At 38.1% G+C, this 120,601-nt stretch overlaps 4 protein-coding genes, 2 long non-coding RNA genes and 2 pseudogenes across 16 annotated transcripts; 3 read left to right on the top strand and 5 right to left on the bottom strand.

The window, feature by feature from the left end:
- Positions 1-11,867: 11,867 nt before the first annotated feature.
- LOC131301911 (chitinase 6-like) lies at positions 11,868-14,124 on the bottom strand (annotated as a pseudogene).
- A 1,093-nt stretch (positions 14,125-15,217) lies between these two features.
- LOC131301622 (uncharacterized) lies at positions 15,218-23,031 on the bottom strand (annotated as a pseudogene).
- A 14,892-nt stretch (positions 23,032-37,923) lies between these two features.
- Positions 37,924-38,804, top strand: LOC131301910 (uncharacterized). Its single transcript, XM_058328417.1, has one exon. The coding sequence runs from the start codon at positions 38,099-38,101 to the stop codon at positions 38,465-38,467; it is 369 nt and encodes a 122-aa protein (XP_058184400.1). The 5' UTR covers positions 37,924-38,098; the 3' UTR covers positions 38,468-38,804.
- Positions 38,805-59,532: 20,728 nt separating this feature from the next.
- Positions 59,533-64,660, bottom strand: LOC131301908 (uncharacterized). 5 transcript variants are annotated; one of them, XR_009191469.1, is made up of 4 exons: positions 62,454-64,660; positions 61,616-61,979; positions 61,029-61,084; positions 59,533-60,062 (listed from the first exon to the last, which is right to left on the bottom strand). It is a non-coding gene; the product is annotated as an uncharacterized LOC131301908 (long non-coding RNA). The 5 variants fall into 5 exon arrangements; XR_009191468.1 differs by lacking the exon at positions 61,616-61,979 and having other exon boundaries at positions 62,454-62,530; positions 62,652-64,659; XR_009191467.1 differs by lacking the exon at positions 61,616-61,979 and having other exon boundaries at positions 62,454-64,282; positions 64,528-64,659.
- A 783-nt stretch (positions 64,661-65,443) lies between these two features.
- Positions 65,444-67,239, top strand: LOC131301906 (uncharacterized). Its single transcript, XM_058328414.1, has 2 exons — positions 65,444-65,525; positions 66,295-67,239. Exon 2 carries the CDS (start codon positions 66,365-66,367, stop codon positions 66,635-66,637), a length of 273 nt encoding a protein of 90 aa, XP_058184397.1. The 5' UTR covers positions 65,444-65,525; positions 66,295-66,364; the 3' UTR covers positions 66,638-67,239.
- Positions 67,240-71,050: 3,811 nt separating this feature from the next.
- Positions 71,051-76,039, bottom strand: LOC131301907 (DExH-box ATP-dependent RNA helicase DExH7, chloroplastic-like). Of its 5 annotated transcripts, none has more exons than XR_009191464.1 (6): positions 75,644-76,039; positions 74,737-74,842; positions 74,413-74,653; positions 72,840-72,945; positions 72,454-72,700; positions 71,051-71,315 (listed from the first exon to the last, which is right to left on the bottom strand). XR_009191464.1 is itself a non-coding variant. In XM_058328415.1 (5 exons), exons 2-5 carry the CDS (start codon positions 74,740-74,742, stop codon positions 71,286-71,288), a joined length of 237 nt encoding a protein of 78 aa, XP_058184398.1. In that variant the 5' UTR covers positions 74,743-74,842; positions 75,644-76,022; the 3' UTR covers positions 71,051-71,285. The 5 variants fall into 5 exon arrangements, 1 of the variants encoding a protein (XP_058184398.1); XR_009191465.1 differs by having other exon boundaries at positions 74,413-74,598; positions 75,644-76,035; XR_009191463.1 differs by lacking the exon at positions 74,413-74,653 and having other exon boundaries at positions 75,644-76,019.
- A 397-nt stretch (positions 76,040-76,436) lies between these two features.
- Positions 76,437-80,670, top strand: LOC131301909 (uncharacterized). Of its 3 annotated transcripts, none has more exons than XR_009191472.1 (3): positions 76,560-78,087; positions 78,366-79,572; positions 80,214-80,670. It is a non-coding gene; the product is annotated as an uncharacterized LOC131301909 (long non-coding RNA). The 3 variants fall into 3 exon arrangements; XR_009191473.1 differs by having other exon boundaries at positions 76,565-78,784; positions 78,855-79,572; XR_009191471.1 differs by having other exon boundaries at positions 76,437-79,572.
- An 11,702-nt stretch (positions 80,671-92,372) lies between these two features.
- Positions 92,373-97,567, bottom strand: LOC131301615 (chitinase 5-like). Its single transcript, XM_058327986.1, has 4 exons — positions 97,458-97,567; positions 93,776-94,006; positions 93,625-93,674; positions 92,373-92,653 (listed from the first exon to the last, which is right to left on the bottom strand). The coding sequence occupies exons 1-4, from the start codon at positions 97,565-97,567 to the stop codon at positions 92,373-92,375; spliced, it is 672 nt and encodes a 223-aa protein (XP_058183969.1).
- Between the last annotated feature and the right edge of the window lie 23,034 nt (positions 97,568-120,601).

Here is a 120,601-nt window from a genome sequence, read left to right as displayed (position 1 = left end):
ACCGCACAATTACTTCTCCATACAAGTGATTAATTTTACTCCAACAGAATGTGGCATTAAGACCTGTAAATGAAGCCTTGAAAATGATTTGGGTGTGTTCCACTAACTCAAATAAGTACTTATTTTTTGAATTAAAAGTTATGTATTGTGAGAGATGATCTGTCTTACAAAATAGAAAATAAGTACTTTAAAATGAGAACCTTAACGGAACGGAGACTTTAAAATTCAACAGGCGGCTTCTCAATAAGATACAAACTCCGAAGCTCGCTTGCAAATGAGGTGAAGGAAAGTCTTAATTAGAGAATTAAAAAACAAAAATATCCTAAATATGGCGCATGTAATAGATTCGGGAACATTGAAAGACACAATTAGGCATCCACGATGTCGGCAATGGTAGGTGTTGCGGTTTTTGCCTCCGCTAGAGGTTCTTGAGGTGGCGGTGGCTATACGTTTAATTGTGACTGCAGTGGAGGTGAAGGTGTCAGCTAGGGTTTGGTTTTTAGGTTTCTGGCTTGGCCCAAGCCTATTAGGTGTGTGTTGGGGCAGGAAATTAAAAGGATGTGGTGTCTTGATTTCTTGGGGTTTAAGCTTTAGGTGTTTAGTTGGCTTCTTGTCAACTACAATATTTTATTTGAAAAATCGAGGGGCTGAGGGGTATATTAAGTTATGCGAGTTGCAGCAATAGGAGAGTATAATACTATTCGAAACTCTCTCAATTTTTTTTTTGAAAGGCAAAAAAGATTTCATTAATCTTTGAAAGGAATTACAAAGATTAAAAGGAAACACGTGAGAACGACATCAAAATATACCCAATCATGGACCAAAAGTAGAACAAGTCGACAAGATGTCAACAAAAGAAACACAACGATTACCGCTGGAAACTTCACCAAACCGAAATGCAACCAAACTTCAATTCCCATCTGAATTGCATAGAATAGAACGTGGTGGCCGACGGTAGGTAGTCTCGATCTCAATGCATTTGCTTTTCTGATTAATTGAAATTTTCCATCTTCGCATCTTTATGATTAATTGAAAATTTGTCTTGTTTCCATCTTCGCATTTTTATGATTAATTGAAATTTTCTTCTGCCGTTTAAAAAGAAAATATTCCGCTGTCCTACTATAGTTATTCACATTTTTCATCCATCTTTCTCTTTCGCAATTTTAATATTTCATCACAATTCAACAAAGTGTAATTGATGTTTAATTGTAGAAGACAAATACAGCATAGCACCTAATGAAAGAAATACATTTGAGTCTATAATACAACATATATGTTTCTCTCTCTTGGTCAAGTATCAAAACTATCTTCTAATGAGCCCTTCTTTATTATAGTAGTTGCATGTAGCTATAAAGATATGAATCATTGAACGCAATGATCGGATCTGTGGCCACGAGGTATGGGTTGTTGAGTCCGTCGAATCTGATGCTCTTTCCCGTCGGTTCGTAGTTGGAGTTCCTTGATAACTGGATGGGACCTCTCCCGTAGTAGCCTTTCCCGGCTACACAAGGATACCGAGTGTTGTTCTCATCACAATAATCCTTGGATGGACCGTCTATTTCCTCTATATAGCAAAAATCTGCACACAATAGAACAAAACAAAAAAAATGTCAATTATATATGTTTGTGGATATGATACGCGAAGAGGGAGGTTGAGATTTTGCAAGGAGAGTGCTAGTATTGTGCACTTTCCAAGGCTCTCTTGATGCTTTTATTTACTTATTTTATGAATGATTTTTTTTTTTCCGATCAAAAAGTTGTTTGTTTCAATGGCTTCAAGTTACTTTTTAATTTGTAACTTGAATCATTTACTTTTTTGTAACATGTCCAAAGTCTCCACAAGTTGAGCATCTCCAACCTTGATTTCAAATGTGGAGATGTCAAATTTTTTTGAAGCTTAATGTGGCAATTTGACACATATATTAAAATTTGGCATCTCTACAATATCTACTCCAACCAATATTCCTAATTTTGTATTTAAGGACATTTATTAAGTTTTGGAGAGTTAACTAGTTAAGTAACCAAATAAAAGATTTGACATAATCAAATTTGACAGAAGATAGGAGATGTCAAATGACACATAAGTATTCGACATTTTGGTTGAAGTTACTTTACATGTCAATTAATTCTAAATTTCACATCCTTGGTCAGAGATGCTCTGCAAACGTTTTTATGCCGCTATTAGCGTCATTTGTGACTTTTTTTATGCTTAGAAATTTGGAAATATTATTCACTAAATTACGTTCTAACCTTTTATTGTTGTGATGTGATGTGATTCTGTTTTTTATTTTAATGATATCATAAACATATATTACGTGTATTTATATACACTAATTAATCTAACAGTAACCAGATTACTACGTCTAATGCATGCTATGAATAGTGGGAAAACCAAGCGGAGAGAGAGAGAGAAATCTTACGTAAAGTCCCATGCGTGAAATGCGCAAAAGCACTATTTCGCGTTTAGAATCACCGCTTTTAAGTTTGGTGGCTGTAGTGTTTTTGAAAATTCAAACGTCAACAAGTCAAGTGTCTTCTCTTTCCGAAACATTGGATGGTGATACTACCGTGTTGAAAGGTTCTCTGGGTCCTGGGAAGAGAATTTCGAGCACTTTACAAAAAAAATAGCTTTAAAATTATAGTACTTGAGGGCTAGTACGATATATGAAAGCGTTTATAAAATTGGAATTAACGGTTTAGATTCATGGACATTTTCATGTATCCTAACACTTTTGATTATACTTTAGTGTGACAGGATCTTCTGTGCTGAAAATCTCTGTTTTTCTGTGTCGAGGCGTTTTTCGACCGTTGAATTTCACACAATCCAACGACCGAAAAGCACATCGATATATACAAGAGTTTTCGGGACAAAGAAAATCGGACCCCTGAATTAGTAGAGTGTACCCAGCAGATTACAAATTTCTAGTTTATTTTATCATTTTATGACTTTAATAAGGACAAATTGATATCTCTTTCTTTTAGATGTTATTAATATTATATTATATTATACAGTTTTATTACTTTCAATACATAACGTATTTTCACAAGTTATATTGTAGGTCAAGTGGTCAAGTTATGTTCAAATCATGTCAGCTAGCTACACTTAAATAGGGGTTCTGTCCTATGAAAATACTTATGTCCTAAACCTAGTAGGTTTAAAATTTTATGTTGTCATCTTGTAATTTAAAAAATGTCCATTTCACCCTTAATAATTGTTTTACTATATATATAGCCTCCTCCGTCCCTCGGGACGGACAAAGGGTAGTACAGGAATATTCACCTGTTGTCCATTGACTATGCCTTTCAGCCTTATCTTAGGCCCTGACTCACCCTCCGTGGACGAACCTTGCAAAGAAACCCTTAGGTTTTCGGGGCATTGGATTCTCACCAATGTTTACGTTACTCAAGCCGACATTCTCACTTCCGCTTCGTCCACCGCTGCTCGCGCGGGTGCTTCCAAAATTTCAGAATTTCTGATATTTAAGGATTGTATGTTCTGTTCTAGATTAAACAAAGTCATTGAGAAATTAATTCAAATGGAATCTGTCTTAGGGTATGGATGGGCTAACAACAAAGGAAAATTTGGAAGAGGATTTTTATGACACCCAAAAAAACACCTAAAAAAATACCTCATAGTTTCCGATCAAATTTTGATGATCCGAGCCGCTCAATGTGATCAGAACGTGATTTTAAGGGTACTCGCGAGATATTAGCAAAAAAAATGACCGGGGAGGGGTTGATCCGAACAGTTTTTTATTGAACGGTTCAAATAAAAACTGCTCAAATCAAGCCTTTTCCGGTCATTTTTTTTGCTAATTTCACGCGGGCACCCTTAAAATCACATTCTGCACACATTGAACGGTTCGGATCATAAAAATTTGACCAGGAACTATGAGATTGAGATTTGGAGTGTTTTTTAGGTATTTTTTTGGGTGTCCCTTGAACCGTCCCGTATATACGGTATATATATATATATATATATATATATATATATATATTACATCCCATAACTTCCTGAAAAAAGAGAGTTTGGGGGAGGTCCTGTTTTAACTCTAATTGGGGATTGGATGATATTTTAGGAGGAAAGATATCCCAATATACACGGAAGTTATCGCCATCCCAAAAATTACGAGCCCCACCTTCCCCATTCTCTGTCGTTCAAAACAGAAAAAAGAAGAGAGGGGCAACTGAAACGACAGATCCCATTCCGTCATCCCATCATCCCATAAGCGATCTACATCCCGTTCCGTCATCCCATAGGCGATCTACATCCAGTTCCAGCAAAGAAAAACCTATACGAAAACCCCCTTTCGTGTTATGTAGCTAGAATATTGAGAGTAGCTTCTGCCCATTGTTATAACTTAAAACATAGCAGTAGTCAGGCATATTATGGTTTCCAGTAGACACCAGTGATTCCCTAAATTGGTGTTTGGATCTTGATTTGTGGTGGGATTTAAGAATAGTGTGAAGAAAGTACTTCTAGAGAGAGTGCGAAGAAAAATAGCTTGCACTTTTCTTTTCCTCTCAAATAGGAACCAAATATAGGAGGGAATTAAAATCACAATCTTTTCTTCCTGTTTCTATCTTTCCTTAAGTTTAAAATTTTGTCATAATTTCAGTATTTTGTTTCTATTTCTAAAAATTTTGTCATAATTTTGGTATTTGTTGTTCGATTTCTTCAAATTTTGTCATTTTGGTTTGCGTTATTCGATTTCTCAAAATTTTGTCATGAGTTCGGTTTAATGTAGTTTTGTTGGGACAATTTTACGATAAGTATTTATAACAAATTCCGGAAAACAAATATCACACGTAATAGCTATCAACATTTGATCGCAAAACTCATCAAAATCATGGTCATCTTGAACGGACATAGCTACATAGCTAGTGTAAACTAATCTGATTGGGTTACTTATGTATTTTTTTTTTTTGGTTTAATTTTGCATAATGTATGATATTTGTTAAATGTGTCATAAAAGTATATTCAATGTTCGAATGTTGTATCATGATATTTGTGCAATGATTGAATAATCCCTTGAATTTGCTGGATCATGGTAAATTCTATAATACATGGATGTGTTGAATTCATGGTAAATGCTTTTATTACTTATTGAACGATGATTGCTCTTCAAGAGCTACCCCTACAAAGGTCACATCAGAGGCTACTTTAAGGACAAGAGATTTACGGGTTGATCATACGCCTACCTCGAAGGATAAAGGCACACCAACGTGGGGGTTATTGTTGGCTGCCTCATGTTAATCTTTCGATTGTTCAAGGATTCCCCGTCTGTTTTGGGGTTATTGGTGGCTGTAAACATGGTTCTGATCTTTTGTTTTTTGGTTGGCTTCTCGCTAACCTCTTCCCCTTCCTTTGGTAGCGGGTGACATATGATTGTCCTTGACTTAATTAGGTGTCAACCTCTTCCTCTTCCCCTTACTTTGTGATGCCATCTTATCCTGTTTCCTTTTAATCATTGTAACTTCGGTTTGTTGATTAATATAATTTTCTTTGCTGATAAAAAAAAGAAAGGATTGTATAATGTGGCATGATCCTCAATTTGGTCACGTAACCCTTAATATATTGGCTGATCTGGACCAACATATAGAGAGGAGAAAGAGAGTGTTGTTGAACGAAAAAGATGAACCACGAACGATGTCGGAACAATTTTGGGCTTAAGGTTTTTGGGAGTGGAGAATGGGGTGTTGATTTGGGGGTTACATGAATGTGGTATTTACGTAAGGCTGGAATCCTTGATTTTGGGGAGGATGGGAAACCCAAATCCCCTATTTTGTGGAGGACTAGAAACATCCCTAAAAATATGGGAAAATCAAAATTCAATATACAATGTCTAGAGAATAATGCATTCTCAAGATAAGAACATAAATATTTAAAACCTCTAAAATGAACACCTAAATAAATCTAGTAAATAGAATACCTATTTAATTTTCTCATTCAAATTTGAGTTTGGTACGTCATTTGTTTGGACAACATTTTCTTTTTTGGTTACTTCTCTTGACTCTCTGTCTTGTTCAGAACTAAAACTTGGTTGAAAATTCATACGTCAACAAGTCAAGTCAAGTGTCCCTTTTTTCCCAGACATTGGATGGTGATACTACCGTGTTGAAAGGTTCTGTAGGAGGAGAATTTCGAGCACTTTACAAAAAAATGGCTTTAAAATTATAGTACTTGAGGTATAGTACCATACATAAAACCGTTCATAAAATTGGAATCAACAGTTTAGATTTATGGACATTTTCATGTATTTTAACACTTTCGATTATACTTTATTATTGTTTTACGTTATTAAGGGGTAAATTAGTGTGGCAGGATCCTCTGTGCTGAAAATCTCTGTGTTTCTGTGTCGAGGGGTTTTTCGACTATTAAATTTCGCATAATCCAACGACTGAAAAGCACATCGATACAAGAATTTTCGAGACAAAGACGATCGGACCTCTAAATTAATAGAGTGTACCCCAGCAGATTACTAATACCTAGTTTATTTTATCATTTTATGACTTTAAAATAAGGACAATAAGGGAATAACTTCGGTGTCCCCGGTCATTTTGGGGACACCGTAACTTTTAGTATAACAAAACCACTATGAGCATAACTAAAATCTACAATGAGCATAACCAAAACCATTATGAGCATAACAGAACCATTATAAGGCATAACTTGTTTGTTATGCCTTGGTTAGGTTTGGTTATGCCTTGGTTGGTTTTTTGGATGTTCCTTGGTTATGCCTTGTTTGGATTTTGTTATACTTGTAATGGATTTTAGTTATGTTCATAATGGTAAAATTATGCCAAAAATTACGGTGTCCCCAAAATGACCGGGGATACCATAGCATCATCCATATATATAACATCTAAAAGAAAGAGATGTCAGTTTGGGCTGATGTTATATATGGGAATGACTTCGGGGACACCATAGCATCATTTCAAACTGACATCTCTTTCTTTTATATATATATATATAGGGAATGACTTCGGTGTCCTCGGTCATTTTGGGGACACCGTAACTTTTGACATAATAAAATCATTATGAGTATAACCAAAACTCATTATGGTTATGCCTTGGTTGGTTTTTTGGATGTTCCTTGGTTATGCCTTATTTGGATTTTGTTATACTTGTAATGGATTTTAGTTATGTTCATAATGGTAAAATTATGCCAAAACTTACGGTGTCCCCAAAATGACCGGGGATACCATAGCATCATCCATATATATAACATCTAAAAGAAAGAGATGTCAGTTTGGGCTGATGTTATATATGGGAATGACTTCGGGGACACCATAGCATCATCTCAAACTGACATCTCTTTCTTTTATATATATATATATAGGGAATGACTTCGGTGTCCTCGGTCATTTTGGGGACACCGTAACTTTTGACATAATAAAATCATTATGAGGATAACCAAAACTCATTACAAGCATAACAGAACCATAGCAAGGCATAATCAAAACCATAGCAAGACATAACTTATTTGTTATGCCTTGGTTGGGTTTAGTTACGTCTTAGTTGATTTTTTAGATATTCCTTGGTTATGTCTTGTTTGGGTTCTGTTATGCTTGTAATTGATTTTAGTTATGCTCCTAATGGTAATATATATATATATATATATATATATATATGGGAATGACTTCGGTGTCTCCAGTCATTTTGGGAACACCGTAATTTTTGGCATAATTTTACCATTAGGAGCATAACTAAAATCAATTACAGGCATAACAGAACCCAAATAAGGCATAACCAATACCATAGCAAGACATAACTTATTTGTTATGCCTTGGTTGGGTTCTGTTATGCTTGTAATGGATTTTGGTTATACTCATAATGATTTTGTTATGCTAAAAACTACGGTGTCTCTAAAATGACCGGGAACACCATAGCATCATCCTATATATATTATACAGTTTTATGACATGAGCTGTCTTGACTACATGTCTATCTTTAATAACTTTTACGGTAACAAGGTGACTCACTATATCAATCTCTTGATTCTTCACTGACCTGGGTGGGAGATTTCCTCGTTTGGATTCGGTTGGAGGCTTCTTTGAATTTTCCGCCTGATGATCAATAAATGAATACATGCCGATTGACACACACATACTGACATACACAAAAAAAAAAAAAAAAAAACACCCTCCAACAGTCACAGCAACATTTGATTCTTCCCCTCAGGTTGAACATGGTGCAAAGCAGTGGATTATTTCCTCCAAGTTGATCCAAAGCTCCAGGAAACAAAACAAAAAAGGGGAACTTAAATAGGGGTCCTTTCTTATGTAAATACTTAAGTCTCCATCCTAGTGGGTTTAAAAACTTATCTTTCTATCCTCAAATTCAAATAAATCCTAAGCTACCCTTTCTCTCTCCTAATTTTTATAATATTTTACTCTCCTTATCTTTCCTAATTTATCTCATTCTCTCTCCTATCTTTTTCTTTCATAATCTTTTCTCTCCAATTTTCTCACACCTAAAATCTAAAAACAACATTTAAAAATAAAACTATCATCTACAAACTTGAAAATGAATATTCATAATAAAATAGTCCCTACAGAACTACATTAAACTAAAGTCATGACAAAATTTGAAAAAAATCAAAACATACATACTGAAATGATGACAAAATTTATGAAATCACCATGAAAAAAATATTATGAATACGTATCGTAAAATATTACCGACATACACTACACTAAATTGAAATAATGAGAAAATTCGAAGAAATCAAAACACACATACCAAAATCATGACAAAAATTGTGAAATCACCATAAACCATAAATTTTCATAAGAAATGATGATCAACTACGACAATCATTTTATGACAAAATTCTGCAATTTCACCATGTTTTATCACGACCCATTTCGCCACAAAATGACCAGTCAAACCATGCATTCAAATCAAATCAACCATACTTCTCACAAATAGTTTCTACAAAATTACCAAGAAATTTGTCACGCAACACCGGTTCATGATTATTTTCTCCAAACCAATCATGTTTTATCATAAATTGTTTCGACAAAAATCAGTCAAAAAATTACACAATTTTGCTCCTCTGACTAACCAGAAAGGCAGAAACACATCGGGGAGTATTGCCTTTGGTCAAATCCAATTTTGATAGTCAAATGTTTCAATCAATGATTCAACAGGAGGGCTATAAGATGGATGAGAAAATACCCATGTGCCTCATCAAATCCCATCTTCAACTGCTCGAAAAAAATACCCAAAACCATAGAAACCAACCTTGGTGATACTCTTCCAAACACATCATTGGCGGCATCTATGGTAGAAGAAAACCCATTTACAAATGTATACATCACGAAAAGATAGGGAACCCAACAAATTTGAGATAATGTTAGATATATCTCCAAGCACTAGAGTCGGGCTTTGAGCACGACGATGTGGGCGGCGGCGTTCATGGTAAGATCTGTAGGAATGAGGGACGACGTTTGTGGCGGTGGGGTGCAGATTGTCAACGATGACAACGGCGGCGTTCATGGAGGTGGGTCGCCGCCGCCGCTCCTTTCTTTCTTTCTTTTTTTTGCTGAAAACAGAGGGCCAAGAGAGGGGGAAAAGGAGGGAAGAGAGCGCGCGAGAGAGAACTCACCGGACATGGGACTCTCCGAAGGTGGATTGCCTGAGAAGAAATGGAGCAGGGGGAGGGATTTCGGTAGAGAGAGAGAGAGAGGTTGAGAGAATAATTTAGGGTTGGGAATTGTTTAGATAGGGAGAGAATTAATTACGGCAGATGGGGAAAATATATTAGTAATATATCAATATTAATTAGGTAGACAATATGTATATATATTATGTATAGGGTATGATGGGGCAACTATTCATTTTGAGGATGAGGACATAAGTATTCAAAACTACTAGAATGCGTACCTAAATAAGTCCTCCAACTAAAATGACTATTTAATTTCTTCAACAAAAAACGTAGGTGGCTTGTGCAATTACATAATTGGATAAGGATTGGTACTTTTTGCCTTTTTGGTCAACAACAAGCTTATCTAATTATTTATTTTGTGCACTTGTATCTTTTGCAATAGCACTTTATCGCTTTAGAGAATTGAAACTGCTAGAAAGTTACGAAGTCTCGGTATAGTATCTTTTATCGAGTTTAAATAAAAAAAAATTGTTGATCAAAAAAAAAAATTGAAGTTTTCGATCGACATAATGTGAATCAGGCACAATGTTTGGATTTGAGCAAAATACATCTATTACCTTGTCCTTTTATCGTTTTACATTAGTTAAATGATTAGTTTAGCTTTATCTAAATTTTTGTAATGAGTTTCATGATCTCACTTATTCCCATGATTACTATAAGATAGTTTATCTATAAGTTGTGTTTTGACGTACGGATTTAGTACTGAATATTTTGATTCTATGCTTTTAATTGTTCAGTCCTGCTGCACACACAGAAATCTGTGCACAAAGATTTTATTGTGGGGCCCACCACAGGTCTCACACAAATCATCCGAGCCGTTCATTAAATGTAAAACATTTTTTCAAGAGTCCCTGTAAAAAATAAACTCAATCCGATACTTATAGGTGCTTCAAGAGTCTCCGTAAAAAATAAGCTCATTCTGATATCTATAGGTGCTTCATCCAACTATCTAACTTTTCATTTAGATTTCCGGATAATGAAAAGTTATATGATTGGATCGAGCACCTATAGGTATTAGATTGAGATTATTTTTTACGGAGACCCTAGAAAAAATATTTTACATTTAATAAACGGCTAGGATGATTTGTGTGGGACCCGTGGTGGGCCCCACAATGAAATCTGTGCACAATCTGTGCATAGATTGTATGTGTGTGTAGACTTTCTGTTAATTATTTATCAAAAGAAGAACTATTTTTCTAAACCTACTAAAAAGGAGTTGTCAAGTTTAATCTATACGTTGTGTTTTGACGGATTTAGCACTGAATATATTGATTCTATGCTTTTAATTGTTTATCAAAAGATCGATGAACATTTTCATAAAAAAAAAGAGATCGATGAACTATTTTTTCTAAACCCACTAAAAAGGAGTTGTCAAGTTTACTGTCACAATAAAAGAACTTTGCCACCAATTTATTATGCAGAGAAATTAGAGAATTGAAAAACATAAATATCACAAATATGGCGCATGTAATAGACTCGGGAACATTGAAAGGCACAAATAGGCATCCACGATGTCGGTGATGGTAGAATGTGTGATTTTCGCCACCACCAGAATCTCACCAGAGATTTTGGAGGTGGCAATGGTCGTATGTTTGGCTAGGGTTTGGTTTTTAGATATTTTTTTTTTGCTTCGGGCTTGGCCCAATTAGTGTTAGGGCTTTAGCCCATTTGGTGTATGTTTGGGCAGGGAATCAACGTCAAGTCTTGTTTTTGTGGGGCCGGTTTAAGGTAGGTATTTAGTTGGCTTCTTGTCAACTATTTCATTTGAAAAATTGATGGGCTAAGAGGTTGGTTAAGTTATGTGAGTTACAGTACTAGGAGAGAATAATACTCTTCGAAGCTCTTTTAATGCATTTGCTTTTTCTATGGAAAAATGACGGTTCATGACGTGTTTTGATAATTAATACCTGTCAAGGTCATGTTAAGAACATTTGTTAATGCTAAAAATATTCTTGGCGTGTATTAATTATCAAAACACGTCTTTGACCATCAATTTCCCTTTTCCCTATTGTACTGTTTTCATCTTTGCATCTTTATGATTAAAGAAAATTTTCTTTGCCATTCAAAAAAAAAAGATTATGCAGTCCTACTATTTTATTCACTTTTTTCATCCATCTTTCCTTTTTGCAATTTTATTTCATCACAATTCATCAGAGTATAATTGATGTTGAGCCCTTCTTTATTATAGTAGTTGTAGCTATAAAGATATGAATCATTGTGCTTGTTAGAAAGAGCTTTATAAAATTTTGAGCCACCTAAATTGTTCTGTATTTGTCACATTGCTCTAGCAATAAAGATTATCCCCAGGCGCAATGCTAAATTTATTACAATACTCGATATAATACTCAACTACCCTAGCCTTGACTGTTGCAGGGTTCCCGCCGTTGCACTCCAAACCATTAATGGCTCGGATCGTTTCACCAAACCCTTGTCCAGAAACTGTAATTGAGTGGACAAAGTTCACCCAATACCACAAGGCGGTTTTGAACGCGATGAGTGGATCTGTGGCCACGAGGTCCGGGTTGTTGAGTCCGTCGAATCCGATGCTGTTTCCCGCCGGTCCGTAGTTGAAATTCCATGATAGCTGGATGGGACCTCTCCCGTAGTAGCTTTTCCCGGCTGCGCAAGGATACTGAGTGTTGGTCTCATCACAATAGTCCTTGGATGGACCATCTGTTAACTCTATGGCGCAAAAATCTACAAACAACAGAAGAAAAAACTAAAAGCGTCAATTATATATATGTTTAATTGTTGATATGATAGTCAGCAAACTGTTTTTGACATTTGTCATATGTTAGAAAAATGCATAAGAAATTGATTTTTACGCTCACTTTTTATCATGCATCCACACTACTCATATATATATTTTTTATTTTTTGATGATGAGTGAGATTTTAACACTAGTGTCGAGCGCTACGGGTATGACACGTGGCCGGGTGCTCAGACTTGTTATATTGGTGATAGGTTTACATGGTAAGGAAACCCATGAAACGGTTGGGTCATCCCACAAATGATGCCGCGACTCCCACTAAGTCACCCATGATCTCAAAATCGGCACATATCCTACGCCAAGTCTATATAAACCACTCACACTCACAATTAAGAGGTAGACACTCTATTATCCTCTTTTACAATACTTTCTCTCTATCATTAACTGACTAACTTGATCGTTGGAGGGTCCACGATTGAAAACACCACTGGTCCTCAGACTTGTTTTGTAGGAAATCCTTCCCAAAGGCTCTTGCATGCATGATCATTTGGATTTGGCAGCAGTCTCTTTGAAGTGCTCAGATCAACCGTCCAAATTTTTACATCAACAATTCATATGAATTTACTACATTATATATGTGAGTGATCTGATAAAAGGGTAAAATGGTAATTTTAAGTGAATATAAACAAAAAAAAGTGCGGATGATAAAAAGAGGAGTGTCAAAAATTAGTACCAAATACGTAATGTCCTATTCCTAACGCACAAATCAAATTTATGACATGGTAATCGATTTTCACACTCCCTTTTTGCCATTTTACAATGTTAACCCTCCATTAGTGTAAGAGTATATATACAAATAAAAGGTTAATCTAGTAAATTAGCATATAAAATGACAAAAAAAATAGAGTGTGTATATTAAAAGAGGTCGAAAATCACTAGCTACCCTTAGAGCATCTCCACCCTTGACCCATTTTAAGACTCAAATTTAAAAATGGGGCAAAAATCACAAAAATCTTTCTCCAACCTTTGATCCAAACCCTTTCCCATTTTGGGTTTTATCCATTTTTTTGCCCAAATTTGAGACAACTTTTGCCTTGACTCATTTCTCCAGCGGCTAGTTAGAGAGAGAGATGAAGAGGGAGATGTGTAAAATTTGGATTTGATGGTTGTAGATGTGTCTACCAAAAATGGATTTTTATCCAAAATTTGACTCAAATTTAAAGAAAAATATGGGTGAAGACTGAAAATGCTCTTATAATCTAACGCTTATTTTATAGTAATCAGATTTCTACGCAGAATGGGGAGAGAGAGAAATCTTACGTCCAGTCTCATGCGTGAAATGCGCAAAGGCCGCAGCGATTTCGTGCTTAGAATCATCAATTGACCCCTCACGACCAAACAAAGGGTACGAATCAGCGACCTAAAGAAACACAGACCGTGTGTAGAACTCCTTCCCAGCACAACTAGCAGCAGCTTGATCAATTATTGCGTTAAAAAATGCATCTGTCACGATATCGGAAACCAAGATGTCGGTGAGAGTAGTACCGGATGCAGTAGTGCAAGGGCCAGCTTGGCACCCTGTGCCACAATAGGCATCACCGGTTCCGCAATAACCGTACTGGCTATAACACTCATCGGCGTTACAACTGCAGCTTTGGCCTGATATGACCATCGGTAGGGCAGCCCCGGCAATGATTCGGCCAGAATGATTGTGAGGAGGTTGTGCATTGTAGCTGACATTTTTGGAGAGAGAGAGAGAGAGAGAGAGAGAAAGGTGTGGAGTGAGAGTATGGTGGGGGAGGGATATTTATAGCTAGGGAAGTCAACCAGAGGCATTTGCTATGTGGGTGTGCAGAGGTTTTGAAAAAATAAGTGGGGCGTGCGATTGTTCTTCTAGAGAAACCGAGTACCCATTTTTTTCTTTGGTTGATTTTGACTTGTTCGTAAGAGGATTAGGGTTGATTTTCTGCTCCCAATAAGTCCGTGAAATGATTCATTTAAATGCATGCCACAAAATTTAGAGGTCATGTTGATGGTCCTTAACAAAAATTCAAAGGGTAAAAAGGAGTTGTCGGGTTTATTTTTCACAATAAGAGAGCTTTGCCGCAAATTTATTGTGTAGAGAGATTAGAGAATCAAGAAGCAAAAATATCCTAAATATGGCGCATGTAATAGAATCGGGAAATTAGGCATCCGCAATGTCGGCGATGGTAGATTGTGCGGTTTTCGCCACCACCAGAAGTTCTGAAAGAGGCGGTGGCTATACGTTTGTGGCTGCAGTGGAGGTGCGGCTGCAGTGGAGGTGACGGCATAGGCTAGGGTTTGGTTTTTCTGGTTTCGGGCTTGGCGTGTTAGGGCTTTAGCCCATTACGTGTGCATTTGGGCAGGAAATTAAAATTAAAGGATGTGGCGTCTTGATTTCTTGGGGTTTAATCTTTAGGTGTTTAGTTGGCTTCTTGTCAACTAAACTATTTTATTTGAAAAATTGAGGAGCTGAGGAGTAGTTTAAGTTATGCGAGTTGCAGTAATAGGAGAGTATAATACTCTTTGAAGCTCTCTCAATGCATTTGTTTTTTTCTATTATACTGTTTCCAAATTTGCAACTTCATGATTAATGGAAATTTTCTTTTGCCGTTAAAAATAAAAAATTCCGTTGTTCTACTATTTTAATCACTTTTTTCATCCATCTTTCATATTTGCAATTTTTTTTGTCACAATTCATCAAAGTATAATTGATGTTGATTTATTAGAAGCCAAATACAGCATACCACCCAATGAAAGAAATACATTTGAGTCTATAATACAACATGTTTCTCTCTCTTGGTCGATCAAGTATCAAAACTATCTTCTGATGAGACCTTCTTTATTATAGTAGTTGCATGTAGCTATAAAGATATGAATCACTGTGTATGTCTCATTGCTCTAGCAATAAAGATTATCCCCAGGCTCAACACCAAGTTGGTTACAATACTCAGTGTAATACCCAACCCTAGCACTGACCGTGTCAGGGTTCCCGCCATTGCACTCTATTGCTCCGTTAATGGCTCGGATCGTTTCACCAAACCCTTGTCCGGAAACTAAAATCGAGTGGACATTGTTCATCCAGTACCACAAGGCGGTCTTGAACGCGATGAGCGGATCTGTGGCCACGAGGTCTGGGTTGTTGAGCCCGTCGAATCCGATGCTGTTTCCCGCTGGTCCATAGTTGAAGTTCCATGATAGCTGGATGGGACCTCTCCCGTAATAGCCTTTCCCGGCCACACAAGGATACTGAGTGTTGGTCTCATCGCAATAGTCCTTGGATGCTCCATCTATTTCCTCTATGTAGCAAAAATCTGCACAAGTGGAACAAAACAAAAAAAACGTCAATTATGTTTGTGTCTACGAGACGCGAAGAGGTAGGTTGAGAATTTGCGAGTGGTAGTATTTTCACTTTCCGAGGCTCTCCTACATACTTTTCTTTACTTGTTGTGCCAAATAACGCATAAGTATTCGATATATTGGTTGAAGTTACTTCCAATGCCAATTCATCCACTTGGCGTGCTATGTCAAATTTCACCTCCTTGGTTAAAGATACTCTGCAAACGTTTTTAAACGTCATTTGTGACTTCTTTTTTGATGTGCCTAGAAATTTGGAAATAACATGCACTAAATTTACTTTCTAACGTTACCTTTTTTTGTTGTGATGTGATTCTGTTTTGATTTGCTTTAATGATATCAGAAACATAAACTACGTGTATTTCTATACCTATAATCAAACACTGATCTAACAGTAACCAGATTACTACGTATAATGCATGCTATGAAGCTAGAGAGGGAAAACTGGAGTGGGGAGGGAAAGAAAATCTTACGTCCAGTCTCATGCGTGAAATGCGCAAAGGCCGCAGCTATTTCGCGCTTAGAAACATCGATTGAGCCCTCACGACCGAACAAAGGGTACGAATCAGCAGCCTGAAGAAACACGGACCGTGAGTAGAACCCCTTCCCGGCACAACTAGCCGCGGCTTGGTCAATTATTTCGTTAAAAAACGCATCAGTCACGATATCAGCAACCGAGACGTCAGTGGGAGTAGCACCGGGTGTGGTGGTGCAAGGGCCAGCCTGGCACCCTGTGCCACAATAGGCTTCACCGGTTCCGCAATAACCGTATTGGCTACAACACAAATCGGCGGCACAACCGCAGTCTTGGCCGGATATGAGCGTCGGTAGGGCGGCCCCGGCGAGGATTCCGGCCAGAATGACTGTGAGGAGGTTGTGCATTGTAGCTGACATTTTTGGAGAGAGAGAGAGAGAGAGAGGAGTTTGTGTGGAGTGGGAGTATGGTGGGGGAGGGATATTTATAGGGAAGTCAACCAGAGGCATTTGCCATGTGTGTTTTTAGCGGTTTGAACAAATGCTAATTAGTGGGGCGTGCCAATATGTTCTTCTAGAGAAACCGTGTACGCACTTTAGTCTTTGGTTGACTTTGACTTGTTCGTAAGAGGATTAGAGTTGATTTTCTCCTACCAATAAGATTGTGTGATGATTCATTTAGGCTAAGTTCCGCTACGAGTTTCGTAAGTTTTTTTGTTTTGTCTTTATTCAATTTTTTTTCGTGTTTGTCATTTTGCGCCTAACTATTGTACATTATCTTAAATATTTCAAAAAATATTTGGGTAAAAGATAATTAGGCGCAAAATGGCAAACACAAAAAAAAAAAAAATTGAATAAAGACAAAACAAAAAAAAAAAAAACTCAAAAATCTTAGTGAAAATTAGCCTTAGAAGCATGCCAGGCCACAATCTGGTCATGTTCATGGTCTTGTACAAAAATTCGAAGGGTAACCCGTGGGAACTTCTTATAATGCCAGGCCACAAAATTCTTCTGGTCATATTCATGGTCCTTTACAAAAATTCAAAGGGTAACCCGTGGGAAGTTCGTGTATTTTCGGAAAGGAAAGGAATTATAACTTCTATGCTGTCTGCGGTTTGGGTTTGGACCGGAAGATCCATCTGAATAATTGTTCGAAAGTATTTTTGGAATCAGATTTATTGACGGTTTTTACCGATAAGAGCCTCTGACAATTCTGAACTACTGTTTGTCAAGATGGGGTAGACGAGAATCATGCAACTGCTTTTTTCTGTACCTGTAGTGTTACTCCTTTCCGAAACAATTGAGATCAGCTATGTGAATTTTATTTTTCAACTACTCCTAGGTTATAACGGATAGAAAGGTACCAAGAGTTTTTAAAAAAAAAAGTGACCTAAAGAAAAGCCTCATCCTTATGGAATCTTCTTTAATTTACTTTTTAAATGTCATGAGGGGTGTTACTAAATAAGCTTTTTTCTGTTTTATCTCTATTAAAATTTTTTTTTCGCGTTTGTTAGTTTCTAATCATAGTTTTGTGGATTATTAGTTCGTCTTGACCAGAAGAATCGGAAAAGTAAAAAATTATGGCTCAAACTTAAAAAATTTTGAGTAAAAAAAAAAATTAGACAAAAAAAAGACTTTTGACTTTATTCAAAAAATGAGTTTAGATAATAATTTTTTATCTTTTCTTTTCTTCTTGTCGAGAAGGGCCACTAATACACAAAAATTCGACATGATACCGACTAATGCGAAACAAATTTTGAATAAAGACAAAAATAAGCCAAGTGGCTTATTTAAGCCATAACACCCTTCGTCTCGGACCATGGTATTAGAATGAAAAATGCTAGGGACACATCAATGTGTCACACCCCGACACATCTCTCTTACATGCATGTGTAGGAGTTCTACAATAAATGCTAGGAACCCATATGTTGTGAGAGCACTGTGATTGAGGTGTGATAAATTGATGTGCCCCTAACATCTCCTGGTTAGAATATACGAATGGTTCTATATATGTCAACTTCTTCAACCCCAAAATGCCCCCACCACTACCACCACCGGTCCACCACAATGATTTTCCCAACGTCGTAACCTCTCATCGTCAACTTCGTCATCACCACGGCATCAACATTTTCGTCACTTTTCACAATTGTGTCAAAAAGATAAAGAAAGAAAAAGCAGCAGAATATAAAAATCTACGTAACTACTTTACCTGGTAATAAAGATTCTTTTTAAAAACAAGCGAACGAGCCGAGAAGTTAGTTGTTCAAATTTGCTTTGAGAATTTAATGTGCTTCAAAAGACATGTTAGAGTTTGACTAATTCATGAGCCGAGATGATTTTAAATGAACTTTAATTGAACCCAACACGAGCCGATTGCTAGTAGCTGAAATTCTTTATATATCATAAGTCAAAGTAATTTGTTCAAACTTAGTTTGAAAGGTTAATGAGCTTGAAAATATGTACAAACTTGATTTTTAATGTAACTATCTAGTTTTGAATGAACTTTTAATGAAGGAACACGAGGTCGAACTCGATTAACTTGGTTCACTAATCAGTCCTAGGTCTCATTATTCTAACCTAACCAAACAAGACAGAATTAGCTTGTTCCATTTTCCTATGACCCACCGACTGAAATTAGCTTGTTCCATATTTAGGTTTTACTAATTCAACCATATATAGAGGTGTTGGTGGTCCTGGTGGATGGTACCTAAACATTGTATCATCCATAGATGTGTTAGTGGTCCTGGTGGATGATACCCAAACATAGGATCACGGGCGGTGCTATGTTCATCGCTCACTTTCACCGCTGTTCCAATCACACCATTCGTCTCGGCAATCAATAGTCCAGCTGGATCGTTCAAAATATTTTCGGATGGTGAGATTGAGTGTGGTGGGGGAAGGGGTGAAAATGAGCGGTAGGCATAGACTTTTCATATTATCACCGCTACACTGACTAATATAATAGGTATTTTTTCGGTTTAATTATGAATAAGTTAGTACCGTTAAAAAGTAAAATTACACATATTTATGGTCAGTGTTGAATTTTGTAGTTTTAGTGAAATGTCAAGAAATTCATTAATAACGAATATTACAACCCAATGCGTGCATCTAATACACATGATAAAAAATAAAAATAAAAATCTATTATACACGATTGAGACAAATTAATAACACATGCATCAAAATCAAATGAATGATACATTTAACGATAATTTAATCTAGTAGCTCCAAAATGTCAAAGTCGAACCTGCAGGATGAGTTTATTAATGCGGGCGGGAGCCATGCACGGCGCCTCCGACTTTTGATATAATCGCTTTTTGCTTTTTATTTACATTGAAATTCAGTATTTTGGCCTCTTCCAAAACTTGAAAACTTAGTATAATTTAGCTCTTTTATTAAAAATTTGCTAGCATATTTTCTTCCAAAACGCTAAGCAATTTTATGCTCGTCCCCCTAGGAAAATTCTTGCATTCGCCACTGCAAAGTACTTGTTAGATCAGGGACTATATAAGATGTACTATTCGGAATAGTATGAATCTCGCAACCAATTAATTATGGATCAGGTCACCTATATCAAAAAGTACATCTACATTTGTTTCCCATACATGCAAATACTTTTTGTAATTTTGCGATTGAAATTGTTTCCATGAAAACAACAACACAATTACTTGTTCATACAAGTGATTAATTTTACTCCAACAGGATGTGGCCTTAAGACCTGTAAATGAAAACTCGAAAATGAATTGGGTGTGTTCCATTAACTCAAATAAGTATTTATTTTTTGAATTAAAAGTTATGTATTGTGAGAGATGACCTCTCTCACAAAATAGAAAATAAGTACTTTAAAATGAGAGCCTTAACGAAACGGAGACTTTAAAATTCAACAAGCGGCTTCTCGATAAGAAGATACAAACTCCGAAGCTCGCTTGCAAATGGGGTGAAGGAAAGTCTTTTTTTTTTTTTTTGCTCGGCGAAAGGAAAATTTTTATTGAGCTCGACAAGGTTACATCGAAAGAGGAGACCACATAGGTCCCACCCCAAAAAAAGAGCAGGAGACCAAATGGCAAAGGGGAAACGAAAAAAAACAGAGGGGACACTTCCAACAGGGCAGTCTTAATTAGAGAATTAAGAAACAAAAATTTACTAAATATGGCACATGTAATAGATTCGGGAACATTGAAAGACACAAATAGGTATCCGCGATGTCGGCGATGGTAGGTTGTGCAGTTTAATTGTGACTGCAGTGGAGGTGAAGGCGTCGGCTAGGATTTGGTTTTTTGGTTTCGGGCTTGGCCCAAGCCCATTAGGTGTGCGTTGGGGCAGGAAATTAAAAAGGATGTGGCGTCTTGATTTTTGGGGATTTAAGCTTTAGGTGTTTAGTTGGCTTCTTGTCAACTATAATATTTTATTTGAAAAATTGAGATGCTGAGGGGTATATTAAGTTATGCGAGTTGCAGAAATAGGAGAGTATAATACTATTCGAAACTCTCTCAAATTTTTTTTTTGAAAGGCAAAAAAGATTTCATTAAACTTTGAAAGGAATTACAAAGATTAAAGGGAAACACGTGAGAACGGCATCAAAATATGCCCAATGACGGACCCGAAGCAAAACAAGTCGACAAGATGTCAACAAAAGGAACACAACGTACAATTACAGCCGGAAACTCCACCAAACCCAAATGCAACCAACTTCAATTCCTATCTGAATGACATAGAATAGAACGCAGTGGCCAACGGCAGGTAGTCTCGATCTCAATGCATTTGCTTTTCTGATTTATTGAAATTTTCCATCTCCGCATCTTTATGATTAATCGAAAAATTGTCCTGTTTCCATCTTTGCATCTTTATGATTAATTGAAATTTTCTTCTGCCGTTAAAAAAGAAAAGATTCCGCTGTCCTACTATATTTATTCACTTTTTTCATCCATCTTTCTTTTTCGCAATTTTAATATTTCATCACAATTCATCAGAGTGTAATTGATGTTTATTTATTAGAAGACAAATACAGCATACCACCTAATGAAAGAAATACATTTGAGCCTATAATACAACATGTTTCTCTCTCTTGGTCAAGTATCAAAACTATCTTCTAATGAGCCCTTCTTTATTATAGTAGTTGCATGTAGCTATAAAGACATGAATCATTGTGCCTGTTGGAAGAGCTTTATAAATTTTTCTGTGTATGTCTCATTGCTCTAGCAATAAAGATTATCCCCAGGCGCAACGCCAAGTTGGTTACAATACTCGGTGTAATACCCAACCCTAGCACTGACCGTTGTGGGGTTCCCGCCATTGCACTCTAATGGTCCGTTAATGGCTCGGATCGTTTCACCAAACCCTTGACCGGAAACGATAATTGAGTGGACAAAGTTCATCCAATACCACAAGGCGGTCTTGAACGCGATGGCTGGATCTGTGGCCACGAGGTCCGGGTTGTTGAGCCCGTCGAATCCGATGCTTTTTCCCGCCGGTCCGTAGTTGAAGTTCCATGATAGCTGGATGGGACCTCTCCCGTAGTAGCCTTTCCCGGCTACACAAGGATACTGAGTGTTGGTCTCATCGCAATAGTCCTTGGATGCACCATCTATTTCCTCTATGTAGCAAAAATCTGCACACAATAGAACAAAAAAAAAAAAAACGTCAATTATGTTTGTGGCTATGGGACGCGAACAGGTAGGTTGAGATTTTGCGAGTAGCATAGCAGTATTGTGCACTTTTCAAGGCTCTCTTGATGCTTTTATTTACTTATTTTATGAATGATTTTTTTTTTTTTGCCGATCAAAAAGTTGTTTGTTCCAATGGCTTCGATCAAGTTACTTTTTAATTTCTAACTTGAATCATTACTTTTTTGTAACATGTCAAAAGTCTCCACAAGTTGAGCATTCCCAACCTTGGTTTCAAATGTGGAGATGTCAAATTTTTTTGAAGCTTGACATGGCAATTTTACATATATATTAAAATTTGGCATCTCTACAATGTCTACTCCAACCAATATTCCTAATTTTGTATTTAAGGACATTTATTATGTTTTGGAGAGTTAACTAGTTAAATGACCAAATAAAAATCTGACATAATCAAATTTGACAGAAGAGAGGAGATGCCAAATGACACACAAGTATTCGACATTTTGGTTGAAGTTACTTTACATGTCAATTAATTCTAAATTTCACATCCTTGGTTGGAGATGCTCTGCAAACGTTTTTATGCCACCATTAGCGTCATTTGTGACTTTTTTTATGCCTAGAAATTTGGAAATATTATTCACTAAATTACGTTCTAACCTTTTATTGTTGTGATGTGATGTGATTCTGTTTTTTATTTTAATGCTATCATAAACATAAGTTACGTGTATTTATATACTAATTACGTTCTAACCAGATTACTTCGTCTAATGCATGCTATGAAGAGTGGGAAAACCAAGTGGGGAGAGAGAGAGAAATCTTACGGAAAGTCTCATGCGTGAAATGCGCAAAAGCCGCGGCTATTTCGCGCTTAGAATCATCAATTGAGCCCTCACGACCGAACAAAGGGTACGAATCAGCAACCTGAAGAAACACGGACCGAGAGTAGAACCCCTTTCCGGCACAACTAGCCGCAGCTTGATCAATTATTCCGTTAAAAAACGCATCCGTCACGATATCGGCAACCGAGACGTCGGTGGGAGTAGCACCGGATATGAGCGTCGGTAGGGCGGCCCCGGCGAGGATTCCGGCCAGAATGATTGTGAGGAGGTTGTGCATTATAGCTGACATTTTTTTTGGAGAGAGAGAGAGAGAGAGAGAGAGAGGAGGGAGTTTGTGTGGAGTGGGAGTATGGTGGGGGAGGGATATTTATAGGAAGTCAATGAGAGGCATTTGGTATGTGGGTGTGTAGGGGTTTGAAAAAACAAATAAGTGGGGCGTTCAATTGTTCTTCTAGAGAAACTGTGTACACACTTTAGTCTTTGGTTGACTTTGACTTGTTCTTAAAGAGGATGAGAGTTGATTTTCTCCTCCCAATAAGATTGTGTGAGTATTCATCAGGCTAAGTTCCGTTAAGAGCTTTTTGGGTTGTTTGTTGTTTTGCCTTTATTCAATTTTTTTCGCGGTTGTTATTCTGTGCCTAATTTTTATGGGTTATTGATTCGTCTCGTCAAGATATAACTTTTACCTAAGTATTTTTTGAAATATCCAAGATAGTCCACAAAAATTAGACGCAAAATGACAAATGCGAAAAAAATTGAATATGAACAAAACAAGAAAAAATTTAAAAACCTTAGCGAAACTTAGCCTTAGAAGCATGACGGGCCACAAAATTCAGAGGTCATATTCATTGTCCTGTACAAAAATTCAAAGGGTGACCGGTGGGAACTTCTTGTAATGCCAGGCCACAAAATTCTCTGGCCATGTTCATGGTCCTGTACAAAAATTCAAAGGGTAACCGGTGGGAACTTCTTGTATTTTCCGAAAGGTACTTCTATGCTGTCTGCCATTTTTGTTTGGGTTTGGACTGGAAGACCCATTTGAGTAGTCGTTTTGAAAGTATTTTTGGATTCAGATTTGTTGACGATTTTTACCGATAAGAGTCTCCGTAACCATTTTGGAGTCTGGACTAGTGTTTGTCAAGATGGGTAGACGAGATGCAATTGCTTTCTGCAATCAGTGTGTGGAATGCAGACTCTACAGAGAATGAACTTTCCAAAAAAATTGAGATCAACTATGTAAATTTTATTTACAACTAGATTATGTAACGGATAGAAGGATACCAAGAGTTGGAAAAAAAACTATAGAGAAGCCTCGTCGTTATGGAATCTTCTTTTTACTTCTTTTTTTTTTTTTTTTTGATCCGCTTCTTATTACTTTTTGAATGTCATGATATTTAGGGGGTGTTTTTAGCTAAATAAGCTACTTGACTTCTTCCTTTTTTGTCTTTATTTAATTTTTTCCGCATTTGTTAGTCTCGCGTCAAATTTTTGTGGATTATTAGTTCATCTTGATCTGAAGAATTGAAAAATTAAAAAATTATGGTTCAAACTTTAATTTTTTTAAATAAAGACAAAAACTAGCCCCAAAAGCCAGATTTTTCGGCTTTATTAAAAAAAAGAGTTTAGATCATAATTTTTTCTTTTTCGATTCCTCTTGTCAAGAAGGACCTGTAATCCCCCCAAAATTGACGTGATACTAAGCTAATGCGATACAAAATTTGAATAAACACAAAAAAAAAAAAAAAAAGTCAAATGGCTTATTAGCCATAACACCCCTCGTCCTGAACCACCGTATTGGAATATACGAATGGTTCTATATATGTCAACTTCTTGAGCCCCAAAATGCCCCCACCACTACCACCACCGGTCCACCATAGTGCTTTTCCTAACGTCGTACCCTCTCATCGTCAACTTCGTGATCACCACGGCGTCAACATTTTCGTCACTTTTCACAATTGTGTCAAAAAGATAAGAACAAGCAGCAGAATATAAAAATCTATATAATCAGTTTTCCTGGTATTTAATATTTCTTTTAAAAACTTTTGATCGACGCACTATCTATCTATTCTATCTATTCAGTTAGGGGTAATAAACGAGCTGAGAATTCGAAGTTAGTTGTTCAAACTTTGCTTTGAGAATTTAATGAGCTTCAAAAACATGTTAGAGCTAGACTTATTTATGAGACGAGATGATTTTAAGCGAGCTTTAATTGAGTCCAACATGAGCCGATTTCTAGTATTTGAAATTAATTCTTTATATAATCATAAGTCAAACGAGCCGAATAGTAACTTGTTCAAACATGGTTTGAAAGGTTAATTAACGAGCTTGAAAACACATAGTACAAAGCTTGGTTTTTTGACCAATCAAAAAAAAAAAAAAAAAAGGCTTGGTTTTTTATGTAACTATCCAGTTCGAAGGAGCTTTTAATGCACGAACACAAGGTCAAACTCGATTACCTTGGTTCACTAATCAGTCCTAGTTCTCATTAATCTAACCTATAACCAAACAAGAAAGAAATTAGCATGTTCCATTTTCCTATGACCCACCGACTGATATGCAAGTTTTTGAAAATTCCCTTTAGATTTTACTAATTCAACCATATATAGAGGTGTTGTGTTGGTGGTCCTGGCGGATGGTACCATATAGGTGTTGGTGGTCCTGGCGGATGGTACCCAAACATAGTCCGGATTTTAAAAAAACTATTAACTCTTTTTTGGAAGAGTTTCTAATAACAATCCGGATCGTTCATTCCACTTTTGGACGGTGAGATTGAGTGTGGTGGGGGAGGGGTGAAAATGAGCGGTAGGCAGACTTTTCGCAGTATCACCGCTACACTGACTGATATATTAGGTATTTTTTTGGTTTAATTACGAATAAGTTAGTACCGTTAGAAAGTAAAATTACACATATTTATGGTTAGTGCCGAATTTTGTAGTTTAGAATGGCAAGAATTAAATTCATTAATAACGAATATTACAATCCGGCCACTGTGTGCATCTAATACACATGATAAAAAGACCTATTACATACCGTAGAAACTTTATATCCATTTCAAAATCAATTGGCAATGAGTAGAGAGGTCCCAGATGTTATTAAGTGATTACCCATTCCACTTCCAAGCAATGTAGGATTCATTTCCTTAACATCCCCCTCACGTGCAGTCGCGTTTGAGGTCTGTCACGTGTGGCTACTTTTTGGGTCCTATCATCGTGCAGCCTTTTCGCTGGTCTGTCATCGCGGGGTGTGGATTGTGAATTTTATAAAATGTGGGGTGAAACGGGCCCCGCTCTGATACCATGTAGAAACTTTATGTCCATCTCAAAAACAATTGGCAATGAGAGGAGATGTCTCAAATGTTATTAAGTGATCACCCATCCTACTCCCAAGTAATGTGGGACTTTATATCTTAACATCCCCCTTACGTGCAGCCGCGTTTGAGGTCTGTCATGTGTGGCCACTTTTGGGCCCTATCATCGTGCAGCCTTTTTGCTGGTCTGTCATCGTGGGGTGTGGATTGTAAATTTTTTAAAATGTGGGGTGGAACGGGCCCCACTCTGATACCATGTAGAAACTTTATATCCATCTCAAAATCGATTGGCAATTAGTAGAGAGGTTCCAGATGTTATTAAGTGATTATCCATTCCAACGACTGAGACAAATAACACATCAAAATCAAATGAAAGATACATTTAGTGATAATTTAATTTAGTAGTTCCGAAATGTCAAGGTCGAATCTGCAAAAGGAATTAATGCGGCGGGAGCCATGCACGGTGCCTCCGACGTTTGACATTAATCTCCTTTCGCTTTTACGATGAAATTCAGTGTTTTGGCCTCTTCAAAAATCTTGAAAACATTAATTTAGCTCTTTCGAAACTAAATTTTATGCTCGTCCCTCGTAGAAAAATTCTTGCATCTGCCACTGCAACCTATGTGCTAGATCGGGGACTATATAAGATGTACCATTCGAAATAGTATGAATCTTGCAACCGATTATGGATCAGGTCACCTATATCAAAAAGTACATCTACATCTGTTTCCCATTCATGCAAATACATTTGTATAATTTTGCGATTGAAATTGCATGGAAACAACACCACAGTTACTTCTCCATACAAGGGATTAATTTAATTAGCTCCAACAGATCGAATGTGGCCTTAAGACCAGTAAAAGAAACCTCGAAAATGAATTAGGGTGTGTTCCACTAACTCAAAAAAGTACTCTGTACTTATTTTTTGAATTAAATGTGATGTATTATGAGAGATGACTTGTCTCACAAAATGGAAAATAAGTAGTTGAAAAATGAGAACCTTAACCGATCGAAGGGAGACTTTAAAATTCAACAGGCGGCTTCTCGATAGGCTTCTCGATAGGAAGGATACAAACTCCGAAGCTTGTTTGCAAATGGGGTGAAGGAAAGTCTTATCCTTCAATACTCTTCCCATGGATCAGAAGGTTTTTGTGGTGCCCAGCGGGTACCACATGGCGGTATCCATCGGCAATTTGAACCATTCAAACGTATTTTGGATGGTCCAGATTTATTCTCTCTCACTTCCCTCATTCCATCACTCTCTCTCCTCTTTTTCTCTCTCTAAAATCCAGACCCTTCAAAAAACATTTGGACAATCCGAATTGCCGACGGATACCACGTGTATTTTAGTACCTTACCGGCACCCAAAAATTTCTCCTTACCGTGACGTTGTAAAGTCAAAGCTATAGTTTTTTTAAAGGGGAATTTTTAGACCGGTCCTAAAAATTAGGTTCGGACTTCATTTAGTCCAGCACAATTATTTATATTTTTTATTCCAACCTTGCCCCTTCACGTGCAGCAGCCCACTGAACTAGAAAGCATTTAATATAAAAAAATTATCCAATGCTCCATGAGTATTGGTGCACCATTAAAACATTGTTTAAATTTCAAAAAGTAATATCTTTTGTTGTAGTTATTCATTTTTTTTAAAAATTATATTTTTGGAACCTATTCGACGGTATCTACCAAACAAGATCCATATTGAATATGAAATTATGTAAGATTAAAAAAAATATCATTTTCTATGAGAACTCTCTATGAGAACTGTTTCTATGATAATTGTCTCCATGAAAACTGTCTATGAGAATTATTTCTACGAGAACCGTTCCTATGAAAACTGTCTTTATGAAAACTGTTTCGGACAAAAATATCTTTGACTATGTGAGCTGGTTATGAGAACTGGCAATTCTCATAGTCAGTTCTATGAGAATTATATGAAATAACTATGTGAACTGAAAAATACACAGTTCAAATAGTCTTACCACACACTTAAATAGACAGTTCTCATAGAAAATACACAATTGTTATAGAAAATACACAGTTTTCATGTATAATACTCAATTCTCATAGAAAATACACAGTTCTCATAGATAGTTGTCATGAACAATATACAATTCTCATAAAAAATATACAATTCTCTTAGAAAAATAAACAGTTCTTATAGAAAAATACACAGTTCTCATAGAAAAATACAATGTTTCCATAGAAAATACACAGTTCTCATGTATAATACACAGTTCTCATGTATAATACACAGTTCTCATAGAAAAATATAATGTTCTCATATAAAATACACAGTTCTCATAGACAGTTCTTACCCTTAGTTATGTGAATTGGTTATGAGAACTGTCAATTCTCATAGTCAGTTCTATGAGAACTATGTGAAAATGGCTATGAGAACTGAAAATATACAATTCATATATAGGGTTTTCAAGGGTAGAAGAACCAAACTGGAATAAGCAGATTGAAAGGGGGAGGGGGGAAATAGATTCGGCTTGATTTCTAAAGCAAGTTTATCGATTATGAGAGTAGTCCGTGGAAATTAGGCGGCAACTGCTAATGGCTTCATTGTTGGACTAACCAACCACAGGTCGAAACAGGATTGCCGATTGCAAAATTTTACCTTAAACTAGGCTTGAAAACAGTGGGCTTGGAAGCTAGGATATGGTCTTTTCTTAAGGGGTGAATAGTACCAAGGGACAGTAACTAAGGCTAGCTCTTTATTAGAAGGATGACAAAGAAAGGAAGAAACGAAGGAAAGGATTCTTAACCTCACTAGGCATAAGCAAAATGAAGTCGATAAAGAGCAAGACGAAGTAAATTAAACAGGCTAGGCAGTAGGCACAATACGAAGGTGAGGCTAACATGAACCATGCATAGTAAGTTAATAACCTCATTCGTGCTTGGTTTAAGAATTGACGGTATCGTTTTGCTATAAGAATTTTCTATGAGAACTATTTATATAAGAATTGACTCTATGAGAACTGTTCCTATGAGAATTTTCTCTATGAGGGCTGTCTTTATGGAAACTGTTTTTATGAGAACTGTCTTTATGAGAACTGTTTTAATGAGAAGTGTCTATGAGAATTGTCTCTATGAGACTAGTTATGAGAACTATGTCTATTAGAACTCTCTCTATGAGAACTGGGCACAATTCTTATAGAAAATACACAGTTCACATAGTTTCACCATACACTAAAATACACAGTTTTCATAGAAAATACACAACTCTTATAGACACTTCTCATGGACAATACATAGTTCTCATAGAAAAATACACAGTTGTCATTAAAAATACACAGTTCTCATAAAAAATACACAATTCTCATAGACACTTCTCAGGGACAATATACAGTTCTCATAGAAAAGTATACAGTTCTCATAAAAAATACATAATTCTCATAGAAAAATACATAGTTCACATAGACAACTCACCTAATTGACATAGATAATAAATACAAAAATTCAACTACAGAATAATTTTCTAAATGAGCACGAAGAATCTAGAGCAAGCTTCAATATACCAGTTGATAAGCTTTATCTAGTTTTTTATTAGTATACTACAATATTATTTGACACATAGTAGACTGAAGTACCGAAATACCATTTGATAAGCTTCAAAAAAACAAAAAAAAAAATCTTGTGGACTGAAGTACCGAAACAAAGAATCACAGGTTTTGTATCATTAATAGCTTCAGAGGTGCGACTAAGATAATGTTATAGTAATTGCCGACTCGAGATTGTTTCCTCGCAGCCACTGATTGTAGATTGCGGATTCGTTCTCTGATCACGCCGCCGCTCTAGCGTAGTCGACGACGCCGGAGCTTGCGATGAACCGGAGGATGAAGAGCATCGCCATTGACGAAGAAGACGAGGACAGCGATGACGTGGTTAACAAAGAGAGAGATCTGCATCGGCGACAGAACACGACACCGGTCCACCGGAGCTGCCGCCGTTGTCAGAGATGAAGGGGACGCCTTTGAATTTACTTTTTCATGGACGAAAACATGCCAGGTGTAGAGGTAGAGAGAGGAGGTGGTTGTTGGAGAGGAAGAGGGAGAAAGAGATGATTTGTTGATGATGGTGAGATTGAATCAACGAGACAGAGTAAAAAGGGCAAGAAAGTCATGACATGACATATCCGAGCCTACGCAGCTTCGGAAATAATATTTAGGATTGGGATCAAAACGAACCTAAAAAAGAGGACCGGCCTCTAATTTTCTATAATTTTATTTGAAGCTGAAAATTCTATAGAAAATTAGAGACCAATCCTGTTTTTTAGGTTGTGTTTCATCCCAACCCTAAAATATTTTTTCCGAACCTGTATAGGCTCGATTATGTACATAATGACATTTTTCACCCCCAAGCCAAATCGACTCCCCTCTCTCTCTAAATGCTCTGACCTCTCATGAGTCATGATTCTCATCTCTCCCCATCCCATCCCACCTCAACCCCTCGACCCCCACCGCCAACACCCATGGTGCAAGATCGGCACCGCCGTCAACTTCTCCGACGAGTCCGCTTTCGCCGACGGCGAATAGAGTCGGATCCAAGAAATCTTCCAGCCTTTTGTTCGCCACGTTTCTCCCTTGATCTTCTATACTGAGCTCTGGTTGACATGGTTGATGATTGAGAGTGAAGCGACGGAGGACAAACGAGGCATTTTTGGATCTGTCGGACGGTGGCGAGAGGACTCGAATCGTCGGTTTGGTTCGGGATCTCCATCTCTGTTTTGCTGGAAAAAAATGGTATAGTTAGTGTTCGTAGAACGGGATCGTTCACCATCAATCCAGCTGTATCTTCATAAACTTGCGATGGTCTTCAGAGGCCTCTGAATTCCATCAAATAAATTTCCCAAAATTCCAGGACCAAACTCCACTGCAAAGGCTTGTGTGTTCGTAGAACGGGACAAATGGTTTAGTTGCTTTTCTTTTTGTAGTTTAATGGTGGAATCTAGAAAGTAGTTGTAGGGTGCAAACGTATAAATTGTTGGAAGAAACCAGATTCGCGTCCCCAATCAAGTCGGAGAAAGAATTGCGAATCCACTCGGTGGGTTATGAGAACTGTATATGCGAATTGTTTGTTTTAGTGTATCATGGGTCTATGTAAAATGTACGGTGGATTATGAGCACAGTATATGCAAACTATTTATTTTCATGTGTGGTAAGGCCATGTGAACTGTGCAGTGGGCTATGAGAACTGTATATGAGAACTGTTTATTTTAATGTGTGGTGATGCTATGTGAACTATGTTGTGGGCTATGAGAACTGCATATGCGAACTCTTTATTTTAGTGTTTGGTAAGATTATGTGAACTGTGCGGAAGACTGAGAACTGCATATACGAATTGTGTATTTTAGTGTGTCGTAAGGCTATGTGAACTGTGAGGTGGGTTATGAGAACTGCTTATACGAATTATTTATTTTAGTATATCGTGAGGCTATGTGAACTTTGCGATGGGCTATGAGAACTGCATATGAGAACTGTTTATTTTAGTGTGTCGTGCGGCTATGTGAACTGTGCAGTGGATTATGAGAACTGCTTATTTTAGTGTGTGGTAATGTTATTTTAGTGTGTGGTAAGGTTATGTGAATTGTGCGGTGGGTTATGAGAACTGCATGTGCGAATTGTTTATTTTAGTATGTTGCGAGGTTATGTGAACAGTGCTATGGCTATGAGAACTGTATATATGAACTGTTTATTTTAATGTGTGGTGATGTTATATAAACTGTGCGGTTAGTTATGAGAATTGCATGTGTGAATTGGTGGTGGAGGTTTTCTCTATTTTTTTTAAATATTTTATTTTTCAGCCTTACTTTTTTATTACTACTACTACTATATTTGGCTGGATTTTAGTTGAGTGCTACAAATTTGTTCAATTTTTTGGTACTTTAAAAAATTATTCAATTTTTGTTTGTGTGTGCATTTTCTATGAGAATTGTGTATTTTTTTATGAGATTTGTGTATTTGTCCATGAGAACTGTCTATAAGAACTATATATTTTTCATGAGAACTGTATATTTTCTATGAGAATTGTGTATTTTCTGCGAAAACTGTTTATGAGAACTGTGTGTTTTATAGAAGAACATTGTATCTTTCTATGAGAACTGTGTATTATACTTGAGAATTGTGTATTTTCTACGGGAACATTGTATTTTTCTATGAAAACTGTGTATTGTCTATGACAACTATCTATGAGAACTGTGTATTTTCTATGAGAATTGAGTATTGTCCATGAAAACTATATATTTTCTATGACAACTACATATTTTCTATAAAAATTGTATATTTTAGTGTGTGGTGAAACTATTTAAACTGTGTATTTTTCGGTTCACATAGTCATTTCACATAGTTCTTATAGAACTGACTATGAGAATTGGCAGTTCTCATAGCCAATTCACATAGCCAATGGTATTTTTGTCCGAAACAGTTCTCATAGGGACAGTTCGCATAGAAATAGTTCTCATAGACAGTTCTCATAGAGACAATTCTCATAGAAACAGTTCTCATAGAGACAATTCTCATAGCAAAAGGTATTTTTTTCAATCTTACATAATTTCATAGGGACAATGTATTTTTCATGAGAACTGTCTATGAGAACTGTGTATTTTTCTATGAGAATTGCGTATTTTTTATGAGAATTGTATATTGTCTATGAGAACTGTCTATTAGAACCATATATTTTTTAGCAGTTCACATAGCCAGCTCTCATAACTCTGTTCACATAGCCAGATTTCTATGAGAATTGTGTGTTATTCATGAGAACTGTCTATGAGAATTGAGTATTTTTCTATGAGAACTGTGTATTTTTCTATGAGAACTGTGTATTATCTATGACAACTGTCTATTAGAACCATATATTTTTTATGAGAACTATATATATTTTATGAAAACTGTGTATTTTAGTGTGTGGTAAGACTATGTGAACTGTATATTTTTCAGTTCACATAGCCAGTTCACATAGTTCAGTTCTCATAACCAATTCACAAAGCTAGTTCTCTATGAGAACAGTCACTTCTCATAGCCAATTCTCATAGAAGTGACTATAAAAACTGGCAGTTATCATAGAACTAACTATGAGAATTGACAGTTCTCATAGCCAGTTCATATAACTAAGGGTATTTTTGTCCGAAACAGTTTTCATAGGGACAGTTCTCATAGACAGTTCTCATAGAAATAGTTCTCATAGAATTTTTTCATAGCAAATGGTATTTTTTTAATCTTTCATAATTTCATATTCAATATGGATCTTGTTTAGTAGATATCGTCGAGTAGGTTCCAAAAATATAATTTTTTTAAAAAATGAATATCTACAACAAAAGATATGACTTTTTGAAATTTAAACAATGTTTTAATGGTGCACCAATGCTCATGGAGCATTGAATAATTTTTCTATACTAGATGCTCTCTAGTTCTGTGCGCTGATGCGCGTGAAGGGGCAAGGTTGGAATAAAAAATACAAATAATTGTACAGGACTAAATGAAGACCGAGCCTAAGTTTTTGGGCCGGCATAAAAATTCCCCATAAAATTAATAAAACTCATTTTTTGACTTTGTAAAAGTCCCACATGCAATTTGTCCATGTCAAAAAGGACGGGAGAACCTTCTTGTACCTGCACTAACAGCTGAATTTCTAGGGCACTGACGGATCCCACTTGAGAAAATAAACGTGGTCCTAATTATCATCCATAAATATAGTCAATAATATCTACATGACAGTTTTTTCACCTTTTTTCCAGGTTGTTCTGGCCAGATTATACACGCACTGTTGGGTTTGGGGAGCTTGGTTCGGTTGGTTTGTGATTTGTTAGCTATTCGGGGTTCGGCCTATGATTTGTTAGCTATTCGGGGTTCGGCCTAAACAATGGTATTACGGTAATTAATGATGCAGATTCTAGATCATATAAATAATATTTGGTATACACAATAGTTGGTATATGAGATCAAGATTACTTATTGGATACATTGTGAAAATTAGTACGAGAGATCTGTGTTTTTTGTTTGTGTTCCGTACTCAATAAAGTTTATTTTATGAAAAGTTGGTCAAAAGAAGGCCGATGCAAAGATCATCGGAGTCAAAAAAAGGCTAAAATACGTTTCCGCGCCCATTTACACATTCTAAATTTCATTCAACACGCACATCTTAATTATAAGTTATTTGTCAATTCAGTAAGAGTTTCACAAAGTTCATAGGGCTTTTCCACACATCATCAAATTGATCGTTTGAAACCGTTTCATCATAAGGATTCGCCCAAGGCAAGACTAGCTTGTACATTTACGAAGCCAAATTTGATCGTCTACACTTCCACCACTATCGGAATTTGACCACTGCCCTTTCACCCCTTGAGTACAGTCGCCAACACCTCGACTGGTGTAAGTTCACCACTGTATTTTTACTTTATCTCCCTCCAATCAATTGACACACTATCACCACAACAACTTTTGAGACATTTTTCTCATGTTTGATTATACAATTCGTACACATCGCGTAGCTCCGATTTGTTAAAAAATCAACGGTCTGAAACTGTTGGAGTTGGAGCGCCTGATCAACGGTCCGATTTTAATTGAACGAATGGATGTCTTTTAAACAAATGGGTGTGAAAGAAACTAATTGCTCCAGGGGTGCGTTGCTTAAATGAAAAGGTGTGATTACTCTTCTAAGTGATGTGATTCTTTCAAGAGTTGTATCCTTTCTCAAAGAGCACTTATGTATCTATATGAACTCCTCCACCCCAACGTTTTTTACTACTCCACAAAATTCGTCTCTCTCTCATAATAGTTACAGTACATAGAAAGATCTCTTGGAAGTTTTTCAATTTTGTTGGTTGCAATTCTTCACCCTAAGGCTTTGTTGAATCCTGGGGACGATTTTTCCTGAACCCAACAACAAACTCTATCGAGTGGAGGCAAATTACGTTCTAAAGATAGTGTCTTTAGATGTGGTTCAAAGCCTTCGAATCTCATCATCTTAACATTCTGTCCCAACAACAACCTCTCAAGTACGTGTTTTAGCCTAACGATTCCAACGATTTTTGTGCTAGCCTTCTTTCTACCTCTCTTTAATAAACGAAACTAAAATTTTTTTGTGGTTGGATTTCTACATCTTTTAGTACCTTAAAAACTCTATTTATTGATATACACACACAAAACTTCCAATAAGGGCGCCCTTAACTTATTAAGGAAGTCCATTTCCCGACCAATTTGCAATGATCCAAGCCGCTCAATGTGTTCAGAACGTGATTTTAAGGGTACCCGTGAGAAATCAGCAAAAAAAAGACCGAAAATGGCTTGATCCGAGCAGTTTTTGTTTGTATTTTATTGAACGGTTCAAATAAAAACTGCTCAAATGAAGCTCTTCCCGGTCTTTTTTTTTTGCTGATTTCTAACGAGTACTCTTAAAATCACGTTCTGAATACATTGAGTGGCTTGGATCATCAAAATTTGATCTGAAAAAGGGAGAAAAGGGAACGTCCGCATTTTATTTAAAATGAGGACGCCCTCATAGGAAGGGGACTCTCTCTCTCTCTGCTCATACAAACATGAGCACCCCTCCAGCCATTGGATCGCAAATTCAATAGGTTATGATCGTTGGATTGAAAAACCTATTACGATCATTGTATTTTTCTCCATCGTGCTTCCTCTCTCCACCGTGTTTCCTGTCTTCTTCCAAAGTTACTCTCCCGCTCTCTCCCTCCCTCCCTCTCCCCTTCCTCTCTCTCTCTCCCACTCTTCTCTCCTGTTCGCTCCTGTTGCCACACCACCACCCTCCAGCCCTTTGTCAACGCCATTTTCGAAAACCCTAGCGACCACAAGGACGCTCTGCCCACGATTGAAACAGGTAAACCATTCATTCTCGCCCTAATAATCTTCCTTATTTTTTGACGATACTTTGATCCTAATAAAAATCTGTTTACCCTCTTTGCTGCATTTAATAAAAATCTGTTTACCCTCTTTGCTTTCCAACTGTAATTGGAAAATTTGGCTTAAAAAACATAATGCTTCAGTGGCTTCCACGTATTCGATGGAATGCTTCAATTAGGTTCTTATTCTTCCCTCAATTGCTTTCCAAGTATTTGATAAAATCTCCAACTGTAATTGGAAAACTTGGCTTAAAAAACATAATGCTTCAGTGGCTTCCACGTGTTCGATGGAATGCTTCAATTAGGATCCCAGTATAGTTTAACAAAAGGGATTGAGTTTAACATAACTGGCCGTACCTTTATAAGACTGTAATTGTCTGGAATGCCACGAAGATAAATATAGTTAACGATTTTCCTCACTAGATAAGATGTTGTCATTACTTTTCTACAAAACTGACCATTAGATTGTGAGAGACACTCGACTGCCCCTGGCAGATGGGAAAAGTGTAAAATCCCTTTGTTAATTTTGGTTCTAGCTTGACAGAGAGAAATGAAGAAACCACAAATGATGAAACTTAATTTTGACCTCCCCTTTCTTTTTTTTTTATCTTCGTACGATAGCAGAAAGTACCATAAAAATAAAGCACTAGCTACCATAAAAATAAAGCACCAGCCATCAAGGAGCAGAAAGTGAGAACAATCTTGGGTAAGAAGATAAAGTGAGAACAATCTAAGATTGTGTCATGTGAACTGAAACTTAGCAACACAAAAAAATTCACATTGATATTTTTTTGAAATATTCTGGAAGTCCAAGTCGAGCCCAAGAAATAAGCTCAAATATAAATGATATTTTTGGAGGAGTCTTAATATCGAGCTTCTAGATACTAGAAGTTCTTTGTCAAAATATCTAAATTTGTTAGAGCACATGTATAAATCTAGAATTTTCTATATAGAAATATCTTGTAAGAAATATCTTCAGACTAGAATCATCCATATAGTAGTATAAATATTAACAGAAATCCTATTGGTACCGACGGGTACCATAGGGAAAATGTACCGACGGCCGCCGGACGGCCGTCTCCGGCCACCGGACGGCCGATCCGAGCCGTCCAAAAATTTTAAAAAATAAAATCGAGTGGGCCTACGCGAGAATCAATGGCATCCGAGGTGTGTAGGGTACTTGATCCGAGCACCCATTTTTCGTGTATATTTGTATATACGTGTATATACACGAAAAAGGGGTGCTCGGATCAAGTACTCTACACACCTCGGATGCCATTGATTCCCGCGTAGGCCCACTCGGTTTTATTTTTTAAAATTTTTGGACGGCTCGGATCGGCCGTCCGGTGGCCGGAGACGGCCGTCCGGTGGCCGTCGGTACATTTTCCCTATGGTACCGTCGGTACCAATAGCACTACTCAAATATTAAATAGAGGTGAGTTTAGTCATTTTTGTACCAAGTCAAAAACATTTGAATTCTATTGTAATACAAGTACCCCTCCCTCCATCGTTGTCTTAAACATTTCTTCATCTTTCAAATACTAAAAACCTCCTCTTCTTCCAACACAACAAAAGTACCCCTCCCTCCATCGGTCTTAAACATTTCTTCCTCTTCCAAATAGTAAAAACTAGCGTTTAACCCTTTCTATGCACGGGCAAAACTAACCCGTTCTAGCGTTGTGCCCGTTCGATACACGGGACAATTAATAAAAGTAGGTTTGAACGGACACAATGCTATAACGTGTTAGTTTTACCCGTGTATAGAACGGGTTAAACGCTATATTATACGGTTCAGATCGGTTTGGAACCATAACCGTGAACATGAATCCACAAACCAAACCATATAATGCGGTATCTAATTGTTTTAAACCATGACCAAACCACACTACTAAAAAACTGAACCAAATCTTTCGGTTTGGATTGGTTTGGACTGGATTCACGGTTTGACGGATTTTTTGCTCACCCCTACTCACCGTTAGTTGCTCCGGTCGGTTTCCGCAGCAGAATCGCAAATTACAACCGCTGTAATCCGCACGTGGCATTGGTTTGGCTCAACCGCTGCAATCCGTACGTGACATAGGTTTGGTTCAAGATCCACATGGTGATGTCTTTTCGCGGTGACGGCTTCGTATAAGCACCATCCACCACATCCTCTCTCTCTCTCTCTCCAGTCGGTTGAGAGAAACCCTCACGTTTTTCCTTGCAGAGACGAATAGCTAGAGAAGAAGAAGAAATGGCGAGCAACAAGGGCCGTCTGCTCTCGTCAATCATGAACCTATCCGCTCCAAAACTAGGTCTTCCCTACACGAGACCTGAACCGGCGAGTCTCTCCGCTTTGAACTCGCTGGTTCGCCTCTTTTGCTCTTCGACTTGGCATCCTCAACAACCACCACCGCCACAAGATCAACAGATCGAATCTAACAAGCTAGAAGGAGAGGAATCAGAAACCAAAGAACAGGTTCAAAACGGTGAAGTTGAAAATGAAGACGACGGTGACGAATTGGACTTGAACAAAGAGACCGGGGAGATCGGAGGGCCTAGAGGCCCGGAGCCCACTCGGTACGGCGATTGGGAGCGGAAAGGCCGTTGCCACGATTTCTGAGAATTCCTTTTACCAGTCGGTAACGGACTTGATTTCGACTTTTTAGGGTTTCGATTATTTCGGTTGATAGGAACATTAAATAAGAATCTCGTTTTTTTTTTGGGTAATTAATAAGAATCTCGTATTGTTGTTTCTTTGTCGCTTTTTGTTTCCTTTTAAGTGATATCTAAATCCATAGATTAGTAAAGGTGAAAAAAAATTGATGTAGTTGTTGCAGATACAAATGCTTTTTGGATTTGAATGTTATATTTTCCTTAGAATTGCAGATTCTGGATTGTCGGTTGTAAATTCTGGATTACTATCATAATCTGTGAATGTGAAAAACTGTTTGAATTAGGCTGTGTTTCAGAAACCAATTAAGAACTTATTTTTTGTTCAATAAGAAGGTGTGTTCCACAAAAATAAGAAGAACCCCTGCTGCATTTCAGAATTTACATAGGTACCAATGGGCGCCGGGCCGTCTCCAGCCACCGGATGGCTGATCCGAGCCGTCCAAAAAATCTATAAAAAAAAAACCAAGGGGGCCATCACGGGAATCAACGGCATCCGAGGTGCGTAGGGTGCTTGATCCGAGCACCCCTTTTCCGTGTGGAATAGGGAAGTCACGGCCGGTCCACTAAAACGGAACATGTGGCAGTTGATGCAGTTGTTGCACATACAAGTGCTTTTTGGATTTGAATGTTATATTTTCCTTAGAATTGCAGATTCTGGATTGTGGGTTGTAAATTCTGGATTACTGTCATAATCTGTGAATGTGAAAAACTGTTTGAATTAGGCTGTGTTCCAGAACCAATTAAGAACTTATTTTTTGTTCAATAAGAAGGTGTGTTCCACAAAAATAAGAAGAACTCCTGCTGCATTTCAGAATTTACATAGGTACCAATGGGCGCCGGGGAGGGAAATCGTACCGGCGGCCGCGCCGGGCCGTCTCCAGCCACCGGATGGCTGATCCGAGCCGTCCAAAAAATCTAAAAAAAAAAAACCAAGGGGGCCATCACGGGAATCAACGGCATCTGAGGTGCGTAGGGTGCTTGATCCGAGCACCCCTTTTCCGTGTGGAATAGGGAAGTCACGGCCGGTCCACTAAAACGGAACATGTGGCAGTTGATGCAGTTGTTGCACATACAAGTGCTTTTTGGATTTGAATGTTATATTTTCCTTAGAATTGCAGATTCTGGATTGTGGGTTGTAAATTCTGGATTACTGTCATAATCTGTGAATGTGAAAAACTGTTTGAATTAGGCTGTGTTCCGGAACCAATTAAGAACTTAGTTTTTGTTCAATAAGAAGGTGTGTTCCACAAAAATAAGAACCCCTGCTGCATTTCAGAATTTGCATAGGTACCAATGGACGCCGGGCCGTCTTCAGCCACCGGATGGTTGATCCGAGCCGTCCAAAAAATCTATAAAAAAAAACCAAGGTGACCATTGCGAGAATCAACGGCATCCGAGATGCGTAGGTGCTTGATCTGAGCACCCCTTTTCCGTAGGAATAGGAAAGTCACGGCCGGTCCACTAAAACGGAACATGTGGCTTCGTGATATGTACAAGGCTGCCTTTTTCGTGCATATTCCATAATTTTAGCCATTAAAAACATAGTAATTGTTTTATTACTCTGTCCCAAGTTGTGAAATTACCAGAGATTGTCCGTGCCTTTAGCATCCCGTTCTGAACACAATTTAAATAAATTACCCCCTCTCTATTATTGACCACACCGCCAATCAAGCTGACTTCTCCTAAAAGTAGTGTTTTCAAATAAGCTTTAAATAGATTTCATCTAATCAACTACGCTTAGATTTCATCTAAGCATGCATCAATTCAACGCACCCAAAAAATATGTCAAAAAATAGCATATTTGCTGTAATACTTTAGAAATGCCTAAAACATAAATAAATCTCACATGGAATATTAACCAATAAACAAAACAAAAAATGAATATCAAAACAGAAGTGTAAAGAGAGTATCTTCCTCGTAAAACTTCTTTCTGATCTTTTTATTTGTCACTTCTGATCATGAATGTCTTTAAACTTTATCGTCATCAATTTTCGAATTGTCTTCAATTGTCTTCATCACTCTTGAACACACGTCTATATACTTCGTCCAAAGAACAAAATTAAGAACATGAACAACAATATAAAAACATACAAAAAAATAATTACATGAGTAAGAATTCCCTCTTGTAAAGCAAAATGGTGACGAAATACAAAATTAAGAACATGAACAACAATATAAAAACATACAAAAAAATAATTACATGAGTAAGAATTCCCACTTGTAAAGCAAAATGGTGATGAAATAAGTTACCTTAACCATAGATCTCATTTATTCGTCCTAACACGGGCGATCATTACCTGTATAGATGTTATCCTAACACATCTCATTTACTTTCATACAAAAGAAAATACATCCATGGAGAGAAACAGTGTACTACTCCACACAACACGACACGAAAGTGCCTCAAAACATCTAACCTAGAGAGAGGGAGACAACGTGTAGAAATTAGAATAACGGAAAAAATAAAAAGATTTGATTATCTCATGTTCTGTCAAAGCAGAGGTAATGACCCTCTCTCTTTCTCCAAACAAGGTATGAAGGAAGCTGATTTCTTCTCTTCTTGGAGAAGCTTACGAATTAGATTATTAAGGAAAACATAGATTCATTTCTTGAAAGAATGCTACTCCGTTTTAAGGAAACAATGTAATTACCAACTTTAAAAAAGGATTGTTTCCTTTTAGTATATGAATCAAAAAAGGTTTGTTTCCTTTTTGAATGTAGAAAAATCAGCCTAAAAGGAAACAAAATTAATTAAGGGAAATGATATTGGCACTCCAAAAATTGATGCAGGCGAACAAGCTTTTTAACCATTCAAACCACGCATAAATAGGAGTTTGAGAGTGTCCGGGGCAAGTCCGCAAAGTTTGACCTGTTTTGCAAATTTATTGCGCCTGGGCTCATCCTCAAAGCTGCACAACAAGTCAAACTTTGCGAGCTTTCACCGGACACTCCCCAACTCCGTTTTGCGGGTGGTTTGAATTGTTAAAAAGTTTGTTCAATGCACTTTCCAACCCAAATACTTTGGATAAAAAACTATTTATACATCAAAAGACGTCCCCATATTAGTCTTAGTGGGTCAACAAAACTATTCATTTTGGTAAAACGCTCACATCTCTCTCATTTTTAATCGGATCATGACCAATTGTACAACAATAAATAAGGTTTTGAAAGTATTAAAAGGTGATGGAAACAAACAATGAAAATGATAAAGTTTAGTTTATGAAAAGTTGGTCAAAAGGAGGCCGGTTCGAAGATCATCGGAGCCAAAAAGGCTAAATACGCTTCCGCGCCTATCTACACATTCTAAGTTCCATTCAAGACGCACATTCCTAATTATAAGGTATTCGTCAATTCCACAAGAGTTTCACAAATTTCATAGGGCTTTCCACACATCATCAAATCGTGACTTTCATCATAAGGATTCACCCAAGGCCAAACTTGTACATTTACGAAGCCAAATTTGATCGTCTATGCCACCGGCACCAACGGTCCAACACTGTCACTTGACCATTTCGAATACAACGCTAACACCACTATCGGAATTCGACAACTGCCCTTTCATCTCTTCAATACAGTCGCAAGAACCTCGACCGCTATAAGTTCACAAATGTATTTTTACTTCATCTCCACCCAATCAATTGAAACACTATCACCACAACAAGCTCTCAAGGACTACACCACCATCGCTTCACCGCCACTTCCAGTTTTATTTCACCACCACCGAAATCACTAAATAAGTTTAAAATGATTGCAATATTGAAATCTACTGCCTTCAATCATTTTCAGTGACATAATAACCGCTAACAAAGAACACATGTAGACTATTTGACAATTTTAACAAAGAACATAAAAAAGATTGAGAAGTTCTTACTTTAACTAAGTTCGAGAAATATAAAATTTGTATTTTTAAGAATTTTTAAATTCAACTCACAACCAGCCCCACCACGATGGCCACCAACGTATTTTAGTGGGAAATGAAGTTTAAATCCTATTTGCAGTCTAGTGGTATGGGATGGATAATCGATTTTGGAGGCAAAATCCAACTTCACTGAATAAAACTAAAAATTCAACATTATACCTTTGCTTGACAGTTAAAAGTTTTATGTATTGAAGAAATTCCAGTTGATTGCTCATCCAATGAGTTCCTGTGCCAAATAACCTCAATTGACTCCTTGTACCAGTTTCACTTCATACATGAAGGTACATCAGTTGTCTTTCTATTTTTTTTTTTTTTACCTTGCTTCACTTGGATGGTGCCCCACTTATGAGTTATGATTACTTGATGTTATACTTCATTGCTATGGTACTTGTCTTAGTTTTAGCATACCTTAGTTCTGCTGTTCGTTTCGGAGCGAGTGGAAAGTAACTCCAGGGAAGAATTCTGCAGGTGCCAGTGAATGGCGTAACAAGTAATTATGGAGGAGAACTAGAGGGTCGAAATTTCATGAAAGCTCAAATGACTGCAGTCAACAATTCCAAACCATTTTCTTCAAGATGCATCCACCTCTTTTGTTGAATGGGTTAACGTTTCACCAGCTAAGGTTAATTGAGTTGGTAATTGTATTCATTTTTCCAAGTAGGTCACAAAGGATTTCCTCAACACTTAGTTTGCATTATTGACTACCCTTGTCTGTATTAGTTTCTGGTGATTTCAAGCTGAAGCACTCTAGACTTGATTTTACTTTGGCATTATTGTTTTGCTTGAGAAGTATGATGATGTAGCATCATACTGACATTATCGATGCATTATGATTTATATGATCATAGAAGTACGTAGGAATCTGAATATCTTAGTTATGTACTTAAGCCTGCTTTGATAATTGTTGTGGAAGACAATTCGAGGAAAGTATCACCAACTCCGCTTAGAAAAGACATCTTCTATGCGTTTAAGTAGGTAGTTGGTTTGTCATTGTTTTAAAGGGAAAGCATCCCGTGATCAATAGGTTATACTTGGAAGTAGGTATTCAGTACATGAACAAAACTGTATTCTTGTGCCATCTCATGAGGACATGATATTGGTGGTACCAAGAAGCCGACACTCTGAGAAATTGAATTTGCTACTTTTCTTAAATTTATTTTCATCTTTGATTTCTGCTTTTTCTGTGATATATGAAGTGTCTGAAATCTGCATTTTAGTACAGGTTTTGGCCGGAAGAGCTGGACACAATCAAGAAGTCAGCTTCTTAATAGAATGGATCATTGGTTTTTTGTAGTCAAGGTCATAGGTAGGGCTATCACTTGTCAATGGGCCAGAATTTATCTTCTATCTTGGCTAGGACTTCGAAGGGACTCTCACTGTTATATTAGTAAATGGAGACCACCATTCCATGTGAACAGTCAATGATCATTTGAAGAGAATTGCATTCATATGCCGTAACGCATCCTCGAGCTTAGATATTAAAAGAGCATCAGATAACTGAAACAGCTGTTCACAATCTATCTCCCTAGAATTTGGGAAGTTGCCTCATTTATTAGTCGAGCAAATGCCAGTTAGCCATTTATCTTGACACTCTTTTACACAATCTCCTCCTCTTTCACAAGTAATCGTGACCACTGTACTTAGTTGTGGACTCTACTATTGCCTGTGAGAAAGTATGTACAAAACGGATGTAAACATGGACGGGTTACTACCATTTTTCTTATTAGCTCTTTGCATAATCAATTCAGATACAGAAAATTAATGTGATAGCAAGTGACTTTTGCTAAAGTTTAGCCGATTCCCACTTCTTTTTCCTCCTATAGCCGATCACCTCCCTTGCTTTACAGCGTGAAGCCTGTCACCACATCACTAGAATATGGCTTTTCACTTTGCTACTGCAGTACATCACAGAGTATCGAGTTCTCTCTCCCTCTCCCTCTCCACCCATCACTATGAGCTTCATCTTCTTTTGTTGACTAAGAGTTTTTTATGTATGTGTGTATTAATATCTTCTCTAGATTGATGCATGTTCATGCTTAATTGTGATACAACATCGAGGGAAAACCTCTCTGGTCCAAAGAAAGCAACTAAGAAGAAATGTCAAGTATTCAAAATGGATGGATTAGGTTCACTTGGATGTGCTGTTTTTCAAGACTGTAGTATTGCTGATGTAAATTTACTCGACAAATGCATGTTTGAAATGTTGTGTTGCATATATATGTGCATACAAATGAGTGCGTGTAGGTTTGCGTGCAGACGTGTGTAGATGTTTATGTATGCATACTGCTAGGTTTTGGGGTGATTTGATACATGCATGTATGTAATCTCCTTCACGATCGGACATAAGGGTGGCCGGCTTGGGCGATGGCCTTAAAATTATGATAAAGCTTCACCAGACCCCTAACGGAGTGAGACACTACTTGCTACTTCTTTCTATTACAAACTGAGAAGAGTACTATATAAAAGACAACAGTTGTTGGAATCCAAATATCTTGGCCCATCCAAAAGTTTCATAGCTTGATAAGTTTTCCCCCAAGGCTAAATTTTCACTGTCTTTTTTGTTGTTTTTTCTTAATCTTTATCAAGTTCGTGTCAAACTTTGTGGACTAATTGTTCACCTTGACGAATAGGATCTACAAAGTAATCAAAAGCCCCCAAAGGTTCACTCATTGGCAGTTAAATCGTATATTCTTATTGTCTAGACTTTAGCTGCCTGCAACAACAGTTTATGCCTTCAACATGAATTTGCAGCATACTATGCTTGCATTGATAATCTTCTTACGCTTCTGCAAATCTCATTTTTTTCACATTGTTCTTCCTAATGATTGGAAAATTTCTGTGAAGTTCATAGTTCTACAAGGCATGTTCCGAAGAACATTGTCCATACTTTCAGTACGTTTGAGGGGATATTATGCGACAACTGAGATTATCCATACTAAAGGCAGGACATGATTTTTTCTTCAAACTCATGGATCATCTTAAGCCATCTATTCTTAGCAAGATAGAAATTTCAGCCCAAGTTGATTCATTCAACTACTACCTCTGTTTCAAAATATTCAAGCACCTTAGAAACAGTCGAGTCATCCTTTTTCATGGCTGCATCACAAGTAATTTTAAACGCCCCCTATCGCCATTTCTCCACATTACAATTTGTCTCTTCTAACTAGAAACAGATGTGCAATCAGCCTCTGTTACAGAAAGCAAATCTAGCCTTGAAGAGATGCCTTCTGGATAAACTGTAAAGGGTCTACTATTTTGTGGCTAAAGTCGTTGGCATAGACAGATTGAGTCGAGCCTTGAAGAGGATGCATTCTGGATAAACTGTAGAAGGTCTACTATTTTGTGGCTGAAATCACTGGCAAAGACAGATTGGGTCGAGCCTTGAAGAGGATGCCTTCTGAATTAAACACTGCTGTTGCTTAACAGATTTGATCTTGAAGGAATCCAGACCCGATATCCCTGCCCTTGATGAGACTAGACGAAGGCTAAACCCACGAAGCCCTGGCTCCTCTAGATGCCTCCAAGAAGCCACGGTTTGGGTAATAGTTCCTTTCATCATTAGAGCCCTGTATGCATTCGGGAATTTACGAGCCTCCACCCTTGTCAACCCCCGTGAAGTCTGTAAACCCCATTCCCCCCCATGATTTTGGCAAAGGCATAGCTTCCCAATTAAGCCAATGGATGCACAAAGCCTCCAGATCCCCCTTCCACCAGAAAATTGCAAATAATAGACTTTAACCTATCTCAAAGCTTTTGGTGGAGGGAAAAGTAGGCCATGCCAAAATGGTCCAGTCATTAGATTTATGTGCAGACTGCAGAACCAATCGGAGCAGCGTGCACCCCTAGAGATATCAAACAAGATATTCTCATTGTATTTTCACGAGACTTTTGTACGATGAATAATGTTCGAATAGTGTTTTGCTTACTCTAAAGCTAAAATCAATGGCAGGGCTTCTATTGTTCTGGAGTCTTTTTACACTATTATCAGAAGAACAAAGTAGTAGGCCAAAGAGAGGTAGTTTGGTTGAAGTATAGTGGAAGATCTGTGAGTAGACGACAAATAGTACAATGTCTCGTCTGTCGTAAACTCAGGCCATTGAACTACAAATTATAATCTTCTGTACACGGCTTAACTAAACAACACAACACGATTTCTCTCAATCAAAACCATAATCAAAAGACAAATAGAATGAAAAGTTCAACTCTGGACTACTCAAAACAGGAAACATGACATCAACTTTCTTCTTCCCCATGAAAATACTATTCTCAATATCCGTTTAGTTGTCAGCATACAGCAGAAAACCAAACAGTTCAATGTAATTCGCTTCGAACTCAGGCCTACGAACTTATTTCATCGAGACATGGCCGAATAGAACAAAAAAAAACACCGAACGCTAGTATTTCTCCCTACGGAAAACAAGCAAAAACAAAGGAACGAAAATAATCAAACTCTACATTAGTGCCAAAAGAGAACATGACCACTACTAATTATTTCAGTCTTTCCTCCCTCATACTTGCAAAATACAACTGCCTTCTCTTCTCTTCTAAGTTCTATCATCTCTCGTTTATATTTTCCGAACAAGGCGATATCGAGGATAACATTTCTTACTATAGTTTTTTCATGAATTATTCAGCTAATAAGATGGAAACATATATACCATTGTCCTTTCCATTCTTTTGATCTCTCTTCTCTTATGCCAAACTGAATCCTTTCTTTTCCTTTCCCTCCTAGTCTCTTCTCTTTTCTAACCGATTTTGCCAAATCGAGAGTAAATGAAGATGGGCATAAACTTGAAGTAGACATGAATCAGAATTTCAAGGTCGTGGTAGTAATGCGAAGGAAACAAGCAATGGCGGCAGGAGCAGAATTTATGGAAATAATAATAAATAAATAAACTAGAGAGAGAGAGAGAGAGAGAGAGAGAGAGAGAGAGAGAGAGAGAGAGAGAGAGAGAGAGAGAGAGAGAGAAATCTTTGGGTTTTCAGGAATTCGACGCAATTCGATTTTTTCAATCGACTTCAACCAATTCGGTTCTCCCCAAGAGAGCATAAAGATCAAAATAAGGAGGGAGATTTTCGATTTTATTGATAAATTTTTTAAAAAAATACAATTTCTAGCATATTCAACATGTGAAGTTATTCAAAACTTATTCACCGCAATGAATTACTTCTGGCCATCAATAACTACTCTTGGCGGCGTGAAATTACTCTTGGCCGCATATTTTTTCAAGTGTGGTTATTATGCACGATTCTAATGTTCTTTATATGCCTCTTGGCCGCTAATAGCTACTCTTGGAAAAATTCAACACGTACACTTCGCATTTTCAACATGCGAAGTTACTGAAAACTACATCATTTTGAAGTGATCGTGACTCACAGGGGATTGCACAGAAAATCTCTACCTGTAAGATTCATCTTGAGTTGATCTGAGACAATCGCGAATGTACGAAATTCTACGATACAACGAGGTATCCTATGATATATACGTGTATCCTAATTTAGTAAGTATCTAAAGATTACTTTTATTTTTCTCAACATATCTAAAGATTACTTAATAGGAAAAAGTCGTTAACCGATTTATCCAAATTCATGGGGCAGACTTTTGGCTTTCTGATTATAAATAGTTGCTATATCAGTTTTAATCTTTAGGTGGCAATTATATTTATCCTTGGTGATACCTACCACCAAATTTGGCTTCTAATGTTGGTAGTGGAGTTGCTTGTTTTTTTTTTTACTAATGGTTTCGAATGCTATAGTTATTAGTTACAAAAGCTGTTTTTTCCCATCAGCTTAATTTCTTGTGATGAAGGATTAGGCTCTTTGGGAAAGTGGAAGCCTACTGCAGTTGTGTGGAGGTGAGTGGAGGAGTATGATAAACCAAGTAGGATTTGAACCTGGTGATTCAGGTGATTCTGGGATACAAGATTGGTAGAGAGAGGTTGACATAGAGACGAAGGAAGGTTATGGTGGTGGTGAGAGACTCTAGCCTAGGGATAGGAGGAGTTCAGTATGTTGGAGGAAACAGAGATAGGACACTCATGAATGCTTTTTGTTGGCATGTGTTTGGGTTGTTTAGAGGGCAGCTTGAAGCTTCTGCCAGGCCCGACCTTTGTCATCAGAGAACGGTAGTAATACAGCGAACTTCGTTTTGGAATTCACCTACGTTCCAAAATTTGTAAATTTAGTGGGAAGTTGGCATACTTTCATACTTCCTGTCCAGTCGCATACCTTCATGGCGGCAGAATGTTGGGGTGATGGGGTTAATGCATAGAAAAAGGTGGTGGATGTTTCGTAAGATGTCTATTATTGTCTACCCTTTTTCAACATTGAAATACTTTAAAATTTTTGGTTTATTGGTAAATTGGAGTATCTCAATCATTCAGAGCTGTTTAATAGTTTTTGGCTTTGTAAGAGTGGTAACTGTTGAGATTAGTCCTTCACCTTATCTTATACAGTTTTGGAACTGATAATTTTTGTTTGCGAGTTTAAAGTTTACCTAGAAATACATTTCTTCCTACATAGCTGTGTAATTTTATTGATACACCATATTACTTTATCTCAGTTTATATGAGGTTGCTTATTTCTCATTGTTTTTCCTTTTCCTGTTTATTTTTATTTGATTATGTTTACACATATCGATAAAGGAAGATAAACATAAGAAAGAAGTAACACTATTTTCTATCAACCGTAGCCATCCGGACTATGCATCCTTCAAGATACAGAAAGAGGAGAAAAATGAGCAAACAACTGATTCCAGTCCAAATGAAGGACACTTCCATAAAATAGAGATCTATAACAAGAAAACCTAGTTAAATCAACAAACAAGTCCATTTTGGTTTTGGATGCTGCACTATGTGATGCTTTTTTTCAAGGGAACCATCAAAAAAGGTTCAACTTACCCAACTGAAATTTGTAAGAAGGATTCAGGGCCTATGTTTATTAAGGATTCAGGGCCTATGTTTATTAGCCAAATGCAAGTGCATCACAGAGTTACTGGAGGAAAAGAGTCAGTTGTCCGCAAAAGTGCTCTGAAGACCATTCAGTTAATGACAGAGCGCAGACAAGGTAACAAGATGATGACAAAAGTCTCAGGGTTGGAGCAATTTTTGGTCGATCCTGAAGCATTGGCATCAGAGCTGTAGAAGAAATTTGCTTGTAGTACATCAGTGGCAAATTACCAGGTTTGGCAACTTATCATCCCTTTCTTTTTGAAATGTCAATTTTTTTTTTCAGGTTGTTATAGAACAATATGCATAAGTCTGCGTTTCCATTGAAGTGTTAGAGATGCTCACTAGTTGGTCTTCATCCTGGCCGTTCAATAAATGAGTCTTTAAGACATGAAATGCATCTTGACCTTTTCCTTATATGAATCTGGAAATTTGTTAAGCATACATGCATTATTTTCTTAATGTCTAAGGCGGAAGGTGCTTGATGTTACATGCATCTTATTGGTGGGATCCGAGGTCCTTCTAAATTATTATTATTATTGTTTTTATTTTGTTCGGCGTCCTTACAAATTATTGGTTCTCATTTTAATTTTGATGGTTGGGATAGAGGCTTTAAATATATGCATAAGCTTCTGTTTGCTTGCAGATTTCTAAGAATTTACCATTGGAACTGCAACAAAAGCCAATTACAGTGAAAACACATCAAGGAATTGTGTTTCATGAATGGTGAACTCTCGTGTTTCTAACTCAGTTTTCGAGAATAAGAGCACCAACCAACCGGCCCAAACCAAGAACCACAAATTACTTGCATATTTCAACCATTTCGAAACTTTTGAATCATGTATACTTGAAAATCAAAACATATGTCATTGAAATCTCATGGATGGAACTCATGGAATCAATTCGTAAGGGTTTCTTGTGCCTCTCTTATGCTTTAACGATCCTTCTAATGTTTAAGGGATTGCCTTTTTTAGTCTTCTGCCAATTCGGACTAGCAAAACTCTGTAAAAAAAAATACAAAAATTTGTTGCATCCCATGCGCCTGAGGTGCAATTCGAGTGCGGTTCAGGCACATTTAAGTTGCGCCCTAGGACTGTCCTCATTTTCGCTCTTTTTGTTATGTGACTCAGGCACAATTGAACGCTCTCCGGGCGCATCCTTATTTCTCTCATTTCATAATGCGCCTAAGGCGCATTTGAATTGCTCCTTGGGAGCATTCACTTTTTTCTCTGTTGATTAAATGAACCATTGAATTCCATGCCAACATCCAGTGGCTCATAGATTTCAAGAATTTGAAGGTGCAATTGATTTCCAAAAACAAACCCATGGATAGATCACTAAGCTTCAACGCAGCTCCACTCGGCTTCTTCATCAAATTGTTGTCGTTCATACTAATTAGTGTAGTGGCCAGCATTTTAATGTTCCAAATCTAAGAGCCATTTTGCTACATATATTCCCCCCATTTTTTCTTCCCATGAGCTCTATATGCGCCAATAACACTCCCAAAATCCTACCACATGGAAAAGTCACTAGTTTCAGAATCATACCAAATGCCCATTCCCAGACCGGCCCAACAAATCCTCATGGCATAAAAGACTCTACAACTTTCACTTAGAAGGCCAGAGTGGCTACAAGCAGATAATAAGCTCAAGATCGAAGGTCATACTATTCGACTCCATACCTTCTTCCAACAATTGATGAAAAAATTGCAGGGCTTCGAAACCTAGCCCATGTGCTCCACAGCCCTCGATCATTGATTTCCATGTCACGAGTTCTCTATTTATCACCCTGTCACAACATAGTCTAGTATAAGAAATGCTTCTGCATCGATCATGCGTACAAGTTTAGGATAAACATGGATAAACTGGGATGATTTGGGATTATCAGTAAAACTGAAACTTATTTAACAATCCTTATAAGGTTTGGAAACTATGGGGTCCATGATCTCTGACACAACTTGTAAAGCATTGAAGAACAAATTCTGAATCATGTACACCTGAGAATCAAAGCATATGTCAATGAAATCTTCATGGATGGAACTCATAGAATCACTTCGCACGGACTTCTTGTTCCCCTCTTATGCTTTTACAATCCTTATAATGTTCAAAGGATTGCCTTTTTTCAGTCGTCTGCCAATTCGGACTAGAAAAACTCAGTAAGAAACAAATTAAAAACATTTGCTGCATCACATGCGCCTGGGGCACAATGAGCCCCCGGCGCATTTAAGTTGCGCCAGGGCGCATCCACATTTTCTCTCTTTTTGTAATGTGCCTCGGGTGCATCCTATTTTCTCTCATTTCGTAATGCGCCTCAGGCGCATTTGAATTGTTCCTCGGGAGCATTCACTTTTTTCTCTTTCGATGTAATGAACCACTGAATTCCAAGTCAACATGCTCGAAAGTGGCAAAATGTTTTAACTGTGAACTCCATAATTTTGGTTCCAAATACAAATTCACTTCGTATCACTGGGGAAAGTCAAAAGTGGATCATTAATCAGCTGATATTGTAGAAGGAAAAGATATCTGAAAGCATGACAATAAGTTGTAACACAGCGGCATTTGTAAACTAATCCTTCACATATAGTACCCAATTCCCTTCTTGCAATTTTTTTTATTTTTTGTTGCTTATCCACTTTTTCTTCCCCTCGATGTACCCTTATTGAGCTTTTATACAATCATCTTTTGCCAAGCAGAAAAAAGAACTATGCCAAACTATCAAATAAATTAATGCGTTTGAAATCGGAGAGAGGTCATGTAGGCAATGGTTGTGGCAAAATAGTTGCAGAGTCAGACAATGGTCGATGCAATATTTATTGCTTTCATGGGAAATCAAAAGTCACAATCCAACATGACTATTGGCAAACATAATCTTAAGTGTTAACATGCTCTTGAAAACTTTAAGATCAACAAAAACATGATCTTGAAAACTTCTATAGTTACCATACATGTATGTATTACCAAGTTTCAGATTTTCAGTGAAAAAAATCAAAAGGCTTAAAAAGCATCAAATGTAAACAACTTGAACATTACTAAGTGTAATAGGAAGCATTATTGGATTCCAAATCCAAGAGCCTTCAGCTGCATATTCCCCTATTTTTTTTTGTTGCTATTGAACTCTACAGGCTGCCAATAGCGCTCCCCAAATACTACCTCATAAAAAAGCCACTAGTTTTAGACCCATACCGAAAGCCTCGTTGAGCTTCCCAGATCGACTCAACAAATCCACAATACTAGTGTAATGATTTAGATCAGGTTCCATTCCAAATCTCCATTTCATGGAATAAAAGACTCTATAGCCTTCACTTAGAAGGAAGGCCAAGAGTGGCTACAAGTAGATAATAAGCTCAAGAAGGTCAATATTATTCTGCACCAGTCCTTTTTTCACTATTTGATGAACAATTTTGCAGGGCTTCGAAACCTAGCCCACGGGCTCCACAGCCCTCAATAACTGATGTCCATTGATGTGAAATTTTAATGTACTCGCAAGCGCACGAATCGTACGGAAGTATAGTAATGCAAGAGCGAGGTCGAACCCACAGGGACCTGGTGATTTTTTGTAGGAAAACTAAATAAACTTAAATCGTTTAACCCTACCCTAGTTGACAAAATTGTGATTGATTTAATGGAATTAAAATTGAAGTAAATAGCAATAATAAGAAAACAATGAACTAAACTAGCAAGGCCGAGGAAATTGAAGTTTCTTTTTAATCAATGGAAAAATACTAAGGTTTCGGAATCCACACCCATTAACTCGTATCATTATATATTCATGATCATTGATTTTACCCAAAATTTCTTCATGATAATCTGAAAGCTAATTCTGTTACCATGGAAAATATCATCGTGAAAGTTCATCAAAAAGTCTAATGTTTGTTCCTCTCCGCTCGCAAATATAACCAAATCATTAATTGTATCCTCTTTTAACAAATCACAATAAATATCCAGTTTTATAGTTAACGATGAAAAATCAGTATTCAATGCTAAAGACAATTCCAAATCATGAGAAAAACATGATTGAGTTCATATCCAAAACATATCCCTAACAAATGATTTGGAGTAAGAACAGTTTAATCATATAATCAAACCATGTATTCGGGTAAAACCAAATCTCAAGAATATATAATAATAGTCGTTGATGGGGCTTCATCCTCAACCCTAGTCTAAAAGTTTAGCCACTCATGGAGTACAGAAACATGATCGTATAATAAAAGAACTCCATTGAACTAAACCTTACAAAAAGAAAATAGTAGAGCTGCTGCTGCGTGCCGCTTCTGTTCCTCCAAAAAGTCCTTCCGAGATCTCTCCAAGCAAAACCCTATTGGTCCCCTTTTATAATCTTAATATTTACGAAATATATCATCTTATTAGGAAAGAAGAATTTATTTCCTTCCTCAATTTATAATCTTCCAGTAGTAGCAACTAGCAACCCAATAGAATCTAATTAATTACTTTCCAAATTTGATGACAACGTCTAAGTCATCATGCATACTTCAAGATGTGAGCAATTTCTTCACAGGGAAATTTTCCGAATTAACTCAACATTATTCGAGTCCAACGGCTGAAATATTTATTATTCTCATCTTTTCCCTACAAAATTAATAATTCAATGTAAGTAACCAGAAAGATATTAATCTAGTAAACTACGAGCAATTAAGGGCTGACATGTGATATTGGGTCCTCTAAGTAACAATATTTTGTGCTCATCATCCATGTCACAAGTTCACTATTTATCATCCTATTAGCCACAGTTTGAATCCGCCAATATTAGTATACACAACGATGAGGCATTTAAAGATGAGATACATGCCACAAAACTCATCAGAAGAAGGGAAAAAAAAAAGATATCAGCCATAGGTTCTAGACTTCCATTGCCCATTTACCGGAATAGTTCTATGGCATTCTCAAAACGGCGGGCATTTTGAGTATGATTCTGAAACTAGTGGTGCTACTCTTAAAGGGAATTTGTCTAAACAATTTGAGCTGCTCTATCCATGTACCTGCACTTTGCATAAAAATCTGAGGAATGAAGCTAGTTTGGAGAACACTGTGATAAAGTCCATTTTCAGTAGCAAAATCATGCAATTTTTGCCTTGAAAACGATTACCATTCTCCCTAGAAGCTGAAAATACTTTGTACGGGCTTCTTGTGTCTCTCTTATGCTTTAACAATCCTTATAATGTTTAAAGGATTGCCTTTTTTTAGTCTCTTACCAATTCGGACTAGAAAAAATGAGGTAGAAAAACAAATTAAAAATATTTGCTGCATGACATGCGCCTCAGGCGCAATTCGAGTGCGCCCCATGTGTATTTAAGTTGCACCCAGGCACATCCACATTTTTTCTCTTCTTGTAATGTGCCTTACGCGCAATTTGAATTGCTACTTGGGAGCATTCACTTTTTTCTCTTTTGATGTAATGAACCACTGAATTCCTTGCCAACATGCTCAAAAGTGCAAAATCTAATTGTGAACTCCATAATTCTAGATCAACCAAAAAAACTCCAGAGGTCATTGGTTCTTGTGTTAGCCCATATTTATTTGTATAGGCCTCGAGGCACTTTCAAAAGGAAACAGAACAATTTCATTCCTACATATGACATCCACGGCCGGGCTCATAGATTTCTGGCATTTTAGGGTGTGATCGATCTGCAAGTGCAAAACGATGGATCAAACCTTTGGCTTCAACACAGCTCCACCTCGGCTTCTTCAGTAAATCATTGTCGTTCATATATCTCCGTAGTTCTTCAACTCCATCCCACCTCTCAACAGCAGCTTGAACAGTACAAAGTATGAAGCTCAAATCGTTGTCGTTCATGCATTTTCTTCTTGCTTACTACTAGTAAAAGCGTGATTAGTGTACATATGATCTGTTTTCAGACATCTTGGGCGCATCTTATTACTCCTGGCAGCATGTTTTGACATTTGGCCTCTATTTTTTAAAGTGTGGTTATGGAACACGTGTTTTAGTGTATTAATCTGTTTTTGGACATCTTGGCCACTTCTTGTCACTTGAGCGCATCGTATTACTCATGGCCGTTTGTTTTGACATTTGGCCACTTGTTATTACTCTTGGTCGCATTTTATTACTCTTGGCCGCTTCTTATTACTCTTGGCCACTTCTTATTACTCATGGCCGCTTGTTTTGACATTTGGCCACTTGTTATTACTCTTGGCCGCTTCTTATTACTCTTGGCCACTTCTTATTACTTCTGGCCGCTTGTTTTGACACTTGGCCGCTTGTTATTACTCTGTGCCGCTTGTTATTACACTTGGCTGCGTTTTATTACACTTGGCCGCTTCTTATTACTCTCGACCGCTTGTTTTAACACTTGGCTGTGATTTTCTGAAAGCGGGACTAGCATACCCATCACATGGCTGGAGCGTGGGGCTTCTAATGAGGAATTTGGGTTTTGAAGTGGGCCTCTAGAACTTAGTAGGCTGAATTGAGCTTACCAGTTGACCCACCTCATTTTAAGCCGAAACCCATTGAAAAAATCTCAACAAAAAAACCTTTTAAGAATCTTTCAGTTGGCCCAAAATATTTTCTTGGCGCTCTTTTGGGGATTTTATACATTTACAAGATTAATGTTTCCCAAATTTTTTTTTATTTTTATTCAATTTTCTTTTGCGTTAGTTAGTTTTGCATCAAAGTTTTTTATGGATTATTTGATCGTTTCAACGAGAGAAATCGAAGAACCATAAAATTATGACCCAAACTCAAATATTATTTTAAAAAGCCAAAAAAAAGGTCCGAAAAGTTTAAATATTGTTTGGCCTTTTTTTTGGATTTTTTGAAAAATAATTGAGTTTGGGTCATAATTTTCCACTTCTCCGACTCATCTCGTCGAGGCGAATCAATAGTTTACAAAAATTTGACGCAAACTAACAAATGCAAAAATAAATAAACAAATAGAGACAAAAAAAAATTCCGTTTGGGAGGAAAATAAAAATGTCTGCAATCATTTTAACATTTTAATAGAGAGAAGTGTCCAAGCATACACCTCAATCTTTTCGCTCTAACGCCACCTCCATCCACTGCAAGGATTTAGAAATGCACATCTAAATGCATTATACTCCTAGACGTATACATTCACATATACCAGTTCCTGTTTGCTTGCAGATTTCTAAGAATTTACCGTTGGAATTGCAACAAAAGCCAATAACAGTGAAAGCACATCAAGGAATTATGTTTCATCAAAGTGAACTCTCATGTTTCTGACCCAATTTACAAGAATAAGAACACCAACCAACCAACAGCCTAAACCAAGAACCACAGATTACTTTTGAATCATGTATACCTTTTTGAATCATGTATACCTGAAAATCATAACATATGTCAATGAAATCTTCAGGGATGGAACTCATGGAATCACTTCGTACCGCCTTCTCGTGCCTCTCTCATTCTTTAACAACCCTTATAATGTTTAAAGGGATTGCCTTTTTTAGTCTCCTGCCAATTCGGACTAGAAAAACTCAGTAAAAAACAAATCAAACATATTTGTTGCATCACATGCCTCTCATGCACAATTCAAGTGCGCCCCAGGCGCATTTAAGTTGCGCCCGGGCGCATCCTCATTTTCTCTCTTCTTGTAAAAAAAAAAATGTGCCTCAAGCGTAGTTGAACATCCCCTGGGCACATCCTTGTTTCTCTCATTTCATAATGCGCCTCAAGCGCATTTGAATTGCTCCTCAGGAGCATTCACTTTTTTCTCTTTTGATGTAATGAACCCCTGAATTTCACGCCAACATGCTCAAAAGTGCAAAAATGTTTTAACTGTGAACTTCATTATTCTGGATCAAAATGATAATTAAATAAACAAAAACTCCAGAGGTCATGGTTTCTCTGTTGTTTCTGGACAGAACTTATTTATACTTTCAATCAGACATTATACAGGCCGCATGATCAAATCTAGAAGTTAGTATGTTTTGAGATTTTTTCATCATGTTGTGCTCGTTGATACAAAGGATCTGGTTCTCATTATAACATGTTTGTCGAGACTAAATCCTCTGTCCACAGTCATGTCCACGATCCCTATAATATTCCCCTTTTAGCATCACAATTGTGCCTCGAAATTAGTGTGCATCAAGAATGCAACGAAGGGAACAAAGATTTAGCTAGAAGAGCTAATGGGTGAATAGGCATTCTTGCTTTAAAGGATAATATTCCAAAACTAATGAACAACTTAGATTATTTATCTAAGAACCCAGAATGGACGCCAAGAATCCATCTGTGCGAACTAATCGGTACTCATAGCATTTTTTGTTCGAGCGTAATATATCATATTCCTGAATTCATATTTCCTTCAACAGCAACTCTTTCCTTTGTGTGTTGGCTCTGGAAAGAAATACATTAAAGCGCAACAAGTTGGATCAGGAGTAAATGGGTTGGATCTTTTTTCTTTTAGTTTTGACTGGCCTTCGGTGGATTTCACGGGGCATCATTTGTCCACGCCACGCCCTATTCTACAATGTCATGGCTGGTTATGTTATTGCGCTAAAAAATAGTTATTTCTCAAAATACTTGGGTAAAAGTAATAAAAAAAAAAGAAAAGATAAGTCAACTTCAAATAGTCAAGTACTAGTAGTATTCAACAAGTTGAAAAAATGGGACCTTTTGTGAGAGGGAATATGATTGTCGCCTCAAGGAATGTGTTCCACTGACTAAAATGAGTGTGGCAGATATATGGGAGTATCCACCCTCCACGACATAACAGATGGCAACACCAGATGGGGGCTCAACTTGGCAGCGACATATCAGCACAGTATCAATAACTAAATAGACTCGTAGCAACATCAACAACGTCAAAGCAAATATGTTATCCACTATTGCATCAACACACTGGTTGTGAGAGTGAATATGACTGGCGTCTCGAGGAATAGACACACCAATAATACCACAATACAGATAGATTACAAATCCGTCTTATTATAGAGACCCGCAACATAGGCCATCCTTCAATGAACTGAATTAACACCACCAGCACTTAGGCCTGGCTCCTAAGCAGCAGACAAAATCAGACCCTTTCTCAAGACGGCACACCTGACAGTTAAAGAATCCCAGTGAATAAGCACCCCAACAAAGGACTAGACTCAAGAACGACTCCACTGAACAAACACCCGACAAAAGACAAGACTCCAGACCAGACCATACACCAAACACACCAGATAGACTCAAGATTACACCAATACACCAGAAACACACCAAACACCATATCCTGACTCATGACCAAAACGCAAAACCAAGACTCAAGATCCAAACACCATCCCAGGAACACACCAGATCCCATGACCCTCCCCAACACACTGAGCACAACCAAAACAACCCACACACAATTAGATGACAGTAGTACAGTAGCACATTTTTCAATGTAAAACATTCTGGAATAGAATGCAGAATTTTTTTTCCCATTATTCGTTGGCACCCAAGATGCTAAGGAATCGAAGACTTTTTAGATATGGACTTGTCGGACAAAAAGAACAGCTACACTTGTCCGATGGAGCTGATTTTTTATGGATTACTCATAAAATTATTGAATTGCTCGGATTATTTGTGTGGGATCCAAAGTGGGCCCTGAGTGCCGGTCTGTACCATCAGTGCACAAGCTGTCGGTTTCCATAGAAGGTTCTGTCTATCAGAGCCCGACCCCAACCTGGCTATGGGGCATATATCGAGATTGAACTTATTCAATCCAACGGTTGAAGAGTCTCTCTCTCTATTTCCATTGTCAAAGTCTCTCTCTACTTCCATTGTCAAGTCCATTTTCTAACATCTTGACCTTTTAATCATTTCTTTATAAAAACATCTCAATAAGATAATCGCAAGGACCGAACAAAACTATCTAATTTTTTGTTTAATTTCTGGATCAAAATTTTATAACAAGACACATGTTATTCAATCAAATACCTATCAAAACAAGAATGACTTGCTTGAATTGTTTAAAAAAACAAGCCTAACAAAATGAATGTTTTTCTCATCTGCATGAGGATTGAATTGTTCATGTATCAAACACTGTGAGATGATAATGGAAAAAAAATAATAATAATAACGATTAACAAAGAGTCCTGTCTTTTTACCACATATAAATGAAGATTTATATTGACAAAATATGAAAGCACACAACCAAATATTCCCAGTATCAGTAAAGGCATATGACTCAGAAGAAGATAAACTGCTTGAAAGACAAAAGCAATATGTGACAAACACAAGGCTTCCTCTCCACAATTTGCCAAATTTTGAATAAAAGAAAAATGCAAAAAAAGTCCTCCTCCTATATACTAATCAAACTAGCAGTTTGAACTAGCAGTTTGAGTTAGAATATGCTAAACAGAATCAGCATTTGGCCTACAACAAGCTCCAGCATTGGGATGTAAGAACCCGAAACACTATTAAATATCTAGCGTTGCATAAATTAAACATCAAAAAAAAAAAAAACTTAACATGATAACCACCATATGTAATATATTTCTCGTGAACTGAAGACATTTCTCGGCACAATTTTTTTGCCAAGAAGATATGATCAAGAGATTTCAATGGCACGAATTGAGCTGGAAAACTTGGCAGGCAGGCTCGTAAGATCTCTTGGTTGCAGCTTGCTCAAACTTCTTTGTTGCAGGTTCATTCTCTTCTAAGCTGGTCCGCACAAAGTACCTTATCCACCAAGACGAGCTTCGCAGTTTGGCCTTCTCACACAAACACAAAAAGAAACAGCATGTTATGCTTTAAAGCTGACACTGCAGATTTTTTTCCGAGGCGACTGAAACCAGATTGCTGCCACTGAATAGGGAGGCAACATGCAACAAATTAATGTATGGTACGCCAATAAGAGGGCATGACCCCTAAGAACAAATGCATTTACTTATTTGCGTGACAGTAGTTGTTAGTAAGATTCATTTTTTAACCTAATTAGACAAACGGGATTTGGAGTTTCGGTAGAAGTACATCATGCAGATATCAAAAGTTTGTGTCATGAGGTTTGCAGAAACCAAAACTCTGGCTGGATAAATTCGAGAGAGACTGATATTTTGTGGATGATGGACAATAAGACATTCATCATAATAATTCAAGCAATTTTTCTCTGTCTTTGAGAAACTTTAGCAGCCTCCAAAGGAGGGAAACTTTTAAGCAGATCACCCCCTGGTTTTTACTGATGGGAAGTCCAGAGCAGAATCTAACTTGGTATATTAGAACATTGTCAAGACTTGATGAAGTCTTTAAGGACTGGTTGAGGGTCTCCTGAACTAAGTTAGAGTCATGCTCCATGCAGTTACAATAGAATGACAACTTTTGTATCATGTATAAACTTAACTTCTAGTAGTAGCAAGGCAGATATGAGATAAGTGGGAACTTCTGGGATGACAGTTAGAATCTTGAACATAAATTGCTTCAAACAGGAATATCGACGCACACATCTACTTCACAGAGATACAAGATGCAGCGGATCTATAAACCACAATACATCGTATTGATAATCCTCAATTACTGAGTGCTGTCACCTATGCGGCCAATCCGACCTACCTAACTGTCAAACGATAAAAGCAATGATCCACACAACATTTTTCATCTTGTACGCATGAGCAACTATAAGTCTATAATACCCTTCTTTGACTAGGAACATAATCAAATCCAACAAAACATTAGTAACTTACCGGTCAACCAAATTTGGATAACTCTGCCACTTAAGCTCTATGCTGGCCTGGGTAACCTACATATGACAACACAAAATAGCAAACATTCACCAATGTAACCCTTAACTAGAAATATGTGAACATCATCAAGGAAATATGGTATTGATGCTTGTAAGCTTTAAAAGAGCACCTTTATGTACCAAACATACACTAAACTAACCAAATATCAAATTGAACCACAATGAGATATTTTCCGGGCATTTTTTGCCTGAATCATTTTTTTTACTAGAAAACCATCGACAAGCAAGGAATCAGTGAAACTGCAGGCCTACTAAGCCAGAAATTCCACAAGTAGTTCCAAAATCATTCTTTTGAGTTTTCGTCGATCCAGAAAATTCTTATGCCCTTCCTTTTACAAGAGGTTGAGGAGATTCAAACTTGCATTTTTTTGTGTGGGATGTCATCGAATCTGCTAGGAGGTGCGAGGTGCCATAGAAAACTTCATGTAATAAATCACTTGACACGGAAAATTGTAACCCAGAGTTGATCTCCCAAGTTTGGGCCAGAACATATGGCTATGGCATAGTAAAGAAATAAAATTGTCTTACCGCTCTCAGTTGTTGAATAGACTTATAAAGCAGCTTTTTGGGTACACATATAACTATCGCATAGTAATCTGCTGCTATTCTCCCATCACGATTTGCAAAAAACCGGACTAGTAGCAATCGAAGAGCCGATCGGGAGAATTCAATTCACTGGGCCAGCTACAGTTGTAACTACTGTTGGGGTGTCTGTCATGTGGAAACTACGGAAGAAAATACCATCCATTGCAGCAGTTCACATTCTTTCATGATGTGTTGTTGGCACTCTCTGGAGTGGATGGGATATTTTCAAAACAAAATCTGTGCTTAGCCATGACTAATATTGCAATGCGCTTTTTTTTTTTCCTTTCCTAATTCTGAGATCCACACCCTAGAAAGCAATTTTATTAGTCCAGAGATGATACTATCTGCTATGAAGGACTTGCCAAATAGTTCCAGCTTCACAAGTCAAAATGAATCGTCCCCAAAATTAAACATGAATAGGACTGCTAAAAAGGAACATTCTATACGGGACCATACAATTCTGCAAATTCAATTATTCATACCAACATAGATAGTGATCAAGCACGCTCATTGCCGAGAAGGAACTTACAGTTCTTTACTCCTAAAATTCGGGAAAATTGACACAAAGAAGTCAGCGGATGTTCAATGGAAAGTGTGTCACCATCAGTATTGAGATATTTCAATATATTCACAAGGATTATCACTGCTTCCATTTCAACCACATCAAGAAGAAAAAGATGTAGAATCAAAGTACAAATCTTTTCCATTTGAACTTGTATTTCCTCAGAGAATTTCCAATGGAACAATAGAGGATTCTGATTCAAATAGGGATAAACCATACCATCAGAGCACGATGTAGATAGAGGATAAGAACGATGAAAGGCCACACTAGTACTCATCGTATCTTTTGGTTGGCACCTGAAATATATACAGACCATATCAGAGCAACTACACCGAATTTCGAAATAAGATAGGGACAGAAAAGAAAAACAAGCACATTAAAGACGGTCGGTCATGAAGTTCAATCTAGAGCACCAACTTTTCTACAACGCACCTTTTCGCGTATGTACATGCGTTTTTGCTCCTCTTAGTCGTAGACTCATAAATCATAATCATATCAGTTTGCTACCCTCATAATCACAACAGAAGGATGAAAGTTTTTGCTCATCTATGTTCTTGTTAGTGCATATCTACTATGGATGGAATTCACCCAAACACACCAATTTCAGCATACTTTTATGGAAGCTACTCATTTCTAGAAAACGGAAGAGGTATTTGAACATAACTATCCATGATCTAACAAAGCATGGTAAAACTTTAAAAATAACATCTTGTCTGACTACGAGTGCAGGGGTGGAGGAAAAATTGAAAACATATTTTAAAATTCGATATAAACCAACACATTTTTCCCTCTCTGCTTCCAGCAATCATGTTATAATCTGCACAAAAAGGGGCATCTCAGACATATGCACGAGAAAATAGAAGCTCAACAATCGTTCCTCAATAAAATTAGGAGCAAAATCAACAGTAATATCATCTATCCATCAAGTTAGGAACCAGAAACCTAAAATGTAAAATTGGAGATATATAGCCAAGAAGGATTGCAAAGGAGGAGACTTCGCGGAGCCCAGTTTCGAGCTTTTTAATAAGCTTTTGCTTCAAAGGATCAACACAAGAATCAAGAGTCAAAAGGAAAGAAGTCTTTGGACAAATTAGCAATCTGTTTTCCGGGCACAATAAGAATTGTCGTCATTCTCAAAAAATCTCCTATTCCCTCGTTCCTAGAAAACCCAAAATACAGAATCGCTAAATCTGCTCATAGAAACCCTCTAGCCCAGTAGTGACATGTTGCTTCACTCTATACAAGGCATCAACCCAAATACACTAAAGAGGAAATAACAAGATTCCCCACCTCATTCGCCACTGAACAATGCAGTAAAGGGTGGTTAGTGTCCTCCCCTTCTAGCATATACACAACACCAATCTACTAAAAAGTACCATCTTGGTCGAAGCTATATATCCAGGGTCAAAATGGACTCCTCACAATCAAAAGCTTAGTGTAACTTAGAATGCAACGACTGCACCGAGTCCAGACCACTCCTCGCAAGTCTCCAAGACAAGAGGTGCGCTCACTCTCCTTGAATCTGGCAACATTGGAGCATTTCAAGGAAGTCCCCCGTCGCTACAAATTCCAACTCCCAATTATGGAAGGGCCTCCTCAACTGAGCAGCCCAAGATCTCTACCACATGAGCTTCCTTATTGACTGAAATGTAAGTCATGCCAAAAGTAAAATCATGCAACCCTTTCCACATAATCCCCAAACAGACTCTCTAAAAAGATAAGTAAAATAAAATACAACTCGATAAACTGGATATAGAGAAATTTGTTTTGTTAATGGAAGTACCAACACAAAAGAACTCGACTTTTTGGAGCTTGCACTTTTCACACCCTGAAGATGGAAGAAATCCTACCAGATACTCATAATACTCTTCCAAAGAACTACCACATATACAACTCCACCAGGTCCTCCACTAAACGGACATGATCATACCATATTTTCCTCAATCACACTCCTCCAAAGACTATGCCTCTCAAAAGTGAATCTCTATGACCGACTTTCCTAGATTGCCTCACAAACATCGAGCTTCCTTCCATCTCCTTTAGCCAGCCTGCACTGAAAGAGTATTCCTAAAAACTTTCCAAACTATAAAAATTTGCAAGAGCGCGAGCATAGAGCCGTAATTGAGAGCGAGTGCGAAGGGTAGGCCTACCGAAGGATTGTTTCCAACAGCTCCGTACAGTGGTAAACAAATACTTGACAAAGCTTAATTAACATTGAAAGCTATGCAAAATCAACATCAGCTGACTGACTGGTTTTGAGTTAGAGCTGAAAGAATGAAGGATTAGAAGAGACCTGTTACAATGGCAGTGGGACAAGTCCATTGAATTCCTTCCTGAGCTATGCAAAATCCCGAAGGCCCTTTCTCCAGCTGAACAACCATACAATCTCTCTCTCTCTCTCTCTCCGCGGAGTGAATTTTCAATTTTCTCCCGTAATAGGAGTTCTGAAAAAGAAAAGATATGGGTGTGATCCAGTGCAGCCAAAACTATTTTCAGAAAAATAAATTTACGCCGATCATCTTTGATTATTAAATAATTTGTATTCGATTAGCACGATCTTCAACATTATTAATCTTCTTGATAAGTTCTACTAACTGAACAGTTTCGATCACAAACTAAATCCAGCACGAGTTCACAATTTACAAATTACCCATCGCAGTCCATATGGTGGGAGCTTCAGACAGTGTGCGACGTCGTTTCATTAACCTCGCATTTGAAAACACGAGGTTTTATGAACTCATCGTTTGATCAAGTGCGACCAGTTCTACTTTCAGAAAATTAAATTCACACTTATCATCTCCGATTATCAATCAATATGAACTTGATTCACATGATATTATAAAAATTATATCTTGTTGACAGGATCTACAACTTGAACAGATTAGATCAAGAAATAAACCCAGAATGGGCTCACGATTAGACGTCGCAAATGGACTTCTCAGGTACGAGTTGCGAAGTCCTAATTAAATCAACCGACGTCGATTTGCAAACCTCTAGTGTTGAAGATGCGAGGTACTATATCAAGAAAACGCTTGCCCAAAGCTGGGGAAGATCAACAGCAGTCGTCGTCCCGTTTCCCCCAAGCTCTCTCTCTCTCTAGGGCGGTGGAAGATCAACAGCAGTCGTCGTCCCGTATGGGCCGTATCCCCCTAAGCTCTCTCTCTCTCTCTCTCTATATATATATATATATATATATATCTGTGTGTGTGTGTGTGTGTGTGCGCGCGCATTTTATATCTCACTACATCTTTGTTCAATTCTCAGGAAACTGATTCTGGTGTCACACTTCAGGTATGCAAAAACTCATCTTTGTTAGTGTTTTTTTTTTCCTTGGCAATTCTCATTATTTTCGCCCGTTTTTATCCCCAAAACTATCATTTTTCAGTTCTTTGGATGTACTTCTATGGAGTATACTACTTCTTCGAGTCTTCGACCCTCTAAAAATCTTGATCAACTTCTCCGGCAACATGCTACTGTACTTGAGAATCTCAGGCGGTGCCAATATCCAAAAAAATCTGTGCCATTAGTGGTTTTTATTTACTAATTTTATTCGCTTTGCATCAGAGATTTTCTGTGGGCATTGAGAAATTCGGCACAACGGTGAAGATTAATTTTTTGGTCATTTTGAAAAATGCCTATAAAATAAAAGCTTGGCTTTTGATAACCTGTGGCCAAATTGCGGCAATCGAAAGTGCTTTGCAAATTATGGAGATGCTCTAAACGCGCCAAGTAATAGATGGTCAACTTTTTCTTAAAAGTGATTCAAAATGTGTTCAAGTTTGGCTTATTCATTATTTGAACCCATTTAAAACGAGTTTCAATTAAGCTTTGTTCGAGTAGCTCAATTCTTTTTCCTCATAGTAGTATAAGCTTACCAACGCGAATTTGAGCCAAGCTTGAACTATAAACAAGCTTTAAGATAGTACTTTTTAAGTTGGGCTTGTGTATATAGTAAACAAAATGTTCCAAAGCTGGACTTGTTTGCATAATGATCCGATTTTTAGCAAGTTTTTCGAGGTTTGTTCATCTTACAACCCTGCTGTTACTTGTAAATTTACAGGTACACACCAGGAGAGTTCCCTCTGCCATCGGATAACCAATCGGCAGACTTCTACAAACTGGCTGCAAGTATGCTCTCAAATGCAGGTTACAACCACTACGAAATCAGCAGTTACTCCAAGAGTAGTTTCAAGTGCAAGCACAACCTCACCTACTGGGAGAACAAACCTTTCTATGGTTTGGCCTTGGCTCCACCAGTTTCCTTGACGGTGTTAAGATTTTCAAGGCCAAAGAAAATGAAAAGAGTAATGGGTTATGTGCAAAATTTGGAGGATAGGATTGTGGAGTATCGAGAGGCCAGGCTAGTTGTTTTTATGCCAAGGACATGGTCATGGATTCTGTGATGCTATCTTTTATAACTGCCAGAGGTTTGGACTTGAAGTCATTCAAAGAAACATTTGGTAGCTCTCTTGTTCACTCTCTTTGCAAGGCCTATAGACCCTATGTGGAAAGTGGGCATGTGGTCTGTTTGGATAGGCATAGACGGGCTGTGACGAACGAACAGTTCTGCTCCTTGGTATCTGATGAGCATGAGTAGAAGATACAGAGGCCTTTATTAGGGTAAGTGATCCAGATGGTTTCCTTCTATCTAATGACTTGATATCCCTTGCATTCAGAGTCATAGCTCCTTGAACTGAAAACGTAGGTATTTGTCCAAATTTGAAGTTTTGTGAAAGCGATTAGAAGTTTTTGAGCCATGTCTGAAGTATTACACCAATGTGATGAAAATTCAGTGTCCCAACAGCAAGAAGATGGGGAATTTGAAGATCATCACACAAGTGATGGAAGAACAACAACGACAACAAAAGACACTGCAATGCTAACAACATTGTTCCAATTGTAAAGTAACGATCTTGAAGTGTGAATGTATGATTATTCTTGACATTGGATGAGACTTTTCTTCATAAGATTGTGACAAGAAAAATGAAAATGTTTCGGTTTGCGTAACATTGAAATTTAGGCAATAATGCTATGTTGCTTTGCCAATTGAACACCGCCAACCGCCAATATTCACCGGTTGTCATTTTGGTACGTTAGATAGTACAAATCAATGTTCATTACAAATAGTCAACATTAGAGCCAGTTGAGAAGCAGAGCCATGGTTGGGCACAACCATTTGGGATGAATCATTATGAACAATGTAACTAGGCTCATGACATAAAAAAGAGCAGAGGAGAGGAAAAAACTCCATTTGACGGCACATATGGTCCAAATCACAACTTTATGTAGGAAACAACATATGCTTGTTGCATTTTACAAGTCGTCCATCTTTTCCTTCCGATAACAAAACCGTATTTTGAGACGCCGGTATGTCAGCTCTTGGGAAAGATGCGTTCAAAGTTTCCAGTGCAGATCTCCTGACCAGAAAGGCTTCCAGTGAACATGCAGATCTCCTAACCAGAGAGGTTTATAGTGAATGCAAATTTCACAAGGGAATGTGTGGGAGGGGCATTCAATCAGCACACAAAATCTCTAGATTCTGTCACCATCCCCTTGTCTCTCCAACTCTCCAAATTGGCAATTCCAAGGGCTTGATTTACAAAGAAAGAAAAATGGTTCCATGACACGCCGAATTCATTTGCGCTCTGACCTTCACGTTAACTGCAATTACTGTCCATGGTCGGTAACGACTGCCAACATGGGGATCGAGCGCTGTTTAATGGAAAAGTTTCCTAAAATATCAATAAATGCACCTGGTTTCGTTAAATCCTTTCAAATAGCTCATAAGCTCGGCTCATTTGCATACATATATAAAGAAAAACCAAATTTAGTTTGCCTAGGCTTTTGATTGGAGACTTGGAGTCCATGTGACATCAATATATACTTCACCACCAATATACCTGAAAAGAAACTAAAAGGGAGAGAAAAAGGCGACCTCGTCCTCAGAAGAATCACACTCTCTTCAACTCCCTGGGATCTTATTCACAATTGTCATCAGTATTACCACCACACTGTTACTTCGCTAGAACTAATTAACCCTCCTGCCATGACTACTACGAAAGCAAGAAAGAACCTGACAGTTTTTTTTCCTCTCGGCAAAGAAAGAGATTTGTTAATCAATGAATGAACAAAGCATTGCAAGGATAAAAAGGATAAAGGACAAAACGGCATCATAACCGAGAGCAAAAAGTCCAACTAGGTTGGCACCTTTGCCACGAACAATCATATGACATCCAATGACCTAAGACTGGAAACAGGAACCACCCCAGCATTGGCATCATTACCTCAACTGAAACTCAGTACTCCAAGGACCAAAGTTGAGAAACTTCCCCAAAATCTGATTTCCTCATTCCAAACTCAAGCTGCAACATCAGCAAGACAGCATCACCGTAATCTTCAGCTCCAAGACTGCAGAAACTGAAACCAAAACCAGCCCCAAACTTTCTAATTTTTAGTTTGCCGGTGCTTGCAACCCGCGTGCCTGCGTGAGCAGAAACACAAGCGTGACTAGTCTTTCAAAAACATTCCAAACTACAAAAATTTGCAAGAGCGCAAGCATAGAGTGAGGATCAAGAGAGAGCGCGAAGGGCTGAAGGGTCCCATGAATTGCTTCGGTAACTTCTCGGCTGCTCACAAACCACATTCTCGGACTGAATTACTTTTCCGTAATAAAACCCGGGTTTGATATGCATTGTGAGTGTTTTTGCTGTCAAATCAAAATTCACGAATTTGTGAAGTGAATTTTGATTGTATTATTAGTTACCTATGTAAGGGAGCTGGGATTTGTATTAGTTGTCTGAATTTCAATGGTTTGCAATTTGGGTAGCTTTGCTCAATTTGGTACTATATGGGCTATGTCACCAAGTTTGTGAATTTTGATATCTGGATTTGGTACTGTATTGGTTTGAGCCTTCTGGATTCATACTGTACTGGTTTTGAGGCTTCAGCCATCATATTTGGTCCGATAATTTGGTCAACAATGTTTTTTGCCTTTTTATTTATGGCTGCTAGTTCTGCTTTGTTCTTGTTCTTTGTTCTTTTGCTAGTTTACACTGCAGAGGTAGAGGGACCATGATTTCATGCCAGGGGGCCGGTTCTTGGCCTTCTGAGAGATCAATCATTCTACAACCACAAATATTTACACAAACCCACTCACATTCACATTAGGGCCCACACACACTGCACCTCCAGTGTGTGTGGGACCCACCAAAAGATGTGAGTTTGTGTAAAGTGTTTGTGTGAGTGTGTGCGGTTATATAATTATTGTTGAGGGATATCTTTGCATTTAACCTCCTCTTATACCTTGGTTGCCAATGTGTTACTCCTTCAAACTTCTGTGGGGGAAAACATCAAGCACTTAATTTCTTTCTTTCCTATTGGTGATTTATTATTGTTCTTTTCAAGTTGTTTTAATTTGGAAGTAGTAGAATCATTTTAGCATCTCTTTTTTGCATTGCAGATTAGAAAGTTTTGAGAGGTCATGGTATCTCAGAGAGTTGCAGTTTGAACGAGGCCCCTTGGTTTTCAAGAAAAGTTGGACAACTTGCATCTTTTGTTGAACTTTCCAAAGTATGGTTATATTCATGTGGTTGCATATTGGGTACTCAACTCATGACAACTTCTTGGTGCAAAAGAAAGTGCTTGTCATTCCCGATTGCCTTCATGATCTATAGTTGTCAAAGTCCAATGCTAAATGGTTGAAGGAACCGTACGTTTGGGTGAAGGACGCAAATGATGAAATTGGGGAAACGGCATGTTTGTGCGACCTTGTTGAAAACGTGAACAAAAGGAGGCACAATCTAGGTAATGAGGGTGGTGATCAAGTGGATGCAGAACGGCTTTTGGGGGTTGATTTGTTGTGATTTTATAAACTTGCCCTTTGTTTCTTTGTAGAGAATGTTGAGATCTCTTTCTTAGGTTTGAAAATTTTATGTACTGCTTGTGTATAGTCGTGACCATATTAAAGAGGGCAGCAGAAATCGTCTAAACTCTCTTGTGTGCTCTCTCTGTTTCGAAAGCCGTTCATTTTTGCTTCCGTAGTTGTGTCTTAAGCTTTATCTTTGTCCTGTGTCTTTTGGGAGAGAGCTTTGGTCCATAAGAATTGTTGATTTGATCTTGTTGCTGTGCATATCTAGGGGCTTTTGTTATACTCTTGTGTCATGTGCATATCTAGGGGCTTTTGTTATACTCTTGTGTCATGAACTGATGTTCCTCGTCTTTGCTTTAAGGCCGGTTTGGTTACTTGCTTATTTCTCTCTTCATTTATCTTTGTGATGAGACGCAGAACAAAATTACTTGGCTTATAGTGATTTTTGCGTTGATGATCAATAAGTAACTCCAGCAGGTGCCAAAAAAGCTTATTGCGTATTTTTAAGCAGGAAGTAGATAAGCAATGTGAACCAAACGAGCCCTCAGCTTTATGGTTTCCTAGCGTCAGACCCGCCATGGGCACCACAAGAGATTCACCCACCATGCCAATCTTTGCTTTTAGGAAGATAAGACAATAAGAACTTCTGTTCCAGAAGTTATTTCAAGAAGGAAGTTGATGCTCTTGAGGGGCAATGCCTCACCAGCCTGGGAGCCACCCAGCCACACGATCCTCCGTGGTCTACCCTTGAATTTGTGTGGTTCACATCAATTTCTTGGACTGTTAAGGCATGTCGCCAGGCGCAGACAATTTTCAGTTTAGTTGGCCCAAAGTTTAGTCTTCAAGTACTGCTGTAATTTTCAGTTTAGTTGGCCCAAATTGGACAGAAAACTAGACATAAAAAACGGGATGGGAGCCTTCCCCAGAAAATGGACGCCAAGACAGAGACTACGGAAAGTACAACAATTCATTACAGCAAAGTAACCTATCAAAGTAGCATTGGTAAGGTATAATGCTGTCTCGTAATATTTTTAGAAATCATATACAATACTTCTATTGTCTAGATACAATACTGGTAGAGTAAACCGACCATCGAGAATGCCTAACTTCACATACATAAAAAGTCTCCCAATGCCCTTGGAACTCTACTTCAACCATTTTGATAATTACGTCACTTCAAAGGTTCAGAGTTTCGCTTGTTCTTGAAGTTGCTCCTGCTTGAAACATAATGAATCGAATTTAGTAATTTACTAAGCATCACAGTGAGGAAAACAGCGAAAATAAAGCAGAACCATACAAAATGACCAGAGTCGTAGGATAGATAATTTTCCAAGATGGTAGCTTAACTCATAGAAGTAGACTATTGCCAAGCCGAGAAATAGTTAAAGGAGGCCATCTCAATGCCATTTGAAGAAGCTGCATTCGTTTTCACTTATGATGTCGTGGGGCGCAATGGTAAGAGAACTATTTGCATTATCGGAGAGAAAATTTCCTTTAATCCGGGCAGCATGGGAAAAGGTCAACTATGGATCAACGAGCAGAACATTCGGAGATATTGGACTCTCTCTCCACTAATGGAAACTGCACGCGGTGTAGCTACCCCAGAACATTTCGACCTACAAAGTGTCAACTTGGTTGTGGGGAACCAACTCAAAGATGGTAAAAACTTTCTGAAGAGCAGCTTTTTGTTTCTGTTTTTCTTTACTAAACCGCTTAGATGGCGCATTGCTAATTTCGTGAAATTTTGGGAGTGAAGGTTCCATGTTCCTCGGTCATGGTTGAAGCCAACTCGTAATCAACTGGTTGTTTTTGAAGAACTGCATGGAGATGTATCAAGGATTGCTCTTGTGAAAAGATCAGTCAGTTGATAATAAAAGAGTTGATTATCCATCAAAATCAACTTGGCAGAAGCCAACCAAATTTCAGGAAATTTGAGGAACCAAATCAGATTTTTGCGTACGAGTTTATTATGGAACCAATTAGCTGCATCAACAAGTATTCAAGGTATATAAGTGTTGATGGTATTAGTAAAATTCTCAGATCTCTTTATACAAAGCTTTGCTACTTGTTTCATTGTGTTTGTAAACAATTCAATGCTTTCTTAGCATTTGATAATATCTCCACAATTCGTAACCTCATTATGGCGGTGATGGTAGTCATGGTACTTATTCACTGGTTTTGTTGTGAGGTGTGTGTGTGTGTGTAGAGGCAAGAATATCAATTTAATATACAATTTTGAGGGGAACGAGAAAAGGTTGAACTCTACACCCAGGTGAACTTGAAATTTTATTCAAGATTTTTTTTTTTTTGATAGGAGTATTCAAGAGTTAACACTACAGAGAAAATACTGACCTCTATAACAAAAAGGGCGTGGAATCCATAAGGAACTCTATTTGGTAATTCAACCACTGCAACAGGATCAGCTGACATTGTCTTGGCATCAATTACATTCACTGCTGACTTTCTGGACATTTAAAACAGAATATTCTCAGATTGATTCTAACATTAAGCTCAGGCATTTCCTCCTCAATCTTGGCAGATGAATCCACCAAAGGACTCCAATCCTTTCTTGAATTTGATATGATCCCGACAGCACCTCCTACCATGATCGACATTAAGGAACTTATGTTAAAGCACAATTCTCCATGTCCCACACTGATATGTATGAACCTATTGTTATGCAGTACACTACACTTCTAAGAACCACTAAATATGTTACTCCTATTGCTTAACAATACCTTCATTTGTATAGAGAGAAGTCCCAGTAGAAAACTTCAGTGGAAGCTCATTCCCAGGCAAATTCAAGCATAGCCAATCAAGTGCAGCCTCGAGACTAGCACCGTCCTGTGCAGAACAAACCAGTCAATGGTGAAAATAGTACTCCAGCAAACTAAGATTACGACAGGACTTTGAAAACTATAATTCGCAAGGAATTCTATCCCACTGGGTTCAGTAGTATTTAAAATCACCGACAAAATTATTCAACAAAGCAACAATGAGTAAGAATTAGAAGAGACAGAATAAACCATCGATCTTAGAAACAGCATCAGAAAACTAAGATCCATGCTTGATAGCTATTAGATATCATCAACAAACTATGTTACAGCGGGCCATTCCAATAAAAAGAATAACCAAAGAAAAGTATGGACTATGGAGTAGAGCAATCATGAACATGGTATTAGAAGAAACCAACATAAGGTTCAAGTGCACAGTAAATATCCATTGAAGATTAGAAAACAAAGAAAAACATGTTAGAAAGTATGAAACAAAAAAACGTTGGCAAACACTGAAATATCAGACAAAGTGGCAAGCTACGAATATTACGTATACATACAAATGTACAGCATTTAGTTGAATATAGTAACATATTATTTGGTCAGTTCACATTGCTTATTCCACCCAGAAAAACACTGCAAAGAATAAACCATGCTAACAACAGCCCATTTAGTGCCAAATTTTGAACTTTGAGACACTTTTCACAAATTTTAGTATAATTTCACGCATTCTAATACATATTATCATGCTATACTGCACATTTTGAAGCTAAAGAACTGCCCACGGTGGCCGTTTTGCCAATATGATATTGATTATATAACACAAAAAGTAGAAAAATAAATTGAAAAAGAACAATAGCATATAGCAATTGAAGCACGTGGCTGAACTCAACTGGAGTGCAATGGAATTCAAGTTCTTTTCATCCTCGCATATTTTTCTACATTGTTTCAGAAATAAAACGGAGACTGAATATTTCAGACAAAATGTAAGGTACATATTCTTTGTTCAAGTGGAATGTACATATCCAATGAAGATTAGAAAAAAACAACGAAGACAGGTTAACAACTTATCAAACCAAAAATTTTAGCACACACTGCAATACTATACAAAACAGATACTGCAAAACATAGTAGCATTTAGCTAAACGAAGACCATATAACATATCTTTGCTTAGTTCACATTGCTTATTCACCCAAAAACATAATGCAGATGGTAAACACTGAACGGTGATGCTAAGAACCAGTGCTCTAAAAGTCACTAAGGTGCTAGTCGAGTGGAAGAGGAGCACCTAGTGCCTAGAGGTCGATTAGTAGGCCAAACAGCTCCCTAGGCGGCGGACAAGTCCGCCTCTAGTCCGATTTTTATGTACGCCTTGAACCCCTGCCTAGCGCCGACTAGTCAGCCACCTAGACCGATTTTTAGAACAGAGCTAAGAACTTCCCTTTTGACTGTCGAATAATGCCAACTTTCTAAACAAAATACACTTCATAGACAATTTTTTTTTATAACGAGGTGTCCCGGCCAGCTTGAGTGCACCTCTACTTTTCAGATATCTCCGTATCCAAACTGCTTGAGAAGGCTGGCAGGAATCCAGAGTATTATCATCTGAACGCCCCTTGATTCTAACATTAAGTTCAGGCGTTTCCTCCTCAATCTTGGCAGATGAATCCATTGAAGGACCCCAATCCTTTCTTGAAGTTGATATGATCCCAACGGCACCTCCTAGCATGATCGATATTAAGGAACTTATGTTAAGCACAATTCTCCATGTCCCGCCCTGATATGCATGAACCTATTGTTATGCAGTATGCTACATTTCTAAAAAGCACTAAATATTTTACTCCTATTGCCTGACAATACCTTCATTTGTATTGAGAGAAGTCCCAGTAGAAAACTTCAGCAGAAGCTCATTCCCAGGCAAATTCAAGTATAGCCAATCAAGTGCAGCCTCGAGACTAGCACCATCCTGTGCAGAACAAACCAGTTGGTGAAAATAGTACTCCAGCAAACTAAGATTACAACATGACTTCCAGTAATATTTAAAATCACCAACAAAATTATTCAACAAAGCAAGAATGAGTAAGAACTAGAAGTGACAGAATACACCATCGATCTTAGAAATCAGCATACTATGATCCATGTTTGATAGATATCATCAACAAACTAAGTTACAGCGGGCCCTTCCAATAAAAAGAATAACCAAAGATGGGATCAGGCACTAGCGGTGGTTTCTGGCCCTGTAGGTTCAGGTTACAAGGCAGAGCTCAGGCGAGGATCTAAACCACGGGAAGTGGAGGAGGTCCGATCAAACACCCCTCCACATAGTTGAAATACAATTACATAGGCGAAACAAGTGGCAACTCTCAGGTGTCAATTGAGGCACCTGTGCTAGCTCCCGCATCAAATTTTGTTCTAAAAAATCCCATATTTGGGTTACTGGGTATCTAATGCGCATGAGCAGAAGCACGAGCATGAGAGAGTATTCTTAAAAGCTTTCCAAACTACAAAAATTCGCGAGAGCGCAAGCATAGAGCGAGGATCGAGAGCGAGCGCAAAGGGTCCTACAGAAGGATTATGTAAGTAAGCTCGCAACAGCTCGAACAGTGATGGACAAATACGTACTCGACAAAGCTTAATTAATTAACTCAATTTAAACAGGCAATGGAGCATAAATTTCATGATCCAAAGAAGAATGAAAGCTATACAAAATCAACATCAGCTGACTGATTTTGAGTTAGAGCTGAAAGAATGAAGGATTAGAAGAGACCTGTTACAATGGCAGTGGGACAAGTCCATTGGATTCCTTCCTGAACTACGCAAAATCCCGAAGGCCCTTTCCTCCAGCTGAACAACCACACAATCGCTTTCTCTCTCTCTCCCTCTCTCTCTCTCTCTCCGCGGAGTGAATTTTCTCCCGTAATAGGAGTACTGAAAAAGAAACGACATGGGTGTGATCCAGTGCAGCCAAAACTATTTTCAGAAAAATAAATTTACACCGATCATCTTTGATTATTGAATAATTTGTACTCGATTAGCATGATCTTCAACATTGTTAATTTTCTTGATAAGTTCTACTAACTGAACAGTTTCGATCAAGAACTAAATCCAGCACGAGTTCACAATTTACAGATTACCCGTCGCAGACCCTATGGTGGGAGCTTCAAATGGTGTGCGACGTCGTTGCAACAACCTCGCACGTTGAAGCCACGAGGTTTTATGAACTCGTTGTCTGATCAAGTGCAACCAGTTCTATTTTTATAAAATTAAATTTGCACTTATCATCTCCGATTATCTATTAATATGAACTTGATTCATATTATATTATATAAATTACATCTTATTAACAAGATCTACAACTTGAACATCTTAGATTAAGAAATAAACTCAGAAGGAGCTCACAATTTTCTGATTAGACGTCCCAAATGGACTTCTCAGCTACGAGAGGCGAAGTCTTAATTAAATCAACCGACGTCGTTTCGTTGAACCTCCAGCGTTGAAGATGCGAGGTACTATCAAGAAAACCCGGTCGACTTCGTTTCAGTCGCCTCCAAGGTGGGTGCTGGGGGAGACCTCGGAGGTGATCAACCAGCAGTCGTCCCGCTTCCCCTAAGGCTCTCTCTCTCTCTCTCCTATATATATATATATATATATATATAGGTATGAATATACATGTGTGTGTGCGCGCGCGTGTATATTATATCTCACTACATCTTGTTTCAATTCTCTTGGCACTGATTCTGGCGTCATATTTTAGGTATGCAAAAGCTTTGTCTGTGTTTTTTTTTTCCTTCCTTTGGCAATTCTTATTATTATTGCCTGTCTTTATCACCAAAACTATCATTTTTCATTTCTTTAGATGTACTTCTATGGAGCATATGGGGTGTTCGGATAAGTTTCTTTCTTAGCTGTAGATGTCATATGAGCTTGATAAAATGAATAAATAAATAAAAACCAGTTTCAAAACTGTCAATTTTGCTATATATCGAGTTTGTTATTCTTGAGAGTTGGGGGTGGTGAACGTGCATACGTACAACCATTGCAAAATACTAGGTACACGGTTTGGGCGGATTATTCGGAGTAGGTATCATCGACTGTTATGAGCTTCAAATAGGATCCGAAACTCTATTGTTTTTTAAATTGGATGTGAGAATTTCATTAACGAAAACAATCTTAGAAGAATCAAGACGGCAAACCTTCCAAACAGGCACAATCCGGGGGGATTTTTCCAACAGCTACAAAGCATGGTGTTAAGAGGAGTTTGCTGTACAGATAAAAATTGGGAGCTTCGGACATCAAATACTATGTAAAACAGTAGAAAAGGTCGACGAATACCTTGAAAATCTGTAAAGTTTCTTTCTTACCATATCTAGTATATAATGTAGGCCCAAGCAAGCTTTCTAACTAAGTTGCCAAGTGATTTACCACTAGATTTTCCAATGAGCTGCGAGATTTCAAAATTTCATTTGTGTGGTGGTCTAGAAATACACTTAGATGATATACCTGCAGCCAAATGTGGCTAGAGTAGGAGCAGAGAAAGAAGATGTGAAGTATATATTTTGTTTTTTGATGGCAGAAGCAGCAAACAGCTATTTTTTTTTTTTTTTTAGGGAGAGCAAGAAGGTAATTTTACCTTCCAAACTCACCTAGACAAACAACTAATGAAGATGGAATAAATCTTCATTTACTAAGCGTATCTTTAGTTCTCAGTTTCTTTTCTATTGCCATCAGTAAGATAATTAAAGTTGTGCCGAAACTCTATGATTCACTTAGTTCTTTTACAAGTTTTGAGGGAAAATTTTTTTCTCTCTGCACAGTTCTCAATAAATTTCTCTATCTATCTCTCTCCACTCATTACATCAAAAAAACCTTTTCAAAATTCAAAACCAAACAAAGTGATGCTTACATTTTGGGCTCAAATGAGGAATGCCAGAAAACATGTCTATTAGTTAGTATGTAGATAGTTTAAATGTAGTTGGCTAGATATATGTTGTCATGATTACTTATGAACTCATGACTTTCATGGTAGGACTCCCATATTGGAATCAGGGCGACTTGGAAGAGGGGGATGGTTTGGCCAGGAAAGCATAAGAAGTCTGGTGTAACTGAGTTTCCTCAAACAACTCATCCAAACAATTGCGTTTGAGATATGATTTTTCATTGAATTCAATGATTAAGCCTTGGTTTTTGTTGCCCCACTTCAGTCTGGTCTTTGTAAGCCTCTCACTGGCCCTGTCCTATGCTCCTATTTTTCTTGGATTGCAGTCCCTTCTACGTGCCAACGTATAGAAAACTTATGTGCAATACCCCGTATATTAAAAATATGTATATTTGCATGTAAGTATTAGGTGGCATAGTAGTGAGGGTGTGTGCACGTGAGATGCTAGGATGTGTCAGGACAAAACTTGTCTTGGATAAGACTTGCATATATACATGTTAGATACTGGGTTTTTATAAAGGAAATCTGAAACGGCAAGTATCACAAAATACAGAGAGGGTCAAGAGAAAAAAGAGAAGCGGTGGGGGGTGGAGCAATCGTCCGACCGATCATGGTGATGCGTAACGTAGCAATTTCAGTTGGTGGTTCACGGTGGAGGGATGTACATATTGCAGCAACGATACTTACTTAAGGTACTCAAGCCAGGAAGTATATAATATGCTCTAAATCTCGGGAGTATTCTTTTTGCATGTCTTTATATTCCGCTTGACCGTTATTTTATTTATTGAATCCATAAATTCATTGTTGGAGCTGAGTTATGTGGTGGGTTGGGGCTGGGTGCCGAGGAATTGTTTGGTATGTGGCCGAGTGATTTTGTCTACTGTGCTAACGGCCCGAGAAGCCTCATAATAGGCTGGGTATGGCAAGTGAAGCCGGTCACTAGTCAGATACTGAGGAGGACCTGATATTGAGGTCGTATTAGGCTGGGTGTGGCAAGTGAGGCCGGTCATTGGTCATATACTGAGGAGGACCTAATATTGAGGTCGTATTATGTAGCTTATTGTTGACTTCGTGTCGCTAATTGGTTGGTCTCATTTATTGTGAGAATATCTGTTCTCATCATATTGTATACTTCATAAGGGTTTGTGTTGCAGGTTAGCTGTTGGCGCGAGGACAGTGGGATGAGCGTTTGGAATTTGAGCTGTTAGACTTTTTTTTTTTAAAACACTGTTGTAGGAGTAAAAGATATTCTTTTTAGAATAAATGATTAGAAATCTGTTACTTTGCTTTGTGGTGCTTGTGGTTCCGAGTCGTCACATTATGTGAGTAGATCATTGTTGTTTGTCATTTAGACAGTAGAAGCATCTGATTTTTTGGGGAAAATTTTACGTTGTGTTTTGAATACTTTAGCTTTTTGGTTCTAAGATTGGTGTTTTTATTGAAATTTCTTAGTTCACTTTGTTTGCTATTTTGCTGTTGTAAAGGCAGTTGGATTCTGTTGTGGAGTTGCCCTTGACAGCAGAAAAGGTGGAGGTTGTGTTGGATGAAATTCGACCATATGTTAATTGTTGATGGCGAGATCGATGGCAATGTCATGAGGTTGAAGCTGCAAGGAGCATGAGGCTCCTGTCCAAGTTAGGTAACAAGTATGAGATGAGAATCAAGCATTGTTTAATGGAGTTTTTTCCTCAAGTAGTTGCGGTGGAACCCAAAGCAGAGGAGGAGAAGGCCTTGAGTTGAATGAAGAAAACATAGATAAGGTAATAGCTTCTAAAGCAGTTAAATGTGATTTTAACTTGTTTTTGCACTAGTTGATCCTTTTCTACACCGTGGTGCTGCATTACCATTTTAGAAACCATATTTTTTTGTCCAGATTTATAGGGGTGTCAGGATATGTATATGTATTGCTCATACAACCATCTTTTGGTTGATATAAGACAGTATCAGCTGATGTACTGAAATATCGATATCACAAATCCAAAATCCCTGTATGCCAGTTTGTTGGTTGATATGCTACTTTATTTAGAACCCTAGTTTTGAGTCAATAGGGCTACTATGTGGGCTGTTGTGGTAATGACCGAAATCTTGTGGATTCTGTTGTGTTATTTTTGCTGGAGAGAAGCAATGAGTGGACAGTTACTGATAATAGAATGTCCTCACTAGATTTTGAACATTTATTCGGCGTCTCACTGATAGGAGCTTCACTGTTCATGGGATAAAAATTATGTCCTAAAAACTGATATACGTCGTTCATGGTTCATGAAATTTCATTCTTTGGCAACAACGCCATATTCTGAGTCGATACTTGATTTAGTACTTACAAGAAGCTTTTATAGGTTTCAATGTATTTGATTATATCTATACCCGAGTCATTGAAGTTCACTTCTTTTCATTCATTTAGGTCCGTCAAGAAATACCGGCTACATAGTCGGAGAACCTAGTGAATCTCTTGAACTAGTAGCAATCGAAGAGCCAATCAGAAAAATTCAAATCACTGGGCCAGCTGCAGCTATAACTACTGTTGGGGTGTCTGTCGCACGGAAACTACGGAAGAAAATACCATCCATTGCAGCACTTCACGTTCCATAATGCTCAGACTTTCATGTTTAGCTTGGGGTCTTTCATGATTAAAGAAGGGTGTTAGGGAAGACATTTTCTCATAAATATTGAAGACCCAGAATGGGACTGGGTTGGCCATGATTAGTGAACTTCGGTTGACAAATATTGCACTTTGTATAGTTTTGTTGTTACTGTAATAGTGCGACAGTTTATTCATAGAAATTCTATTGATTGTATAAGATTTTATAAGCAGAATGTCAATATTTACAAGGACAACGTGGTTTTTATCTTTCTAAAAACCAGGACTTGGAAATCATTTTCTTTTGTGCAAGCTTGTATGTGGTTTTGCAGTGTCTGGAACGGATGGATTTTTTGAAGCAAAATGTGTGCTCTCACCATCTAAATATTGAAAGGCCCCATTTCACTACTTTGAAAAGACGAATTGCCTATTTTTTTTCTTTCATATAGGCAGAAATACAACCAGGAGGGGGCTAATTCAGAAAAAGCTTGGATGTGTTATTGCCACTCTCTGGAGTGGATGGATATTTTCAAAACAAAATCTGTGCTTGGCCATAACTAATATTGCGCTTTTTTTGTTTCCTTCCCTAATTCCGAGATCCACACCCTAGAAAGCAATTTTATTAGTCCAGAGATGATACTATCTGCTATGAAGGACTTTGCTAAAGAGTTCCAGCTTTACGAGTCAAAATGAATTGTCCCCAAAATTAACCATGAACAGGACTGCTAAAAAGGAACATTTTATGCGGGACCATAAAAGTCTGCAAATTCAATTATTGATACAAACATAGATAGTGTTCAAGCGCGCTCATTGAAGACTGGCATTATTGAAGTGTTATCGGGCATGACTTTCTTGCTACATAACGCAATTCCTAGAAAAACTGAATATATCCGCTGTTACATACTTCAGCTGCGCTCCATCCCCAGTGGGATTGTCCTATCACCATTTTGAAATGCTTTTCTTCTCCACTTAATTTTGAACAGATCAGTTTCTGATACTTAGCGACACTGAAGTCTAATCACTGAACCAACACTGCCATAAACAACCAGGGTTGCCGAGAATGGAACTTAAAGTTCATTACTCCTAAAATTCGGGAAAATTGACAAAAAGAAGTCAGCGGATGTTCAATAGAAAGTGTGTATGTCACCATCAGTATTGAAATATTTCAGTATATTCACAAGGATAATCACTGCTTCCATTTCAACCACATTAAGAAGAAAAGGGCGAAGAGTCAGTACAAATCTTTTCCATTTGAACTTGTAATTTCCTCGGAGAATTTCCAGTGGAACAATAGAGGATTCTAATTCAAATAGGGATAAACCATACCATCAGAGCATGATGCAAATAGCAGATAAGAACAATGAAAGGCCACACTAGTACTCATTTCTTTTGGTTGGCACCTGAAATATATACAGACCATATTAGAGCAACGACACCGAATTTCAATATAAGATTGGGACAGAAAAGAAAAACAAGCACATTAAAGACGGCTGGTCATAAAGTTCAATCTAGAGCACCAACCTTTCTACAAAGCACCTTTTCGCGTATGTACATGCGTTTTTGCTCCGCTTAATCATAGACTCGTAAATCATGATCATATCAGTATGCTACCCGCAAAATCACAAGAGAATGATGAAATTTTATGCTCATCTACGTTCTTGTTAGTGCATATCTACTATGGATGGAATTCACCCAAACATACCAATTTCAGCTTACTTTTATGGAAGCTACTCATTTCTAGAAAACGGAAACGGAAGAGGTATCAGAACATAACCCTCCATGATCTAACAAATCATGGTAAAACTTTAAAAATAACATCTTGTCCGACCCCGAGTGCAGGGGTGGAGGAAAAATTGAAAACATACTTTAGAATTCCATATAAGCCAACACGTTTTTCCCTATCTGCTTCCAGCAATCATGTTATAATCTGCACAAAAAGGGGCATCTCAGACATATGCACGAGAAAATAGAAGCTCAACAATCGTTGCCCAATAAAATTAGGAGCAAAATCAACAGCAAAATCATCTATCCATCAAATTAGGAACCAGAAACCCAAAATATAAAATTGGAGATATACAGCCAAGAAGGATTGCAATGGAGGAGACTTTGCGGAGCCCAATTTCAAGCTTTTTAATGAGCTTTTACTTCAAAAGATCAACACAAGAATCAAGAGTCAAAAGGAAAGAATTCCTTGGACAAATTAGCAATCAGTTCTCTGGGCACAATAATAGCTGTCGTCATTCTCAAAAAATCTCTTATTCCCTCATTCCTAGAAAACCCAAAATACAGAGTCCCTAAATCTGCTCATCAGAAACCCTCTAGCCCATTAGTGACATGTTGCTTCACTCTGTACAAGGCATCAGCCCAAATACACTAAAGAGGAAATAACAAGATTCCCCACCTCATTCGTCACTGAACAATGCAGTAACGGGTGGTTAGTGTCCTCCCCTACTAGCATATGCAAAACTAATCTGCTAAAAAGTACCATCTTGGTCGAAGCTATATATCTAGGTTCAGAATGGACTACTCATAATGAAAAGATTAGTGTAACTCAAAATGCCGTTACTGTACCGAGTATAGACCACTCCTCGCAAGTCTCCAAGACAAGATGTGCTCTCACTCTCCTTGAATCTGGCAACGTTGGAGCATTTCAAGGAAGTCCCCCATCCCTAAAAATTCCAACTCCCAATTAGGGAAGGGCCTCCTCAATTGAGCAGCCTAATATCTCTCTACCACATGAGCTTCGTTATTGACTGAAATGTAAGTCATGCCAAAAATAAAATCATGCAACCCTTTCCACATAATCCCTAAACAGACTCTCTAAATAGATAAGTAAAATAAAATACAACTCGATAAATTGGATACAGAGAAATTTGTTTTGTTAATGGAAGTGCCAACACAAAAGAACTCGACTTTTTGGAGCGTACACTTTTTCACTCATTTTGTGTGTTTTTTTTATTTTTTATTTTTTTATTATAGATTGCCCCGTTCCCCAGTCGGAGTCTGCTGTTTGTGCAATTGCTCCCAAAGGCCCTGACCTACCTAGATTCATTCGTACGGAGTCGACGAACCCAGTTTCATTGCGCATTTCGTGAATGCGTTATAGGGAGCATGACGCATTCAAAATTTGCGTTTTTTGCATTTTTAACTGTCAAAATCTACGTTTTTGACCAAAAAAAGAGAGGACATGACGCATCTTCAAGATCCATTATAAAGTGTTCAGGTATTAGAATCTGAAATTTGTAAACATTTTTAAGTTCTAAAATCCGAAATTGTCTTAGAGTTGAAGAGAAGGGTTGCTTACTAAAATCTGATTTTTTTAATGAAATCTCAAAATAAACCTGGGCATCTACAGCTTTATGGGTTTGGTTCTGATTACCCTATTCTTGTTCCATCACCAGAGAAATCCCCTAAATACCTAACAATGCTACATACAAACGAACGAAAGCGGTAGAAGAACTAATAACTCCATGAACGAATAATTTTGCCGCCGTGGGGCACCGGTCCGGTGGGCGGAATGAAGTCTTAGGACGGGGGATGAATCTGTGGAGTTTGGTGGTGGAGTGGTTGTCTCTGCTCGGAAGAGAGGGTGGAGTCGTGGAGGTGGATTGAATCTGTGGAAGAAGAAGAGATGGATCCATCCTAAAACGACATCATTTCAATAGGGGTTACGTTTAGAAAATTTGTGGTTACAAGTCGTTCTGCCCTAAAAAAATAAGTGGGCGGGCAATTCTTGTTACGGAGAAATTGTGTAAAGAGGATTAGGGGGAGTTTACTTTCCACTCCCAATAAGATTCATTTAACATGCAAGTGTCGTGCAATATTGTTCTATATTAGGTTCACTTAATTTGACTTGTTCATGATAAGAGGATTAGACACGGCACTTCACCGCAACACCAACCACATCCGTCTACGTGGCACTGTATGATTGATAACAAGAGAACAATCACTTTAAAATTATTATGCAACCACTTTGTTTCATTTTGAGATAGCCAGGTACCCTAACAATCTAGAGACTGATTATATGTGCCTTGTGACTTTTTTTGAAGACGAAATTTTAGTTAGGTATGTGTTTGTTCACTGATTATACTAAGCAAAACTCTCAAATGAGCATTGCAATAGATTAGGTAAAGGCCTAGGTAAAATCCATTCATGAACTGTGAATGTAAATAATCCTAAACACTATTCACCATGAGTATATTATTTTATTAATTGTTCTCTCTCTCTCTCTCCCCAGAAAAGAAAAAGAACATAAAAGTAATGATATTTTAATAGAGAATAGATTAAATAAATAGCATTGGTGTAGTGTTGAAAGAGATGTGAGTAGATAAAATGAAAAAAGTGCACTGTTTACCAGCATTTTTAACTAACAACTAATAAACTTGCTCTAACAGTTCGCTTGCCCAAACAAACCCCCCCCCCCCCCCCCCCCCCCCCCTCAAATTAGGTGGAAAATCCCCGGTTTTCACCATCTTAGGTGAAAAATGGACGGTCTGATTCTTTAAAATTAAACTATTCATGACCGTCTATTGTACAAATCAAAACTCAATTTTTTATTTTTTATATACCTATCAATGTCTGAAAAAACTGATTTTTTTTTCTTTTTGGGCGTTGATATACTAATCTAAGGGTCCTACACGATGAACAATTTTGGTTACTGCAATGACCATACGGTAAGACCCACAATAGGTGACAGAAATCATGGCTTTTCCACTTTAGGTGCAAAGCATTTAATCTCATTCAACAATCGAGTAGTTTGTTTTTCATATCATCTATCTCTGTAATTTTTGTAATTACATTAATCACTTGCGGAATCAATTACTGCTCCAAAACGGTCTTTCTGTCTACCAGCCCTTACTCTTTTGATCATAACTTTTTGTGTGCTTTGAATCGTGATGTGTTTTTAGTGTCATTAGAAAGCTGACTTCAAGACCTCGAAATCGATATATAATTTGCATATTTTCGATTTTGGACGAAGAAGTTATGACCGTTTGAAGTTATGACCGTTTGAATTTCAGTTAGTTTGAGGGGGTTAAGTGCCAAAAATAAAAGTTAGAGGGGGGTAAGTGTATGCGAGGGTTAGTTCGAGGGGGGTAACTATAATTTCCCCAATTCATATTGTTGCTTGACTCATTATGCCTATAACGTGTATATTAAAATCATTAATTTTATTCGAACAATTAACGTCAATAAATTATTTCTCGTGACAATATATCTCAATGAAAGCTCATTTGAATTCCATGCTAGCAATTGACAAATAAAGCTTAAACACTCTGGGAAGCCTCCTTAATTATTGACTCAAATTAACCAATAAATGGCCCTTAACGTTTGTTTGTCTTTCCCACCCTTTGAATTGAAGTATCTGTAGCCTCCTTAATTGATCGCTCAATAGAAGCTGTTGCACCATTAACCTTCCTTCCTATTTCTGAGACAAGAATTAGTTTCCCCAACTATCGGTTAATTTTTTCAAGATAAATGCGTTCCGAAAACATCTCAAATGATATCCAATGAGCTAATATGGTTGTCCACGTGGCTAAAGTGATGAGACCATTTTCAATTATCGAAACAAGCCCGCCAAGGACTCGGAAGGGTCAGATAGGACTGTTGTATCCCTCAAAGGAACCGGAGAGGATCCATGTCCTTCTAATTTGTTGGGAAAAATTCAGCAATCACATAATATTCCAGAGAACAATTTCATTATCAATGATACAATTACAAGATTGAATCGAATTACAAAATACAAAAACAATGGACAGAGTATAAGAATGAGATACAAATTGAATTTTCAAAATATCAAACCGAGTCCTGTGTGATACCACAGTCTCCTTAAGAAAGATTCGCAGCCTACCAAAGGTGTTGTAGGTTACATTAGCGTCTTCCTCCCAGAGTTGGCTCAGCTAAACCACAAGCCGTCGGAACATTACCGTCGACCGCCTTGGCGAACTGAACAACAGTCTGCCTCTCTCTTTCAAAGAACGGTTATCAGAGTATATCTGGAATGTTGTGAACTTCTGGTTCTCTCCAAAAAAACATGAATATCATCTTATAGAGTGAAGGAGATATTTGTAACTCCAGGAGGTATAATGTGAGTATAAATTCTGCAATCAATATGGAAGAGTAATGCTGCCATCAAGGTGGAGGGGTTACGGGAGTTACAGCCGCACACATCAATAAGTCTATTTATTGTGGTGCATCCAGATACAACGAACCCGGTACCGGTTGCCTCGGGAGACTCTCCAAAAGTCCCGATTTCATTCATTTGAAATTTCGTAAATTTTCAACAATCCTCCCCATGAATGAAATTGGCAAGCATACTGGTGCAGAGTACAAAGTTGATCCGAGAGAGCGACAACGGATAATTCCTACATAGGATAGGTGGCTTTTGGCCTAGAACCTTCCCTTGTGATAGTCTATCGGGTTTGTTGACAGATTAGTATGTGGTCTCGCTTTGAACTGTTCCGCCACCGATGTAAACCGAGACAATAGACGTCACACAGGACTTCTCCTAACGTAGTTCAGTTCTCATTGTTGGGTTCATTTTGGCCATGACACCCTCTTCCTGATTCTGCGAGTATTTTCTTGAGAATTTCGCCACAATTCTCAAAGAAGCTGCCCCACTTCATACTAACATAGGTGACTTTCCTATAAAGGGTATCATGCTATACCCCGCCTGGCAATTCAGTTCATAGGAGTCATTAAAAGCAATGTTTAACCTCTTTCCATTTGCAGGTATCATTGTTCTACACCATAGGAATGGGCAGGAGACCGAGTCTCCTCAGTGATCGTTCTCGGCTACTCATAAAGGATAGTCTCATTGAACCTAGATCTTGGGATCTCCAGTCAGCTAAGTTGGCTACCCCTACTGTAATTATGAGCGTAGTGGCTTTAGCCCCATCTGTTTCAATACTTGCTCAACTAGCTCTCGATTTAACCCTTTGGTTAGCAGATCTGCAATGTTGTCCTTTGACCTCACATAGTCAATAGTGACAACCCCACTTGAGAGTAATTGCCTAATGGTATTATGTCTATGTCGAATATATCTAGACTTACTATTATACATATTACTCTGTGCCCTACCAATTGAAGATCGACTGTCGCAGTGGATACTAATCGCTGGCACAAGTTTCGGCCATCTTGAAATATCCTCCAAAAATCGACGGAGCCACAAACGCTTTATCTAGAACGATAAACTCTGATTTCCTCGTTGAACGTGCTATACATGTGTGTTTGAAGGATTTCTAAGAAACAGGTGCACCACCAAGTATGAAGGCATACCCACTCATGGATTTTGAGTCCTTCATATCTAATATCCAGTTCTCATCACAATACTTTTCCAGTACTACTGGATAGTTGGTGTTGTGCAACCCTAGATCACGAGTATACTTCAAATAGTGCAGAACCTTGACTATTGCCTTCCAGTGATCACGACCTAGATTACTCGTGTATTTGCTCAGTCTGCTGACTGAATAAGCTATATCGGGCCTTGTACAACTCATCAAGTACATCAGGCTCTCAATTATCCGAGAATACTCTAATTGAAATATGCCTTCCCCCCATTCTTGGATAAATATAGACTTAAATCCACAGGGGTTTTTGCGACATTTGAATCAGACGGGTTGAACTTCTCATGAATCTTGTCAATGTAGTGTGTCTGAGACAACGCAAGTTCGACAGATGTTCTGGTGATCTTGACACCCAAAATGACATCTGCAAGGCCCATATCCTTCATGTCAAACTTCGAGTTTAACATATCCTTGGTAGATCGAATAACCCTTTCATTGCTATCAACAATGAGCATATCATATATCAATGTACAGACACAAAATGACGTTCCATTCGTTTGTGTTCTTGACATAAACACATTTGTCACATTCGTTGATTTTGAAACCACTCGACAACATAGTATTGTCAAATTTCTCATGTCATTGTTTCGGTGCTAGCTTTAGACCATACAGAGATCTAACAAGCCTACATACTTTCCTTTCTTGACTTGGCGCTGAAAGACCCTCAGGTTGCTCCATGTAGATTCCTTCATCTAAATCGCCATTTAGGAAAGCTACCTTGACATCCATCTGACTCATACGTAGCTCATTCGCTTTCTGCAGAATGGAATCAATTTCACTCTTGATAGCCTCCTTTCACAAAGGACTCTCAGGAGAGCTCGTTGCTTTCTTGAATGTCCGAGTCTCACTTTCTAACATAAATGTTAGAAAGTCTGGACCAAAGGATGTTATATTCTAGCCAGTTTGCTACTCCTTGGCTTAACATCAACTTCTTCCTCTTGGTCTTGACTGCTTTCACCTGCAGTCTTCAAAGTTCGCTTAACCGAACTTGACTCCTCTATGGACCTATGTGAAAATATGTGTTCAAGGAACAACACATTCCTAGATTCCATGTTCTTATTCTTGTAAATATCTGATATCTCATATTCATGCACATGACATAACACAAGTTGCTATTGTGTGCACACAATCAACAATCGTGAGGCCTATTCTCACCTTCTTAGGTATATATAGGAACAACCACTTTTTGCAAAACACCCCCACATTCTTTAGAATTTATCACAAGGCTTTCGCCCCAACATTTTTAGGGTTTTATCAACTTTCTTGCATGGTATCTTGTTTAGGCCACCATATGTGGAGCAAAATGCTTTACTCCATAAAATCTGTGGATAACAGAATTAGTCAACCATAGCCTCTTAGGCAAGATATGGCCTTTTAACAAATCCATATATATTAGTGAAGCAAATAAGGTATAATAGTTTGGTGAACTAGCTAGACACAAGTTCCACCACCGGTAATTTGAATGTACCACCTCGGTCACTATCCACCACCTTATTCTTAGCTAAGTTGATGTCCAACTCCATTATTAACAAGAACGAGCTTTATCCACTATTGTGTTCTTGCTCTCGAGCAATTACACATAGCAATAGTTTATGCTAATAAAGACAAAAGTAATAAAATACTTACTGCCACCTCGTATTTGGACATAACTTTGAAATCCCACACCTCAGTGTGAATTAAGTTAAATGGTTTTGTGCTTCTTTCAACTAATTGAAAAGAAGTCTTTATCACTTGAACCTTCACGTACAATAGCAACCACTTGCCCATCCTACTCATTTTTCACATGAGAGGAACATATTCCCGTAGAAACCACTGTTGGCGCACCAAACAATTGTACAAACCACTCAGAATGTTTAGGTAGAACAACATCTCATGTTGACACCTCTTTCTCAGCATGGTCATAAGAACCTCTGTTGGCGCACCAACAGATGTGATCAAATCACTGAGGGCACTGCCTCATCTTCCATTTCAACTGATATTTATGCATGTAAAGAGATTTCATAGAAAAGATAATTATGCACGACCGCATATTATTATCTCTAAGTACTAGTCAGAACCTGTACATGCTCTCACATGCAATGCCCAAATAAATCCAGTGCCCTCTAATGCATAAAAATAAAATAAAATAGTGGAGCCCCAATCACAAAACCACTTCGAGAATCATAGTATAAAACCAATTAGCAAAATCAAAAAAATAAATAAATAAATGCTAATAGTGATCCTTTCGAAATAGCAATCAATTTGAGACATTAGTCTGTTTCTAAAACTTTGATCTCTTTATAAAATCATAAGTAATCAAAGACATCCACTGCCTTTGAATGTTATCAAAGTAGCAACTTTCAAAGTTGGGAAAACGAACATTTTGTCTTCCATTTTTTTGTCCAAAATGATCTTAAAAATTCACAAAACAAAACCGTTTACTATTTTCCCCATCTGCTCTTGTAACTTGTTCCCAAAACAAAGCCGAAATGACCGCGCACGGACCAAGCCGAGCAGATCATATGCAGGGCCACGGCTGAGTACACCACTTCAATAGCCATATAAGCAATTGATCCGAGATCAAGTCGCGCACAATTGACCGAGGCCATAGCTTATTTGTTACCATGATTGAGTCGCGCACAGCTGATCGAGGCCGAAGCCAAACAGTTTTACCACAAAACTGGTCCGAGGTCGAGTTGAGCACAACTGACCGAGACCGTAGCCCAACAGCTATCTCAAAAACCATATGAGGCCCAGCCGCGCATGTCCATGGCCGAAGCCCAGCAGGTTTTTTTTTCCCCTTTTGCAAACCTTAGACTGGTTCATCCTCCAAAGCCAACACGGAAAATATGTTTTCCCATTTCGAATGCTCTCAACAAGAAAACTCAGTAGCCCGAATATTATCTCTTCTGGTGACATCAAACTATAATTCCACAGTCCCAACTTGTGAAACCAATCACCAAACACTTCCATTAATTGCATCTCTCTGAAATGACAAATTAGCAAATATTAGCAATATCTACTGCAATGAACAAAAGAGCTAGCCAAAACGTTTTCTCATTGGTACTAATAATGACCAAGCCTTAATTAGCCACATGTCTTTAGCAACAGAACAATTCCACGCGAGGATATTTTGTGCCTTATCAGATACGTTCAGTGGAAAGTCCAAAAGTTTAATATCAAAACCCAACTAGCAAAACGAATATGCTATTTATTATCGACATGCATCACCTTCAACACGGGATATATCAAGAAACGTCAGAGTTTCTGAAATGTAGGGGAACGTTTTAGCACACACTTTCCCTTTTAAGGGATAATCAAAACTAATTAGCATCAATAAGCATACGAGCATTCAACTAGCATATGAACCATGGAGTATGCAGAATACTAGCAATAGAAATTTAAACGGAAAACTTTCTTTACACCCATGAGCTGCAAAAATAACCACCCTTTGGACCACCATGTCCCGTTGATTTTGCATGACGGTTTCGAACACCATCGTGCAGCAACAATTAAAGAAACTTCCACCAACCAAAATTGGTCAGAGGCCATAATTGAGTATAAGATCGAGATACAAACTGGATTTTCAGAATATCAAACCGAGTCCTGTGTGATACCACAGTCTTCTTAAGAAAGATTCGCCACCTATCGAAGGTGTTGTAAGTTACATCGGCATCTTCCTCCTAGAGTTGGCTCGGCTAAACCGCAAGCTTTCGGAACACCACCGTCGACCGCCTTGGCGACCTGAACGACCGTCTGCCTCTCTCTCTCAAAGAACATACTGTTATGAGAGTATATCTAGAATGTTGTGAACTTCTGGTTCTCTCCGAAAAACATGAATATCCTCTTATAGAGTGAAGGAGATATTTGTAACTCCAGAGGTATAATGTGAGTATAAATTCTGCAATCAAGATGGAGGAGTAACGCTGCCATCAAGGTGGAGGAGTTACGGGAGTTACAGCCGCACACATCAATACGTCTATTGATTGTGGTGCGTCCAGATACAATGTATCGGTTGTCTCGGGAGTCCCTCCAAAAGTCCCGGTTTCATTCATCAGAAATTCCGTAAATTTCCAACATAATTTACTTCTTCTTAAGTGGGAGTTTGACTTTACAAGACCTATGCATTATTTTTAAAAGAAAGCCGATCGTGTTTTTGTGGCAACGTTCTTTTTTTCTTAATTTTTTTTTTCTTTTTGAACATGTTTTTGTGGCAACTTGGCAGTTGTAATTAAAGTGACGGTTGACCTTATTGAAAATAAGAACCCTTCAATTTTCGTATGGTTTATTTTCGTTCTTGGCGAGCTATTGCGATGCTTAATTAAGTGTTGTTATTAGTATGTTTTTGCTCTTGGTAACTATCCAAGGTGATCTACATATGATTCAGTTGACGTTGAAATCTGTCTTTAGGCATAGGCATTCACTAGAATATTAATAATATAAAAATACCAAAAAAATGCAAAGAAAATGCACCATGAATTGATCTTCCATCATTTTTATTTTTTCTATCAACAATATTGAATCATATTCAAAGACAATTTATTTTATAGAGACCACATACAGAATGACTTTAAGACACGTAAGTTTTTAAGTGTGTCACATTGATCTAACAGTAAAGATTATTCCCAGGCGCAACTCCAAGCTGGCTACAGTAGTCCGTCTAGTAAGTAACCCTAGCACTAACTGCAGCCGGGTTTCCGCCGTTGCACTCCACAGGACCGTTAATGGCTCGGATCGTTGCACCAAACCCTTGGCCAGAGACCATAATTGAGTGGCAATTATTCATCCAATACCACAAGGCAGTCTTAAACGAGATAACCGGATCGGTGGCCATGGCTTCCGAGTTGCTAAGTCCGTCGAATCCAATGCTGTTTCCGGCCGGACCGTAATTGTAATTCCATGATAGCTGGATGGGGCCTCTCCCGTAGTAGCCTTCCCCGGCTACACAAGACCAGTGCTGGTGTTATCCCAGTAGTTCTTGGAGGAACCATTTATCTCCTCTATGTAGCAAAAGTCTGTGCAGCACAACATCGAAAAACTTTCTTATTTGTTTTCGTTTCCTCTCGTTGATCATCGATCTGGACAAATTGAAAAGGCTAAAATTTTAATTCGAAGTGTTCAAAAAGATTTACAAGACACAAAAATAAGTCGGTATGTCATAAAAAAAAAAAGATACGTTAAAGAAGCTGGAAGGAAGCCTGACTTAGACAACGGTTATTTAATTATTGATCGCGGTTTTTGTATTTGTAAGGCACATAGGATCTCACCCGGATGGACCGGCCATACTTTTATTACCGTGATCAAAAGTGAAAGATCACAGATAAAAACCATGATGTAAGTTTATTTTTGTAGCAGTGATATATATATACAATGGCAGCCCAGACCTTCGTGGCCCACTAACTGGTGCCGACCCACGGCAGCGATGGTAGATTTGCTGGTTCACAGGAGGGAGAAACAGTGCTGAAGATGGAGATGGAAAAGGATAGTTGATTTAGGGAGAGAGACTCAGAGAGGAAAATATCCGTGGGTTTGTGAAACCATGGGGTTAAGGTTTTTTTTTTTTTTTTTCAGAAAAGAGTAACCGGTTCAGTAGTTACCTGGTATTATCAATTATTTAATTAGACGGCTGAGATGAATCAGACGGTGAAAAAATGGGGTGATACTGTATCTCCAGACGTTGGGTTGGAGGGGGACACTCTAGCATCTTCCTAGAAAATAATGTAGTTGGGAAATGGGGATTGAAATGAATGAATTGAGTAATTGGAGACTTTCTGGGAAGGTAAATGGATTAGGGTGATTGGGAAAAGGAAAGGGTTCCAGGATATCCATTTTCATGGTCTTGAATGTTAGACATGTTAGCCACTTGAGCCACAGCAACACTTGGTCCTAATTGCTCCACATTTATTAATTACTTGTTGTTCTCTTTGTAGATCCCAATTTATTCAGTAACTTTATTTGATACCTGCAAACATAAAAACAACTAAATAAGTTTAACTACAGTACGTAAAATATAAAATAGGTCTAAAAATTGTCTCGTTTAAGGGTTATAGTATACACTAAAACGTGTTAATCAATTCCAAAGTTAGTAACAACGTAGTTTCACCCAAGTAGTTCGTAATCATTTTAAGTTTCTTTCTTCCCACGCTAACACTTTCGAGAGTCTTGATCGACCAAAATCTCACAGGAATGAAGAGGGAGAAATTTTTTGCTTTAGCTTCTCTTTCTGAAGAGAGTTCCTGAAAAATACAAATAATCACAAGCAGCCCATTATCACCACCTCCCAAGTTATATCCCCTACAGCAACATCATCGAATTAGACACCCCATTCCTTACCATTTCCAGCCAGCCAACGTACCCGTGTTAATGGCCAAATTCGTGCATGAGGCCAATGGTGACTTTAATATTTTAGGCAGGTTTTCATGAGGCCTCTTCTACGTTTGTGCTGTAGTAATCACTTAGATGTGTTGAATGTTGTACACGATTTTGAAACTAAATGTCACAGGGAGGGCTTCCCAGTTAAAAATTTTGTTCCTTGCAAAAGCTTGGAGAAAATATAAGTGAACAATACCTTATATGAAAATTAGTAGAACTTCTATCACCAAACTGGAATTATGTGAACCAACAATATTTCAAAGACATGTAGAAACTGATACAAAGATGTTTCGGACAATTATGGTGAGGATGTTTGGACACGTTCTACGTTAGTTGTGTTTCTGGACAGACTTTTCTAAGGATACCCTTTGTGTCCTCTTTTTATCATTTGGCTCTTTTTTTGTGAATATGACATGTTTTTAGATGTCTATTCGAGGTACGCATTTTCGTTGATGTGTATCTTTTTTATTTTTGGATGGAGTTTTTTTATTGAATCAAGTTTTATGCGTTTGAGTTTGTGTATGCAAAAGTTAGGGATTCAAATTTTTTTTGTTCTTTATTTGCTGATTCAAGTTAACCATATCAATGGATATGATGGGTTATTGTTTTTCGCATATATAGTTGAATTTGTTGGACTGACGGTTGATAAATTGCACCCAAGTTCAATATTTATTTGTGTTTGCTGATTATTCGAGCCGTGCCTTCAGGCACGAGCATGTGCTAGTTCTCTCACAATGTAACGCCCCGACTTTTCGGAAGTAAAATAAAATAAAATTTTAAGAAAATTTGCTAAATAAATATAATTTTTCAAAATAAAGTTTAACTATTACAGTCACAAGATAAATTTGTTGATTCAAAATACATTAATTTCAGAGCTGACTCTAAACTTGATACAAATTCGAAACATACTCGATCTTCGTTCCTGATATTCTCTCCGTGTTGAACTGCAACATCTTCGAATCATCTCCAGTGAATCCTGCGCCCTCTAGCAAATTGATCGCCAAAGCAAACAATTTGCCAGGATACAGACGTATCCGTGAGTGATAAATCACCCAATAGAATAATTCAACCCAACCACCCCTCTTACATTACAGATAGCAAGCAACAGGATAATATTAGTGCGAAAAAGCAAGACAAAGTTTGTTCCACATAAACCAGTTTATTACTATCCATTAACTTGTCGTGTAATCTAAGATCTCCTCCGCGGGATCTTTCCTCCCCAACCACTAGCCATGCTCGGTCCCATGAGATCACTTCCCTTTGCTGTCGCAGATGCATCTAAGTTATGTACCGAGTATGCATCCCAATAACTACAACAAGGGGAAAGCTTATCATGCCTGAATCACGACTAGGGTTCGCTTATCTTATGTACCACTTCACAAATCACATCACAATCACTACTGGACACCCGCCAGTATATCAATTCATCACTGGACACCCGCCAGTTTCAATCTCATCACAAATCTCAACATCACGCCTGCAGGCAATCTAGAAATAAAACTTTCCAATTCATCCATTATCTAGCATCGTCTAGGTGAATTCTACTCGCATACCACCCCATGTCTCTAGGGTCCAATCTATCACTTAAATCAAGTATCGATGCAATATACAACAAATCAATAATAATTAAAACAATTAATAAACAATGTAATCACGCAACTTATTATGAACGGGCCGTTGCCCTTAATCTTGTATGGTCACAATGTCAATATCAAGTAAGAGTTTCAAAAAGAATTAAAAGGAAAATTTTCTGGGCTCTTATTAATTAATTCTAATATAATATATTAATTAAAAACTAATTAAATACATTAAATAGATAAAAATATTAAAATATTTATCATGACCTTAATAAGAGTCCTAAAGGTTCTATACAATCAGTTGAGTGCCAAAAGTTAAGTTCGGAGGGTCGCGGGATTATTTTAAATAAAGATATTAAATAAAGTGGCCGAAAGTGAAGTAAATAAATAATAAATAACTTACTGATTAAAATATATTGAGGTTAACAAAGTTTCATCTTTGGAATATAGAGAGTCGAAATAAAATTATTCGGGCATTTATAATAACGTTTATAAGGTCGTAAAGAATTTTTGATTGAAAACGCTATAGAAATAACAATAAATAGTAAATTAACTTAAAAAAATATATTATTTTAACAAGATATCATCTTTGAGATGCAAGAAGTCTAAAAAAAATTAGTTTAGATATTAAAACATTGTTTGGAAGATCGCAAAGATTTTTCGTTAGTAGACTTGATAGATAACTAATAAATAATTCAATAAATAGATAATTAAATAAAAAAAATATGATTTTAACAAGTTATGATCTTTCAGGTGTGAAAAGTCTAGGAAAAATAGTTCGGGGGTCAAAACAATGTTCGGAAGGTCGAAAAGTTGTTTCGAAACATTTAAAAACAACTAAATCTACCAGATAAATTAAACTGATATTATTAATACGTTTTATACTAAGTGATATTACATTGTAAGAAAATAATATCAGATCAGTAGTTTTTCATAATAATAATATCATACGGATTGTAAAATAAATATCGGAAAGGTCATCTTCTTCGCAAATAATTACAAATAAAATGTCGGGCTCAAAAAGAATATCAATTTGGTGAATACGGCAGAAAACGCGCGGTTAACTATATTTTTTTCGTTCGGGACATAGGGTTAAGCATATAAACACTTAATATACTTAGAGAAGAGGTTGGATAGGATTATAATACCTTTAATCGGATCGAATTGATTTAAAAACGAATCTTGAATTTTGGGGAAGAAAAACTTCGGGTTCTTTGATCGGAAGACTTTGGAACCAAATTGGACGATGCTTGGTGATGCTAGGAGTAGTAGGAAGAGATTGGAATGGTCGGATTGAGTTTTGGTTGGGTCTTGGTACGTAACCCACTTTTCTCTCTCTTTCTTTCTCTCTCTAAAACTCCATTGATTGAAGCTTGGGTTTCTCTGATTTTTCTCTCTCTTTTGGACTGGTAGGGCGTGGGGAATATTTGTGGTGTAAATTTCGTGGGTCAATGGGGTGGGATATTTATAGGAAAATTTTGGTGGAAGAGAATAAGAGTGAATTTAATAGGGTTGGGTTCATGGGATTTGGAATGGACGAATTTAGCTTGGTTTTAGGGTTAGGGAGGAAGTAGAGGCTGAGTAGGAGACGGAGAGACGGAAGGAGTTTGAGGTGAGGGAGGAGAAGGAGTGTGCATGTACGCATGTATGTGTAGAAAAATTAAAAAAAAATGTATGTATATATTGTATGCATAATTATATTAAAAAAAAGAATTGCATTAAGAAAAATAATTCTAATATTATTATATTTAGAAAAAAAAATTGGGTCAAAAATCTGGGTCGTTACACACAATAACCTTGAAAAATAAGTACTTATTTTCTTTAGCAGAATAGGGCCCCATCTACCTCTGGGTTCATCCTTGGCATCAGCATCAGGACAAATACCACAAATAGGTTGCTTCTCCATTAAATTCTTTTACTCCGCACCTTATTTTTGTCTTGTATGAACTTTTGTTAATTTTATGTTGAATTTTTATGAATTATTTATTCATCTCTACGAGAATAATCAAAAAAGTAAAAGTATATGAGCCAAACATGAAAAAAAAAATACTGAGAACATTCAAAATAACAGAGAAAATTGTTTATTATGGATAATGTTTGTATTTTTTTGATCCACATAGATTATGTTTGTATTTAGTGAACTTTTTAAAGCTTCTGATTTTAATTTTAATTTTTTATAGTCTCCTAATCAAGACGAGTAAACAACTAAAACAATTTGACGCAATACTAAAAGAATTTCAGAAAAAAGAAGTAAAATACAAAAAATAAAACAAAAATTTGTTTAGGCCTAGTGTTTTTTTGCTCGACAAACGAAATTTTATTAAACTTGAAAGGAATACATTGAGATGAAAGACAAGAGAACACAAAGTGCTTCACTAGAAAACTAACAAAAAAGACCAACCAAAACAAACAACGTCCAACAGAAAGTTGGATGAACAACACCTCAAAGGTAGACTAAAATCTCAGTTTACAAATTCCATCAAGGTAGTCCTTAAAGTCTTCTACGTATATAACTTGAGATCATGTTTAGGGCTAGTGTTACCTTAATAATTGTTTTGTTGTGGCTCGGATGAGGGGTTTATGTTGGCAGCGGCTTGAGGCGGTGGTGGGTGTTTCCGTCCCCTCTCGACCATCGCCGTCTTTGTTTCTGTGGTCGTTCGATGTGCTTTGGTTGGTCGGTGGAGGGCGTGAGCGTGCATCGCCGTGTATTTTGGTTTTGGTAGTTTCTGTTGGTGGTTGTTGTGGTTGTGGGCCTTGGACGGCAGGGGAGCGAAGGCGGCGGTGGTGTTTCTGGTGTCGTGGGCTGCTTCTATTTAGGGTTTTGGTGTTTGGATTGGGCTTTTGGGTGTCTTGGGCCTAGCCCATGTTTGGGCTGGGTTGTTTTGTTTGGGTTAGTTCCTTATGAACTTTTCATTTTCTTTTTAGGGTTTTTCCTCCTGGTTTGGGTTTAGCTTGTTGAGCCTAAATCAGTTTCTTCCGTGTGGTTAGGAGAAGAGGGTATTGGGTGGTAGGGGTGTCAAATGGGCAGGTAGGGGTGTCAAGTAGGCGGGTTTGGGCCAAATTGGATAAGTTATGAGTGGACTGGGTCTTTAATGAGTTATTGACTCAATTAGTTAGGAGTCCAATTACCCATACCCAACCCATTTATTTAAAATAAAACCCAACCCGCCCATTAGCCAATTAAAATTAAAAATGACTAAAAGACCTATATATACTGAAATAACCATATCACCCATTATGTGTTCTTGCCTCTAGGGCAATGAATGATCTCTTGTTAGTCACGGTTTTGAATGTACATTGTGTCGGTCGATAGTGTCAATTTTTTAGCATACTGATACCGTTATACCTCGATATGTAGTTTTACAGTCATTATAACTGATACTCGACAGTTACGAGTGATTGATGGGTGTTGAAAAGCACCCATTTAATCTTTCTAATTTATGCCTTGTTAAATCCATTTATATTGTTACTTAGAGAATAGTAATGCGTTTCTTGTGATTGCAGATATTTGGAGGCTTGACATATTAATGGGCTTTATTCAGTTCGGTTAGTGCAATGTTGGCTCACGAGCTTGTGGGTTACTACATGGTGTCGAAAGAAAGTCGATCGAATACATCAAGTGGCGTACTGTATTAATTCAAAGGATGTGTCGAAATTATCATGTGGAATTCAAGTGGAGAAGCACCCAATAAAATTACCATGTGGTAAGGCATTACTGATTAGTCCAAGGATTCAGGGAATAGGGTTGTATTGGCGGCGGGCCCCAATTAATATATATCACACGGCAGCAACTCTATGAAAAGGGAAACAAGGGTTTTCGTTAGAGGGAACGAATTATTCCAGGACATAAACGGCTACTACTCCGAGAGAACAGGACTTCGGAGTATATGGCCGGCTAACTCTATTCTTTAGGGGAAGATGAAGCCCCATGCAGAGTAACTTTGTATTTACATAAATTAGAATTTTTATTCGAATCGGATTATGTGTTCTAGAACTCCTTCTATGATATCAATGGAATGGTTTTAATTCTTTTTATCAGTTGAGTATTTGTTTCCTAGGTTTTCAAATACCGTTCACATAATAGTTTTCATTGTTCTCAATCCGGGTGACTGAGATGGGTTGTACTCGTGAGACGGACCGTGCCGTTAGGCGGCTAGACCGTGTTAGCTAGTGAGACAGTTCGTGCTGTGGGATAATCCATGCCGGTTGGCGGATTGTAGAAATTTACTTGGCCACTATTGATAGGGATTGCAAGCCCTAGCAATAGTGATTTGCGATTCGAGTGTTAACCCGGTCTATGTGATAAACGGTTATGCGGTTGGAGTGGACTCTAAATTCTAGACCTTTGCTCCATCGTTTTCAAACCTTTTAATTAATTGCTCTAGTTTAATTAGCTTACTCAAAGCAATCCAAATCAATCAATCTTTTCTTTTCCGAATTAATCTGAAAGTTAATCAAATTTTTAGTAACTTAGCCAATTTGTCCCTGCGGATCGACACTCGGTCTTGACCACTATTCTATGGAATAGTAGTTAACTCCAAAGTTTTATAAATGTATTTTTGACACGGTACGACACGGACAGTGATCTACGCGCTTTAAGGTTTTTGGTCAATTTTTGTTTTTAAAATAAGTATTTACTATCGCTGATAGTCAATCCCTGTTACGTGTAGCGCAATACTCGTATTGTTATGTATTCCGATACTGTTATGTAGAATGCGCGAAAAAAATTGCACTCTGCTTTTTTATAATTGATTATCTGCCATTAAATCCTCAACGATGCTACCTACACATATAAACAGGTACATATCTTACACAGATTTTTTATGGGCCCCACATAGGGTCTCACACAAACAATCCAAGTCGTTCATTAAATATAAAATATTTTTTCAAGAGCCTCCTCAAAAAATAAGCGTAATTTGATACCTATAGATGTTCGATCCAATCATCCAATTTTTCATTTTGATTTCCGGATAATGAATAGTCAGATAATTGGATCAAGTATCTATAGATGTTGTATTAAGGTGATTTTTAGTGGGAGCCCTTGAAAAAATATTTTACATTTAATGAACGCCTTGGATCGTTTGTGTGGGACCCAAGGTGGGCCCCACAAAAAATCTGTGTAGAATATGTACCCTATTTATATGTGTGCTTAACCTTTTCATTAAATCCTTGATGTGAATATTCTTTCTCTTTCTAGAATTTTCTTTCACATTGGATTTGATTATATTCTCTCTCCATCTCTCTGGGATTTCGTTTTTATATTGTCTTCATCTCTCTTGCATTGGATCAGTATATTCTCTCTCTCTCTCTCAAATTTCCTTCTCAATTCTCTATCTCTCGCATTGGATGTTCTTTCTCACCTCTTTTCTTTCCATGTTCTTTCTTTCAAACACGGCATTATAAGTATCATCAACATTAATATTAAGCGAACCATCATTGATCTAGTGGCACCCGTCATTCCAGATCTGACACTTGGGATTGGAAAATGATCAATATGATTAATTATTGTTAAGGGTGCTCGTTTAGTAATTGACTCGAGTTCAAACTCAAGTTTCAGGTGCTTGACGATTTCCTAATCCTAAATTAATGAGTTGTCCCAAGCGTAGGGCGGAGACCGACGTAGAACAATATCCGGTAAGTCCGGAGTCAAATCCACAGAGATGGTGATGTGTGCTAACTAAAAACTCAAGTTCTTACTAATTTAACGAGCTCTTAGGTAGCCACCTCTTGTCGGTTGTTTTAGATTAACTAAAATTTAAAGAAATAACTCTTCTTTTCAAATAATTAAAAGGAGGTACGGTCGTAGGGTTTATAGCACTCGCAAGCAATCCGGATTAACCTGCTCCATTCGGTGTTCTTAAAAATATTGAACTGTAGATTAAAAAAAGATACCCCGCAAGGTGCGAACCCTTATGGTCGCCGTTTATCCATGCGCAGCGAAAAATGAGTTTTGGATCCCCATTCCCCCGTTCACATGGGCTCCGACAATGCCCAGGTTCGTTTATAGGAAGTATTTTACCAATCTAAAATTATCTTTTTCATTGTTTGAAAATATGAGCAGTGTCCGGATCGGCCACAGTGTGCTAATCACCCCGAGACCATACATATACGACTACTCACTCATTATTAAGCAGAAAATAAAATAAACCCTAATTTGAAACATGTTTCTATTGCGCGAGATGAAAAATAAACAAAATATGATGCAGGGAAGCGTATAAGAAAACTGATGATCGAAGCGATAAGGACAATCACAAACATAATATTTTAGAGAAACTCTCTCTGACTCTTTTCTTTATCAATAATCAACTCCTTAGCCCTAAGGCATAAAACGGAATATAAAGGTAGCAACCCGAACCCTAGAAAACATAAAGAAACAATTCCGAAATTAATTCGGACCCACAAACTAGACGAGAAAACAAAACATCAAAAAAAAGAATGGGCTGAATTGGACTTTCCTACGGAAAGTTATAAGAGTGTAAAGAATAGCCCAAAAACGGAACGAATGCCCAATTGGAGGCCTAAACGGCCTCAGAAGGCTAAAAAACACACGGCATAGGGCCAAAGGCCCTATGTTCTGTCTGTTGGGCCGTTTCAAATCGAACCCAAGCAGCCCGTCGCCTAATTCCACGATCAGTAATATTACGAAAATACCGGTTAGTAGAAATGGGCCTTGGCATGCTTAAAATGGAACTCCTTCTCTTTGGCTACTGCATCATCCCCCTCTTCTAAAAAGAAATTCGCCCTCGAATTTGTCTCGTCATCAGACGAACTGTCACCCTTGAATGGTAGCAGGTGCTTCACGTTAAACACGTCAGCAGTACGTACATGACTCGGAAGCTTCAAACGGTAGGCATTGGGGTTGATCTTCTCAGTGATTTCAACGGGACCAATTTTGAGAGCAGCAAGCTTGTTATAATCATGCGCAAAATAGCGGTCGTTTGTGAGGACGGCATACACGAAATCGCCAACCTCAAACTCCACAAACCGCCGCTTTTTGTCGGCCGCGAGCTTATACTTTGCAGTTGAGTCATACAAGTGCCGCACAGTCTCCTTATGAATGCTCTGCAACTGTTGAACAAAATCTTCAGCTTTACCGTGAATCCGCTTTAAGTTCGGGACTGGAGCTAAATCAATGGGTGAACGGAGGTTGAACCCATAGACCACCTGGAAAGGGGAAAAACCGGTGCTACGGTTAACGGAGTGGTTAAGTGCAAACTCGGCTTGGCTCAACTTTTGGTCCCAACTCCGGAGGTACTCACCCACCAAACTACGAAGAAGGTTGCCCAGAGATCGATTCACCACCCTCGGTCTGCCCATCGGTCTGAGGGTGATAAGCCGTGCTGAAGTCAAGCTTAGTGTTGACCAACCTCCACAGGCAGCGCCAGAAGTGACTCAAGAACCGAGTATCCCGGTCAGAAACAATAGAATTCGGTAGCCCATGCAAACGATACACTCCAAAAAAATAAAGCTCAGCAACCTTTACCGCATCCGTGGTCTTTTTGCAAGGAATAAAGTGGGACATTTTGAAAAAATGGTCTACTACCACATAAATAGAATCGTTACCCCGTTGAGTACGAGGTAAGCCCAACACAAAATCCATACTCACATCAGTCCATGGCTGCGACGGAACAGGTAATGGCATGTATAATCCAGTGTTGGTTGCTGTTCCTTTAGACACATGACAAATATGGCAACCCTCCACAAACCGATAAACATCCCGCCGCAATGTTGGCCAAAAATAAGCCGCTGACACCAAAGCAAAAGTCTTATCCCGTCCGACATGGCCCTCGTTGTGCAATTCCTTAATGATTTTTAATCGAAGGCTAAAATCCGGAATGCATAACCGGTTTCCTTTGAAAAGGTATCCATCCTGCACATGAAAGTCTGACTCGACCCCACTTGCAACAACTGTTAACACCTCAGAAAAATAAGAATCTTCAGCCAATAATTCATGGAATGCATCAAAACCCATTACCTGCGCACGCATCATTGTGAGGAAAATGGAGCGGAGATTGAGGGCGTCGGCCACACAGTTGAGCACACCCGACTTGTGTTTAATGACAAAAGAGAACTGCTAAATGTAACCTGCCCACTTTGCATGCCGATCAGACAACTTATCTTGTGTATGAAGATGCTTCAACGCTTCGTGGTCAGAATACAAGACAAAGTCGCTGTGAATAAGATAGTGGTACCAATGTTTAAGTGCTTGTACCCAGGCATAGAATTCCATATCATAAGTACTGTACTTCATCTTTGCCCCATTCAACTTCTAGCTAAAAAATGCCACCGGTTTCGACTGTTGACTGAGAACAGCCCCAATTCCCACCTTGGACGCATCACAATGTAACTCGAAGGGCTGAGAGAAGTCTGGCAGAATTAAGACCAGTGCAGATGTTAAGTTCTGCTTCACCAACTGAAAGGCCTCGGTTGCCGCATGTGTCCACGTAAAACGGGCACCCTTCATACAATCCGTAATTGGTGCCATAATAGTTAGGGGTGTACACGGTCCGGATTGGTCCGGTCCTCTAGAAAATTAGTAACCGGACCATTTCAAACGGTTCTAGGAAATTGAGAACCAGAACCTAACCAATATATGAGTGGAACCGAACCAGAACCAAACCTCAAAATCGGTCCTGTTTTGATTCGGTTCCGGTTCCGATTCTATCCAATTAGCATCCAAACCTATCACCGGTGTGTGAGAAAGAGAGACGTGAGATTGAAATTATAAAGACTAATCCGTTAAATAAGGTTGCAAAGAATTAAAAGAATAAGAAGGTAATCTATTAGAATAGAAAAAGAAGAAAGAAAATAAAAACTTTCCTAACGAATGAGATTTCGTCTCTAAATAAAGTAAGTTTAGCAATAAAGAGATTAACTTACCAAATTACACACATATATTTATTTTATATAATTATATATATTAGTTTTAAAAGGTCCGGTCCAATTCTAACCACGGTTCTTTAATTGAGAACCAGTAACCGAACCAAAATTAATGGTTCTTATTTTTTTGGAACCATAACCTGACCGCATAACCATAGAACCAGACCAAATATGACGGTTCGGTCCGGATCAGACCGGTTTTACTGTTCGGGCGGTTTTCTTGAACAGCCCTAATAATAGTGCTGAAGTGAGGAATAAAGCGCTGATAGAAAGCTGCCAACCCATGAAAACTACGGACGTCAAAGAGGGTCTTTGGTTGAGGCCAGCTCTGAATAGCCTCATTTTTCGATTCATCAACTGAAATTCCATCCTTGGACACGACATAACCCAAGAATAACACTGAATCTGTCAAGAACACACACTTCTTGATCGCCCCGAATAACTTCTCTCTCTGAAGGACAGTGAGAACATCCCGTAAGTGCTGTAAATGTAACTCAGGCGAGGCACTATATATCACGATATCGTCGAAATATACCACAACAGACTTACCGATAAAAGGACGCAACGCCTGATTCATCATCCACATAAAGGTGCTTAGTGCATTTGATAATCCAAACGACATGACCAGCCATTCGTACAGACCTTCCCGCATTTTGAAGGCTGTTTTCCATTTGTCACCAGGCCGAATACGAAGCTGGTGATAACCACTTTTCAAGTCCAGCTTTGTAAAAACCTGTGCTCCCACCAATTGATCCAACAAATCATCCAGGCGCGGAATTGGAAAACGATACTTTACTGTTATTTTGTTGATTGCCCTGCTATCAACACACATTCGCCACGTGTCAACACACATTCGCCACGTGCCATCCTTCTTGGGAATCAATAACGCTGGAACTACACAGGGACTAAGGCTCTCTCTAATAAACCCTTTGGACAGCAGCTCTTCTACCTGCCTCCGCAGCTCTTCATGCTCCTTCGGGCTCATTCGATAATAAACATCTTTTAGAAACTTTGACTTCGTTACCTCTTTTTAACCATGCCAGCTTATAAAGATTAGGATGAGGCTCCGTCTTCAACCCAAGCTTCTGGACTGCCTCTTCTGAGACCACATTTTCACAACTCTCCAAATCAATCACAAATCGGCACACCTTTTCCCCAATGGTGCAGGTAGACTAGAATACATTGCTTCGCAGCCACGAATCACCATCTACTTCACGAGGGGCATAACAGGCTTGCCGAACCACCAGCATTGGTCCGACATCCCCTGCAACTTCTTCTACGTTCTCTTCTGGAAGTTCTGTATCGAATACTGGGTCGTGCTCATACGAACCAACTAGATTATCCTTAGCTTCATCATATTCCAGGAACAAGGCCTTGCCTTCGCGATCACTTTTTCGACATTCGATAGCATGGTGGCTTGGCTCACCACATTTAAAACACTTGAACCTCGGACCACCCGTTGCTTGACCGACAGGTTGGGCAGCCGGTGGCAGGAGAGCCGCTGGCTTGGCGGGGGTAGGAGTTGTGGTCCTTCCTGCACCACTCCAAGTAGTCGGTGGTTTATGACTCGCCTGCTTTTCCAACTGTAATGCCCGTTGATGGGCATCCGACACAGAATACAAGTCAAGCATGTTCAAAGAGTATTGAAAAGATTGTCGCAAACCCCCAACGTACCTCGATATCACCTGTTCATCTGTCTCGACTATGTCGTTCCGTGCTACCAACTGATAGAATTCCATGGTATAATCATCCATGGAACGAGTATTTTGCCAGAGATTCTGGAAGCGTTGGTACATCAATCGGCCGTAGTTGTGTGGGAGGAAAGCAACCCGCATTTTTTTCTTCATCTTTTCCCACGAAGTAAGCTTCTCTTTACCCTGCCTCGATCGGGTCAACTTTAACTGCTGCCACCAAGCCGCAGCCCTACCCCGGAACCTTGTGACAATTAACGGAACCCGCCTATTGTCTGGAACCTCCTTAAAATCCATGGTTTCCTCAACAGCAGCCATCCATCCAAGAACTCTTCGGGCGTCACTCCCCCATGGAACTCAGGAAGTTCAACCTTCAATCTAGCCTCCCACCGGCAAGAATCATGGCGTTCAACCACAACCTCTCGATCCCTTGGACGGTAGCGACCAGGTCGGCCACTTTCAGCAAAGGGGTTAGCATAAGACTCACCATCTGAGAACCCGTCCTCCTCCTGAAGATGGTGGTTCACAGGACGATGGCGAAGGGGATTACCCATCGTCATGGCAGCGATTTGTTCGGACAGGGCCCCGAACGCTTCTTCCACCCGCTGCTCAAGCCGATGGAATCTCTCCTCTGTTCGTGCTTCTCGCGCGACGTCATCACGCTCATAAACTTCTTCCACAAAAGTCGTGCGGCCTCCTCCACTTCGACCTCCAGCACGTCTTGCGGCCATAGTCGAGATCGGAACCTGAAGCTCTGATACCAACTGATGCAGGGAAGCGTATAAGAAAACTGATGATCGAAGCGATAAGGACAATCACAAACACAATATTTTAGAGAAACTCTCTCTGACCCTTTTCTTGATCAATAATCAACTCCTTAGCCCTAAGGCATAAAACGTAATATAAAGGTAGTAACCCGAACCCTAGAAAACATAAAGAAACAATATCGAAATTAATTCAGACCCACAAACTAAACAGGAAAACAAAACATCAGAAAAAAGAATGGGCTGAATTGGACTTTCCTACGGAAAGTTATAAGAGCGTAAAAAATAGCCCAAAAACGGAACGAAGGCCCAATTGGAAGCCTAAACGGCCTCAGAAGGCTAAAAAACACACGGCACAGGGCCTTTGGCCCTGTGTTCTGACTGTTGGGCCGTTTCAAATCTAACCCAGGCAAGCCGTCGCCTAATTCCATGATCAGTAATATTACGAAAATACCGGTTAGTAGAAATGGGCCTTGGCATGCTTAAAATGGAACTCCTCCTCTTTGGCTACTGCATCAAAATATCTAAGTTAAACAAGAACCAACAAACAACTTTTATAAAGAACATAAATTAAAATAAGTTACCTTAATGCGAGTAATTAAACAAAACTTAAAAACTAAACAATATTGAATCTCGCGACAATCCCGTTCTTGTTTCTACCGTCCGAAGCAAAAGTAAAATCCTGTTTTTTTTTTTTTTACCGTCTGAAGGAAAAGTAGAATCTCGTTCCTCTTTTTTTACAAAAGCTGGCCAGCATTTTTCTTTTTTCACGGCCTGCCCAACCTCAGTAGGGTAAAAAGATGCTTTTATAGGAATTGAATGCAATAATCATGTAGTGGTCTTTGGGTTTTATCTAATATTAAATTAATCATTCAAAATTTTAAAGCACTTCGCACTTTGATCCAAAACTTTTGCTAACTTTCATCTTTACCCAAAATTTTGAAAATCGAGCTCGAGTAACCTATAAACATAACAAGAAATAATAACAATCAGTTAACAAAAATAAAAGACTAATAAATATAGAATGGAGGGCCAAAATATGTATATTTTGGCACTTATCACACCCCCCCCCCAACTTACATTTTGCTAGTTCTCAAGCAAAGAGAATAAAAAAAAAAGATTAATTCTAATTACGCACTTTTGTAGGGCTCACGATTGTACTTAACACATGCAACAAGCCTTTTAAACCTCTAGGCGATACCTAGAGGACGAGTGGAGTCTCGTGAGGATTTACAGCAATGAACTCCCACAAACACGGTAAATCTTTTTCACATGAGACTCGAAAACTTGTAAGACAGCTCAATGACATCTGAAGCAAAGAATATGAAGCCATTGCGAAGAGATAATAGGCATAAGCAGTTCTAGATACTATCAAGTTAGAAAAATAAGTCATGGCACCTATACTCAGCGTGTGTGAACAAGGGTTTCGGTCACTAGTGAAAAATAACTAAAAGTTCTCTCCGGACCGAATCTTAACTTCAAATCTCACCGTGTCATGCACTCAACAAATAAAATCACTCAAAACAAGGTGCATATTACTCTCAATATGTGCAGGCGGAGGTTATGTAAATGAAAGCAAAATACTTCCACACATAATGACACGAAAAGAACGCTTTATAAAGTGGACACATGATCTTATGAACGAAATGTCAAGTATTGAAAACTCTCTCTATCCACCAATTCACAACCCATTGCCCCTAGAATCAAATAGGACTTCAATTCCGGTTATAACATTAGGGTAGATAAAGTATTTCAAGGTTACGGAAAAACATTCAACTGTCCGAGAATGACTTGCAACAATTCACATAAGACAAATATAATAATGTGTGCCCCTTTTCTTTTCTCTTTTTTTTTCAACTCCACCACATCTCTCTTTTCTATCTTTTTTTTCTCACATTTAGAACAAATATTTCTCCTTACCACAATAATTTGGTGTCTTTCCTTTTTACTTTTTTTCTCTTCATTTTTTTTTTTGATGTTTTTTTTTTGTAGGAAAGATCACCAATGAATAAAACTCAATTCTCACTGCATTTACTCTCTCTCTCTCTCTCTCTCTCTCTCTCTCTCTTCTGAATAATTCACATCCACATAATTACTAAGCCTTCTCAATACACAATATAGATGGTGGAGCTCAACAAAAAAAAGAGTATGCCAGAGGCTCAAATGGGTTTACAAGAGATAAATGTATGAAAGAAATAAACAAATCGGCTCAAAATAACAAAGATAGCCTATAATCCTCTCCAATGGACAACACAATTATGCAACTTTCCAAACCCAAGAAATAAGTAGGCAATTTAAAACATTCCCAACACTTGACAACAAAAATAATGAGATCCAAAATAAATTTACTTTTTCGTGACAAACAAGAGTTCTTTTGACACCACTCCAAAAAAAATTAGGCTCTAAACTCACATGAGCATAAGTCTCTACTAAACTAGTCATCGAGAATAATCAAGTTGATAAGTGCCAAAATATACATATTTTGGCCCTCCAATCTATATTTATTAGTCCTTTATTTTTGTTAACTGATTTTTATTTTGTGTTTTAATGTTTATAGATTGCTCGAGCTCGGTTTCCAATAATTTGGGTAAAAAGAAGATTTTATAGAAGTTTTGGATCAAGATGCAAAGTCCTTCGAAGTTGAATGGCTAATGTTTTATTATGTGAAGCCCAAGGGCCACTATGTAATTATTGCCTTCAATCCCTATAAAGCTAACTTTGTTACCCTACTGATGGAGTCAGCAGCCGTGGAAAAAAAGAAAAACGAAACCAGGCCGTGGAAAAGAAGAGAAAGGACGGACGGGGGCTGCTGCCAAGATCTCTTTTTGTTCCGATAATTTTTCTTTCTTCTGCGTTTTGTTCCTTTTAAGTTTTGAAGCTTTGTTTAGTTACTCGCATTGAAGTAATTCGTTTTAATTTCTGTTCTTTATAAAAGTTATTCATTGGTATTTAATTAATTGTTATCTTTTGGTTTATTTTTCATCTCGCGCAATAGAAGCATAATTAATTCTAGGGTTTTATTTCTTCTATTTTTAATAATGAGTGAGTAGTTTTTCTGAGGTTTGGTCGTTGGGTAAAGGCACGCCGCAACCTAATTAAGATTCGTCTCGCAACTTTTTCGTACATTAATTTAATTAAATAAATTTAGTTGGTGAAAACTACGTCCGTTGGACGAATCCGAGGCATTGTCTGGGCTCATGTGAGCAGGAACGGGGGACCAAAACCTGTTCGCTGCTGTGTACGGGACCGACAACCTTAGGATTCGCATCCTTCGGAGTTTTCAATTCTCCCTAAATTTAACCGTTTTTAGAACCTTGAAAAGCGAGCGGATTCTGATTGGATAGCGAGCGCCGAATTCCCTACGACCGTGCCTCTTTCTTTAATTATTTGAGCAAGTTATCTGTTAGTATTAATTAATCTCAAACAACCAACAAAGGGTGGCTACCTAAGAGCCCGTTTAACTAGTTAAGCCCGAGTTTTTAGCCAACACACATTACTGTCTCTGTGGATTCGATTCCGGACTTACAGGATATTATGCTGCGTCGGTCTCCGCTCTACGCTTGGGGCAACCCATTATTTTAGGTCTAGAAATCGGTCAAGCATTTTTGGCGCCGTTGCCGGGGACGGTAACGTGTGTTAAGAATTCGGGTAGTTATTTTTTTTATTTATTTTTATTTATTTTTTATTTTTTTATCGTTGAAAAGCAAAAAAAAAAAAAAATGGCCCATTTTGCGGGGAGGTATGAAGGTTATGCAAAACAATTTGATTGCTCAGTGTCGCTTCCTATATTTTATGGTTTTGCATCAGAAAATCATTTTTCGCATGTTCATAAACTTGAGGAAGCTTTTGCTAGTGATGAAGTGGCTCTTTTACATGTATTCCCAGCATCTTTGCGTGATAGTGCTCTAGATTGGTTTAATTGTATGAGTCCAAGATTGACATGGGGTGAGATTGTAATACAATTTTTCAATCATTTCAATCCCTCATATGAGACTCACATGCTTTTACAAGAACTATCAGATTTCTCTCAACATGATGATGAGTCTTTGTCACAGTGTTGGGAGCGATTTAAATTTGTTGTATTCTCTTGGTCGTTTAATTGTGAGCTTGGCAGTCTTCTGGTTATCTTTTGCCGTGGTTTAAACCTTAAGTCATGCGAGGTGGATTTTAGGTCCACTGACGAATTTCTGGATAAAACCCCTGAAGACGCTTGGGATTTCTTAGATGAATTAACCCAAAAACTCCAATTTAGTGAGTTGACCAAAAGTTCTGAGGATACCAATTTTGATGCCAGAGAAAGAGAGGAAATAGAGTCACTTTCTGAGGATATTAATTCTGATGCGAGGGAAAAAGAGCCACTTCCTAAGGATTCTGATGTGAGAGAAAAAGAGGAAATAGAGTTGCTTGTCATTAGTGAATGTTATATGCCTTTTGAGAAGTCATTGCCAATAGTTGCACTGAATAGTCAAGTAATCTCACCTTTAGATTGTTCCAACCCTGCTTCTGAGTCTCCACTTTCGCGAGAGATTTTAAATGTGAAGCAGATTGATTTTCTTGGTGTTGATGAATTTAATTTAGTTTGTCATTCATATCTTGTAGAATTTGTCAACGCTTTGAAAATTGATCTAGTTTGGGCTAAGCACTTGGTTGAACTTAAGTGTCTAAATCGAATTCGGCAAACGCGCTATTCGAAGTATCTTATCTTGTGGCATGGTCGAATTCAATTTTTGATAAAAGGTGTAGAATGGAGTGCTATGTTCATTGTCTTAGCTCTCGTTGACATGATAAATGTTCGGTACCCTCGTTTGGCTGCTCGTACATAATTTTTTTTTTTGGTCTGGTATAGCCACCCGTTTCTCATTTGAAAAATAGAGAGAAAAGTAGTACCCGTGTCTTTCGCGTGAAGAAAGTGGATGATTTTTTTATTTTTTATTTTTGTATTTCATTTTATTTCTTGCATGGTTTTTCTTGTTATCTTGGAGGCTAACGTTTTGCAGGTTGTTCGATCCAAGTTGGGGGGTCTCCCTCTCTCTATAGTTTATTCTGCTTAGCCTCTCCTTTTCGAGGTGCTATCTTTCCTCTCTTTTATATTTCTGTCATATCTTTATTTTTCATGTTTTCAATGCGGACATTGAATAGTTTAAGTTGGGGGGAGAGATCACTTTGTTCTCTATCTTGAAAATAAAAAAAATAAAAAATAGATGGAATTCTTTTTGCATGAGACTGAAAGTGGTTGAGATTGGCTCTTTATTGATTGAGTTGGAGATGTGATAGTCATTGTTTGATTATATTGTGGTGGCATTGTAGTTCTTTTTGCTAGCTTGTCGTGAAGAGTTTGTCATGGTATTCATTTTTAGCACATTTGCACTTCACGTCTGTTTGGGCTTTGGTTGCTTGTGAGCTATGACTTGATTATTCTTGATGGCTAGTTTAGTGGAGACTTATGCCCCATGTGAGTTTAGAGCCTTATCTTTTCTTGAAGTGGTATCAAATAAACTCTTGTTTGTCACGGAAAAAGTAAATTCGTTGTTGATCTCATTATTTTTGTTGTCAAGTGTTGGAAATGTTTTGAATTGCCTACTTATCTCTTGGATTTGGAAAGTTGCATGGTTGTGTTGCCCATTGGAGAGGATTATAGGCCATCTTTGCTATTTAGAGCCGGTTCGTTTCTTCATTCACACATTTATCACTTATGAACCAATTTGAGCCTCATACATACAGCCTTTTTCTTGTTGAGCTCCACCATCTATATTGTGTGTTGAGAATGGTTAGTTAATGATGTGAAGGTGAATTTTTGAGAAGGGGATGAGTAGAGTTGTGAATTGAGTTTTGATTGACTGGTGATTTTTTTCCATTCAAAAAAAAAAAAAAAAGAAGAAAAAAAAAAGAGCAAAAAGGGAAGACACCATATTATTGTGAAAAAATACGCTTGTTCCTAATGTGGGATTGTATTAAAGGTAGCAGAGAGAGATATGGCGGAGTTGAAAAAAGAAAAAAATTAAAGAAAAGGGACACGCATTGTTTTATTTGCCCTATGTGAGTTGCATGTGGCCATTTTCGGACACTTGAATTTTTACCAAACCTTGAAATACTTTCCCTTACCTAATGTTATAACCAAAATGAAAGTCCTATTTGATCCTAGGGGCAATGGGCTGTGAATTGGTGGATAGAGAGAGTTTCCAATACTTGGCATTCTGTTCATGAGATTGTGTGTCCACTTTGTAAAGCTTTCTTTTCGTGTCAACTTATGCAGGATACTTTGCTTTCATTTACATAATTTTCGCCTGCACATATTGAGAGTAATATGCACCTTGTTTTGAGTGATTTCATTTGTTGAGTGCATCACGCGGTGAGATTTGAAGTTGAGACTCGGTCCAGAGAGAACTTTTGGTTATTTTTCACTTGTAACCGAAGCCCTTGTTCACACACGCTGAGTATCGGTGCCATGACTTATTTTTCTGACTTGATAGTATCTAGAACTGCTTATGCCCGTTATCTCTTTGCGATGGCTTCATGTTCTTTGTTTGGGTATCATTGAGCTGTCTTACGGTTTTCGGATTTCATGTGAAAGGATTCTTGGTGTTTTGTGGGTAATCACTGCTGAAAACCCTCACGAGACTTTACTCGTCCTACCGGGGCCGCCTGGGGGTTTAAAAGAACTATCAATTTTAATTTATTTTCTTTAGTTGCATTTTATTTTCTTTGCTCGGGACTAGCAAAGTGTAAGTTGGGGGGTGTGATAAGTGCCAAAATATACATATTTTGGCCCTCCAATCTATATTTATTAGTCCTTTATTTTTGTTAACTGATTTTTATTTTGTGTTTTAATGTTTATAGATTGCTCGAGCTCGGTTTCCAATAATTTGGGTAAAAAGAAGATTTTATAGAAGTTTTGGATCAAGATGCAAAGTCCTTCGAAGTTGAATGGCTAATGTTTTATTATGTGAAGCCCAAGGGCCACTATGTAATTATTGCCTTCAATCCCTATAAAGCTAACTTTGTTACCCTACTGATGGAGGCAGCAGCCGTGGAAAAAAAGAAAAACGAAACCAGACCGTGGAAAAGAAGAGAAAGGACGGACGGGGGCTGCTGCCAAGATCTTTCTGTTCCGATAATTTTTCTTTCTTCTGCGTTTTGTTCCTTTTAAGTTTTGAAGCTTTGTTCAATTTCTCGCACACTAGTAATTCGTTTCAGTTTCTATTCTTTAATAAAGTTGTTCTTTGGTATTTGTTTGATTTGTATCTTTTATTTATTTCGTATTTAGAAGCATGTTTCAAATTAGGATTTCTTTCGTTTCTTGCGCAATAATGAGTGAGTAGTTTTTCTGAGGTCTGGTCGCTAGGTAAAGGCGCGCCGCAACCCAATTAGGATTCGTCTCGCAATTTTCTGCACATTAATTCAATTAAATAAATTTAGTTGGTGAAAACTACGTCCGTTGGACGATCCGAGGCATTGCCAGGGCTCATGTGAGCGGGAACGGGGGACCAAAACCTGTTCGCCGCTGTGTACGGGACCGGCAACCTTAGGATTCGCATTCTTCGGGGTTTCCAATTCTCCCTAAATTTAACCATTTTTTTAGAACTATGAAAAGCGAGCGGATTCTGATTGGGTAGCGAGCGCCGGATTCCCTACGACCGCGCCTCTCTTTTTAATCTTTCAAGCAATTTATCAGTAGCATTAGTTAATCAATCAACCAAAGATTAGGGGTGGCTACCTAAGAGCCCGTTTAAATTATAACAACCCGAGTTTTTAGTTAGCACACATCACCGTCCTTAGTGGATTCGACTCCGGATTTACCGGATATTGTGCTACATCGGTTTCCGCCCTACGCTTGGGGCAACCCATTAATTTAGGATTAGGAAATCGTTAAGCACAAGTCACAGCTCACAAGCAACCAAAACCCAAATAAGCGTGAAGTGCAAAGGTGCAAAAAATAAATGCCATAACAAATTCTTCGCGACAAACTAGCAAAAAGAATTACTATGCCACCATAATATTAAAACAATGACTATCACTTCTTGAACTCAATCAACCAAAAGCCAATCTCAACAGCCTTTAAATCTCATGCAAAAAGATTTTCACCATTTTTTTTAATTTTTAAATTTTTTAATAAAATAAAGAACAAAATAATCTCTCTCCCCAACTTAAACTATTCAATGTCCGCGTTGAAAGTATGAAAAATAAAGATATGATAGAAACAAAAAAGAGAGGAGAGATAACACTTCGAAAAAGAGAGACTAAGCAGAGTAAACTATAGAAAGAGGGAAACCCTCCAACTTGGATCGAATAACCTGCAAAATGTTATCCTCCAAGACAGCAAGAAGAAATAACGAAAAGAAATAAATAAGGTAAGAAATAAAATGAAATACAAAGAAAACGTCCACTTTTTCACGCGAAAGACACAGGTACTACTTTTCTCCTTGGTCAAAAACTGTGGTTCCCTATTTGTTGGAAGGACAGTATGCATAGGATTCAACGATCTTTTGAGAAGTGGTGCCATCATCTAATAAACTGTCACTTCCTCTGGGGCTGCCAGATTCCTTACCCACCACTCCGTTTGTGAAGCAATCTTCATAGAGTTTGGATATTAAAAGTCAGATAGTTCAGACAGAATTATCGCTGCTAACTATACGCCTGCCGTCAGACCCAACCTCCTAAGTACTACATACATAGCTTCGACCAGGTGGCTATACCAAACCATTATGCAAATATTTTTTTTTTCCTTTTCCAATTTCCTTTTCTTTTTTTAGATTTTAATGGTTAACAAAAAATAAAATAAAAAATAAGTATACAAATATTGTGCCCAAAACCCAAGTCAATGATGGGTACCCCTATCGCTAGGAGTTGGGTCCACTTCTCAGTGAAAAGATTGGTACGCAAAAGCTACCCGTCGGAACTTAAGACAATGGAGCGCCCAGCGGCTCAAGAACTGGGTCTCAAGCGGTGCCACACACATCCTCGTTCGCAGACATCTCCATTAAACTCCCTACCTCTGAAGAATTTAAGAATGACGCCTTCTCGGCGGTTAAGGCTATCTTCAGAGGATCCTTATACAAAATACTATCGACATGCTCTTGCACCAGCGTGTCGATCAAATTCACCTCATGCACTTCCTTATCATCATTGACTCGGCTATCCATATTAAACACATTCACCTCCATTTTCAAATCCCCAAACGACATTTGGACTTTTCCAGTTTTGTAGTTCATCACAGCACCGGAAGTGGCTAAGAAAGAACGACCAAGGATAATAGGAGTCTTCTCGAAGACCTCCGAAATCAAGCATGTGTCCAGAATAATGAAATCAACTGAAAAAAGGAACTCGCCCACCTGAATTAGAACATCCTCCACCACCCCCTTCAGAATTTTTAAACTCCGGTCAGCCAACTGTAGCGTGACCTGTGTGGCTCTCAGATCGCCTGGGCCAAGCCTCAAGTATACCGAATATGGGAGCAAGTTGACACTCGCCCCTAAATCCAATAAAGCCTTATCGAATTTTTGGCCTGCGATAGCTATGGGAATGGTGGGACAACCGGGGTCCTTACACTTTATCGGTGTATCAGCCTGAAGGATGGAGCTCACATGCTCCGTCAGGAGCACTTTGTCCTGACTCTTAGTCCTCCATTTTGAAATGCACAGATCTTTCAAAACTTTCACAAACTGAGGGATGGCATCAATGGCTTCCATCAAAGAGATCGGAAATTGAACTTTCTTAAATAGTTCAAGCATTTGAAAGTTTACATTGACCTTAAGCTTCGCCACCAAGCAATTTGGATATGGAGCAACGGGTGGCAATGGGATCGTGGGGGCTGCAGGTGCAGGCAGCACCACGTTAGGAGGCTCTGCCTCTCTCTCTTCCTCAGGGACACTTCCCAAGTCTGGGATGACTGCAGGTGCAGCTACCGGCACCGTGGTTGGCACCAATTTTTGCTTGGGAGGTAAGTCCTTGTCGATCACCTTCCCACTTCTATTAGTGGTGATCTCATTAGCCTCTTCCAGCCTGGGGTTCAAATTACTCGAGCCAGAAGAATCGCTCACAAAATGAGTACCGGCGGCATTGACTTGAGGTTGAGAAGGAAACCTTCATTTCTCCTACTGGACTTGTCCAACTACCGCCGTCAATTGGGTCCTAATATCACCAATTACATGTTTGATTTGCTCAGTGAAGTTTAACTGAGATTGCATGAGAGCCTTCTTTATCTCATCAGTTTGTTTATCCCACGGGAGATGGTTAATGCCAAAAGGTGGTCCAAAAGACGAAGGACCGAACCCCTACTGCTGCTGAGATGGTGCTTGGGATTGTACCGGGACTTTTTGATCCCTCCAACCCAAAAGTGAGTTGTGGGCCCATCCTGAATTTTAGATATTTGAATACGGATCCCAATGTTGGTTAATCGCGTTTACCTCAGCATGATTGCTATGGTAAGCTTTCTTAACTATGGGAAATGTGGGGCAAGCAGTGACTAGATGCCCCGGACACTCACACAACGCGCACACCTTCTCGACTCTCACCTCGTTCACCTGTTGGACTTGCTTAAGTTTCAAGTCCTCTAATTGCTCAGCCATCTTGTCCAGCTAAGACTGGATATTGTGCTCTCGCATGCTTAATGGAAAAATGTCAGAACCACTGGGTCCCTGTGCAACCACGGCCTTATCACCAAACTCAGAAGGTTCTCAATTTCGGTGTTTCTCGGCCAACTCGTCTAGATAGTCCCACGCTTCGTCCGGGGACTTATCTAGAAAATCCTACTCCTTACAAAGGTATTCAATCTGTTGGGCCGTCGCAATATTCAAGCCCAAATAGAAAAATATCACCAACTGGTATTTTCACGAACCCATGATGCGGTAAGAACAACAGCAAGTTCTTGAAACGCTCCCAACACATTAAGAATGACTCGCCCTCTTTCTGCTTAAAAGACTGAATTTAGCGAGTCAGGTGCTTTGATTTATTCTCTGAGAAATATCTCTTATAAAAGAGATCTCGGACAGCAGCCCATGTCGTGAGAGACTGGGCTTTCTGCATCCGCAACCACTTATCCGCACTATCCTTAAGCGAAGATGGGAAAAGTTTAAGGCAAACATTCTCCCACTGAACAGTGGTGGCAAGGGTGCACACCAACCGCTCAAAATAGCGGACATGGTCATACGGGTCCTCATTCTCCTTCCCGAAGAAGAGGGGAAGGGCATTATGCATACCAGGTTTTATGGTGAAGGCATTATGTGCCTCCACCGTCTCGGTCGGCAGAACTATTGGTCCAAAAGGAGTAGTCCTCTCATGATGCATGTCGCACATGCATTGACATCGATTGCTCTGCCATCGGTGACTCAATTATTAGATCAATGAATAAATCACCGATATCAAACAACTCACCACTAAAAGACACCCGATCCTCCACGGTTACTCTCGAGAAGTGATTGTTTTCCTACAATGGAGGACTGCTAAACTCTGCCTATGATGACTCCAAAAAAAAAAAAAAAACTACCCGAATTCTTAACACACGTTACCGTTCACGGCAACGACGCCAAAAATGCTTGACGATTTCTTAGTCCTAAATTAATGGGTTGCCCCAAGCGTAGGGCGGAGACCGACGTAGAACAATATTCGGTAAGTCCGGAGTCGAATCCACAGAGGTGGTGATGTGTGCTGACTAAAAACTCGAGTTGTGACTAATTTAACGGGCTCTTAAGTAGCCACCCCTTGTCAGTTGTTTTAGATTAACTAAAATTTAAAAAAATAACTCTTCTTTTCAAATAATTAAAAGGAGGTACGGTTGTAGGGTTCATAGCACTCGCAACCAATCCGGATTAACCTGCTCCATTCGGTGTTCTTAAAAACATTGAACTTTAGATTAAAAAAAGATACCCCGCAAGATGCGAATCCTTATGGTCGCCATTTACCCATGCGCAGCCAAAAATGAGTTTTAGATCCCCATTCTCCCGTTCACATGGACTCCGACAATACCCAAGTTCGTCTACGGGAAGTATTTTACCAATCTAAAATTGTCTTTTTCATTGTTTGAAAATATGAACAGTGCCCGGATCGGCCACGGTATGCTAATTACCCCGCGACCATACTTATACGACTACTCACTTATTATTAAGCAGAAAATAAAATAAATCCTAATTTGAAACATATTTCTATTACGCGAGATGAACAATAAACAAAAGATCTAAGTTAAATAAAAACCAACGAACAACTTTTATAAAGAACAAAAATTAAAACAAGTTACCTTAGTGCGAATAATTAAACAAAACTTGAAAACTAAACGATCTCCCGTTCGAAGAAAAAGTAAAATCCCGTTCCTTTTTTTTTTTACCGTCCGAAGGAAAAGTAAAATCCCATACCTCTTTTTTCACAAAAGCTGCCCCTTTTTCTTTTTTCCTCAGCCTGCCCAACCTCAGTAAGGTAAAAAGATGTTTTTACTGGAATTGAAAGCAATAATCACGTAGTGGCCCTTCGGTTTTATTTAATATTAAATTAATTACCCAAAATTTTAGCTAACTTTCATCTTTATCCAAAATCTTGAAAATCGAGCTTGAGCAACCTATAAACATAACAAGAAATAATAACAATCAGTTAACAAAAATAAAAGACTAACAAATATAAATTGGAGGGCTAAGATATGTATATTTTGGCACTTATCATTAGGAGGCTCATACAATAAACGAGTCGAGCTTAACACTCTAAATCTCCAGCTCGTTTTGTATAAGCTCAGCTCGAACCGGACTCGATTCGTTCACAAACAAACGAAGTTTGAGTTCAAATTTTTTGATTCGTTTAGTGTACGAGTTCACTACAAAACTTGGCTCAACTCAGGTTGTACTATAACTGGAATTCGTAATATAAAACCGTTCAAACCGAGTCACCAGTTTCCGATTTGACCAAGAAAAAGGTTCGCTTCACGTAACATGTTTACTTTTATTTTTTTCATTTCTGTGGTAGTTCTATTTTTTTGTTGGATAATGTTCATGACCCATTGGACATTTAATTTGACCAAATTGAAACTCAATTAAGACCCAATAATAAATGGATTAGATGGGTTTAGACCCATTCTAACCCAACTAATAAATGGGTTGGGTTAGGTATATTTTTTAATAGATGGGTCTGGGTTTAATTTGCCACCCATATTGGGCGACCAGGCCGGTGTACCCAAGTTCCTATTATTTATATACTTTGTGTTATGAGTTATTGAATTTTTTTTTTTGTTGATAAAAAAAAAAAAACTGTTTTGTCGGTAAGTCATTTAGGTAGGTAGCTAAGGTAAATGAAAAGATTTTGATGAAACTCGGTCCGGAATTTTAATGTTTCTCATTTAGAATGCGTGGGATCTGACCCGCCCATGTGTTTTGTCTTCGCCCGTGAACCAGCTGCAGATTAATTTATGCATTAATTGGTTAGGGGGAAAATGAATACACGTTTTTCTCTTTTCGATTTAATAATTGGATTCCAGTTGCATGGAAAGTATGATAAAATCAACTTTTTTTTGTAGTTCTATATGTGTTCAATTATCAAAAAAGTTGTAGGATTTACAAGTTCAACTTTTCCACTCAAAAACACTTTTCTGTAAAATAAGTCTTGCCAAAATGAACGAATTCTTATTTTCCT

Source organism: Rhododendron vialii, chromosome 9a (assembly GCF_030253575.1).
Source record: "Rhododendron vialii isolate Sample 1 chromosome 9a, ASM3025357v1".
NCBI lineage: Eukaryota > Viridiplantae > Streptophyta > Magnoliopsida > Ericales > Ericaceae > Rhododendron > Rhododendron vialii.
Note: the sequence above shows the minus strand (reverse complement) of the source record. Positions and strands in the feature narration are given on the sequence as shown.

Excerpts from the sequence above, each read along its gene's own strand:
- LOC131301907 (XM_058328415.1), bottom strand. Across the intron at positions 72,701-72,839 it reads TTCTCTCTATACAAATGAAG|GAGGTGCTGTCGGGATCATA; the intron begins GTATTGTTAAGC and ends CGATCATGGTAG. Across the intron at positions 71,316-72,605 it reads AGGAAATGCCTGAGCTTAAT|GAGCAACTTCAAGAACAAGC; the intron begins GTTAGAATCAAT and ends TGTTTCAAGCAG.
- LOC131301906 (XM_058328414.1), top strand. The coding sequence starts at position 66,365 with ATGCTCTCAAATGCAGGTTACAACCACTACGAAATCAGCAGTTACTCC.
- LOC131301615 (XM_058327986.1), bottom strand. The coding sequence starts at position 97,567 with ATGGAGAAGCAACCTATTTGTGGTATTTGTCCTGATGCTGATGCCAAG. Across the intron at positions 94,007-97,457 it reads ATAAGTACTTATTTTTCAAG|GGGATATAACTTGGGAGGTG; the intron begins GTTATTGTGTGT and ends ATGTTGCTGTAG. Across the intron at positions 92,654-93,624 it reads ATCTACAAAGAGAACAACAA|CCGGGGAAGGCTACTACGGG; the intron begins GTAATTAATAAA and ends GGTCTTGTGTAG.
- LOC131301910 (XM_058328417.1), top strand. The coding sequence starts at position 38,099 with ATGGCGAGCAACAAGGGCCGTCTGCTCTCGTCAATCATGAACCTATCC.